This window comes from Eleutherodactylus coqui, chromosome 9, assembly GCF_035609145.1.
Source record: "Eleutherodactylus coqui strain aEleCoq1 chromosome 9, aEleCoq1.hap1, whole genome shotgun sequence".
NCBI lineage: Eukaryota > Metazoa > Chordata > Amphibia > Anura > Eleutherodactylidae > Eleutherodactylus > Eleutherodactylus coqui.
The window spans coordinates 16,815,157-16,959,335 of NC_089845.1; the positions used below are offsets into that span (position 1 = coordinate 16,815,157).

The 144,179-nt window shown below is 46.4% G+C and overlaps 1 protein-coding gene across 1 annotated transcript; it reads right to left on the minus strand.

Moving 5' to 3' along the window:
• Positions 1 to 24,540: 24,540 nt before the first annotated feature.
• TNFRSF11A (TNF receptor superfamily member 11a) lies at positions 24,541 to 100,527 on the minus strand. The gene is made up of 10 exons (XM_066579164.1): positions 100,255 to 100,527; positions 64,689 to 64,758; positions 53,776 to 53,901; positions 50,875 to 51,018; positions 50,626 to 50,719; positions 36,197 to 36,282; positions 34,394 to 34,498; positions 32,046 to 32,098; positions 27,222 to 27,780; positions 24,541 to 25,047 (listed from the first exon to the last, which is right to left on the minus strand). Exons 1-10 carry the CDS (start codon positions 100,327 to 100,329, stop codon positions 24,665 to 24,667), a joined length of 1,695 nt encoding a protein of 564 aa, XP_066435261.1. The 5' UTR covers positions 100,330 to 100,527; the 3' UTR covers positions 24,541 to 24,664.
• Positions 100,528 to 144,179: the final 43,652 nt, after the last annotated feature.

A 144,179-nucleotide genomic window follows, 5' to 3' on the forward strand; every position in this document is an offset into this window, starting at 1 on the left:
GGGAGGGAGTTTAGCATAGCCGCTGCTAAACTCCCTCCTACCACCCTTTTCTGGTAGCTCTCATAGGGGTCTATGGGACTGGCATATTGCGTCCAGAATGATTTACGTCGGCCAGAAGGCGCACCGTATGCACCATCTTTTCGCGTAGGCTGTTTTTACGCATTGGAAAATCGCCCGTTTGAATGAATGCATTGGAATCCAATGCATCAGATGGTCAGGATTTTCAGCCAGCATTTCATCGCGGCATAATTGCCGTGATAAAATGCTTTTGTTAATGAAGCCTTAGGCCTTATTCACACAGCCATATATGTACAGCTATCTAGCTGCGTCCAAAGTCGGGCAAAAATCGCAACCATATGAAGCATTGCAGTGTATTCATTCAGAGCGATAATTTTTTTACGCAGCCAAAAAAAAAAAATGGCTGGAAAAATAGCACAACGGCGACCGTTTCTGGTCACCAATTTTATACGCTGCATCCAAAGATAGATCTTTGGACCTGGAAGCTCTGGTAGACTCCTGTGGGAGCAGAAAAAAGGGAGCGGAGGGAGTTTACCTGCATCCAGCGCCGGGAAAAGAAGACAGCTGCCGCTATTTAACTATTAGTAATCATTCCAAGGATTTCTGCCGATCGAGCGTTTTGTTTTTTGCGTGTGAACGGCAGATATGTGGCTAAAGATTGAGACTTGATTGCGGCTATTCTTCATGCGATTTTTTTACAGTGCATACAGGTGACTGTAAAAAGGCATACAGTCGTGTCAAAGAGCCCTTACTGCATTTTATTTTAAGGTAACAAAATAAGTTATGTTTTTTTGCTGTGCAGGATAACCAGCGCGTTCAATTTATTGTACAGGTAGTTCAGATACGATGATACCAAACATAGGCGTAGCGTCAGGGGGTGCTGGGGTCGCCATGGCGACCCAGCCCCTGCGCTCAGAGGGCCCCGAGGCCGCCCTCTGCAATACCCACATGCACATTTAGTGCATTAATGGCTGGCCGTTCTGACTGCAGCAAAATTCTCATCATGCGGCAGCCAGAACGGCCAGTGTGAGAGGAAGGCTCGGCAGAGCAGGGAGGAGGAGGGAGGAACTCACATGGGCCAGCAGGTGAGGAGGGAAGAAGTCCCATGGTGCAGCAGAGCACAGTGATCATGTGCTGCCCCCTGCTGAACGGGAAGCTCCTGAGTTTGCCTCTCCTGCTGCTGTCACATGGAGGAGAAGTGGACGGGGCCCTGGGGTAAGTGTATATATGTGGGTGTCTGTCTCCCTCCTTTATATATATATATATATATATATATATATATATATATATATATATATAATCTATGTACTATCTATCCCATATCTATGTACTATCTATTCATCCATCTATCTATATACTATCTATCTGCTATCTATATACTATCTATCTCATATGAGATAGATAGTAGATAGATGGTATATAAACATGAGATAGATAGATTAATGAATAAATAACAGATAGATATGGGATACATAGATAGTATATAGATAGATATGGGATACATAGATAGTATATAGATAGATATGGGATAGATAGCAGATAGTGTATAGATAGATAGATGGATGAATAGATAGATATGGGATAGATAGTATATAGATAGTATATAGATAGATATGAGATAGATAGATATTATATAGATCAGCGTTCCCCAACTCCAGTCCTTAGGGACCGCCAACAGGTCAGGTCTTCAATACAAGTAGAGAAGTCCTGCAGCACCACTCTCAATACCCAGTCATGGGGAAGAATTTCTGCACAGCCGATCAGTAAAGGTGAACCAACCTTTGTATATTGCAAACCAGATAGGTGAAGGAGATCCGCAGCAGACAAGGAGATGATGTAAAAAAATGCTCTTTTATTCCAAATCCATAAAAGCAAATGGTACAGGCAGCGACGTTTCGACCATTACTGGTCTTTATCAAGCATAAAGACCAGTAATGGTCGAAACGTCGCTGCCTGTACCGTTTGCTTTTATGGATTTGGAATAAAAGAGCATTTTTTTACATCATCTCCTTGTCTGCAACAGGTCAGGTCTTCAGGATTTCCTCAGTGTTGCACAGGTGATGTAATTATTGTCGGTCCTCGGACATTGCCACAGGGGTTCTTACCATAGGATATTATGAAAACATGACCTGTTGGTGGTCCCTGAGGACTGGCGTTGGGGACCCCTGATATAGATAGTATATAGATAGATATGGGATAGATAGTATATAGATAGATATGAGATGGATAGATAGTATATAGATAGATAGACACGTGTTCAGAAAACGCAGCTTGAAATCGTGGCATTTTTACCGCAATTTAGAGCTGTGTTTTCGACCACAGGTTACAGCGTCTGACAGCGCTTTTTAATGCCCCCTATCATTGTGATGGGTGATGAGATGTGTTAAAAACCACGACAATGCAAAAATAGAACAGACAGCTCTCGAAAATCACAGCGTTAGAAACGCCGTGTCCGAGCGCAGGTTTAAGTAAGCTCATTAAAATCTCTGGGAGTGTTGTACCGTGGATAGTACTGCGCTCGGGACACCGTGCTAATAGCGGTAAAAAGTGGTGTGTGAGAGTGGCCTGCGGGGCTACAAACAAATTTTCATGTAGTGCAGGAAATGCGTCATGTTTGTAAAGATTACGCCAAGGGGTAGATCATGTATGCAGCACTATCTAGATATGGGTACGGGGAAGTGTGGGGTGGAGGCCCAAGGGAGGGCCCCCCGAGCTGAACTTTTGTACCCGGGCCCCTGAGCCCTTAGGTTCGCCCCTGATACCAAATGTTTTGGGTTTTTTTTGTTTTTTTTTTAATTTTCTCTCTGTGCACCCTTTACATACCTTGATGTACATCGATCACGGATTGCAATGGGTTAACAGCAGGGATCAGTGTCACACTTCTCCCTGCTGTTGTGGCGGGAGGCCGGCTATCAGTCACAGTGCATTAAGTACCACCCTTCCAGGATGTAAACTTACATCTTCTGGTGTTAAGGGGTTAAAGAAATTCAAGGGCGGGTTCATTTGCTGCATTTGGAAGACTGACAGGTAAAGTCAGTCTATATCTTTTAATATAGCAGGTAGGGACAAATCTCAGAGACAAGAATAAAAGAAAACATGCGAAAGGGTATTGTAAAAACCAAATTGCTAAATATTTACCTTATTGATTTTGGTTTATTTAACCTTTGTTTTAAAAATCACAATTTGCTGTCAGTGAATGGGAACATTCTTTACAGCACCTCACTGATGGTATTACCCTTTAAGACTTCTGATTTCAGTGGACACTGTGTAAATACATCTCCCCCTGCTTCATTGGCCATACACCCCCACAATCAACTCAGTCAGCCCATTCAGCTCAATCAGCCCAATCCGCTTACCATCAAAGAGCCACAAAAGTAAAACAGATGTCCAGATGGGACTATAGGCCCTTTTAGACAACGATTTTCACTCAAAATTTGCGCAAAGCCATCTTTTGAGCGATAATCGTTGTCTAACTGCACTGACATTGTGCAGTTTTTGTTAGGCCGTCCCTGATCTTTCAGCATGCTGAAAGATCAGCGATCAGTTATCAAGAATTCATAGCAGGATACAGCTGATACTATTGTATCCCGCTCCCTGAAGACAGGCAAGGTATAAAGAACACAGCAGTCCAGGTGTGCTCTTCACACCCTGCTCAGAGCGCTCGGCTGTATAACAGCCGGGCGCTCCGAGCACAGAACAGCTGGATGCTGAAGACAAGCGGGGCTACCGCGTTTGTCTTCTGTATCCTCCGCACGGAGCGCTCGGTTGTATAACTGCTGGGCACTCCGAGCACAGAACAGCTGGATGCAGGAGACAAGCGGGGCTACCGCGTTTGTCTTCTGTATCCTCCGCATGGAGCGCTCGGTTGTATAACTGCTGGGCGCTCCGAGCAGGGAACAGCTGGATGCAGAAGAAAATCAGCCCACTTGTCTTCTGCATCCAAGCGCTCCGAGCGGGGAGCAGCTGGATGCAGAAGACAAGCGGGGCCACCCTGCTTGTCTTCTGAATCCTCTGCTACGAGCGCTCGGCTGTATAACAGTTGGGTGTTCCAAGCAGAGAATAGCTGGATGCAGAAGACAAGCGGAGCCACCCCGCTTGTCTTCTGTATCCTCCGCTCAGAGTGCTCAGCTGTGGGAAACGGCTGGATGCAGAAGACAAGCGGCCTCGCTTGTCTTCTGCATCCTCAGCTCGAAGCGTAAGGTGATCGCTCAACGTTTGAGTGATCATCTTGCGCTGTAAAAAGCACACAACGATTATTGCTCAGAAATCGCTCAAAAGATTTTTTGAGCATTAATCGTTGTGTCTAAGTCAGGCTTAACTCTTAAGAAAATGTGTAACCCTGCAAGCAGCGAATGATTGTTTTCAGCTTCTGGATGTACACAAGACTGTTAGGCGGTTCCTCGCGATGTGGCAGTGCTACAAATCGCATGTATGTGAAGCCTATGCTTTCCTATGGGTTCTTTCACATTAGTGATGTTTTGTAGGCTGCAACATTGCGAGAACACAAAATCGTGGCATGCTGTATACAGCTGCAATTTGCAATGTTTTGTAGCCCATGTTCTCTATGGAGCCTCCATGAAAATGCGGTTTTTGTGCAGTGCGCTGCAACTTTTACAGTAGGAAATCCTACTTTAAAAGTCCTAAAATAAAGCCTAGCTGCATAAAAAAAAATAATAATACATCACCGATCAGGCGCTGTCGATGGCTGTGATTGGTTCAACAAGTGCTGGCTCTGATTGGCTGAGCCATGGTGCTCAAGGGCCATTCACAGCAAGCTCTTCCTGGAGGCGGGGATTTAAAACATCCAAGGAAGGGCTGACTAAAGACTACAGAAAAGTGTGCCAGAGCCGACAGCGCCTGATAGGTGATTTCTTATTTTTTTAATGCAGATGGGGCATATTTTTGTGGTAGGTCTTATATTTCAAGCTCCCCCCCCCTGATAATCCCAGCAAAAGAGCGCTACAATCTCACAATATCGCCACAAGAGAATGCAGCAATATTGTACACAACACGATTTTCTTACGGCGATATAGCGTCGCCTGTGTGAAAGGAGCCTTAATATCATATACAATTACATGAATCCAGCAAATCAAAGAGAATCTCCAGTTCCCAAAATAAACCTCCCAATTAAGGACCCTCCACAAGGCCGTATTTGCGTGTGTATAATCGTGCAAAATTTGCGAATGCAAGATGCAGAGAACAGAACCCATGGATATCAGTGGGTTTCTGCGCATTTACATATTGTCTGAGCATTTTGATCACGCAAAAAAAGTAGCGTGCTCTATTTTCCTTAGCATTTGCGCACCCAAATCAAAGTCATTGGTGATGCACAAATGCGTGTGAAATGCACTAGGAGAGGCGTGAAACACTGTGCAAGGAAAAAGGATACATCTGGACCTCATTAGACTAATTAGCCATTTCAATCGGTGCATCTTTGCCGCGCACACAAAGTACAGTAAAATATGCTGATGCAAGCGAAAAAGCATAATTCATTCCACAGATATGCAGCGCTCAGGCACATGCAAATATGTGTACGCTCGTGTAAAGGGGGCCTAAAGCTGCTTTTACATCTGTGGCAGGGGGTCCGTTTTCCTGCTCCATTTGGAGGTACAGCAAGAAATGATTCTACCCACAAAGAACTATATAGTAAGTGCACAGAGTCCTCTTGAATGGAGAAAAAGAAGTGCTGTTGTGAAGAAGCAAAGGAGAGTAATGGTTGTGGGGGATTCCCTATTGAGAGGAACAGAGGCCACTGTCTGCAGACCTGACACCTCAGGAGAGGTGTGCTGTCTTCCAGGTGCACAAATCAAAGATGTGTCTGATAGGCTGTCAAGACTCTTCAGACCTACAGATCACCACCCATTCCTACTAATACACGTAGGGACAAAAGACACTGCAAAAAAGGACCTTGCAACTATCTGCAGAGACTTTGAAGACCCTGGAAAGAAGGTGAAGGAACAAGGAGCACAGGTGGTCTTTTTATCCATCTAGTGGATGGCCATGGAATAAGATGGAACAGGATTTTAGAGGTGAACAACTGACTACGTCGATGGTGCCGTCAGCAAAGATTTGGGTTTCCAGACCATGGAGTGAATTACATATATGATGGACTACTTGCTAGAGACGAGTTGCACCTAACAAAAACAGGTAATGATATATTTGGTGGGCGCCTTGCTTCACTCATTAGTAGAGCTTTAAACTAGAACAATATGGGAAGGGAAGTGAAAGGCCAGGTAAAAATATACAGCTTATTATTACATCTGAGAACCTCACTATTAGAAGTGGGAAGAAAGAACAAAGACAAAAAAATCAGAAGGCAAGTAGAGGAGAAAGAGACATCGATCACAAACTAAAATGTTTTTATACAAATGCACAGAGCATGAGGAAACAAACAAGGAGAATTGGAGCTCCTAACACAGGAGGAGAAATATGATGTCATAGGCATCACGGAAACTTGGTGGAATGATACACCTGATTGGAACACAAGGCTTGAAGGATACAACTTATTTATAAGAAATAGACCTAATAAAAGGGGAGGAGGTATTGTGTTGTATGTTAGGAAAACATTAATCTCCACAGAGATTCAAGCTTCACAGCATGGGAGTTCTGTAGAAACTGTTTGGCTAAGAATACAAGGAGAGAACAGAAAGGAAACCATTGTAGGCATTTACTATAGGCCACCTGCAAAAGCAGAAGATATGGATGAACTCTTTCTACATCAGATGGCCAAGCTCTCAAAGAAGCATGGCATAGTGATTGTGGGAGATTTTAACTATTCAGACATTTGTTGGGAATCTCTCTCAGGTAAAAGTAATGGATCCAACAAATTCTTACCCGCTCTTGCTGACTACTTTATCTTCCAAAAGGTTGGAGAGAAAACAAGGGGATCTGCCATCTTGGACCTAATTCTTACCAAAAGGGAGGGAATGGTTGAGGGAGTAAGAGTGGCTGGGACCTTAGGAGGCAGTGATGATGCTGTCCTTGAATTTTGGATAAAAAGGGGAGGAAGACCTGAGAAAACTCAGACCTCAAGGTTGGATTTCAGAAAAGCAGATTTCAATGAACTCAGAAAGAGGGTAGGAAGAATCCAATGGCTGGATGTTCTTAAGGACAGAAATGTCCAAGAAGGTTGGGAAATATTGCAAAATGAGATTCTCAATGCAAAAGAGAGATGGTGAGGGAACACTTAACTAACCTAAATGAATTCAAGTCTCAAGGTCCAGATGAATTACATCCTAGGATACTGAAGGAAGCAGCGGCGGTAATTGCTGAACCACTCGCCATAGTCTTTGAAAATTCCTGGAGAACAGGAGAAGTCCCAGAAGATTGAAAAGGGGCAAATGTTGTCCCTATTTTCCTAAAAGGGTAGAAGGCGGATCCAGGAAACTACAGGCCTGCGAGCCTGACTTCTATACCGGGAAATATCTTTGAACAAATTATTAAACAGCATGTATGCAAGTACTTGGATGAAAATGGAGTAATTAGCCAGAGCCAGCATGGGTTTGTAACAAGTCATGCCAAACGAATCCAATTTCCTTCTATGACAGAATCACTGACTGGGTTGATCAGGAAAGTGCGGTGGATGTAGTTTATCTTGCCCTTAGTAAAGCATTTGATATAGTATCTCATACCATACTTATTGAAAAAATGACCAAATATGGGATTGACAAGGCAACTGTTAGGTGGATTCACAGCTGGCTTAGTGATCGTACTCAAAGAGTGGTCATAAATGGCTGCACATCCACGTGGAAGAATGTATCAAGTGGGGTATCACAAGGCTCTGTCCCAGGCCCAGTGTTTAACATTTTTATAAATGGTGAAGGGAATTGATGGGAAACTGATCAAATTTGCTGACAACACAAAGCTAGGAGGGATAGCTAACACTAGCGAAGAGAGAGCGTATTCAAAAAGATCTAAAAAGGCTTGCGCAGTGGGCAGCAACTAACAGAATGGTATTTAACAAGGAGAAATGCAAAGTCCTACATCTGGGCAAGAAAAATGAAGAAAGCATATACAGAATGGGAGGAATTGAGCTAAGCAGCAGCACATGTGAAAAAGACTTGGGTATACTAATAGATCATAGACTGAACATGAGTCAACAATGTGATGTAGCCACCAAAAAGGTAAACACAATTTTGGGATGTTTTAAGAAAAGCATAGAGTCTAGATCATGTGAAGTTATTATCCCCCTCTACTCTTCCTTGGTCAAACCTCATCTGGAATACTGTGTCCAATTCTGGGCACCCCACTTCAAAAAAAGGCATAGACAAACTGTAGCAAGCTCAGAGAAGAGTTACCAAGATGATGAGCGGTCTGCAAACCATGTCCTATGAGGAACGGTTAAAGGATCTGGGAATGTTTAGCTTGCAAAAAAGAAGGCTGAGAGGAGACTTAAAGGGGTTGTCTTGAGGAAGCAGTGACATTTTTTTTTTTTGCCCAGTCCCCCTAATTAAGCATACATTACTAAGCCCCCCCCCTGTAAATGACTTTTCTAGCTGGTTTGTACTTACAGTTCCAGCAACTTATAAAAAGTTTCCCCAAGATGTCCGCCGGCTCTTTTCCCGTCGCGTGCTGTAGCCCGACGTGCGCACTCCCGAGACGCTACCAGCTGTGTCTCCCTGACAACCAGACGCCCCGCAGCCGCCGACCGGACCCCGGGATTGAACGCGGCCGACCAGTCACCCACCGCCAGGCAGCAGGTAACCGGCGCTAGCCCCCGGCTGCCCAGCGCTACGCCCCGGCTGCCCAGCGGTAGGCTCCGGGGACACAGCGGCAGGCTCCGGGGCCACAGCGACAGTCAGTCACGCGTCACCCCCGTCAGTCCGTCACCCATCACTTACCTGGGCGGCTGGGCTGGGCGGCTCTGCTGGGCGGCTTCTCGACACGGCTGGGCGGCTCTGCACCTTCCTCTAAGAGAGGATGGTAGCAGAATGGCCGCTCCAGCGCGCTCCCGAGCAGTGACAGCTCGTCTGCGCATGTGCAGAAGAGCTGTAGCGGTGAGCACACTGAAGCGGCTCGTGCTCAGAGCAGAAGACCGGACTGCGCAAGCGCGTCTAAAAAAGCAAGCCGCCAGCGAATTTAGATGGAACCATGGAGACGAGGACGCTAGCAACGGAGCAGGTAAGTGAATAACTTCTGTATGGCTCATAATTAATGCACGATGTATATTACAAAGTGCATTAATATGGCCATACAGAAGTGTATAGACCCACTTGATTTCGCGAGACAACCCCTTTAATAGCTGTCTACAAATAGCTGAAGGGCCATCACAGTGCAGAGGGATCAGCCCTATTCTCATTTGCACAAGGAAAGACTAGAAGCAATGGGATGAAACTGAAAAGGGAGGAGACATTAATTAGATATTAGAAAAAACTTTCTGACAGTGAGGGTGATCAAGTAGTGGAACAGGTTACCACGGAAGGTGGTGAGTTCTCCTTCAATGGAAGTGTTCAAACAAAGGCTGGACAAAGATCTGTCTGGGATGATTTAGTGATTCTGCATTAAGCAGGGGGTTGGACCCGATGACCCTGGAGGTCCCTTCCAACTCTACCATTCTATGAGTACCGAACGGACCTCTTGACTGTAAGGGACTTCGTTCAGTTTCCACTCGGCTGCCTGGCATTTTACTGGAAGAAAGAGCGCTGCATGCAGTGTGTTAGTTCTTCATGCATTTTGCGCCGCATCTGTGATGGAAGCTCCAAACGGGCGTTCCAGCGCAGATGTGAACTCGGCCTAACCTGTTGATATGCAGCCCCCTGCTCTCTTCACTGTGGAATCCGGTATTCTGTTAAGTTCATCATTGGCCTCTGAGCCCGGCAGACTTATTTTGCTCTTCAGAATCCATTTGGTCGTCTCACTGAATGATTGGAAGCCTTCGTTTTATAATATTGTAATCATGCCAGCCCAAATCGTGTCCGAAAATCGCAAGAACGAGATGTTGTTTTCTCGCCTATTCAGACAGCCGGGTGCGGCATGTATACACCGCAGTCCGGAAGGTCGTCGGCCAGGGGGAGAGAGTTCAGCTGTGCCAAACTCCCTTTCCCTCTCCACCCCTTGCCGGCTGCCGGCAAAGGGAGATGCAGGAGCTTAGCAGAGCTAGTGTGCTAAACCCGCTCCCCCTCTCCGTCCCTTGCCGGCTGCCAGCAAAGGGAGGGGCGGGAGCTTAGGAGAGCTAGTCGTTCTAAGCTCCCTCCCCAGCCTATGGGAGCTGCCGGCAAGGGGAGGGAGAGGGACTTTAGTAAAGCGAGTCGCCGCTAAACTTTCTCCCCCTTCGCTTTTCTAATGATTCTCATAGGCTCCTGTAGGAAGTTCATTGGAATCCAATGCTTCCCATGGTCACGATTTTCGACCAGCGTTTTATTGTGGCAAAATCGCCGCTCCTGTGAAACTAGTCTGAACCTGTGATTTTTTTTTTTTTTCCTGCATGTGAAAGTCACATGTATTTTCAGAAGGAAAAATTAACAATCGCATTGCAATTGCATGAAACTTGCGAGAACATGTAAGTTTAATGCAATTTCTTTTCTCACCCATTGGAAACAATAAGTGAGATCTCTGAAGACTTACTACGAGTGAAAAATGGCACATAAACCTAGAACTGAAAACAATGTGGCCTATTAGTGTGAGTTCTGTGCAAGAAACTTGCTTGTGTGAATGCACCCTTAGCAATAGTGCCCCTGCATGCCTCCCTCCCCAGTAATAGTGCCCCCTGTATATCCCTCTTAGTAATAGTGCCCCTGAATGCCTCCCTCCTCAGTAATAGTGCCCCCTGTATATTCCTCTCAGTAATAGTGCCCCTGCATGCCTCTCTCCCCAGTAATAGTGCCCCCTGTATATTCCTCTCAGTAATAGTGCCCCTGCATGCCTCTCTCCCCAGTAATAGTGCCCCCTGTATATTCCTCACAGTAATAGTGCCCCTTGCATGCCTCCCTCCTCAGTAATAGTGCCCCCTGTATATTCCTCTCAGTATTAGTGCCCCTGAATGCCTCCCTCCTTAGTAATAGTGCCCCTGAATGCCTCCCTCCTCAGTAATAGTGCCCCAGCATGTCCTCCTCAGTAATAGTGCCCCAGCATGTCTTCCTCAGTAATAGTGCCCCTGCATGCCTCTCTCCCCAGTAATAGTGCTCCTGAACGCCTCCCTCCTCAGTAATAGTGCCTCCGCATGTCCCCCTGAGCAGTGCCCCCGTATATACCCCTCAGTAACAGCGCCCCTGCCTGTCCTGCTCATATGGCACGTCTCCTACCTCTAACTACATCTGGGCAGTTTTCTAATGGTCACTCTTTGTTATTTATTCCTTCTATTAACCTACCCATGAGGGATTTGTCAGTATTTTTTACTAGCGTTTAGAATATGACAGCTGAAAGCTTCGGTTGCAGGAACTGTTATTCTCTGAAACAGTTTCCATGCTTGAGATCTTATGAAAAGGAATTTGACTTGACTCTGCATTGCCCCCTACTGACATAACATCATACTGCAACAGGTTGTTTTGTTTGTTTTAACCACAGCTGTTGAGTAAAGTGTTTTCAGGATAACAATTGCAGACCAAGATGATTGGTCTCTAATAGTTTAACCCCTTGGATGTCACTGTCAATAGTGACCATATCATCTAAAGTGTTTTACAGTAGGAGGGGGGGCTCCCTCTGTAAGCCCATCAGCGCTGTGGAACACACGGGGGACCAGGGGGCTGATGCTTTACTATGGCAATCGAATGCCTAACAAAGGCCTGCTATAGGTACCCGTTAATATATTGGCTGTGTGAATGCCACTCATAGGCAATTATACCTGGAAATACAAAAAGCATAAAAGTGGCAGACAAATAGGTTGGAAAAACCAATAGTTGAATTACTGTAGTTTTAACTGAAAAATAAGTGTCGGCTCTCGTCACGCTGCATCTGCCAGAGGCTCTCCTCACCTACCATTGGCTCTCGTCACGCTGCATCTGCCAGAGGCTCTCCGCACCTACCATTGGCTCTCGTCACGCTGCATCTGCCAGAGGCTCTCCGCACCTACCATTGGCTCTCGTCACGCTGCATCTGCCAGAGGCTCTCCGCACCTACCATTGGCTCTCGTCACGCTGCATCTGCCAGAGGCTCTCCGCACCTACCATTGGCTCTCCTCACGCTACATCTGCCAGAGGCTCTCCGCACCTACCATTGGCTCTCCTCACGCTGCATCTGCCAGAGGCTCTCCGCACCTACCATTGGCTCTCCGCACGCTGCATCTGCCAGAGGCTTTCCTCACCTACCATTGGCCCTCCTCACGCTGCATCTGCCAGAGGCTCTCCTCACGCTGCATCTGCCAGAGGCTCTCCTCACCTACCATTGGTTCTCCTCACGCTGCATCTGCCAGAGGCTCTCCTCACCTACCATTGGCTCTCCGTACGCTGCATCTGCCAGAGGCTTTCCTCACCTACCATTGGCTCTCCTCACGCTGCATCTGCGAGAGGGCTGCATGTATCTGCCATTTAACTTCAGTTGTAAAAAACAAACAACTATCCTGCACATTAGATGTTTTTTGCTAGTATTGATTTTATGATTTAGGCCGCTTTCACACAGGCAACGAAATTGCGCCATTTTCTTGCGATGCAACAGTGTTACACATTGCATGTATGTGAAGCCCATGCTTTCGTTCACATTAGTGATGTTTTGCAGGCTGCTACATTTTGAGAAAAAATTTTTTGAAGCATGCTGAATATTGCCGCGATTTGCTGTTTTGTGGCCTATGGTTCCTTCCTTTGTGTTGCATTGCATGAAAATGCAGTTTTCATGCAGTGCAACATTTAGAGTAGGAAGTCCTAGTGTTTGAGCCCTAAAATAAGTCCTTGTTGCATGAAAAAAAAAGAAAACACAATACGTCACCTAACAGGCGCTGTCCGCTCAGCCCCACTTCTACTCGCAGGTCCCCAGCACACTTGGAGTTTTCAGCCAGCGATTCCTAGTCAGAGGTTGAAAATCTCCGCCTCTATGGAGCGCTGGTTCTCGACAGCAGCAGCTCAGCCAATCACTGCAGCGCTTCATAAACCAATCACAGCCATTGCATTGAATGGCTGTGATTTGTTCATCGAGCACTGCAGTGATTGGCTGAGCCGCGGCACTCTAGAACCAATCAGAGCCAGCGTTTCCTGGAGGCGGGGTTTTTGAAGCGCTGGGGAAAAACTACAAGCAAGTGTGCCGGGGACCTGCGAGAAGAGCGGCTGAGCAGACGGCACCTGTTTGGTGATGCATTGTGTTTATTTTTTAATGCAGCCAGGGCTTATTTTCAGGGGGCTTAAATATTTTAAAGTCCCCCCGAAAATCCCAGCAGAAGAGCGCTACAAAGTTGCGAGACTTTGTGGTGACACAAACAATATTGCCACGAGAAAACGCAGAATATTGCACAGAACACAGATGCAATATCGCTGCAATTTTCTTTACGCTGATATCGCTGTCGCCCACGTGAAAGGGGCCTTGTGGAGAGTGATGGTGTCCATATAGTATACAAGAGGCTGTCTGCATAATTATCCTTCCATTACAGCGATTGCAGCATTTTAACCCCATGTTACACAAGAGTTAGACCGGAGTCACACAGGCGTATTTACACACTCCCAATATGCAGAGCAGGATTTCAATGGGTTCGTTCACATGCTCGGATGTTGCATGCACATTTCAATGGCTGAGAACATCGTCACGTGTTTTTTTGCATGCATAAATGTGCACAGTTTGTCATTGGAAAAAAGTACAGTAAAATATGCTGCTGCGAACGCCCCAAAAATCGTTTATTTTGCAAAAAGGCTGTGCATAAATACGCATGTATGACACCAGCATTACTGTAGCCCAAACTGCTGAAAAAGAAAATGCTGGCTAGGAGAGGTGTCAGAACACACCGTGCTTTACAGCTTGCTACATATGGGACTTTGTACCCGAAGGGCAGCCAGAATATATGAGCCAAGGCCCAGCACAGACAATGGGCATGTGAGCATCAGAACTGGTCCATGGAGCAATGGAAGAAGCTGGCCTGCGGTGATGAATCACGTCTTCTTCTACATCGAGGGGACACTGCGTGATGCACATCCCTTACCTGGAGACCACATGGCAACAGGATGCACAAGGTGGCGGAGGCCGTGTGATGAGCGGTGCAATGTTCTGCTGGGAAACAATGGGTCCTGGTATCCTTGTGGATGCTATTTAGGCACGTATCGCTGGCCTCCTTCAGCAGGATACTGCACCCCGCCACACTGCAAAACTTGTTGGGGAATGGTTTAACCCCTTTTCATATTAGTTACGTCCCGGGTGTGCGGGGTTTATATGGCGCGGATTAATCCGGCTCCATACAAGGTGGGTGCCGGTTGTCTGATTGTCGCTGTTAATCCTCTGAATACCATTATGAATTCTGACAGTGGCATTTAAATGCCCAGATCATTGTTCTGTGGTCCCAAACACCCCCCCTGCAATGGAATCGTGGGTTGCTGTTTGGTTGCAATGGCAGCTGGGGACTTTCTGAAGACCCTCAAGGCTCTGATAAATAAAAGCTTGGCAAAATGTGGTATTACATTATATGAGCAATTGCAATTTCAAGCCCCCTATGAGGACTAAAAAAAAAAAAATGTAAAAGTTGAAAGTTTTTGGAATTATTGGAAGAAAAAAAATTCCATATATGTGATATCACTGTGTTCATAATAATCCAGTATAGCAAAGTAACATATTATTTATCCGGCAGTGAACATCGTTAGAAAATAAAAATACTCAATTTCAGAAATGCGTAATTTTGGTCACGCCGTCTCCAAGAAAACGTTTAATAAAAAGAGATCAAAAACGCACATAAGCTCCAAAATGGTACCAAATAGAAACGTGGCACATTCAGTATTTTTGATCGCAGAAGCTCTTACTGATGTAGAGGATTGTGGTATAAATGAGCTCTGCACACCTTAAGGACTCTTTCACACGGGTGGCAGCGATATCACATATGTTCGCCGATATCGCAACGTTGTAGCACTCTTTTGCCGGGATTTTCGGAAGGGCTAAAAACATAAGCCCTAACTGCATGAAAAACAAGCAAACACAATACATCACCTAAGAGGCTTTGTCTGCTTCGCCGCACATCTCCTCTGCAGTTCCGGCTCTTGTTGGTAGTCTTCCTAGTCAGGGGTTTCAAAACTGCTGCCTCCGATTGGTGCTGGAGCCAATTAGTGCCAGCACTCGATGAACCAATCACAGCCATCACATTGAATGGCTGTGATTGGCTGAGCTACGGCGCTTGAGAACCAATCAGAGGCAGCACTTCCTAGAGGCGGGGTTTTTGAAAACCTTGACCAGGAAGCGCTTCCTGAAGACTACAAACAAGTGTTGGAGCTGCAGAGGAGATGTGCAGCGAAGCGGACAGCACCTGTTAGGTAATGTATTTTTCTTTTCATGCAGCTGGGCTTATTTTAGGGGAAACAGTAGGATTTCCTACGGTAAAAGTTTAATGGCATGAAAACCTTGGTTTCGTGCGATGCAACAGAAAGGAAGGCACCATAGATAAACATGGGCTACAAAACATAGCAGCAATCTCAGCAACCCGCAATTTTTTTTCTCAGAATGTAGCAACTAACAAAACATGGCTAATGTGAAGTGGGAAAACATTAATACAAAATAGGGGTTCATATTCGTGCAAGATTTGTGCTTTTCGAATTGCGCAAATCCCACGCGGTTTTCTCGGTCGTGTGAAAGCTATCTAATACGGAGCTATTTGGCTGTGGAGATTCCCCTTTCCTGCTCTCAGAGCGGAACAAAAAAGTGAAACCCTAACGCAGATGTGAAACCACCCTATGTAAATCCAAAACACCAGCTCCCCGCACGGACACAACCACCATTGGGTGCACGGACAGGTGCAGGCACACCATACAGCAATAGGAAACAGAACCTCCGGCACTTTCGTGGACTTCAGAATAAAAACCGTATTTTATTTAGACGTCATGGATAAAAAAAATAAAATAAATAAATCTTATGTGTTTCAAACAGAGTTCTTATTCATAGCATATCCATAATGTCTAAATACAATAGTTTTCTTCTGGTGTCCACGGAAGTGCTGGAGGTTCTGTTTTCTATTGCTGTGAAACCACCCTAAACATGTCAAGAGTGTGAAAATTATCTTTGCTAGTAGAGGTGCAAAATATCCAAAAACAGATCACAGAGAAAGGGTTAAAGGGGTTTTACCAGAAATAGAAATTACTTAGATACTATTGTTACCACATGCAGGATACAAAATGGGCATATATTCTGAGAAATCGTTACTTTCTTTGAAGTCTCAGTGTTCTCATGGAGTTTGTGTACTTCTGGGATCTAGTTACAAAGTATGGACAGGATGTGATACACTGCCCCCCTCGCCCTATACCACAGCTCCCCCCAGACTGCTGTCATTGTGTGCTAGATGGAGGCAGAGTCACAGTAGTGTCACCTAAGGTGCAAAACAAAGACTGACAGCCAATTGTAAGAGGTAAAGGGTACCAATTAGAGATGAGCAAACGTACTCGGTAAGGGCGATTTCGCAATCGAGCACCGCGATTTTCAAGTACTTCACTACTCGGGTGAAAAGTACTCGGGTGCGCTGTGGGTGAGCGGGGGGTTGCAGCGGGGAGTGGGGGGGGGGGAGAGGGAGAGAGAGAGGGCTCCCCCCTGTTCCGCGCTGCTACCCCCCACTCCCCGCTGCAACCCCCCGCTCACCCACAGCGCACCCGACTACTTTTCACCCGAGTAGTGAAGTACTCGAAAATCGCGGTGCTCGATTGCGAAATCGCCCTTACCAAGTACGTTCGCTCATCTCTAGTACCAATACCAGCGCTCTGCACCACTAGTGCGCCATATCTGAATAATTACTAATAGTTCTAGAAAAGAACCAGCCTCAGATATTTATTCATCCCATATAATTATTCCCTGAGTACTTGCATAATATTTACACAAGTGTTTACAATTCGGAATATCTACACAGCAGTAACGCAGCCTAGACAGGTGAGACTGATACATTAGTTACACCGAGTCAAGGAAAAATGTGGACTTTATGCAAAAACTGTATGTAACCGATGTAAAGCATGTTCACATGACGGAATTATGCCGAGGAATCTGTGCGGATTCAACATCCAATCCACCCCAGTAGGGCGTCCCGTTCATTCAATCCACGCGTGGAGAAAAAAAAACAAAGGACATGTCCCTTCTTGATGCGGATTACTGTTTGTGGATTTGCCCATTGGCAAGGTTTAAATCACATGCATGCAAGATAGGCAAGACTGCAGCAGAAATATGTGGCTATGGCCGGCTTCACGTGAGCATATGTGCACTTGTGTGTGCCTTAGCGTTACGTCTTTACGCTATGAACTATACTTGTTCTGCCCGCAAGGCATATTTTTTTGTACGTGGGACACAAATACGCACCAGTTGAATTGCCTAATTCACCTAATTAGTTGCAGAGCTGTTCTTTCTCCAGCAGAATTACAGTGTTTCAAGCATCTCCTTGCATATTATGCACCAACGATTGACTTCTATGGAGACCTTTGGTACGCAAAGACTCAGAAAAAGAGCACAGTTTTTTTTGCGTGGCCGAAATGCGCGTACAAACCCATTGAAATCAATGGGTCCTCTTCTCTGGGTCTGTGTAAAGGGGGCCTTAGTAGTGAATGCCTGTGTGAGTCCGCCGTGTGAACATACATGTATACTGTGACATATACCTTCTACGTTACTTCACAGCACAGAAGCCGGTCATTTTGTAAAGGTGATTCAGATATTACATTGTCAAACGTGTAACAAATGTACAACCTGTGCGAACGTCACAGAATACACGGGATGCTTTATATCCAAATGGATCACTCTGACGTAGCCACTAGTTGTGGTATGAAAAGAGCGAATGATTACCACCCCGAGAAAGGAGCGCATGCAAGAGATATCCTAAGCATATATTTACATAAAACACGTGACTGACCCCAAATCCCATAGTCCTCCGTAGGGTGCATAGTGTCAACAGGGGACATTCTGCAACAGATCTGCAGGGCAAAATCTGCATTAAAAAACTGCCCCATTTGGTCCGAAATTCATCCTTTCATTCACGAAAATCCACAGTTATAATGGATTTAAAGCAGCGCATGTCTATTTCCACAGTGGATTTTTCCTGCAGAGTGAGGCTGGTTTCACAGCAACACTCGGGGTTCCGCTTTCCGGCTCCATTTGCGGAGCAGGAAAGGGTAATCCCCACGGCTTACCGGTTCTGTCTCTGAACGGCGCCTTACAGAACCCATTGGCTAGAATGGAGTCTGTCCGCTTTCCGGCTTTTGACGCAAGAAAAAGTGCAGCACTGTTTTTTCTGGTATTTTGAGCCGGATCTGCGACGCACCGTGCGGCTGTTAGTTCCAACGCAGATGTGAAACCGGACTGAAAACAAGGTTTTTAAAATCTCATTCCCTTTGCTGCAGATTTCCCGTGTGGATCTGTGGACATACCCTTAGAGTTCCCACTTGAAAGGCATCGATTACTGTAATTTTCGTTACATCTAACTGCCACTTTGCTTCTTGTGGATTTGGATTGCAGACATAAAAAGACATGGTGTACAGATCAACATTTAAAGGGATTGTCCAGAGTCCGACTATCATGGCTGCTTTCTTCCAAACATAGCACCACCCTTATCCATGGGGTTGTGTGTGGTATTGCAGCTCAGCTCCATTTAAGTGAATGGGAGCTAAGCTGCAATACCAGACACAACCTACGGACAAGGGTGGCGCTGTGTTTGGAAGAAAGTGGCCATGCTTTTCTAACCCTGTCCAACCCTTTAGACACAGAAAATAATTTTGGAAAAATAAAAATATTGTGACAAGGCTGCCCCAAAGTCAAAATTTTCAGCGTAGCCCTAGTCTTAGTATACCACAAATTTAATGATTAATGGTCACTAAAGGGAATCTGTCAGCAGTTTCATAGATACTTGTAGTAATTTTGAGCACAGGGTTGTAGAACAGTCCTAACTTTAATTTCAGGGGGGTTTCTTCTTCATGTCAGAACCTTTTTTTTCTACACATTTTTTATGGATATTTCTTTCCATCCTAAGTTTTATTAGAGATAAAATTATACCAAAAACATTTACTTTTAAATTAGCAAAACTGCAGTGGAATAAAGTTATTTTGAGGTCTTTTATTTATAGTCTGGGCAGCGGGGTCAGACTATAGCTACAGTTTTCGTTGGCTCATTCAGTATGTTATTTTTTTTTTTTTTTTACATTTTCTTATAATTTTATTCTTAGTTCCAAGGGAAAATGGCCCTGTGTGGTGACCACAGCGACTAGCGGATCTGGATCCGACCCAGCTGCTGTGCTGAGTAAAGGCGCACCAAGTGAACATGTGACTGCTGGAGCCAATAGAGGCAACGTTACCGACTACTGGTTATGGTGAAATGGAGACATTTCTTTCATTCCTGTCCAGCTACAGGCCTAAAGTCGGTTCTGCAGTACTATCATTTACACAATATCCAACAGTGAAACAGAACTTAGAACAAGTGTTGTCATGTAGAAATTACAACTCCTGCAGGCTTCAGCCCAACCCTAATAAAACTGATTAGATGTAAACTAACCTATATATGATTATATGACTTGTACGTATATGAATTTTTCACCAGTTTTCTCCTCTGCAGGCTGTATCGCTAATTCTCAGTTTTCCCTTAACAAGTGGGTGGAGACTAGCTGCTATGTCGTCTCCCATACATTGAACATTAACAAGAGTAGATTCTGCTTCTCTATCACCATTATAGAGAAGCAGAGAGGTACTGAGCAGTGTAGATGTGATTTCAGTAGGTGTGATACTGTAAAAACACTATTAGCTGCAGTGTCTCTGTATGCATCTCCCCACGTCTGTCACTTTGCTCCTCCTCTCCAAAGACTTCTATGTACAACAAGTAATTTAAACTGCCAGTGAGCTACTAATCTATTTTATTGGATTTTAGCCATTTTCAGAGTGAGTAAACCGTTTAGGTAGGAGGGTGGCAGAGGAAAGGAGCCAGCTAAATGGAAGGTTTTTCTCTGATATATTTAAAAAAGTTAAAAAAAATAAAATAAAAAAAATCACATTTTTATTTTACAAATTTTGACATGTCAGAGCAACATGTTAAAAGTTTTGATCAGCGTGGCCCTGATCATTAAAAAGACTGTCCCCATCTTTTTGCAGCCAATGATTGGCAGCTCTCTCTCTATACAGACTCTTAAGCAGAGAGCTGTCAATCATTGGCCGGAGAGCAGGTTGGGTGTAGCTAGCCTCAAGAATATCCAGGACTACTTTAAGTAGTCCTCTTCGCATGTGTTACTACTGATAAAAGGCAAGTTTCTCCAAATCTACTACACAGATTACAGCGATAGTTATGCTTTGTAAATTTGTGTGACTCTCACTACCTTGTGCTGCCCACAGAGAGGGGTGTAAAAAGATGGAGACAAGTATATATATATATTAAAAGTGTGGGTGACCAAGAAGATCCCAGCGGCTCCTAAGGACACCACAATTAGCCTTTACAAAAAGGAGGAAAGAACAGACTGTGGAAACTGTCGAGGCATCTCCCTTTCTACCTTCCGTAGAGAAAATCCTTGCAAGAATCCTTGCCAACAGTCTTCTACCCATTTGAGAAGCATGGCACGACCGCTCCAAAAAAATGCAGGGAACAAAACCAACCACTATAGATGACTTTCATTGACCTCACAAAGGCATCGACACAGTGAACCGCATTTCTCTTTGGACTATTCTCCACAAATTTATTAGGGCATCTGATTTTTTGAACATCCTGCAGCTCCTTCATGACAACAACAGTCTTGGACAGCAATGGCTCCCAAAATGACCCATTTAAGGTGGCATCAGGGGTCAAAAAGGGTTGTGTTATTGCCCAAACTTTATTTTCCATCTTTATAGCTATGATACTTCACTTGGTTGATGGGAAGCTTCCCACCGGCATGGAAATTATCAAACAGATGGCAAACTATTTAACCTTTAGACTAAAAACCAAAACCAAGGCCACAACGTCGTCTGTTACAGAACGCCAATATGCTGATAATGTAGTCTGTGCTCATTCAGATTAAGACGCAGAAGCATACGAAAAGCTTGACCTCTCACTGAACATCGAGAAAACCAAATGGCTCTACCAGCAGCACCAACTAATCCTCCTGCAATGCCAGAAATACAGCTTAATGGTGTAACGTTGGAAAATGTTGACCATTTCTGCTACCTTGGCAGCCACCTCTCCTCTAAAGCTAACATCGACGCCAAAATACAACTCCATCTGAGCTCTGCGAGTGCAGCTTTCTTTCGAATGGTGCAGCTTTCTTTCGAATGAGGCCTTAGTCAGACGGGCGTTTTTTGCCGCGATTTGCGGATCGCATGACGGATGCGCATCCGCAAATCGCGTGACCGGTGCGCGCAAGTCGCCCGCAAATCGCCCGAAAATCTGCTCCTAGCCGCGTTTCATTAGAAACGGGCCGGAGCTGTCCAGCGCATTGCATTCAATGGAGACGGCAATACAGCCGTCTCCATTGAAAGCAATGCGCTGCGGGCGAGCCCGGGATGAATTGTCGGTAAGGGCTTAAATATATAAGCCCTTACCTGCAATCCATCCTAAAATGTGTTAAAATAAAAAAAAATTGCATTCTCACCTTCTGCCTGCAGCTCCGGGCAGCCGTCCTGCAGTGGGTGTGAAGGGGGTGTGAGTCAGACCTGCCCCCTGATTGGCTCAGCGCTGAGCCAATCAGAGGCATGCCTCACTCACACCCATTCATGAATTCATGAATGGATGTGAGTCAGACCTGCCCCTGATTGGCTCAGCGCTGAGAGGCAGCAGTCACTCACCCATTCATGAATGGGTGTGTGAGTGAAACCGGCCTCTGATTGGTCAGGCTGTGACCAATCAGAGCAGATCATTCAGCAGGCGGGGATTTTAAAGCCCCGCCGGCTGAATAGTGCCGAGAAGCAGTTCAGGAGAACTGACAGCGGCCGCGGCTGGACTCCGGCTGCAGCGGAAAGGTGAGTATACAATTTTTTTTTTATTTTAACACATTTTAGCATGAATTGCAGGGAAGGGTTTATATATTTAACCCCTTCCCGACAATTAACCCCGCGCACGCCGGCAGCCCATTGCTTTCAATGGAGCGGCTGTATTGCCGCTCCATTGAATTCAATGGGCAAACATCGTTCTTCTCTGCCACAGCTGTTACAGCTGTGGCAGAGAAGAATGATTTGTCTTCTATATGTTCTCAATGGGGTCGGCGCTGTTGCCACCGGCCCCATTGAGCGCATATACAGAAGCGAACAGGAATCGCAGATCGCAGATAGGTGCGATCTGCGATTTTTTGTTCTATAATTTTTCGGACGAGCGCATAAAAAGCGCTCATGTGTCCGATACCATTGCAAAGCAATGGTTTTATAAAATCGCCGGACGCATGCGCACGCGCAAATCGCGGCAAAAAACGCCCGTCTGACTAAGCCCTGAAGCAGCAAGTGTTTGAGGACCGGGACATTTGTAGGGATACCAAGATGCTTTTTTATAAAGCTATTGTCCTTCCAACCCTGTTATTTGCCTGTGAAATGTGGACCATCTACAAAAGTCACACTCAACTTCTGGAACAATTCCATAAGCGATTCCTTTGAAAAATCCCACAAATCTCTTTGTAAGACAGGTGGACAAATGTCAGCGTTCTAGAGCAAAGACCACCAGCATTGAAGTGATGATCCTTTACCATCAACTTCGCTGGACTGACCACATTGTGTGAATGCCCGAATTACCGTCTCCCAAAAGCAACTACTATACGCTCAACTCAAGAACAGAAAACGAAATGTTAGTGGACAGCAAAGGAGGTTTAACCCCTTCCCGCTCCAGGTACGTCCTGGGAGCCTGGTACTTCCCGCAACAGGACGTACCGGTACGTCCTGGGAGCCTGGTACTTCCCGCAACAGGACGTACCGGTACGTCCTGGGAGCCTGGTACTTCCCGCAACAGGACGTACCGGTACGTCCTGGGAGCCTGGTACTCCCGCAACAGGACGTACCGGTACGTCCTGGGGATAGCGCGAGATCACACATGATCCCGCGCTATCCCGCAGCGGGAGCCGGCTGTCATCGCGAGAGCCCGGCCTGTCACCATGGCAACAGGACGCCAGACACTGGCGTCCTGTATTACCAGTGCCTGAGATCGCTGTATAAGCGATTAAGGCATGGCAGAGCAGTAGCTCTGCCATGCCTTATGACAGCGATCATCGGTACAGTGATGTAAGTCCCTCAGAGGGACTCAAATTATGTAAAAAAAAAAGAAAAGAAAAATGTAAAAAAAATGTTAAAAAAAACCCTTTTTTTAATGCTTTTTCTAATATTAGCATAAAAAAAGGTAAAAAAAAATGAAAACCCCACATATTGGGTATTGACGCATCCGTAACGACGTGTACAAATAGTTGAATACACTTTTTATTTTGAACGGCAAAAAGCGTAAAAAAAACCCGATAAAAAAACAGAGCAATAAAAGTGATCAAAAAAGCCGTACATTCCCCAAAATGGTACCAACAAAAACTACAGCTCGTCTTGCAAAAAATAAGCCCTTATAGAGCTTCGTACATAGAAAAATAAAAAAGTTACAGGACTGTGAATGCAGCTATAGAGAAAAAAAAAAAAGATTTAAAAAAAAAAAATAGCTTTTTATTGCAAAAAAGTATAAAAACCTTAAAAAAATATAAGAATTTTGGTATCGTTGTAACCGTACCGACCTGCAGAAAAAATTTAGTGTCAGAATGTCAGAATTGATGCGTTTTCTCTCAGTTATCATAAAAAAAATAATAAAAGTTTTACGATATAGTCTATGTACCCAAAAGTGGCACCGATTAAAACTACAGCTCGCCACGCAAAAAACAAGCCCTTATACGGCCGCGTTGACAGAAAAATAAAAAAGTTATGGCTTTTGAAAAATGGAGATGGGGAAAAATACCAAAAATCGCTTGGTCCTCAACGCCAAAATAGGCCATGTCATTAAGGGGTTAAAGATGGAATTAAAGCCAACCTTAAAAACTGTGGCATAGACATCGAGAACTGGGAAGCCCTGGACCTCCAGCGCTCAATTTGGAGGTCAGCCGTTAGCAACAGTGCTGTAAAATTCGAAGAGGCATGAATAGAGGGCGACAGGATGAAACGTATCAAGAAGAAAGCACGTCAAGCAAACCCTGGTCAAGACTGTCTACCACTTGGAAATGGATGCCCTCACTGCGAAAGAACCTGCGGATCAAGATTAGGTCTCTATAGTCACCTATGGAGCTACCGCAAAGACCCCATACTTGGAGGGCAATCGTGCTCGGCCACGAGTGATAGCCTATGATGATGATGGGATATATATTACACACACACCATTGAGCTAAATAGCCATGCCAAAATATATCTTACTTTGCACGATACTAAAAAGATGAAGCTTGGTAAGTGATAGAATGTACACATTTCCCTTCCCAGTGTTACAAAACGAATGAATAAATACATGAAGCCTTGGAGAATGAGCACCAGACAGCAGATGTCAGAAACGAAGAGTAGCACAAAGTTTTAAAATGTTTAATCTCCCTCCACTTGAGCTTCATTCCAAGTCGGCTCTCCATCATTTTGCCCGATGATCATTACCCCTGTAGATGGGAACAGATTTCACAGGAAATAATTATCATTTCTCAAAGATAAAATTCTGGCTTTCCTTCTTCTTGCACCGGTAAAAAGCTTATATTTGGGGAGAGAACGATATAGGATTCTTCTTGGCTAACCGTGTCCAGACCGTCCTGGCTGCTCCGATGATCTGCAAACATTTTGCTGTCCGTATCGGACGTTGAAGAACAGGGAACATCTGTGTATTTGGTGGGCTGAGTGTTGGCCACAAAGCTGTTATAATGGCTCTGGCTTTCCTCCTGCGTCGGCCGTCTCATGGTGTCCTCCTCTTCCGTTGTTGCATGTGCGTCTTGGGAGCTTGAGTTATAGTAGACTACAACAAGATCTGTTTTAATGTTCATTACTGGAGCAGTTGAAATGACTGTTGTGTTATGATTCCCTGATACATTTCCTGTGGTGAGAGAACAACAATTAGTGGCCATTTTTATACTATTCCCCCCACATAAAGTAGGCCATGGTTATTTGTTCAGAAGCTTTAGCTCTTTGCTGAACACCAGGCTTACTTCTCAGCACAGATCTCGGGGCTGGATCACTTCCAGTATGAAAGAAAGTCTGTCATAGTTTACGATGCTCCTAAAGCCACCACAGCAATAGACCGCTGATAAGTGTGATGATCGCTTAGATGTATCTGAGAAGGCCCATTTGCTGCACTGCATGCTAGTAAGTTGCAAACTATCGTGGGTGATCTTGTAGCTCAAACTAGTCCTGGCTTTCTGCTCAGTCCTCTCCGCCATGTGAATGTCAATCATTAGGTAAGAGGAGGAACTGGAGAGGTCTCAGGGGAAAAACCCAAGAGCAGTATGAGCGGCAAGACATTAGCATAAACTGCTCACATCCTGGGCGCCATGATGACAATGCGGTCTCGATTGGCAGGCGTCTGACTTCTGCTGTCAATAAAGACCGGGACAACCGCAGGGCTGCAACGCTGGAGCCAAGGATGGGTAATTATTGTTGTATTTGTTGTATTCACACATCTGAACCTTCCATTACATTTTCAATAAGTAACTGTGTAACTGCTTTAGGCCTCATGTCCACGGGCAAAAGAAGAATTAAAATCCGCAGCGGAATTTAACTCTTCTCCTGCCTGCGGATCCGCATCCCATAGGGATGCATTGACCACCTGCGGGTAGATAAATACCTGCAGATGGTCAATAAAAGTGATTTTAAAAAAAATGGAGCATGAAAAAATCTGGACCATGCTCCATTTTCGTGCGGGTCTCCCGCGGGGACGGCTCCCGCAGGCTTCTATTGAAGCCTATGGAAGCCGTCCGGATCCGCGGGAGACCTAAAATAAGAATATACTCATCTGCTCCGGATCTTCCCTTTGCCACGGCCGGATCTTTTTTCTTCGGGCCGGCGCATGCGCGCGGCACGCAACCGACGTGCCATGCACATCCGCCGGGCCGAAGAAAGAAGATCCGGCCACGACGTAGAGAAGATGAAGCCGCGGCGAAGGGAAGATCCGGAGCGCGAGTTTATTATTTTAAGCGCTCATGTCCGCGCTCATGAGGCCTTAAAGAAGTGTTTCCATCTCAGCCCATTATGGCCAGGATAAAAAATACTGCTCTGTATCTGCTAGCCAGGGTGGCCGGAAGTATAGAATCAGCCAAAGTTGGCTGTGCCATGTTTCCGTAACTCTTATAGAAATAAATGGGAGTTACAGAAACCGCGTAATACAGCAAGGTAGGCTGTATCCATAACTCAGGAGCTGCAGAAACAACATACCGTATATACCGGCGTATAAGACGACTTTTGAACCCCGAAAAATCTGCTCTGCAGTCGGGGGTCGTCTTATGGCTGAAGGCGCACGTGTTAGCAATCACACCCATTCAATGATGTCATTGAATAGTGTGATTGGCTGAAGCCACGTGTGCTTTAGCCAATCACAGCCATTCAATGATGTCATGGCTGCCGGCGTGTGTATTAGCTTTCTGGAAGCGGGGATTTCAAGCCCCGCATTCAGAAAGCTATGCTGCGCCGGGGACGAGGAGCGAGCGACAGCCTGCCGGAGCGAGCGACATCCTGCCGGAGCGCGACAGAACGCCGTGGGAGGTGAGTAATGAATTTATTTTTTTTTCTCCACTGTATACCGGCGTATAAGGTGACAGTTGGGGGGTCGTCTTATACGCCCCGTCGCCTTATACGCCGGTATATACGGTAGCTTGCTTCGCTACACCGTATCCGAAACTCTCATTCACCTCTATGAAAGTTACGGAGACAGCCCGATAACCTTGACCAGTTCTGGCCAACGCTAAGACGGAAGCTAAGTTCTCAAGTTGAGTGCAAGTCCCAGAGGTTAGACCCACATCCATCAGCCTTTTAGGACGTATCCTGCGTACATGCCATAAAAGCCTGAGATGGCAATACCTCTTTAAAATCTGCTCTCACTTGTGCAAGTTCTTCCCCATGTGCTTTGACAACCTAGATAGCGCCATTCTAGTCATTAAAAAAGACCACTAAGGCTTTAGATCATTGTAAGTTGATAGGCAAAAAAAGGAGGTCATAACCGATTATAATGTATAGAATCAGAAACTAATGAACTGATGCTACTTTCCACTATCTCACCTGATAGTGGTGGTGGTATATCTGTAGTAGAGCTGCCGCTTGCACTACTGTCACTTCTTGAATACGGCTTGTCAGTGAAGCAAGAACATGGCTCCTCGCCATCGTTTCTCTGTGAAGTCGGATGTGCCGCCTGCGAGAATCCATGAAATGCGTGCTGAGGGGTACAATGGCCAGACACATTATCCAAGGGATCTCTGGCAGAGTTGTCTGAAATTTCTTTAGCCGACTGACCACAATGATAGTGGGAATACAGAGGAATACTGACACCTTCTTCCTGGAAAGGAGGCAAGAGTCTATCTGAACTGGCATCTGAAAAGCCAGGGGATGCTCCTAGAGAGCCCATGTCAAGATCCAATATGGAGTCCATGTGGACCGCCATACTCCCATTCTCTGGTTCGGGGGACCTTCTGTGGTCGGTGTATTCATCTTCTGTTGGAATCTTTCTGCCCTGGTAAAACATGGATTCTTTTAGAGGACTGCGTTCCTCTGAAGGCGAATACTCCTTGTGTATGCAATCCCTTGACTCGCTCTTCATCTGTTCATTGAGTGGGGTTTTTTTCTAAAACACAAACATTGTACATAAGGATGACTTGATAAGGCAGGTTTTTATGTAATCCATGGTAGCATTATTATAAATGGGAACATGGTGTAAAGCAGGCCATGCATAGATATGGCTGAGGCCATTCGGTACTACGGATCTCCAGGACTGCATAAGACACTGTGATTATGTCATGCCTGCCAGTCCTGTTAAAAGGTCCGTTCATATTGAATTTGCAATGTTTCCTTTGACATACAGGGCCGTGCAAACATCTTAGGCAGGTGTCAAGAAAAAATGCTTTAAAAAAATAATAATTAAATATTTTAATAGTTTTTATGTTTTTGTCAAATAACAAAATGCAAACTGAATTAACAAAAAAAAATCTAAATCAAATCAATATTTGGTGTTCCTGCCCTTTACCTTCAAAACAGCATCAATTATTCGATACAGTCGCACAGTCAGGGGTTTTCTAGGGTTATAGTCAGGTGTATGAATAACAGTTTTATACCAAGAGGTGATAAGGATCAGCATTTTCACAGGTACATTGAAATAGTCATTAAATGAAACCGAAACAGCTGTGCAGGAGGCTTAAAACTGGGTGAGGAACAGCCAAACTCTGCTACTAAGTTAAGGTTGTGGAAGACAGTTTCATGTCACAGGTCACACACCATGACAAGACTGAGCACAGCAACAAGACACAAAGAACTTATTCCGCATCAGCAAGGTCTCTCACAGCCAAAGATTTCAAAGCAGAATCTGGTTATAGTATGTGCTGTTCAAGCTCTTTTGAATAAGTATAAAGAATCGGGCAACGTTGAAGACCATAGACATAGTGGTCGGCCAAGGAAACTTAGTGCAGCAGATGGAAGACATATCCTGCTTGCTTCTCTTTGAAACTAGAAGATGTCCAGCAGTGCCATCAGCTCAGAACTGGCAGAAAACAGTTGGACCCAGGTATACCCATCTACTGTTCAGAGCCGTCTGTCCATGGTCTTCATGGAAGAATTGTGTCCAAAAAGCCTTACCATAGAAGCAAAGCCAAGCAACTCAGCTCTACACGGAGACAAGGAACTGGGGTGCAAAAAAATGGCAGCAGGTTCTCTGGACTGATGAGTCAAACTGTGAAATATTTGGCTGTAAAAGAAGGCAGTTTGTTCACTGAAGAACTAGAGACGGGTACAATAATGAGTGTCTGCAGGCAGCAGTGAAGCATGGGGGAGAGCGGTACAATAATGAGTGTCTGCAGGCAGCAGTGAAGCATGGTGGAGAGTGGTACAATAATGAGTGTCTGCAGGCAGCAGTAAAACATGGTGGACAGCAGTACAATAATTGTCTGCAGGCAGCAGTGAAGCATGGTGGAGAGCGGTACAATAATGAGTGTCTGCAGGCAGCGGTGAAGCATGGTGGAGGAACATACAATAATGAGTGTCTGCAGGCAACAGTGAAGCATTGTGGACAGCAGTACAATAATGAGTCTCTGTAGGCAGCAGTGAAGCATGGTGGAGAGCGGTACAATAATGAGTGTCTGCAGGCAGCAGTGAAGCATCGTGGACACCAGTACAATAATGAGTGTCTGCAGGTAGCAGTGAAGCATGGTGGAGAGTGGTACAATAATAAGTGTCTGAAGGCAGAAGTGAAGCATGGTGGACAGCAGTACAATAATGTGTCTGCAGGCAGCAGTGAAGCATGGTGAAGAGCAGTACAATAAAGAGTGTCTGCAGGCAGCAGTGAAGCATGATGGAGAGTGGTACAATAATGAGTGTCTACAGGCAGCAATGAAGCATGGTGGAGAGTGGTACAATAATAAGTGTCTGAAGGCAGAAGTGAAGCATGGTGGACAGCAGTACAATAATGTGTCTGCAGGCAGCAGTGAAGCATGGTGAAGAGCGGTACAATAAAGAGTGTCTGCAGGCAGCAGTGAAGCATGGTGGAGAGCGGTACAATAATGAGTGTCTGCAGGCAGCAGTGAAGCATGGTGGAGAGCGGTACAATAATGAGTGTCTGAAGGCAGAAGTGAAGCATGGTGGACAGCAGTACAATAATGTGTCTGCAGGCAGCAGTGAAGCGTGGTGGAGAGCGGTACGATAATGAGTGTCTGCAGGCAGCAGTGAAGCATGGTGAAGAGCGGTACAATATTGAGTGTCTGCAGGCAGCAGTGAAGCATCGTGGACACCAGTACAATAATGAGTGTCTGCAGGTAGCAGTGAAGCATGGTGGAGAGTGGTACAATAATAAGTGTCTGCAAGCAGAAGTGAAGCATGGTGGACAGCAGTACAATAATGTGTCTACAGGCAGCATTGAAGCATGGTGGAGAGCGGTACAATAATGAGTGTCTGCAGGCAGCAGTGAAGCATGGTGAAGAGCGGTACAATAATGAGTGTCTGCAGGCAGCAGTGAAGCATGGTGGAGAGCGGTACAATAATGAGTGTCTGAAGGCAGAAGTGAAGCATGGTGGACAGCAGTACAATAATGTGTCTGCAGGCAGCAGTGAAGCGTGGTGGAGAGCGGTACGATAATGAGTGTCTGCAGGCAGCAGTGAAGCATGGTGAAGAGCGGTACAATAATGAGTGTCTGCAGGCAGCAGTGAAGCATCGTGGACACCAGTACAATAATGAGTGTCTGCAGGTAGCAGTGAAGCATGGTGGAGAGTGGTACAATAATAAGTGTCTGCAGGCAGAAGTGAAGCATGGTGGACAGCAGTACAATAATGTGTCTGCAGGCAGCATTGAAGCATGGTGGAGAGCGGTACAATAATGAGTGTCTGCAGGCAGCAGTGAAGCATGGTGAAGAGCGGTACAATAATGAGTGTCTGCAGGCAGCAGTGAAGCATGGTGGAAGACCATACAATAATTAGTGCCTGCAGGCAGCAGTGAAGCATGGTGGAGAGCGGTACAATAATGAATGTCTGCAGGCAACAGTGAAGCATGGTGGAGAGTATCACAATAATTAGCGTCTTCAGACAGCAGTGAAGCACGGTGGAGAGTGGTACAATGATGAGTGTCTGCAAACAGCAGTGACACATGGGGGAGAGCCCTACAATAATGAGTGTCTGCGGGCAGCAGTGAAGCATGGTGTAGAGCGGTACAATGAGTTGTAAGTTAGGGCTTTCACACAAACGCACTTTCACACAAAACGTGTCGTTTTTAACGCCACGGTAATCACGCTATAAGGTTCCCATTGCTTCTAATAGGGCCTTGCAGACATGGGCTGTCTGCCCTATTTTGCCTCGTTTAGCACACCTCATCACCCATCACAATGATGGGGTGCGCTAAAACCCGCTGTCTGAGGCAGGAACCTGCGCCTGAAAAGTAAAATCGCGTCAATATGTTGCAATCAAAATCGCTGAGCTCATGTGTGAGAGTGGCCTTAGGAGTTGCACTCCAGCAAATGGCGTTAAGGTTTTGGTCAAGACTAATTGTGCCCTCAATGCTAAGAAATATAGGCAGATACTTATCCATCATGCAAAACCATCAGCTAGGTGTCTGATTGGCTGTGTGTTTGGGGTTGTTGTCCTGCTGCAGTATAAACTTTAGCCAATGCCATTAGGAACTATCTTCAGCACAAAGAAGAACAGGGACTCCTGGAAGTGATGGCATAGAGCCACAGAGCCCTGATCTAATCATCATCCAGTCTGTCTGGGGTTACATGAAGTGACAGAAGGATTTGAGTAAGCCGACATCCACAGAAGATCTGTACTTAGCTCTCCAAGATATTTGGAACAACCTCCCTGCATAGTTCCTTCAAAAACTGTGTGCAAATGTACCTAGAAGAACTGATGCTGTTTTGAAGGTAAAGGGCGTCACACCAAATGTTAATTTGAAATTGCTTTCTCTTTTCTTCATTTACTTTGTCTTTTGCTAAGTGACAAAAATAACCTATTAACACTTCTATTTTGAAAGCATTGTTTCTTTGCAGCGTTGTTTCCCCCGCAGCCTAAAGCTTTTGCACATTACTGTATATTCCATGTAAGGCGCCGCCATTTATTTAAAATGAATATTTAGGCCCCTGTCCACTTGGTGGAGACCATATGAGTGTCCTACTGGCACTCTGTTGGGGCCGGTATAACTCCGTGTACCAGTTTTTGCTGTATAGAAGAGCACAATAAATTACGCCATTCTGTACAGAGACATCCAGTAAAAACCGTACATGGAGATCTTTTTCCTAACAAGGGAGCCTAGGGGTGACTTACAGTATGCCTATACAGCGGCATACACCAGAGACAGTCGTCAAAGGTAGGTGTCAGGAAATCCTCCCCGGTCTACCTGCTTACACACAGGTTATCATACCTGAGATCCGTGAACCTGGTCATAACTTTGTTGCGCCCAGTCCTGAACTCGTGCTAAAAATGCAAAAAAATATAAGTTAAATCAGAAGCTGAGTAATTCAGCATATGAAGCTGCCTATGTACATGCGATATGTCTTGGAAGCATCTAACAATCTGATATCTGTTATTCTTTTCAGTTCTTATTTAACCCTTTCATGCAATCAAACATCGATTAACATTGAATTATGTGGGATTACCGTGTTTTCCCGAAAATAAGACCAACCCTGATAATAAGCCCTACCCTGATTTTAGGGTGGGGCTTGATATAAGTCCTCTCCCAAAAATAAGCCCTAGCTACACTACATGAAAATAAAATATAAATAAAGAATACTCACCTTGCAGGCGCCGTCCCAGTCCCTCACGCTGGCTGCGGCGCTCCAGCAGTCTTCCGTGTAGTCCTCAGAGCATTCTCTTTCTGGCAACGTGGGTTGAATACCCCGCCTCCAGCAAAAGAATGCTTTGATTGGTTGAGGACCACAGCCTCAGCCAAATCACAGCCATTCAATGATGTCATTCATTGAATGGCTGCGATTGGCTCATCAAGCGCCAGCTGTGATAAGCTGAGGTGGTGGTCTTCAGCCAATCACAGCATTCTCTTGCTGGAGGCGGGGTAATCAACCCACGTTGCCAGAAAAAGAATGCTCTGTCACTGCTGAGGATCACATGGAACACGGTCGGAGCGCCTGGAGAGCAGCGAGAGGGAGCGGGGCAGCGGCTGCTAGGTAAGTATTAAGACATCCCCCAAAAAAAGACACTGTGCCTCTTTTGGGTAAAAAATTAATATAAGACATTGTCTTATTTTGGGGGAAACATGTTAGTACTGAGTGAGGTTCGGAGCAGAGCCCTCTCCAAACGCTGAAGCAGGCTCTGCTCTCAAGCCCGCTCGATACTAATTTTTCTTTATAATTTTCTTTCTTTGTATGAGACATGTGATACCGCGATATGGACACCTTGTGCCCCATTCTATGTAAACTTATTCTTGGGCTGGTGGCAATCATAGTTTTTTTTTGGGATCCTGCAAATACAAATGGGGGATTTTAGTGTGCGACCTGACAGCATTTACAGGGTTAACAGTCACGATTGGCGTTCACCCTGATTGAGGCTGAGGCCAGTGATTGACAACTGTGAGAAATAACTAGCCCCCACATTGTATGGAGTGCGATTGTGTTTTTATATTTTACCTCACTTCGAAATTTTGTAAAAGTTTTTCAATACATTAAGAGATGCAATAAAAAATACACGTGTGAAACCGGGACTAAAGTCTGGAATTCTGGTTAATACAGATATATTCCTTTATGGAATGTAAAGGGTTAAAGCAGTCCCTGCAGCAACCGGTGGAGGCTAAAAGCAAGCTTTTGTACAGCTCTGTCGATGAAGCAAAGAAAAGTAATGGCTCTTGGAAGGAAGGACAAAAAAGAAAAATCTCCCGTCTTGGAAGTGTTTAAAGGTAAAGATCATGTAAAGGTCAGGTAAGCGAGCCATTAATCATAATCAGCCAGCAGAGCATGGGTTCGTGAACCATGGATCAGCGGCTTGGCTGCATTTTACTAACATATTGCAGATATTTCAGTCCACAATGTGGACTTTAGGAAGGCGGCGGTGACTGAGCTGGCACCCCTAGTAATGGCCTAATCACACTGCCCTGCTGCTGATGCTTCCACCACTCAAGCCTTATGGCCCAAGGGACTATTTGACAGGCACCCCAATAGCGCCCCTTAATATAAAGTATCACTGACCCCGTAGATAGTACAACAATTTACTACTCAACTAATGAATCAGTGTTAGACTACATTCACATAGGCTGGCACAAAAATCGGGCCAGGTTTTACGGCCCGATGTTGCGCTTATCAACATGCCTTAAACCCGCGGGTGAGAGAGGTTTTTCATGCAAAAACAATTCACATCACTTTAGTGAAGTTGCAATCCAATTGATTTCAATAGGAAACATCACATCGGACTCGCGTGCGCGGCGCACGGCATGCAATGGGTTTGACTATCCCACGGAAAACAATGGGCGATGCGGTCTGAGGGATGTGAAAAAACTGGATGCAGCGATTATCTTACAGCTTCGTTGTGGGGAAAAAAGAGAAAACAGTCCTGTGTACGACTCCATGCAAAAGAATGAAGCTCATAGTCATGCGAGTTGCGTGTTCTGCAGCGCGAGGTTCACGCCCGTGTGAATGTAACCTTATTGTGATGCATTTTTTCCAAAGCGGGTTTAGTGCATGCGGACAGCAGTTGGCGATGGGCACAGAACCATGAACAATTAGTCTAAGCAGGTCCACATGTAAGGGATACTAAGAGCAATACCTAGGAGTGCACTGAACCTCTTCCTACAGCACACAATGTAGATGATGCAGATCACAATCCCCGATGCCACAATAGGAAAAATTATGAGGATTACCACCTTGGTCACTGCGCAAAGAAAGCAAATAGTTACTGATAATAAAAAGTAGCGTACAAATAGCAAAACACAATCTAACAGTTGCATCAATAGTTGGTCCATTCACTGACAGCCAGAATGGCATAGTACTACTGTATACAAGTTGAAGGGGTTTTCCAGAACTTTAATATTGAGGATAGGCCATCAGTATTAAAGTCCCAGAAACCCCCAACAATGGTATGTGTCAGTATAAACTGTGCAACTCATCTGTCATACCCATTGTGGTTTCACCAATACCAGAAGCTACAAGGTGAGTGTCAGAGACGAACTAAAGGGTTGCAGTCCTTGAGTTAGCCATTTTTAAGTGATTTTCAGTAATGCATTTTTTTGAAACCAGACATGTTTTAGCAAAATAACAAGTAAATCCCTATTCACAGGGTAGGGGATAACATGCTTATCGGTGGGGTCTTACCGCTGCGACCCATGCCGATCTCGAGAATGGGACTCCTGTGTCCTGTTCTCCTGTGATTGCGGGGGTTCCCCAGCAGTGATGTCACCGAGCACATGCGGTCAGCACTTCACTTTCAATGGGACTGCTGAGACCACAGAGTAGCGCCCGCTCGGATATTTCAGTCACCCCCACTGACGTGAATGCTTGACCAGCACTCCATTCAGTGACATCACTGCTGGGGAAGAAGCAACCCCAGGCCTTGATAAGAGAATGGGAGTCCTGTTCGAAATCGGCGGAGGTCTTAGCGTGAGACCTCACCAACTTGCAAGTTATTCCCTATTCTGTAGACGCAGAAATTCTGCCGAATTTGCCATGGAAATTTCGCAGCATTCCTGCCTGTGTGAATCTACCCTTAAAGAAGTAGTCTCCCTATAAGAACCCGTGTCAAGATGTATTATTAGGGCATACATACTTGGGACGCTACTCTATGAGCCAAAATGTAGACGAATTTCTTACTGGGGCAATTCTGGCCCTTCTGTGCATTTAACACAGTAATAGTGTGGAAGACGTTTGTTCCAAGCATCTAATACCCTTCCAGTAAGATATTTTCTGACATTGCTTCAGATTTTTTCCCCAACTAATCTCAGATTGTGCCCCCTTGTTCAGATATGGAATCAGCAGAGCTCTACACAGCAGGATCACAATCTCCGTCTTTCTACTGGTTGTACTGTACTTCTAGCTATGCAGACACAGTTAAAGAGGCTATATCTGTGATGACCAGTATCCGTTTTGAAAGGATGGTATCTTTGTGAGACAACTCCTTTACATCGTTCCCAGAATAGATATTTATGATATTCCAATCAGAATTTTTATTTGGCATAACCTATACCACACCTCCTCCTAAAAAGCCATGCCCCTTTTCAGAAAGGCAGCAAGGGCGGCGTAAAAACCAGAAGAGGTTGCAAATTGTGGGCAAGTAGGCCTTTTAACGCTGGTGCAATAACAGTGAGTTTCTGACCTTTAGGTTGCCTACGGACCTCATGAGCAATGAAGTCTTAGTCCCTGATTGTTATAAATGACATTTCATTTAGGAAAACCCAGAGAGTCTGGACACATGGACCCAACAGTATGCATCAGTAATTGGGGACCCAATTGCCAGAACCCCAGTGATTTGATGTGGGAATTATTAAGTGCCTTTATATCTATTCAGGGAAAACATATCATCACTATTGCTTTATTACATTAGAATATAGTTACACGTTAACAGTCGGACACGTACAATCTTGTAGGACGATGTGACGATCACAGATCGCATCAGAAACGTTAGTGCCAGGAATAATCATTTGTAATTCCCCATCCGTACAGCTGTAAGACAAAGAAAACACAAACTGGGTATAATACATGATTACCAAACTATATACACCAAGTCACTATAGCCTGTAAAATCAAGGACCTTCACATTTTGGTGTGTAATTTCCTCCAAGTTATGAAATAAAACTGTATATTACCTATAAAAACTTGTTGCTGTAGGCCGTGCCATGCTGACCTATACACTGCATCTAGAAAGTCTTCAGACAAACTCACTTTTTTTACATTTTGTTATGTTATGGCCTTGGGGAATGGGGGATTTAAAAAAAAAAATTGCACATCATTCTTCACTCAATATCCCATAATGAGAAAGTGACAAAATGTTTTTAATAAAAAAAAAAAATGACAAAGATTTCAAACTAACATTTTGTATTGATATACGTATTCACGCCCTTTGGAATGACACTTGGGATTTAGCTCTGTGGGCCTCCCATTTCTGTTGATCATCTTTGAGATGCTCCTACATCTTGATTGGAGTCACCTGGGGGGTCACTTCACTTGATTGGACATATTAAAAGACTCCCCCCCCCCCCACTCCCCCTCCTTCCTGTCTATATGAGATCTCACCACTCACAATGCATATTACAGACAAAACCAAGCCATAAGGCGCAAAGTACTGCCTGTAGAGCTCAGAGACAGGATTGTGTGGAGGCTCAGATCTGGAGAAGGCTGCAAAACATTTCTGCTGTACTGAAAGATCCCAAGAGCCCAGCGGCCTCCATAATTCTTACATGGAAAAAAGGTGGAACGAAGACTCTTCCTAGAGCTGCCGACCTAAAATAAGTAATTGGGGGACAAGGGCCTTGATAAAAGAGGTGACCAAGAACCTGGCTGAGCTCCATTTTTATCTTCAATTTTAAGTGCTCTGTCTGGAGGTAAACAGGCGCCGCTCATCACCTGCCCAATACCATCCCTACATAAATCACAGCAGCATCATACTATGAGGGTGTTTTTCAGCGGTTGGGACTGGGAAACTAGTCAGGGTTGACGGAAAGCAAAGCACAGAGATATTCTTAATGAGAACCTGATCCAGAACACATGGGACCTCAGACTGGGCAGAAGGTTCACCTTCCAAGAAGATAATGACTCTGAGCACACAGCAAAGACAACGCCCGACTGGCTTAGGGACAACTGTGAATGTCCTTAAGTGGCCCAACCCGAGACACTACTTGAACATCTCCGGAGAGACCCGATAATGGCTGTCCACACACGGCTCCCATACAACCTGACTGAGCCTGGGAGGATCTGCAGTTAGTCTTTAATCTTAAGATTTCCAATATTCTGCTTTCACTTTATCATTATGGGATACTGAGTGCAGAAAGATGGGAAAAACTTGAAAATATAAAAACAAAACAAAAAAAACTTTACATTTCTGTAAAAGTCGCAACATAACAAAATGTAAGAAAGTGAAAGGGTCTGAAGACTTTCCAAATGCACTTGATACTGTTCTATAACTGCTGAATACCACTAAGGGTACACTTGCACACGGTAAGCAAGTTACTTACTGCACAGCAGCAAGGTCACAAGTAAACATATTGTAAGGCTGCTACTCGTGTCTGTCGCCCTCTTGCCGTTGCAGGTAGCAACAAGTATCATTCTGCTATTTCTGTGCATTTGTAATCTTTGTCCGTTTTCATCCAGCACTGAGAGGGTTAACCAGTCCTCTGGCTCTCAGCTCAGCTGTAGGATTAATGGGCAATCACTTCCCTATTTAAGCTGAGCTGGTTCCCTTCTTGGTAGCCTCAGTATTTGGCTTTCCTCTGGTCCCTCTACTGCTAGGTTTTCTTTCTCTGGACTGTTTAAGTCTATTCTGACCCTCGTCTGCTTGTCCCACTTGTACCTTTGCCTTGTGCTCTGTAACTGTGTGTGTGTCCATTTGCTTTCTGTCTGTGTTCATTCTCCTCTCTGTAGTAAGTTAGTTGTGTCTTCATTTTTGTGTTTCAGTACTTTATCCCTGTTTTCTCTCAGGGCAAGTCAGGCCCTAGGTTCCCAGTTATATCAGTAGCAGCACTTTAGGGACAAATCAAGGTCCCCGATGTCCTTCAGAGCCATATTACAAGGCGAGGAGGGAAAATGTTACCATACAGCGTGGCGCGTCGCTCCGGCGGCCTGGAGCCCTGTGTCGAGGTTATCCCAGCAGCTGTGGGCGGCGGCATGGGCGTGTCCGCCCGTAGGGTGCCGCCCGCCCTCCTCCGTTCTTCTTATACAGCAGTGGGCGGAGTTGCCTCCTCCCACTCTCCGCCCCTGGGCGGAACCTGGTGGTTAAAAGCCTGGCAGTGAAGTGAGCTCACTGCCAGTTATTGGTTCTGCATGCACCAAGCCAGTCTGTCTGCGGTTCGCCTCAGCCAGTCCCTAGTTGTCGGTCAGCTCCCTCTGGTCCCCTATTACTCTGTCTGTTTGTGTTGGTTCTGTTTGCCTCTAATCTAGTCTGGCCCAGTCAGCACTAGTTGCTATCCAGCACCCTGCCAGTTTGCCTGTGAGTCCCATCTCCAGCCTTGTAAGTTTTGTTGGTCTGATTCATCTGCCTCCTCTGTCGGCACTCTGTTCCCCCCATTAGGTAGTTTCCTGCTTGCCAGTCGCCAGGTCCCTAGCCAGGGCAGGGACCGCCGTCCAGTTGTCCGCCTGGGGTTAGCCAGGGCCGAGGCAAGTAGGCAGGGACAGTGGGGGTGCGGGAGATCAGGGCACCCCAACTGGCGCTCGGGGGGCAGAGTGCCGTAACATAATAACTGGCCATTAAAATACTGTTTTTCTTTTCATGGCGGCGATCAGCTCCCTTGCAAACCAGTTGCAAGACCTGGTGCCGGTGATCCGGGATTTGTCAGCTCGCATGGTGGCCCAGGAGCAGTGGGCATTGTCGCAGGAGCAGAATGCCGTTACCAGTCCCGAACCCAAGTGCCCTCTTCCCGAGGTGTTCTCTGGGGAGAGGAACAAGTTTTTCGTTTTTCAACAGGCGTGTCGCCTGTTTTTTCGGATGCGTCCCCGCTCTTCCGGCTCGGAGGTCCAGAGGGTCGGGCTCATAATGTCCCTGCTGCGGGGCTCTGCCCAGACTTGGGCCTTTTCCATTCCCGAGGGTTCCCCCTCCCTGCATTCGGTGGACTCCTTTTTTCAGGAACTCGGGGGCATCTTCGATGAACCGGACAGAGTGGGGTTGGCGGTTTCACGGTTGCTGGCGCTGCATCAGGGGTCGCTTTGTGTGGAGGATTATTGCTCCAGTTTCAGACCCTATGCGGGTGATACTGCATGGAACGATAGCGCCCTGAAAGACGTTTTTATGCAAGGTCTCTCGGACGCGGTCAAAGAACTGTTGATCTCCCATCCCGTTCCCGGGTCCTTAAAGGAGGCTATGGAGTTAGCAGTGAAGGCAGATAGGAGGCTCAGGGCTGGGAAGCAAGATAGACTGACCCATAGAGTCAGGGAGGTAATTTGTCCTGTTCCCTCCCCGTCCGTACCAGTCTCTGTTCCCGAACCTATGGAACTGGACCTGCTGGACCCCGAGGAGCGACGCCGGATTCGGTTATTACATCATCTCTGTCTCTACTGCGGGAAAGCTGGACATCGGGTGATAACCTGCCCCCGGAGGCCTCAGCGTCCACAGTCTGAATCGGCAGAAAGACTTCCAGTCCTAGGCGATTGCAGGGAGGGTCGCCTAGGACCTCAGGTACGTCCTAGACTTCTGATACCCTGCCAGGTTAGATTCCGGAACTTCTCCCGCCTAGGGCAGGCGTTTATTGATTCCGGAGCAGCTGCTAACCTGATAAGCATGCGTCTCGTTGAGCCCCTGAGGGCTGAATTTGTGGCGCTAAAGACGCCAATTCGTTTTGCTAGCATTGATGCTACTCCTCTTGCTTCGGGATTGGTACGATGGAGGACCCCAGTGTTACAACTCACGGTGGGGGGTCGCCATTCGGAAGGTCTATCGTTCCTGGTAATGGAGAAAATGTCGGTAGACATGATACTAGGGATGCCGTGGCTGGTGTTGCACAACCCCCAATTCGATTGGGCCACTGGGGAGCTAACCCAGTGGGGGCCGTCCTGCCATAGCCATCACGCTTCCCTTCCTCCCTGCCCAGCCGATACCGCACTCAGTCCCCGAGGTCTCACTTACCTTCAAACCCCGTCCGCCTGCCCTGCTGCTGATGTCGCCACCGATGCCCTGCATAGGGGACGGAAGAAAGAGGTGGGGTCTCGTATGCAGTTGCGTTGTGAGGAGAGTCTGTCGGTATGTGAGCCGTACAGGGGGGGACAGAAGGAGTACCGGTCCTCTGGAAATTGCAAAAGGAGGGGTCGCAGGGGGTTCCATAAGTCGTTGTCGAAACCTGTTGTCCCTTCGGTGATGCCCACCTCCGGTCCCCCGCCGCCCACCCTGGTCTGTGATGCAGTTGAATACGAGGCTCAGGAGATCCCGGATTCTCGCCGGGGTACAGGAACCTTACAATATTTGGGGCCCCGGAAGAGTTTTTTGGAGTATGATAGCTCAGAGGACAGTGATTTTAAATTTGGAGTTGCCTCATATTTTGAAGGCAGCGTCATTGGGAGCGAGGATGGGACAAAAGATAGTGGTGAACGTTCGGGCATTGACTCGGAAGACAACCTGAAACACGACGATATGTCAACGGTTGGTCCTGAAGAAGATGTAGAAAGGAGAGCCCCTGAAGGAAATGGGGCAGCCACAGGCTACCGAAGTCATGGACCTGAGGATCAGTCCATGGTGACCGCTCGGGAGGGTCACATTCTCGGGTTGGTACAGCGTTTTCACAGCCGTCTTTTGGATAAGCCTGGTCGAGTTTCCGGGGGCCCGGAGGTCCCCCGTCAGAGGGGGGGGGGTAATGTTACCATACAGCGTGGCGCGTCGCTCCGGCGGCCTGGAGCCCTGTGTCGAGGTTATCCCAGCAGCTGTGGGCGGCGGCATGGGCGTGTCCGCCCGTAGGGTGCCGCCCGCCCTCCTCCGTTCTTCTTATACAGCAGTGGGCGGAGTTGCCTCCTCCCACTCTCCGCCCCTGGGCGGAACCTGGTGGTTAAAAGCCTGGCAGTGAAGTGAGCTCACTGCCAGTTATTGGTTCTGCATGCACCAAGCCAGTCTGTCTGCGGTTCGCCTCAGCCAGTCCCTAGTTGTCGGTCAGCTCCCTCTGGTCCCCTATTACTCTGTCTGTTTGTGTTGGTTCTGTTTGCCTCTAATCTAGTCTGGCCCAGTCAGCACTAGTTGCTATCCAGCACCCTGCCAGTTTGCCTGTGAGTCCCATCTCCAGCCTTGTAAGTTTTGTTGGTCTGATTCATCTGCCTCCTCTGTCGGCACTCTGTTCCCCCCATTAGGTAGTTTCCTGCTTGCCAGTCGCCAGGTCCCTAGCCAGGGCAGGGACCGCCGTCCAGTTGTCCGCCTGGGGTTAGCCAGGGCCGAGGCAAGTAGGCAGGGACAGTGGGGGTGCGGGAGATCAGGGCACCCCAACTGGCGCTCGGGGGGCAGAGTGCCGTAACAGAAAAACTGCAAAGCCCAGCCTGGGTCCGGATCATGACCCAAAATAGAAATCCTAAACAAAGTATGGGCCAGGCAGCATTACATGTATCCAAAATATTTTCTTTATTCCTCAATAAAAAAAACTGGCCAGTTTTTTATGGAGGAATAAGGAAAATGTTTTGGATACATCTGATGCTGCCTGGACCATACTTTGTTTAGGCCCTAGGTTCCAGCACAGGGCCGTCCTTATGGGGGCGATTACCCTGCTTGCAGTCAGGGCCTCTTTCATCCCCCTGCTTACCTTAAGGCCAGTTACCCTTCTGTAGGTACTCCAGTCTGCTGGGGTCACATGCCAGTCACCCTGGTATAAAAGCCAGGCTGGTTGGTTAGCCCAGTGGGTCCACATTCCGAAATCCGTAACACATTAGTTTTTTGGCAAGGTTTTCATGTGAAAAGTGCAACCATGGTAAACATGTATGTGGCTGTGTATTGTACAGTTAAGGCCCTTTTACATCGTGTAACAGGAAAAACAATCGGCAAAACATCTTTCATCAGCTGATCATTGCTTTTCATCAGAAAGCATATAAAAACTCACTGGTCAGCTGCACATCCTCCATTGTGAAAGGCTCAATAGGGGAGAACAAATTTGATTTTTGACCAGAGTAACGGTAGTGGCCCAGAGTTTTGGCCCCCACAGCACTTTTTTAGCTACCTCATGTGGAGTGCCTATATCTGCTCATGTGCGTATGTTCGTGTTGTCGTTAGTGTTAAGTTATGTGTGTTGACCTACCCAGGTCGCCAAAAAGTCATTGTTTGGGGTCAGTGTCAACCAACTTGTATATGTCTGTACCCCGATCACCCTAGCCTGCTCTGTGTCTTGTCAGTTGCCCCTGTCTAGGTCAGGATTGTTTAGGGGGAGGGGTTACAGTAAGGGAGAAGAGAGAGAAGAATAATGTAGTCAGAGAGGAAGTTCGTGAAGAGCCAAGCTTAGGCTAGGTTTGACTTGTGCTTAGCTCAGACTGGCTTGTTTAAACCCAAGATTAGGTTGAGATCCCGCTGGGAAAGAGGTGGAATATACATCGTGGAGACAGCCATTGGAGAGTCTTTATCCTCCCTGCCTAAATGAGAATATAAGCCAAGGAAGACCCCGTGGATTTGGGGAGGACAGGCCCAGTAATCGTGAGTGCATTTTAACCCAGCTAGGTAAGAAGGCAACGTGTCTAGGCGAGAAAGAAAGACAGTCTGCTTCATTCCACTTCTCCACAAATAACCATCCAGAACAACCCCCAGGTAACTTAGACTGGCGAGCTCATCTTCCCGAAAGGAGACAGAGAGTTGAATCAATGCCTGTTACGTTTATTAGGAAATCTGCTGAAGTTATCATTGCTTGAAAATCTGCCAATTGTGAACTGTTTGTTAATTCTGCAAGTACTGAGCAAACCATGTGCCAACGGTTTTATGAAAGTTCTTTGGGTCTGGACTTTTTATTTCATCATTACATTATACTCAGAGGCACTGGCGTCACGTAAAACTTTTACCACTGTGGTCACGAGCCCTATTTGTGGAATCAGTCTTCTGAGTGGGCCTTCGTTCTATGCAGAGTAGCCACCACCATGACTGGGCCTGAGTTAGGATAAACCACTGGAGTTCTATCTTCCTGTGCATTTGCTCAGGGAAATAGACCATATGGAACTCCAGCTTGCTGCATAAAGGTAATGTAAACTAGCGCCAATCAACATGCTTTTGTCGATTGGGGTTTGTTATATTGAGTCAAGATTTGGTCACTGAACAAAGTCCCTCAGGCCGGATTCACACAAGCGTATGCGCATTGCATTTTTGCGTGTCCTTCTGCATTCTCTACTGTACTTTTTGTACACGCGCAAAAAAGGACGTGGCCACGGTCTCATCCACTGACATGACTAATAAGCCTAATTAGTTCCATAAGGTTTATTTCCCTGAGCAAGTGCGCAGAAAGATGGAACACGCTGTGTATTTTTGGTGCAACAGAATTTTGCAAGTAAAATACACACATGTAAACGAACCTATTAAAAATCAATGTGTTCTATTCACTGTGTATTGCACATGCAAATGTGAATCCGGCCTTACTGAAATTAAGCACTCTAGCACACTATGTAAAATGGAACTACTCACCGCCGCACCATTCCCACCCCTTTAACTTTACAGCACCGAGTCAGTAACCATTAAAGGGGTTGTCCCGCGCCGAAACGGGTTTTTTTTTTGTCAATAGGCCCCCCGTTCGGCGCAAGACAAACCCAATGCATCAGTTTAAAAAAAAACCCGTTTAGTACTTACCCGAATCCCCGCGCTGCGGTGACTTCTTACTTACCGTAGTAAGATGGCCGCCGGTATCTTCACCCACGATGCACCGCGGGTCTTCTCCCATGGTGCACCGTGGGCTCTGTGCGGTCCATTGCCGATTCCAGCCTCCTGATTGGCTGGAATCGGCACACGTGACGGGGCGGAGCTACGAGGACCAGCTCTCCGGCACGAGCGGCCCCATTCAACACGGAGAAGACCGGACTGCGCAAGCGCGTCTAATCGGGCGATTAGATGCTGAAATTAGACGGCACCATGGAGACGACGACGCTAGCAACGGAACAGGTAAGTGAATAACTTCTGTATGGCTCATATTTAATGCACGATGTACATTACAAAGTGCATTAATATGGCCATACAGAAGTGTATAACCCCACTTGCTTTCGCAGGACAACCCCTTTAAGTGGATAATGCCCTCCATAAGCTTGTCTTCTTATAAGTGAAAAGTAATGCAGCTGCAGGAAAAGTCAACAACTACATCTCAACTGAATCAAACGGGTAATTAATCTCAAGTGGAGAGTAAATAAAGATAGCAGGATCAGAGGAAAAGCGCAGAATGCAATGACAGGAATGTACAAAGCAACCACCAGACAGTATCCTTACTACTACATATTTGTCACACCGGGTTCTTTCAGATCTTCATCGCGGGTCTGTCATGTATACAGACAGACATATCTGAAGGCAATATGTAATAATGGAGCACGGTGCTGGCTGATGGGCAAAGACTGAACCGTTCGGCAGCGGGGATTCCCCTTTCCTGCTCTCAGAACGGAGTAGAAAAACAGAATCCCCAACGCAAGTGTGAAACCAGCCTAATGCTAGGTTCCCACGGGACGGCTTCACCACAGAAATCTTACAGTTTTGCCGGAGCGAAAAACTGCGAGGTCTCGAGAGGGATAAGCGCAGCTTCAAAACCCATGACACTTAGCCACAGGTTTTGGAGCGGCTTCACCGCATGCTTTTCTGTTGCGTCCGGGTCTTCCATGGAAAGGAGCGAGGCCGCAATGTAAAAAAAGAAAGAAAGGACATGCTGTGTCCTGGGAATCCGTACCGCAGCGCCAGATTTGCCGCGACGGATTGACCGCCCCGTGTGGATGAGATTTTTGACATATGTAAAGCCAATTAATTCGTTCTAGACATTCTAATTTTCGGATGGGCGTGGTGGAGTTTGAAATAGAAGCCCTACCCTGAAAATAAGCCATAACTGCACTACATGAAAAAAAAAAAAGACACTGAATGGGTCATCAAGCGCCGGCTGCAATTGGCTGAGCCACGGTGCTCCTGAGCCAATCACCGCATTCTCTTCCGGGAGGAGGGGTATTCAACCCACGTTGCCATGAAGAGAAGGGCGTTTCAACGCTGAAGCTGACACAGAAGCCTGCCAGAGTGCCTGGAGAGCTGCGAGGGTCAGGGATGCCGGCGACACTAGAAGCAGCCAGCAAAACTGGAGACATAATCCTGGCTAAAAAAAATTGGCGAAACTGGAAACCGGAAAAAGGAGAAGACAGCGAAAGTAGAGGTTTGACTGTACTTACCTATTTCTTCCCAGTCAGTTTCCTTAACAGGTCCTCTCATTCCTAATGTTTTCCTGACCCCTAGATTCCCACTGATCACGTGACTGTTCCGAATACTGAATCTGACACTTCTGCTGAGGTTGAGTAATTCACGGCCTTGTACGTCTGGCCAGGGCAATGTACGTTGTGTCACTAGTGCCCTAGCATTTGTTCCCTGGACGGAAATGCCAAATCCTCAGCAGTCTGTCAAACACTGGGCATGCGCAGAAAAGCGATGCGCACTCGCGGCACAATCAGTCTGCACTGCAGAATAGGGAGATGGGCGGACGTAGCTCTCCAGCGCTAGTACTCCTGGGAATTACATAGTAACATAGTTTGTAAGGCTGAATGAAGACAATGTCCATCTAGTCCAGCCTGTCTAGCCTCCTGTTTTGTTGATCCAGAGGAAGGCAAAAAACCCCAAGAGCAGAAGCCAATTAGCCCTTTTGGGGAAAAATTCCTTCCCGACTCCCTAATGGCAATCAGACTAATCCCTGGATCAACCCTAATAGTTCCTACCTGCCTGTATACCCGGATTAACAAATAATCTTAGATTTATAGCCTATAATATCCTTCCTCTCCAGAAAGACATTAAGTCCCCTTTTAAACTCCTCTAAGGATTTTGCCATCACTACGTCCTCAGGCAGAGAGTTCCACAGTCTAACTGCTCTAACAGTAAAGAATCCCCTTCTATGTTGGTGATGAAACCTGCTTTCCTCTAAACGCAGCGGATGACCTCTTGTTACCGTTGCAGTCCTGGGTATAAACAGATCCTGGGAGAGATCCTTGTATTGTCCCCTCATGTGTTTATACATAGTTATTTGGTCGCCTCTTAACCTTCTTTTTTCTAGAGTAAATAGTCCCAATTTGGATAGCCTCTCTGGGTATTCCAGTCCTCTCATTCCATGTATTAGTTTAGTTGCCCTTCTTTGAACCCCCTCCAATACCGTAACATCTTTCCTGAGCACCGCTGACCAGAACTGTACACAGTATTCCATGTGAGGCCTGACAAGTGCCTTATATAATGGAAGGATAATGTTCTCGTCCTTCGCCCCTATACCTCTTTTAATACACCCCAAGACTCTATTAGCTTTTGCAGCTGCTGACTGGCATTGCTTACTCCAGTTTAGTCTACAATCCACTAATACCCCCAGGTTTTTTTCCATATCACTTTTCCCTAGCAGTACCCCATTTAGTGTATATTGGTGACACCCGTTTATCCTGCCCATGTGCATAACCTTACATTTATCAATATTGAACTTCATTTGCCATTTTTCTGCCCAAGCCCCCAGCTTGTCCAGGTCCGTTTGTAGCTGTACATTGTCTTCCGTTGCATTGATTATATTGTATAATTTTGTGTCATCTACAAATATTGATATTTTACTGTGCAGTCCCTCTATCAGGTCATTGATAAATATATTGAACAGAATGGGGCCCAATACTGAACCTTGTGGCACCCCACTAGTGACTTTGGCCCAATCAGAGTATGAGCCATTTATTACCACCCTCTGCTTTCTATCATTGAGCCAATTTTTTACCCACTTACACACGTTTTCGCCCAGTCTGAGCTGCCTCATTTTGTATATTAGCCTATTTTGTGGCACAGTGTCAAACACTTTAGAGAAGTCCAGATATACAAGGTCAATAGACTCTCCCAGGTCCAGCCTAGAGCTTACTTCATCATAGAAACTGATCAGATTTGTCTGACATGAGCGACCCTTCATGAATCCATGCTGGTGAGGAGTTATTCCCTTGTTCTCCTTGAGGTGCTCATCAATGGAGTCCCTCAGAATCCCCTCGAAAAGTTTTCCCATTACTGAAGTGAGACTTACCAACCTGTAGTTGCCAGGCTCACTTTTGGTCCCCTTTTTGTAAATTGGAACCACGTTGGCAATGCGCCAATCCAATGGTACAACCCCGGTCTTGATAGTATCCACAAATATTAGATATAGCGGCCTAGCTATCTCATCACTTAGTTCCCTTAGTATCCTTGGGTGTATTCCATCTGGGCCTGGCGATTTATCGATTTTAATCTTCTTTAATCGGTTCCACACCTCCTCTTGCGTTAAGTATGACATACTTTGTGAGGGGTTCCTTTTATTCCCCTGTATCTTGTGTGGCATTTCCTTTTCGTTTGTGAATACGCTTGAAAAGAAACTATTTAATAGATTTGCCTTCCCTCCATCATCTTCAATGATTTCCCCTGCATTATTTGTTAAAGGGCCAGTGCTCTCCCTGCAAATCCTTTTGCTGTTAATATAGTTGAAAAATAGTTTTGGGTTGTTTTTGCTCTCTTTGGCCATCAGTCTTTCCGCCTCCTCCTTGGCAATTTTGATCCTATCTTTGCATATTTTGTTTTTTTCCCTGTATGATTTTAGCGCTTCTTCACTGCCTTCCTGCTTTTGTAGTTTGAACGCTTTCTTTTTTTCGTTTATTGCCCCTCTTACCGTCTTGTCGAGTCACATTTGTTTCCTTTTAGTTGAGTTTCTTTTATTTTTAAAGGGAATGAACTGCTCACATGAGGTGATTAGGATCCTTTTAAACTTTTCCCATTTGTCCTCCGTACTGGCATTTTTGAGGATGTTGTTCCATTTAATGTTAATGTAATGTTCTAAGCTGATCAAATTTTGCTTTACTAAAGTTTAGTTTGTTTGTCGCTCCCTGATAAGGCTTCCTATTGATTGACAGCTGGAAGTTGATTATATTGTGGTCACTGTTCCCCAAGTGCCCCTCAACCTGCACCCCCTTTATTCGGTCTGGTTTGTTAGTTAGTACTAGGTTCAGAATGGCGCTCCCTCTAGTTGGCTCCCGCACAAGTTGGTTCAGATAATTATCTTTAATTACTCTCAAAAACTTATCACCCCTGTGAGATTTGCAGGTTTCGTCTTCCCATATTATATCCGGATAATTAAAGTCCCCCATTATAATTACTTCATTGCGGTTTGACACCTCTTCTATCTGCCTTAATAGTAAGTTTTCATTTTGTTCTGTTGCTTTTGGTGGTCTATAGAAAACCCCTATCAGGATTTTGTTATTTTTTCTTCCCTGTATTTCTACCCACAGAGATTCCACCTGTTCGTCTCCTACACCTATATCATCCCATAGTCTCGGATTTAAGTTCGATTTGACGTACAGACATACCCCTCCCCTTTCTGGTTCCTTCTGTCTCTTCTGAAGAGATTGTACCCCTGTAAATTCGCCGCTCAATCACACTTATCATCAAGCCATGTTTCCGTTATTCCAACTATATCATAACTCTCATCAGTCATTCTTGCTTCAAGCTCACCCACTTTACCAATCAGATTTCGTGCATTTGTGGTCATACAATTGATATCGTTATTTTTGTTTTTTAAATTCGTTTTGTTGCTATTCGTACTAATGGCTGACCTCACATTTCTAACTGTACTAACCCCCCCCCCCCTGCTCGACCCCCATTCCCATTTCTTAGACCCAGGTCGCTAGCTACACTGGCTACCCCACTATTTCTCTTTTTGCCCTCCCCCCAGTCCCTAGTTTAAACACTCCTCCAGCCTTCTAGCCATCTTATCCCCCAGCACAGCTGCACCCTCCCCATTAAGATAGAGCCTGTAGCCGACAGCAAAGTCAGCTCAGGAACCCAAATCACTCCTTCTTACACCAACTCCGGAGCCACTTGTTTACCTCCCTAAGTTCCTGCTGCCTTTCTAATGTGGCTTTAGGTGCAGGTAGTATTTCCGAGAAAACTACCCTGGAGGTCCTCGACCTAAGCTTGGACCCTAGGTCCCTGAAATCATTTTTGAGGGCCCTCCATTGACCTCTAATTTGTTCATTGGTGCCAACGTGCACCATGACCGCTGGATCCTCACCAGCCCCTCCCAGTAATCGGTCAATCCGATCCGCGATGTGTCGAACTCGAGTGCCAGAAAACCAACACACCGTTCGACAATCCCGGTCTTTATGGCAGATTGCCCTACCACTAGGACCTGTCTAGCCTGCCCTGCGCTCCCCGTCCCCATCTCACTGGAGCAGTCATCTCTCTGGCGTTCAGAGGGCGTGTCGTGCTGCAGTGGTGCTGGCTCTGTAATGGCATCCCCCTCATCTGCCAACCTTGCAAACTTGTTGGGTTGTGCCAGTTCAGGACTAGCCGCCCTGGTTCTCTTCCCTCTATCCCTCCTTCTTTCTGTCACCCAGCTTCTTGCCTGCTCCTCCTGCTCTTCCGTACTATCATCCGCCCCCGCCTCTACCCCAGCGAGTGCCTGCTCAGTGAGCACCAAACTCCTTTCCATGATGTCAATGGATCTCAGTGTTGCCAGTTGCCCATTTAGATCCAGGATTTGGGCTTCTAAATGTGCGACGTGCACGCATCTTGCACAACAGTATGCACCCCCGATCGGCTGATCAAGGACGGCATACATTGCACAAGTAGCACACTGGATGGCATTGCCAGGCATGGAGCTCATCCTAATGGGGATCTACAATATACTTGTGGAAGTAATGAAGATAGATTTGTTCACACTCCCCTCACACGCTACCGCCTCTGCGCAACCGCTCATACACTGATGCTCACGCGCAACCGCTCACACACTGACACTCACGCGCAACCGCTCACACACTGACTCGCACGCAACCGCTCACACGCTGCCCCCTCTGCGCAACCGCTCACACGCTGCCCCCTGCATGCAACCGCTCACACGCTGCCCCCTGCATGCAACCGCTCACACGCTGCCCCCTGCATGCAACCGCTCACACACTGACGCCTGCACGCAACCGTTCACACACTGACGCCTCCACGCAACCGAATGGAGGAAGTGCGGCAGATGCAAACAAGATTATGAAGAGGAGAAACTGAGACCAGTTAAAATTTTTAAATAAAATAAAGGTGTTATGTGTTTAGTCTATCACAGCTTATGCTGGGCAGGGCAGAATAGCGGAAGTGTGAAGTGCAGTCTTTAATGACAAAACCCCTTTAGGACACACTTTCTGGTAATGACATGTTCAGCTACAATGTGAGTGACTTACTTGGACCAGCGAGTGCACGCATCTGTGGCGGATGAAGAGTTGGAAAAATATCCCACAGGACACGGTATGCAGACGGTATTTTTATTTGATTGGACTGTAGGGAAATAAGATCAGATTGTAAGACGCCTGCATTGTGTCAGTAAAGCCTACTAGTAATGTGGTTGTACAGCGCAGATGACAAGAAGGTCTTTATGAAAATGCTTCCCCCACAACATAAAGACCACCATTAGTGTCACCTACGATAGTCACCTGGTAACTGCACCCCCGATCCTGGCGGACACTTGACGTTCTCCATACATATATCTTGTTTCATATCGAAGTGGTATCCTTCAGTGCACTCACACTCCCGAGGGTAGGTACTGTTCCCCTTATAAGACTCGCGCAAAGCCTTCCCTGCCAGAAGAGAAGTGCCTTATGTATAAATGTAACTTCATATGAATCTAACAGAACACAAAGTTCAATAACACGTACAGATATACAAATACTGCGTGGAGACGAACATCGAAAAATATTTGTAAAAATGAATTCGCAGGTGTTAAAATGTTTAAGGCGCTGTTCAGATGTTCGCTGGATTCTCTGGACATCTATTTGGGTGCCCTGAACAAAGATCCTGCATGCAGTAACGCCTGGTTTAGACAACGATTATTGCTCAAAAGAGGTCTTTTGAGCGATAATCGTTGTGTGCATTTACAGCGCAAGGTGAGCGCTCAAACGTTGAGCGGGGGATGCAGAAGACAAGCGGGGTGAGCGCTCAAAGTGGTGTATGAAGAACAGACGGACAGCTGCGTTCTTCATATCCTGCCTGTGTTCTGGGAGCAGGATACAGCTGAAACAATAGTATCAGCTGTATCCCGCTGTGAATCCCTGATAAGGCTCATCGTTGTCTGAAAGACAACGATCAGTGACTGGTTAACAAAAACTGCACGATATCAGTGCAGTTACACACAACTATTATCGCTCAAAAGACAAAGCAAATTTTAAGCAATAATCATTGTCTAAATGGGCGTTAACAGTGGGAGAGGCAGAGATCATTATCACAGAGTCTGCAGATCTGTCAGTCTGCAGCCCCTGAGTGCAGGGGAGCTGCCTGTGAAGAAAGCCCCCCCCCCCCCTGTTGCTATGTACTTAATCACAAAGTGGATTGCAGAGAAGCTGGAAGGGAGACAACAGCAACAACATTTTTAATGAAAGTATATTACAGAAATAATGAGACTAACACAAACTAGTGGATGAGCAGAAATGGTCTGAAAAGTAAGTGTTCCTGTAACTGTTTTGATGCACTATATACATGTCTGGGATTGCAAGCAGAAAAAGAAGCAGATATCCATATAAGATCTGTGCTTAGTTCTCCAAGAGGTCTGGAACAACCTTCCTGCTGAATTCCTTCAAAAACAGTGTGCAACTGTACCTAGAAAAATTGCTGCTGTTTAGAGGACAGAGGATGGTCACGCCAAATATTGATTTCAATTAGATTTCTTTTTTATTTATTCACTTTGCAGTTTGTTAATTGATTAAAAAAAACCCTTGGCATTGTCCTGTACTTTTTTGCACACGCAGGGCCTGTTTATATGCGCACCCAACACCCTCGTCCTGATTTAAAAGGCTATTTGGTGCAAAGAAAATGGAGCATGCTCTATTTTTTTTTTGTGCGTGAGAGAAATGCAAAAAATGGAAATGTGACTGAACCCATTGAAATCAACAGGTTATACTCTCTATGTTTTGCTTGCGCAAATATGGCCGTGTGAATAAGCCTTTGTTGAACGCTGTCTTGTTTTGAAGCCTTTATCCACCCCTGCCCAAAACTTTTGCACAGTACTGTGTGTAATACAGTTTGGAGGAGTGCGATTATTCTTTGTGTAAATTATGAGCCGTTCTCTCTACACCGAGCGCCACAAGGAACGCATTAAGAGGAGCCGAGCGAGGAATATACTGAAACTGAAAAAAGTAGACGTTTATTACATCTAGAAGTCTCTTCTGTTAACTTGGAGGCGTTGCAGCCCAGGGGCCCAATGACGCTCGCAGTTTTGGAGTACGTTTGTGATCAAATAGTATTGAGACTTGTATGTAGTTATAATATGTATGAAGGTTTAGTAACCCTAGAATCTGCATTACAGGATTGCATGGGAAGGCTGCTTATTAGACCCTGCAGTCTATCCACACATTCATGACTGAAGAATGGGGCATGGCACTAGATGGATGAGACCTCACAGCATATAGCGGTCTCTATATAACCTTGTGAAATAATTACATGGCTTTAGAACAGTGGAACTGACCAGAGCTTTGTAAGATGTCCTAGATGAAATATTACTGAAGGCGGAGTTGTTACGATATTTTTGAAATTAGACACGTGTTGAAGCCTGATCTATACATGACTATTTTCCTACTGGCCACTAGATGTCAGCAGAGGTGACAAATCAAAAAAACTCAAGCCAAATCTTGTGAGCTTATTAATAGCTGGAGATGTACAAGGATAGCTACGGTAAGCTATAAAGACACAGCAACACAACAAAATAGTTTATTATACGTATAGCAAAAGTTGTTGTTTTTTTAAAACTTTTATCACCTTTTATTTTTTTTAATAATTATACTTTTTCAAACTGGTTTTTACATTTTTTAAAATCTCCACAGAGGACATGAACCTGCGATGGTTTGATCGCTCCTGCAGTATGATGTGATGCCATAGTATTACATTATACCACGTTTGGACAGGCATTCTATTAACCGATGCCACAGCCATGGCTTGATAGGCAGTCTGCAATGTCAGCCCTGGGGGCTTTCAGAAGGCACCCAGCTGCCAAAGCAACCACACATCATCTCACTGCGGGGGCCGTTCAGGATACCTTAACATCGGGTCATTTAAATGCCACTGTCAGCATTACGGCAGCATTTAAAGGGTTAACAGCCCCGATCAGTGGCGCTGCTGATCAAGGCTATTGTAGGGCGGGTGTTGGCTTTAAGACACAGCCAGCACCCGCATTATATGGAGCATGATCGACCCCCGATCCCCCTCCATACACACCCTGAACCTCCATAATGTAAATGTACGTCCCGGAGCGTTAGGAGGTAAAGAGTACCACACAACTACCGAATAGGATAAAGATAATGACACAAATGTTACAAAGGTAAAGGCTTGTGACAACCCTCACCTACCTGAATCACAGACCACGTGACGTGTGCATTTCCAATCTTCATTCCAAACGCTCATGTATTCGTTAGGACCACAGGGACTGCAAGTAGTGTTTGCAACTGAAGTGCATTTGGCTTTGATGTGTGTCCCTAGATTGAATGAATGGGTACATATATAAAATGACATAAGTACCACATTATGTAATTCATCTCATTATGTCTGAATGGCAGATATGGAAGAACATCTGTTACATAACGACCAAGCGATCAAATCACATGAGCATGGTGGCAAGTGTTCAAGCCATAAAAAGGAAGGGCTACGCCGTGCCAATAGAAGACAATGGTCTGTGCGCGTAACATCTAGACATGGCGGCTCCTCCAGAGCGATTGTTGCCTTTTTGTAACCCCAAAGTTTTGTACTTTTCTAGATCTCAAGTCTCCAGGCTGCTTTCTACTGCTAGCCCCATCACCTGCGCTAGTGACCCTCTTCTCTCACCTCCTCCGATCCCTCTCTCTGGCTATCTTTACGCACCTCATCACCATCTGCAACCTCTCTCTGACCGCTGGTATTTTCACTCCTTACTCAAACACTCCATCATATCCCCTCTGCTAAAAAGCAACCCTTGACCCAACCGATGCTGCCAACTACCCACCCATCATCTCCATATTACTAGAACGTCTGGTCTACTCCCACCTCACATGCTTTCTCTCTGATAACTCTCTCCTCAACCCCATCCAGTCCGGCTTCCACCCCCGACACTCCACTGAAACTGCCCTCACAAAAGTATCAAACCAGCCGATGACTACTCCCTACTGATCCACCTTGACCTGTCTGCTGCATTTGACACTGTTGACCATGACCTCCTTCTCACTATGCTTCGCTCTATTGGTCTAAAGCACACTGCTCTCTCCTGGTTCTCCTCCTACCTCTCTGATCGCTCTTTCAGTGTTTCCTTTGCTGGTTCTATCTCCGCTCCACTTCCCCTCGCTGTTGGGGTACCCCAGGGCTCATTCCTTGGTCCTCTTCTCACCTCTATCTATACTGCCTCAATTAGACAAACCATCCGCAGATTCGGCCTCCAACACCATCTCTACGCTCACACGAAGCTATACACCTCCTCCCACGAGATCCCTGAACCATTCCTCCAAAATATCACCGACTGTCTGTCTGCTGTCTCTAACACTATGTCCTCCCTTTTTCTCAAACATAACCTCTCAAAAACTGACTTTGTCTTCCCGCCTTCCAACCGACCTCCCCTCAATATCTCCATTCCAGTGTCTGGCATCATCATAACCCCCATAAAGCATGCCAGCTGCCTTGGGGTCACACTGGACTCTGACCTCTCCTTTACCCCCCCCAATTCCAATCTCTACCCCGAACAGGTCACCTGCACCTCAGAAATATTGCTAAAATCCATCCAATCCGAACCACGGACACGTTAAAGACACTCGTGGTCGCCCTCATCCACTCCAGACTAGATTACTGCAACTCACTACTCATTGGCCCCCCACGCTCCAGACTCTCCCCTCTCCAATCTATACTAAATGCAGCAGCCAGATTCTCAGATGCCTCCGCACTATGCCCGTCGCTGCACTGGCCGCTTATCCATTACAGAACTCAATTCAAACTCCTTACCCACAAAGCTCACCATGGCGCCGCACCACCACACATCGCCCCCCTCCTGTCTATACATCACCCATCCCGCAAACTCCGATCAGCCAACACAATTAGATTAAACGCCCCTCTAATTTGATCCTCACATGCTCGCCTGCAGGACTTCTCTAGAGCAGCACTGAGCCTCTGGAACGCTCTACCCCAAAACACCCGGACAATCCCAGACACATGGAACTTCAGATGCTCCTTAACCCCTTAAGGACATGGCCTATTTTGGGCTTAAGGACGCAACGATTTTTGGCGGATTTTTATCTCCATTTTTCAAAAGTCATAACTTTAGTTTTCCGTCAACGCGGCCGTATAAGGGCTTGTTTTTTGCGTGGCGAACTGTAGTTTTTATTGGTGCTATTTTTGGGTACATTGACTATATTGTAAAACTTATTTTTTATCATAGCAGGAAGAGAAAACATCAACTCTGCCATAGATTTTTTTTTACAGCGTTCATTATGCAGCATAAATGACACAATCCATTTTTTCTGCGGGTCGGTACAGTTACAACGATAGCAAGATTCATTTTTTTTTAAATGTTTTTCCACTGCAATAAAACCCCTTTTTTTGGATTTTTTTTCCCCCCTAAATCGCTGCATTCAAAGTCCTATAACTTATTTTGCTGCTCTGATGCACCCCCGCTGTTGCAGTGGGAGGCCGGCTCTCAGTGACAGCCGGCTCCCGCGAGATCTCTTGCTATCCTCAGGGCGTAACTGTACATCCCGTTACGTCAAAGACCCCTCTGCCCGGACATACAGTTAAGCTGTGTGGCGGGAAGGGGTTAAAGACGCACCTCTTTAGGGAGGCATACCAATCCCCCACTCCCTGCCCCTCCCTATGGCTCACCACACTTTCCACTTTGCCTATTGTATACATTTTCGGCCCCTGTAGCTCCCCCTCCCCCCTATTTTGATTCCTAATAACTAGATACCACATGTTATTTCCGTACTGTTTGTGTTACCCTCATCTCCTGCCCCTGTACCTCCTATATTCACCCCCACCCCGTCTGTCTCAGAGATAATGGACTACAACATGTAATTGTCATACTGCTTTGGAAACTCTGTGGAATAAGGCCTCATGTCCACGAGCGAATCCGATTCCACATGCGGATTTCCTCAGACCTGCGGAAACCATTTGCGGGAGATCATCTGCACGAAAAAAAATCAGTAACCCCACCTCCCAGCCCTCGGCCAACCCAACTAATTGATTTTAACCTCCAAATCCGTAGTGAATCCACAATTGTATTTGCGGATGCCCTGCAGATCGTCGGCACCCATTGACTTGTAATCCAAGTTTACAGCGATTTGTTTTCCGCACCAAATGGTCCGCAAATCAAATCCGCATGCTTAAGTTTAGTTGCGGATGCCAAGGCCTCCCTGTGGGCACTTTGAATTGTGGATCTTCCGCGAGGGTGACCCCGTGCGGATCCGAAAATCAAATCTGCCTGCGGACATTGGGCCAAAGTTGGCGCTATACAAATAAAGATGATTATCTCAAGGAACGCGGCATGTTTGCTGTTAAATAAATATTTTTGCCAAGGTAGACTGGGAGAAAATACAACCTGTCTAAACAGGTTAGTTCTGTACCCAAGAAAGAAACCTATTTAACCAGACAAAGGGGGGCAAAGGTACATCGAAGCCGTCGCTGTAACTACATAAGGCGACAATGTTACAACAAATCATGAGAAATATAGCCCTTCTGTATCAAACCTGCCTCAGAAAGAGTGGCCATAACAGCCAATCAGATGAGCCCCTGAAGAAGATACTGTGCTTTATTAACCACTTGTGTTACGATTTTCTTGTGTTTTTTTGGGTGTTTTTTTTTTTTTTAAATACACTCTTTTTGTCCCCTATAGAAACCATTGTCTGAAGCCACTCTTAACAGGAAGCGGTAATGAACTTTATGCAGCCCTAACCATAGGCAGCATGACATGGGTACAGGCTCCCTTAAAATAGGGAGCTGTGTTTTTATGTGGCCCTCCAGAGCAGAGATAGTTTTAACACCTTGAAGACCTGATACTTTTTGGGGTTTCATTTTATCCCTCCCCACCTTTCAAGACCCATAACTTTTAATTTTCTGTCAACATGGCCATATAAGGGCTTGTTTCTTGTGGGTCAAGTTGTGTTTTTCAGTGGTATAATGTCATAAAAAACTTCAAAACATTCTTAAATGTTTAAATCGTACTTAATACGACTTGTGAAACTAAAAAACAAAGCAAATGCACCATTTTTTGGCGTAATCTTGTTTTTATAACATGCATGGTCCGGTAAAAAGAGCATGTTCAATGTATTATGCCGATCAGTACAATTACGGCGATACCAAGGGTTCTTTTACATGGGTCAACTGTCGGGTGCTTAACCCCTTAATGACACGGCCTATTTTTGCGTTGAGGACCAAGCGATTTTTGGCAGATTTTCATCTCCATATTTCAAAAGCCATAACTTTTTTATTTTTCCGTGGACACGGCCTTATAAGGGCTTGTTTTTTGCGTGGCGAGCTGTAGTTTTTATCGGTGCCACTTTTGGGTACATTTGACTATATTCTAAAACTTTTATTATTTTTTGTATGATAACAGGGAGAGAAAACGCATCAATTCTGCCAGATTTTTTTTTTTTTTTACAGCGTTAATCATGCAGCATAAATGACACACTAAATTTTTTCTGCGGGCTGGTACGGTTACAACGATACCAAAATTCTTATATTTTTTTTTAGGTTTTACACTTTTTTGCAATAAAACCCCTTTTTTTTGGAAAATTTTTTTCTCTCTATAGCTGCATTCAAAGTCCTGTAACTTTTTTATTTTTCTATGTACGGAGCTCTATGAAGGCTTATTTTTTGCGAGACGAGCTGTAGTTTTTGTTGGTTCCATTTTGGGGAATGTACGGCTTTTTTGATCACTTTTATTGCATTTTTTGGGAGGCAAAATATTAAAAATTAGCACATTGCCTCTGTTTTCTAGCGTTTTTTGCTACACTTTTTGCCATACAAAATAAAAAGCGTGTTCAACTTTTTGTACACGTCGTTATGGACGCGTCAATACCCAATAAGTGGGGTTTTCATTTTTTTTTAACCTTTTTTATGCTAATATTAGAAAAAGCATAAAAGGGTTTTTTTTACATTTTTCTTTTCTTTTTTACACTATTTGAGTCCCTCTGAGGGACTTGCAGCACTGTGCCTATGATCGCTGTCATAAGGCATGGCAGAGCTACTGCTCTGCCATGCCTTATCGCTTATACAGCGATCATAGGCATAGGCAATACAGGACGCCAGTGTCTGGCGTCCTGTTGCCATGGTGACAGGCGGGGCTCTCGCGATGACATCGCTAGTGCTGGCCGGAGACACAGAGGGAGTTAACAGCGGGGGGGGGGGGGGGGCATCTGTGACTGACAGCCGGCTCCCGCTGCGGGATAGCGCGGGATCATATGTGATCTCGCGCTATCCCCAGGACGTACCGGTACGTCCTGTTGCGGGAAGTACCAGGCTCCCAGGACGTAGCGGTACGTCCTGGGGTGGGAAGGGGTTAAAGTAACATAGTTTGTAAGGCCGAATGAAGACAATGTCCATCTAGTTCAGCCTGTTTATCCTCCTATGTTGATCCAGAGGAAGGCAAAAAACTCCAAGAGGCATAAGGTAATTAGCCCTTTTGGGGGAAAAATTCCTTCCCGACTCCCTAATGGCAGTCAGACTAATCCCTGGATCAACCCCTAATAGTTCCTACCTGCCTGTATGCCCGGATTAACAATTAATTTAAGATTTATATCCTGTAATATCCTTCCACTCCAGAAAGACATTAAGTTCCCTTTTAAACTCCTCCATTGATTTTGCCATCACCACGTCCTCAGGCGGAGAGTTCCACAGTCTTACTGCTCTTACAGTAAAGAACCCCCTTCTGTGTTGGTGATGAAACCTGCTTTCTTCTAGACGTAGCAGATGCCCTCTTGTTACAGTCACAGTCCTGGGTGTAAAGAGATCCTGGGAGAAATCCTTGTATTGTCCCCCCATGTATTTATACATGGTTATTTGGTCGCAGCTTAGCCGTCTTTTTTCCAGGGTGAATAATCCCAGTTTTGATGCCTCTCTGGGTATTCCAGTCCCTTCATTCCATGTATTAGTTTAGTTGTCCTTCTTTGAAACCCCTCAAGCACTGTAACATCTTTCCTGAGCATCGGTGACCAGAACTGTACGCAGTATTCCATGTGGGGCCTGACAAGTGCCTTATATAGTGGAAGAATAATGTTCTTGTCCCTCGCCCCTATATTTCTTTTAATGCACCCCAACACTTTATTAGCTCTTGCAGCAGCTGACTGGCATTGGTTACTCCAGTTAAGTCTACAATCCACTAGTACCCCCATGTCTTTTTCCATATCACTTTTCCCTAGCAGTGCCCCATTTAGTGTATATTGGTGACACCCGTTTCTCCTGCCCATATGCATAACCTTACATCTATCCACATTGAACTTCATTTGCCATTTTTCTGCCCAAGCCCCTAGCTTGTCTAGGTCCCTTTGTAGCTGTACATTGTCTTCCGTTGCATTGATTATATTTAGAGATGAGCGAACGTGTCCGTTACGGACACATCCGCACCCGGACACCCGCTTTGCCGAACACTGCAGTGTTCGCGCGTAAGTGTCCGGGTGCCGCCGGGGGGCGGGGAGATGCGCGGCGGCGCGGGCGGCAGTAGCGGGGAACAGGGGGGAGCCCTCTCTCTCTCCCTCTCCCCCCCGCTCCCCGCCGCACCCCCCCGCGCTGCCACGGCGGCCCCCGAACTTTTTCGCCCGAACACTGAAGTGTTCGCAAGGTTCGGTGTTCGGGCGAAAAAGGGGCGGGGCCGAACGTGTTCGCTCATCTCTAATTATATTGTATAATTTTATGTCATCTGCAAATATTGATACTTTACTGTGCAGTCCCTCTATCAGGTCGTTGATAAATATATTGAATAGAATGGGACCTAATACTGAACCCTGTGGCACCCCGCTAGCGACTGTGGTCCAATCAGAGTATGAACCATTTATTACCACCCTCTGCTTTCTATCATTGAGCCAATTCTTAACCCAATTACACACGTTTTCACCCAATCCGCGCTGTCTCATTTTATATATCAGCCTCTTATGCGGCACGGTGTCAAATACTCCCAGGTACAGCCTAGAGCTTACTTCATCGTAGAAGCTGATCAGATTGGTCTGACATGATCGACCTCTCATGAACCCATGCTGGTGGGGAGTTATTCCGTTGTTCTTCTTGAGGTATTATTTGATCGCGTCTCTCAGAAATCCCTAAAATATTTTTCCAGTTACTGAAGTGAGACTTACCAGCCTGTAGTTACCAGGCTCACTTTTGGACCCCTTTTTATATATTGGAACTACATTGGCAATGCGCCAATCCAATGGTATAACCCCGATCATTATAGTATCCATAAATATTAGATATAGCGGTCTAGCTATCACATCACTTAGTTCCCTTAGTACCCTTTGGTTGTATTCCATCTGGGCCTGGCGATTTATAGATTTTAATCTTCTTTAACCGGTTCCGCACTTCCTCCTGCGTTAGGTATGTAATATTTTGCGAGGTGTTCGGTTTGTTCCCCTGCATCTCATGTGACATTTCCTTTTCATTCGTGAATACGCTTGAAAAGAAACTAATAGGTCTGCCTTCCCCCCCATTGTCTTCTACGATCTCTCCTGTATTATTTGTTAAAGGGCCTGTGCCCTCAGTGCAAATCCTTTTACTGCTAATATAGTTGAAAAGTTTAGGGTTATTTTTACTTTCTTTGGCGATCAGTCTTTCTGCCTCCTCCTTAGCAATTCTGACCTTTTCTTTACATAATTAGTTTTTTTCCCCCTGTACGATTTTATCGCTTCTTCACTGCCTTCTTGTTTTAACAGTTTAAATCCTTTCTTTTTTTCATTTATTGCCTCCCTTACAGTCTTGTCGAGCCACAATGGTTTCCTTCTACTTGTAGTTCTTTTGTTTTTAAAGGGTATGAACTGCTCACATGAGGTGGTTAGGATGTTTTTGAACTTTTCTTATTTGTTCTCTGTACGGATATTTTTGAGGATGTTGTCCCATTTAATGTTACTGATAGTAGTTCTGAGCTGATCAAATTTTGCTTTACTAAAGTTTAGTTTCTTTGTCGCTCCCTGATAAGGCTTCTTATTGAATGACAGCTGGAAGTTAATGATATTGTGGTCACGGTTCCCCAAGTGCTCCTCAACCTGCACCCCCATTATTCGGTCCGGATTGTTAGTTAAAACTAAGTCCAGAGTGGCCCTCGCTCTAGTTGGCTCCCGCACAAGTTGGGTAAGGTAGTTATCTTTAATTGTTCTCAGGAACTTATCACCCCTGTGTGATTTGCAGGTTTCGTCTTCCCATATTATATCCGGATAATTAAAGTCCCCCATGATAATTACTTTGTTGCGGTTTGACACCTCTTCTATCTATATCCTCCTCTAGCCTAGGTATTAAGTACGATTTAATGTACTGACACACCCCTCCCCCTTCTGTTCCCCACAGTCTCTTCTGAAGAGATTGTAACCCTGTAAATTCACCGTGCAATCACACTTATCATCAAGCCATGTTTCCGTTATTCCGACTATATCATAGTTTTCGTCGGTCATTCTCGCTTCAAGCTCACTCACTTAACCGATCAGACTTCTTGCATTCGTGGTCATACAATTTATACGGTTGTTTTTGTTCTTTAAATTCATTCTGCTATTAATGGTACTATTGGCTGATCTGACAGTTCTAACTGTACTAACCCTACCTCCTGCTCGACCCCCATTCCTATTACTTAGACCCAGGTCGCTAGCTGTACTGACTACCACCTTATTTCTATTTTTGCCCTCCCCTCAGTCCCTAGTTTAAACACTCCTCAGCCTTCTAGCCATCTTCTCCCCCAGCACAGTTGCACCCTCCCCATTAAGATGCAGCCCGTCCCTACGTTAGAGCCTGTAGCCGACAGCAAAGTCAGCCCAGTTCTCCAGGAACCCGAATCCCTCCTTCTTACACCAACTCCGGAGCCACTTGTTTACCTCCCTAAGATCCTGCTGCCTTTCTAGTGTGGCCTTAGGTGCAGGTAGTATTTCTGAGAAAACTACCCTGGAGGTCCCTAGCTTGGACCCTAGGTCCCTGAAATCATTTTTGATGGCCCTCTATTGACCTCTAATTTGTTCATTGGTGCCAATGTGCACCATGCCCGCTGGATCCTCACAAGCCCCTCACAGTAATCGGTCAATCCAATCCGCGATGTGTCGAACTCGAGCGCCAAGAAGACAACCCACCGTTCGACAATCCCAGGCTTTATGGCAGATTGCCCTGTCTAGCCCCCTTATAATTGAGTCCCCCACCACTAGGACCTGTCTAGTCTGCCCTGCGCTCCCCGTCCCCATCTCACTGGAGCAGTCATCTCCCTGGCGTTCAGAGGGCATGTCATGCTGCAGTGGTGCTGGCTCTGTAATGGCATCCCCCTTATCTGCCAACTTTTCAAACGTGTTGGGTTGTGCCAGTTCAGGACTAGCCTCCCTGGTTCTCTTCCCTCTACCCCTCCTTCCATGTGTCACCCAGCTTCTTGCCTGCTCCCCTTGCTCTTCTGTTCTACCATCCTCCCCCGCCTCTACCCCAGCGAGTGCCTGCTCACTGAGCAGCAAACTCCTTTCCATGATGCCAATGGATCTCAGTGTTGCCAGTCGCTCATTTAGATCGAGGATTTGGGCTTCCAAATGTGCAACATGCATGCATCTTGCGCAACAGTATGCACCCTCGATCGGCTGATCAAGGACCGCATACATTGCACAAGTAGCACACTAGAGGACATTGCCAGGCATGGAGCTCATCCTAATGTGGATCTACAATTTACTTGTGGAAGCAGTGAAGATAGACTTTCTCACACTCCAAACGCACTCCGCCCGTGTGCAGCCGCTCACACACCACTGCCCGTGCGCAACCGCTTACACACCGCTGCCCGTGCGCAACCGCTTACACACTTTTTTTTTATTTAGCTAACACTCGCACGCTCTCTCAATCCGCTAATCCTGCTTCACTTACACCTTGCACACAGATACTTACACACTCACACTCTAATACCCCCTCACTTAGTCACAGACACACACTTAGACCCACAGGCGCGCACGCGCGCACACGCGCACACACACGCACAGAGTGATCATCACTCCTGTGCTTTCACCCAGGAGCGATGGCGTTCAGTGACTGGAGGAGCGAGACAGAGAATGCTTCTAGTAGCCCACCTCCACTCTCAGTCAGTCATTCATAGAGGATTGACCGCCTGTTGGAGGCCCAGCATCATTTTATTTTCATGTCTGCCTAAAATGAACCCATTATCATTCCTTGTTCAGTCGCTGGCAGTAATTACATTGAACAATTCATTTATTTTCTCATGATTTCAGCGATAACTGACATTGGCTTGGAGAAACCAACATGGTAACTCTTTCGAGGCATGGAAGATGAGAAGGTTAAAAGGGGTTGTCCAGCTTTAACCTCATGACCCATACCCCTCAATCAACTATTGCTGACCTATCCTGGGTCAATTCCTGTTCAGTCGCTGCATGCATTTACACGGGACGATATCATTCAAATTCTGTCCGGAGCGCGGGACTCTGAGCGATTCTCAACCATATTCGTCACATGTAAACCGGCCATTAGAGCCCCAGCACTTCACAGTAAACCATACATTTATGCAATAAGGGAGCCTGTCCCGATGTCCATAAAACGTGTAAAGGGTTCCCTTAAAAACCCTTTACACATTTTATGGACATTGAATGGCTGTGATTGATGCATCGATTGCCAGCTCTGATTGGCGGAGCTAGCAGACACTTAGCCAATCAGAGCAATCTCTTGCTGGAGGCACGGATTTCAATCCCCGTCACTAGCAATAGATGATTTATCATCCATGACAAGTGCCCGGCAGCCTGCACGGAGCTGCGGAGAACAGCGGTGGGGACCCCGATGGCACCTGCTAGGTGAGGATGCCTTTTTTTGGTAGTGCAGCTAGCACTTGCATTTAGTGCTGCCAAAAATGTGCTACCAAGTTGTGCCACATTTTCAGCAGCGCTAAAACCGCTGCCCATTCATTTCAATGGGCAACGCACGCCTGAAAACCGCCAAAGATAGAACATGTATCGCTGTCAGAGCGCTGAAAAGCCAACCCTCAACGCTGTACAAAGACGTCTGTGTGATGGAGACCTTAAGCAATAAAAAGGACTCCAAAAATTGAGCACTATACCATAAAGCAAAGAGTTGTCCAGTCTTTGTTAAGACGTACCGGGTTGGCATTTATTACAGCATCGTCCAAGATATTCGTACTGCTTTTCTGGATCACATTTCAGAGAGTTCTGAAAGAACAAGAGAAAATGTCATATTAAAAGGGTTCTCCATTCTGGACAGTTAGTCTGTACTTGATACCTGGTTTCCCTGAAAATAAGCCCTAGCATTATTTTTCAGGATTTTTCAGGATGTTTGAACTATAAGCCCTACTCTAAAAATCCAGGCCGCTGTACATGTAAAAAAGTAAACTCTTCCTGTTTTATTTTTGGGGCAACAGGGTTAGAGGGTCCCTGCGATCAGCTGTAATCCTTGGGGAAACCAGGCAGTTACCGCTCTTCACAGCATTGAGCACAGTGTTTCAAACGCGGTGCAACAGCTCCATTGATTTCTATGGGGCTTTGCAGACTAGCGTTTGAACATGGTGTTAAAAATGCCATGATTTTCGAATGCTAAGCAGTTTTTAATGCCCATTACAACAATGGGGTGCGGTAAAAAATACGCTGTCGAACACTGTGGAATGCGTTTGAAAATGCTGCTTGAAATTGTGGTAAAACGCTGAATTTTCGAAAGCAGCGTTTTGCTAAGGCCTTTGTAGGAGCGGGCTTATTGTCCAATCTTCCTACAGACAGGAATAGATGACGCAGCGCTCGTCCTAATCAGTGACTGCTTGTGTGATGCCCGAATGGACCGCATGTATGAAAACGGGTTTTCTGAATTGGAAAACTCCTCTAATGTTCGTTACACGAAAGAGAACAGATAGAAACGACATTTACTAAAGTTACTTCTGGTAGGAAGAAGTTAGAAAAGAAAATCTGCTGTCGACAGTCTTTTCATTTGTATTTATGTCTTTCTGATATGTGACATACGTGTAAACACGTGCCGCAGGACTGGGATCAAAAGCTTAGCTCACTCCAAACAGCGGGTGCCATTCATGCTACACACAGAGAAATCCAAAACTGGCTGCTCAACCTCTTAGATGCCACTGTCAATACTGAGCACGCTAAGTGGTTAGACAGATAGAGAGGTTTTTTTCTGTCAGCCCATTGCACACACACGCACGCACGCACGCACGCACGCGCGCGCACACACGATGCGATCATGAGGTTCCAATGGGTTGCTGTGGCAGCTGCGTGCCTTACAAAGCTCCCCAAGGCTACCATCATAGTACACCTATTACAGGCTACTGATGACAGCACAGTGCACTGCAGTGCAGAAGTACTGCACTGATCAAGCCATCACAGGTTCAAGTCCCCCAGCGGGACTAAGGGCTTGCTCACACGAACACATGCATAAAACAATGCATGTATAACGTGCGAGTTGGCGGAGAGTAGACATCGCCAATGAATGGCTGTGATTGGTTCATCGAGTGCTAGTTCTGAGTGGCTGAGCATTGCGGCACTCAGCCAATCAGAGGCAGAGCTTCCTGGAGGCAGGGTTTTTCAAAATCCTGACCAGGAGTCTATGCCGGAGAACTTCAATCAAGTGCCAGGGAGCTTTGGGAGATGTGGCCTGGAGCCAGGCAGCGCCTCTTAGGAAATGTGTTTCCTTCCCCCCCCCCCCCCGGTAGCTAGGGCTTATTTTTGGGCTTTTGCAGTAGGATCACACGAAAACCGCATTTTCATACAATGTGATACAACAGGGTCTATAGGGAAACATGGGCTACAAAACATTGTAATTCGCAGCTGTATAGAGTGGCTCGCAATGTCGCATGCTACAAAACATCCCTCATGTGAAAGAACCCATAGGAAAGCATGGGCTTCACATACCTGCGATTTGTAGCGCTGTCGCATTGCAAGAAAATCGCGCCAATTTTGTCACCCGTGTGGAAGTGGCCTAAAGAGTGATCAAAGACTGAATGCACACGGGCGTATTTGCACTGCGGATTCTAGAGCGGGTGTCTGCCTCCGGATTCCGTGGCAAATGCTGCCATAAACATGCTATTTAAATTCGCTTTTCCCCATCCACGAGCGGAAATCAATTGCGATTTTCTGCTCGCTGAGGGAAAATTGCGGCATATTCTATTTCAGCGCGGATTCTGTCTGATCCGCGGCCCTTCCGCCATCATCACTGCGTAAAGGTCGAAGATTCTGTGTCATCGCCTAGCGACAGCACGGCATAATCTGTACTGCGCATGTGCGCCAGCCGGCACATCTGTAATACAGATTATAAAGAATCCGGACAGGAGCGCCGGGGTCACCGGCTGGGCACAGAGTTGGATTCCGCATGCGGAACACACCCCAGTTGGGTGCATTCGGCCAAACAGTCTTACGTCCCCCAAAATGATCCCAATAAAAACTAGAGCTCGCCCCACAAAAATACAAGCTCTCACACAACTCTCATTAGTGGAGGTTTACATCACATCATGGAGGGTTTATGGAGCCAACTGCGATCCCGGCCATTATCACACTTCTCAGGGTTAACGCATCTAAGCAGCTAGACAGAGGGGTGGCCTCTCAGATGCCCCTCAGCCCGCCACGCCATGCAGTTGCAGAGTAAGATGGGTTGCAATTTTAGCCCAAGGCCTAGTGAAGGCTACCAGGGCTGCCATGCATGGATACCCATTAAAAAAGTTGACCAATGGTTATAAAAATAAGCACAAGTGGCATTAAAATAAAATAAAAAAAAGAGTAAAATATACGCCCCTTACTGATGTCTTTGGCACTCTGTTCCCTTGCCAATGGGGGCCACTCCAGCCTCTTGCTGCTTCCAAGTTGTGCAGGCATGTGCTGTCGATGCACGTCAGCATATCACTGGTCTCAGTACCGTTGAGGCCAGTGATTGGCCACCGCGGTTATACACTTAGTTGGCACATGGAAGCAGAAAGAGGCTGGAGGTAACTGGAGTGGCAAGAGAATATTGTACATGGGCCATCGCTTGGAGAAGGGGAGAGGGGTGTGGGGGAACAGTATAAACTACTATATTATTTTAATGCTATCTATTCTTTTAGGCAACTTTTCACCCATTGGACAACCCCTATAATACACACATACAGGAGTATATGGTACAAGCAATCAAGTGATCACAAGTTCAAGTCCCATAACACAAAAGTATAACACTCTTAAAGAAAAAAAAAAAAAAGATATTGCTGCGTTCATAAAAGTCACACTATTTATCCCATGTGATGATCACCATAGGGAAAAAATACTAAACAATTCTGTTTTTGGTCACCCCGTCTCCAACAAAAAATGTTATTAAAAAAAAAAAGGTTCAAAAAGGTGTAGCACCCCGAAACAGTACAAAAACTACAGCTTGCTCCACAAAAAGAAGCTCCCACACAGCCCCATCACAAAAATGTTACGGATGTCAGAAAACGCTGACAGAAAGAAATAAAAAGTTACTATTAAATGAAAAACCACCATTAACAAAACCTATATATCTGATGTCACCGTAATCATACATAAGCAGGTTATATCTGTTGCACTGTGAACGCCACAGTTAAAGCCGCAAACTGGCACAATTGGTTCCATTCTTTTCACCCCAGTTAGAAATGTTTGAGGTTTTTCAGTAAATTAAATGGTACAATAAAATACAACGCATTCCGCAAAGAAATAACCTCATACAGCTGTATCAAGTCAGAAATCAAAAAGTTATGGCTTTTGGAAGGCGGAAATGAAAATTGGAAAATGAAAAATCTCTGGTTTTGAGAGGGTAAAAATACGGGCAAGAAATCCCAATCTGAAAAAAAACTAAACCATCTGGACCCGGCCGTCTTTGTCCTGGGAGGGAGGGAACAATAATACTCTAAAAAACATTTTAGAGTACTGATAATGAGATGACTGTTGAAAAGTTTTCTTTACACAACCTAAAGTGTGCGGCTAATATTAGTCCTAGTGGTCAGTGTGAGAACTGCAGGATTTTAGGATTTTTTTTGAACAGAGATCATGACATCAAAAACATTTTTTTAAAACCGCTTTTAATTTTCATGTACTTGAAAAACACAAGGGAAAAACTCCGCGACATCACCTTCCCGAAGTGATGCAAGGCAGTTTTGATGCAAAAAAACACTTTGCATCCGCGGCAAAATCGCGTGTTGGCGAGCCCAATATTGGTCTGAGTTTCACAGCCCTATATTGTAGTCACCCGTGTGAAATTAGCCTTAGGCTACCTACACACAGGTGAGCGCGAATCTGGGCTGAGAAACTTGTCCTAATATCGCACGATTTTCAGGCAAAAACGCCACTGATTGCATTTGTGAAACTCCGATCCTCGCGCACGATAAAGGATTGGAAGTGCTTCCCATTGATTTCAATGGTAGACCTTGCGTCGCGCTCACATGCACATTGTACGGCATTCGAGAGCCATGTGATGCATTAAAGGTCCGATTGAAATCAATGGGTGATGCGTTCCGAGGAAAGCAAAAAGATAGCACATGCAGCAATTTTTTTTCCGTACTGCGATGCGGGAAAAGATCGCTTGTGTATTTGCATCCATTATAAAAAATATGGGATTCAAATTCGTGCGAGATTTGTGCATCTCACAACGCATAAATCTTGCGTGAGTTTCTCGGCCGTGTGGAAGCCGCCTTGAAAGAAGAGGCATTGCTAGCCTCAGGTAACCAGAACACCGAGAGGGTGGTAACAAACCCTTGTGGAGTTTTAAGCGCACAGCTGGTAGATCTGCACTTTTGTCAGCTGGGGTGTCATGTCCGGGCACGGTCACACCACAATGCTTTAAACAGGTGTCACCAAACAAGACAAAGAAGGACTAAAAGGACACAGAACTAGAAATTCGTTTCCTAACCGAAACATGACTTGTTGACCCCCTGCCTGAAAGCAGAGTGATCGTCCTGACAAGGACAGTCCCACATATCATACCTACCAGGCCTAGTCTATTCCTAGATGACAGATGCGACAACCAGGGACACAGGGACAGGCGCCCGCACACCTGCGGACGGAGGGGGGAGTCAGGCACCCGCACACATGCGGACGGAGGGGGGAGTCAGGCGCCCGCACACATGCGGACGGAGGGGGGAGTCAGGCGCCCGCACACATGCGGACGGAGGGGGGAGTCAGGCGCCCGCACACCTGCAGTCAGGGGGGGGGGGTGCAGGCGTACAAGAATACATATGGAAGACAACAGACAGGACAAGACTCAGTCATCCTTCTGCCAACAGGCGAAGGTAAACAAACAGAACGAGACTCAGACATCCATCCACCAACAGATGGATAGGACAAACAGAACATAAACTGGGCGGCCAACAACCATTCAAACCGGTAGATCGGACATAAACGAACAAAGCAGATGAACTAACAGACTAACAAGCCAACAGTGCTCAGCATAGCCTGCAACAACCTGGGAAAAAATAGATGATGGGAGAGATCTCTGTATTGTTCCCTGATATATTTATACCCAGGACTGTAACAAGGGGGCGCTCTAATAACTATGTATAAATATATAAACGGACAATACAGAGATGTCTCCAATCATCTATTATACCCAGGACTGTAACAAGGGGGCGCTCTAATAACTATGTATATATAGATGATGGGAGGGATCTCTGTATTGTTCCATGATATATCTAAACATAGTTATTACAGCGCCCCCTTGTTATAGTCCTGGGTATAATAGATGATGGGAGAGTTCTCTGTATTGTCCCCTGATATATTTATGCATCGTTATTAGAGCGCCCCCTTGTTACAGTTCTGGGTATAAATAGATGATGGGAGAGATCTCTGTATTGTTCCCTGGGATATTTATACCCAGGACTGTAACAAGAGGGCGCTCTAATAACTATGTATAAATATATCAGCAGACAGTACAGAGATCTGAGTACAAGAGGGGCCTGGACGTCTTCCTTGAGCGATACAACATCACGTTACGGTATATCACTGATTACTTCAGAAGGGTCGGTGATCTGAGAATTACTCTGATTGGAGTCGATAAGGATTTTTTTTCCCTTTAATGAGAAAAATTGGCTTCCTCATTGTTTTGTTTTTTTTGCCTTCCTCTGGATCAACATTGGGGGGGGGGGGGGGGTAATGGGCTGAACTGGACCCACATGTCTTTTTTCAGCCAAACATACTATACCTTACTACTGTATGTTACAGCCAGGCATAGGATTCTGCTTCTGCTCTTCGAGGCACGGTTTGTGTAAAGTCTGCTGAACGAAGCCACCGCTTCAAAAAGAAACTGGTGTGAAGCGAGTTACTTTGTGTGCCAAGCATATTACGAGAAAGATGGCAATCCCCCAGCAAGTTGATATCCCCCAAGTGTTATTCTCAGCTGGGTCCTTGTAGCCTTTCCATCGCGGGTATGGTATGCCAATGGAACCCAACTCGGAAACATCGACTTTAATTAGGCAATCAGGGACCACATTTGCAAACTTTGGTCTTGTTTCATGGGATTTCTGCTCGTTTCCATCATGTTTGGAGGACACAATAGCTTTTTCCATGCATATATATGGATGCGTACTCCAGTAACTGCAGAAGCCTACTATACTAACAGATTTTTGCAAAATGCTTCTATTTGTCCTATACTTCCCAGCTGGAAAACAGATGTCTATTAGGTTATCTGCTCTTCTGCCAACTACAAGGTTTCTTCCCACATCCGCTACTGAGTAAAGGATTTCCACAGCAGGCAGCACAGTATGGCTGTACAAGTCTCACAACAGCAGTCATTTTACAGAGGAAACCATTAAAGGGAACCTGTAAAGGCTTCATAAAGTCTTACATGGAGATTTGGGAGCAATTCTCTGTGAAACTGGAGCGGAATAGTTGCAGATTACTATGAGGAGAGCTGATGGGTGCACAGGTCACAAGTGAGGATGTATCCCCTGCTCATCACCTGGATGTCCTCTTACAATACACCGGCACTTGGTTGTCAATCACATGTAGCATCATTCACCCCGAGCTGCTGAGAACTGTAAACTTTGGGGAAGACCCCTCAGGATGAACCTCATCTGAAACCAGTGAAAAACAGCGCTGGATTCCCTTCAAAGCAGATCAGTAACTGAAATCATTTCCACTTTAAAACTTCCATATAAAGCAAAAATGTGAGCTTTCATGAGTTCTACTTTGTAGCAGTGAACCCTAACATCCAGGATGTGAAGTAGCAGCTGCAGCAGGATTGGTCTCAGGCGACGCATGATCTCAAACCTCAGAGGGAATCCTAAGACCCTGGATGAAGAAGCATGTTAGTATCATGCCACCGCATTACCTGCAACATATGGTCATACAGTAGATTTACATGTAGTGCTGCTGCACGGCTTAGGGTGCACACTGCTTTTTCTGCTCCATTAGGCTGGGTTCACACAGGGCGGATTTGCTGCGGTTTTGCCGCGGATTGCTGTTGCATATCCGCACTGCGGCAAAACCGCTGCGGTTGCAGTGCAATGCAGCACAAATGAGTTTTGGAAAAAAGCTGTTCTCACAGGACGGATTTTTTCCGCACAGCCGCAGTGCAGAAATGCAACTGCGGCGCGGTTTTAAAAGCAGCATGTCCATTCTTCTGTCTTTTCCGCAGCGCTTTTTCGGCCATAGACCTCTATGGACGCAGCCAAATCCGCTGCAAAATGAAAAAAAGCGCTGCCGGGAAAAAAAAACGCTTGCGGATTTTTCCGCAAGAAAATCCGCAAGCCAAAATTAACCTTTGAAGCAGTTTTGCCACAGAAGCAGTTCTTCTGCGGCAAAACCGCAACGGAAAAACCGCAGCAAATCCTCCCTGTGTGAACCCAGACTTAGGGTAGCAGGAAAAGGGGATCCCCGCAGCTGAGCAGTTAAGTCTCTGCACGGAACCAAATGGCGCCGGACCCCATTGACTATAACGGGGTCTGCATGCTTTCCGCCTGGCTTTTGGATGGAAGAAAAAGCACCTTATGCAGCAGTTTTTCTTGTGGTATTTTCAGCCGGATCTGCGACAATCCTCTGGCCGGAGGTTACAATGCAGATGTGAAACTGGCCTTACATGTATTCTTATAGTTTTACAACTTTTTATTATTGTTTTTGAGAAAGTACTATTTGTGTATAAGTGACTGATGAAAACAAACTCACTAATATGAAAAAAGGGCATCTATATCCATGATCAGAGACAAGTTGAAAACCATTGATGGCCTATCTTCAGGGTAGATAAACAGTAGATTGGCAAAGTAAGTTGCCTGGGTTCCGCTGTTCACCGGTCCAATGCACTCATGCACCGACCTGATTTCTGCAGGAAGCAAGACAGCTCTGTTTCCCACTGCAGTGGTCAGGCTTGGTACTGCAGGCCAAGTTCCTATTAATTTAAATACCAAGCCTGGCAACTGCAGTGGGAATGGATCTGTCTTCTTCTTGCAGATATCAGCTCAGTTTCCCTAGCAATGACTGTGCGACAATCTGCTATTGATGACCTCTTCTGAGGATAGGCCATCAACAGTTTACACTAGACAATGACTAAAGGCTAAGTTACAAGTTATTGCTTACAAATATGTGTACGTTCTCCTGTTGGACCATATTTGTATTATAGTCAAGAGGGTCCACTTAGTGTTTGGTACCGTCATAAGACTGATCCGTTCGGCCAGGAGATTCCCCTTTCCTGCTCCCCAAACAGGAAAATGGACCCCCGATGCGAAAGCAGCCTTGCAAACAGAAATAACAGAGCTGAGTTTATATTTTATGCCAGGAATAAACTGAAAGCGCCCCACCTCTCTGCAAAATGTGATAAAAGAACAGGAACACAGATTTTATTACCATATTTATCTTTACTTCTAAAGTCAGTCGTATATTTTGAAAATGTTCTCTTGCCAAAGTATTGCAGACTGCAGAAGTTGGCTACATAGTTTTTTTTTTGCTCTCGGTGGAATTTTGGAGGATTAACTCAAACTGACCTATTAGTACACGCTGGGGTGGACTCAAGGGGGAATGTTGGGGGCAACCGTCCTCCAGCTCTGCTAGACCAATACATTAAAGAGAACCGGTCATGCCCTACAAGCACCATAAACTAAGTTTGTGGGTTCACAGGACAGGGGCGATGAAGTCCAAGGCCTTACTTTTTATACATACCCATCTCCCCGTTCCCGCTTGTTGTATTGAGTGGACTGGTCTCCGCTTTCAGCGCACATGCTGAGAGCATTCAGAGGCGAGTCTGTTATCCTGTCCGTTCACTGAGTTGCGCGGAACAGGAGATCTGGGCGTCTTGTGCTGTGACCACCATAAATTAGGATGGCTTCACATTGAACTTTTCGCCGAAAAATTGCTCAAAACAGAAATTTTCTGCGATAGTTGTCCCGTGTAATCATAGGATCCCGCAGAATAATGGGTCAGAAATCACTCATTGTCACTAGTCATTTCAGTTCACTGAGAACAAAGCGACTAGTGAGCAACTCACTCAGCGTTCATAAGCTGAATCCAACACGTACGGCCGCAACATTGTACTGCGCAGGCGGTCATGCGTAGCTTAGCGATGACGCGGATACTCGCAGCCAATATGCAGAGTATATCCGTGACCATAAAGAGCAATGGGCTCTATAGCCTCTATTACAAATGCATCGATACCACACAAGTGATTTTTTTTTTCTTTTTGTGGGAAAGGGGGTTTCTGACTTTTTTTTCAACTTTTTTTTAACTAAAAGGCACACAACATGAGGCAAGTGGTTATACAATGCTACTGCTAATCAGTATATATAGCTCAAAAAGGTCACTGGATATTCTCCCCAAGGCCGGTTTCACACGGCCAAAACACTTGCGCAAGTTTGGTGCTTTGCGAGACTCACAAAACTCACCCGAATATAAACATTCTTTTGAATGGAGTCCGATACATGAGCGATGTCCTATCTTTACGCATCACCCATTGCTTTCAATGGGACAGTAAAACACATTGCATGGTGCGCGATGTGCACAGGAGTGTGAGGGGAGGTTTCCAACTTAAAACAGTGGGAAACACTTGCCGATCGTCTAACGTGCCTGTAAGCCGCGCTGGAGGTTCGCTACTTCACAGAAGTGATGGAAGGCGCTTCTGCCAGAAAAAAACATTTTGCATTGGGTGTAACAACGCACATTGGCGAGTGCGATATTGGGCTGGGATCGCGCTCGCCCATGTGTAGGTAGCATAAGGCTCTTTCTTGCAGTATTTGAGTTCATTTGCATCATTTTTTCTGCGTACTCCGTACTTATGTGCATAAAAAAAAATAAAACCTTCTCTATTTTCGTGCGCATTTGCACACTGAGTCCCCAGAGAAGTCTATGGGAGGTGTGCAAATGCAAATTTTGCGCTGAAATGCGTGCAAAAGTGTATCCACCCCACCCGTCTGAAGCCTCCCCAAATAACAGTTTAGATAAAACCTCATTTAAATGCTAAGGAAATACAATTCTATCTGGAGGCGGACTGCAGTACTAACGCTACTAGTACCGCACAATAACGCTCATCCCTCCCTGTTCCTCTATGTAGCCTGCACTATAATGCTCATTCCTCCCTGTTCCTCTATGTAGTACTGCACACTAACGCTCATCCTTCCATGTTCCTCTATGTAGTACCGCACACTAACGCTCATCCCTCCATGTTCCTATATATAGTACTGCACACGAACGCACATTCCTCCATGTTCCTATATGTAGTACTGCACACTAACACTCATCCTTCCATGTTCCTCTATGTAGTACCGCACACTAACGCTCATCCTTCCATGTTCCGCTATGTAGTACCGCACACTAACACTCATCCCTCCATGTTCCTATATATAGTACTGCACACGAACGCACATTCCTCCATGTTCCTATATGTAGTACTGCACACTAACACTCATCCTTTCATGTTCCTCTATGTAGTAAAGCACTCTAACGCTCATCCTTCCATGTTCCTATATATTGTACCACACACTAACGCTCATTCCTCCCTGTTCCTATATGTAGTACCGCACACTAACACTCATCCCTCCATGTTCCTATATATAGTACTGCACACGAACGCACATTCCTCCATTTTCCTCTATGTAGTACTGCACACTAACGCTCATCCTTCCATGTTCCTCTATGTAGTACCGCAGACTAACGCTCATCCCTCCATTTTTCTCTATGTAGTACTGCACACTATCGCTCATCATTCCATATTCCTATATATTGTACCACACACTAATGCTCATTCTTCCATTTTCCTCTATGTAGTACTGCACACCAACGCTCATCCCTCCGTTTCTCTACGTAGTACGGCACACTAACGCTTATCCTTCCATGTTCCTACATGTAGTACTAAACACTAATACTCATACTTCCATGTTGCTCTATGTAGTACTGCACACTAACGCTCATCCTACCATGTTCCTACATGTAGTACTAAACACTAACGCTCATCCTTCCATGTTGCTCTATGCAGTACTGCACACTAACATTCATCCTTCCATGTTCCTCTATGTAGTACTGCAAACTAACGCTCATCCCTTTATGTTCCTCTATGTAGTACCGCACACTAACGCTCATCCTTCTATGTTGCTCTATGCAGTACTGCACACTAACATTCATCCTTTCATGTTCCTCTATGTAGTTCCGCACACTAACGCTCATCCTTCCATGTTCCTCTACATAGTACGGCACACTAACTCTCATCTCTCCATGTTCCTACATGTAGTACTAAACACTAACGCTCATCCTTCCATGTTCCTGTATATTGTACCACACACTAACGCTCATCCTTCCATTTTCCTCTATGTAGTACTGCACACTAACACTCATCCTTCCATTTTCCTATATGTAGTACTGCACACTAACGCTCATCCTTCCATTTTCCTATATGTAGTACTGCACACTAACGCTCATCCTTCCATTTTCCTCTATGTAGTATTGCACACTAACGCTCATCCTTCCCTGTTCCTCTATGTAGTCTTGCACACCATTGCTCATTACTCCCTGTTCCTATATGTAGTAAGACACACTAATGCTCATCCTTCCATGTTCCTATATATAGTACTGCACACTAACGTTCATTCCTCCAAGTTCCTATATGTAGTACGGCACACTAACACTCATCCTTCCATGCTCCTCTATATAGTACCACACACTAACACTCATCCTTTCATGTTCCTCTATGTAGTACTGCACACTAACACTCATCCCTCCTTGTTCCTCCATGTAGTACCGCACACTAACGCTCATGCTTCCATAATCCTATATATTGTACCACACACTAACGCTCATCCTTCCATATTCCTATATATTGTACCACACACTAACGCTCATCCTTCCATATTCCTATATATTGTACCACACACCAACGCTCATCCCTCCCTGTTCCTCCATGTAGTACCGCACACTAACGCTCATCCTTCCATGTTTCTGTATGTAGTACTGCACACTAACACTCATCCCTCCCTGTTCCTCCATGTAGTACCGCATATAATGCTCATCCTTCCATAATCCTATATATTGTACTACACACTAACACTCATCCCTCCCTGTAGTACCGCATATAATGCTCATCCTTCCATAATCCTATATATTGTACTACACACTAACGCTCATCCTTCCATATTCCTATATTTTGTACCACACACTAACGCTCATCCCTCCCTGTTCCTCCATGTAGTACCGCACACTAACACTCATCCCTCCCTGTTCCTCCATGTAGTACCACACACTAACACTCATCCTTCCATGTTCCTACATGTAGTACTAAACACTAACACTCATCCTTCCATATTCCTATATATTGTACCACACACTAACGCTCATCCCTCCCTGTTCCTTCATGTAGTACTGCACACTAACACTCATCCCTCCTTGTTCCTCCATGTAGTACCGCACACTAACGCTCATCCTTCCATAATCCTATATATTGTACCACACACTAACGCTCATCCTTCCATATTCCTATATATTGTACCACACACTAACGCTCATCCCTCCTTGTTCCTCCATGTAGTACCGCACACTAACGCTCATCCTTCCATGTTCCTACATGTAGTACCGCACACTAACACTCATCCCTCCCTGTTCCTCCATGTAGTACCGCACAGTAACGCTCATCCCTCCATGTTTCTGTATGTAGTACTGCACACTAACACTCATCCCTTCCTGTTCCTCCATGTAGTACCGCATATAATGCTCATCCTTCCATAATCCTATATATTGTACTACACACTAACGCTCATCCTTCCCTGTTCCTCCATGTAGTACTGCACACTAACACTCATCCTTCCATGTTCCTACATGTAGTACTAAACACTAACACTCATCCTTCCATATTCCTATATATTGTACCACACACTAATGCTCATTCTTCCATTTTCCTCTATGTAGTACTGGACACCAACGCTCATCCCTCCGTTTCTCTACGTAGTACGGCACACTAACGCTTATCCTTCCATGTTCCTACATGTAGTACTAAACACTAATACTCATACTTCCATGTTGCTCTATGTAGTACTGCACACTAACGCTCATCCTACCATGTTCCTTCATGCAGTACTGCACACTAACACTCATCCTTCCATGTTCCTACATGTAGTACTAAACACTAACACTCATCCTTCCATATTCCTATATATTGTACCGCACACTAACACTCATCCCTCCCTTTTCCTCCATGTAGTACCGCACACTAACACTCATCCCTCCCTGTTCCTCTATGTAGTACTGCACACTAATGCTCATCCTTCCATGTTCCTATATATTGTACCGCACACCAACACTCATCCCTCCCTGTTCCTATATGTAGTACCACACACTAACACTCATCCCTCCCTGTTCCTCCATGTAGTACCGCACACTAACACTCATCCTTCCATGTTTCTACATGTAGTACTAAACACTAACACTCATCCTTCCATGTTCCTACATGTAGTACTAAACACTAACACTCATCCTTCCATGTTCCTACATGTAGTACCGCACACTAACACTCATCCTTCCATGTTCCTACATGTAGTACCGCACACTAACACTCATCCTTCCATGTTCCTACATGTAGTACCGCACACTAACACTCATCCTTCCATGTTCCTACATCTAGTACCGCACACTAACACTCATCCTTCCATATTCCTATATATTGTACCACACACTAACTCATCCTTCCATGTTCCTACATGTAGTACCGCACACTAACACTCATCTGCTCATCAGATTTAGGATTATGGACTCCACCCTGAGTACGAGTTAAGTTCATAGGTGGCAGGGAAACAGGAAAACGTGTTCCCTGGGTAGGAAGACAACATCTGCCTGCTTACTGGATTGCTTCCCAACTACAACAATGTGTGTTTTTCTAAGAACTTGGCTCTCGGCGGTCTCACACACCCACACAATACACGTAGTACATGAAAAGACCCGCATGACCACTCTTATGGGCATCAGAATATAGGTTTTAATACCAGAGGTAGCACTACATATTCTCCAAAAGAGTAACAATACTCCCTGCGTGTCTGAGGAGTATGAAGTTTACAGTAATTCAAATATTACATACACATACCACATATCCATGGTGTTCAAAACCCTATACTTGTGCAGTAAACATTACTGTAACCTCTAAAGGCTGGCTGGTGTAGGGAAGGTAGGGACTAATTTACATCATGCACGGAACTACTTATCCTAAAGATGGCTGAAGTCACATAAAGGACTGCAGCCAAACACTAATGTAGAGAAGCAGTTGCCATAGTTGGTTCCACATGCCAGCCTGCATTAGGAAAAGCACCGCACCATAGTGATGCCACCTTTTCTCCCCCCACACCATAGTGACGCCACCTTTTCTCCCCCCGCACCATAGTGACGCCACCTTTTCTCCCCCCCCCCCCCCCGCACCATAGTGACGCCACCTTTTCTCCCCCCCCCCCGCACCATAGTGACGCCACCTTTTCTTCCCCCCCCCCCCCCGCACCATAGTGACGCCACCTTTTCTCCCCCCCCCCCGCACCATAGTGACGCCACCTTTTCTCCTCCCCGCACCATAGTGATGCCACCTTTCCTACCCCCGCACCATAGTGATGCCACCTTCTCTCCCCCCCGCACCATAGTGACGCCACCTTTTCTCCCCCCCGCACCATAGTGACGCCACCTTTTCTCCCCCCTGCACCATAGTGACGCCACCTTTTCTCCCCCCCCCCCACACAATAATAATGACCCCATCAGCAAAATTCCAGCTTATGTCCCCTCTTTTCTGCCCCCCCTACTGTTTCCATCAGCAGTAATGCCTCCTTTTTTGCCCTTATGCCCCATTAGTAAAAATTCCCCTTTTGCTGTAGAAACAATAAACTCCGCTGTTGAAGTGTAGATGTGATTGCAGTAGCTGTGACACAATAAAACATTTACTATTAGCTGAAGCAACACCTCAGTGCCAGTTCTGTCACCGTCCTCCAGCTCGGTAACCCTCTCCATAGACTTCTATGGGCAGCACAAGATAGCCGCAGAGACCCACCTACACTTACTGTTATCTATCTGGGTGTCTCAGGTACTAGAAACTTCATATGACAACAGGCAGTGGACAGCAAAGTAGAAGGAAGGGAGCCCCCTAGTGGCCAACACTTTAGAGGGATTTTGTAAGCACAAAAACCTAATTTTTGATAAAGGTGCTTTGCACTTTTGCCAGTGATCATAGTGGCCATCCCATAAGCACTACTGCCTAATTAAAACACCAATAAGCAACAATAATAAACACCATAAAGCCAACTTCGTCTCCTTGTTTTACCAAATACCCGGTCTTTGGAAACATTTTCTCAGAAAGGTCTTAATTTAACGTTGCTAATCTAGCACAGTGCTGGGCACCCCAGGGACCAAGGGACGTCTTCCAACATTGCAAGATGCAATTTTTAGAGCTATGAGAAAGAATTACAAGTTCCTTTGAGATGAATGACCTAATCTATTCCCAAGAAAGGAGAATTCACTCAACTCTACAGCACTATAGCAGGGAGAAAAGGGAAGGAACCAATTAGAGCAATCACTACCTCCAACTACTAACGCATTACAGACCAATCTCCTAATCTCCGACACGTGAGAGCTGGACTTAGATAGGCTGTTATGGGCAACTTCGAAAGAAATCTGATTCAAAACTGTTCTGAAGCCAATTCCCCTTCCGCATGCTCTGGTTGTGTGAGAGGGAGCGCAGCTACTCCTCGGAGAGTTCACAACTTCTCCTAAACTCCTACAAGCAGTCGCTCGCCTCTCTCCGGCCTCCTGCATGACTTTTGACCGGCTGGTTGGACAGCCCCAGCTATTCCTGCTTCGGCGAGCTCAGCCCTCCAGCCGACCCCCTTGTGGTTTGGAACGCCATCCTTCACCTAAAGCCCATTCCCTCTTCAGTTCCTTATATATACCCCAGACTCCCCCGCTCGCTAGAGTATGTCCAAGCAGGGCCGATTTTCTGCAGTAGCGATGTGAAGGAGGTTTACAAGATCTCACACCGCAAAGAAAATCTGCCAAAGGTCTGTATTAGGGATGAGCGAACGTGTCCGTTACGGACACATCCGCACCCGGACACCGGCTTTGCCGAACACTGCAGTGTTCGCGCGTAAGTGTCCGGGTGCCGCCGGGGGGCGGGGAGATGCGCGGCGGCGCGGGCGGCAGTAGCGGGGAACAGGGGGGAGCCCTCTCTCTCTCCCTCTCCCCCCCACTCCCCGCCGCACCCCCCCGCGCTGCCACGGCGGCCCCCGAACTTTTTCGCCCGAACACTGAAGTGTTCGCAAAGTTCGGTGTTCGGGCGAAAAAGGGGCGGAGCCGAACGTGTTCGCTCATCTCTAGTCTGTATGGATATGGTCTAAGGGCTCCCACACACTGGCGTTTTTTTACGCGAATATCAAAAACGCATCGCACAAAAATCACAAAGCACAAACCTGTGATGCGTTTTTAATAGAGATGAGCGAACACGTTCGGCTCCGCCCCTTTTTCGCCCGAACACCGAACTTTGCGAACACTTCAGTGTTCGGGCGAAAAAGTTCGGGGGCCGCCGTGGCAGCGCGGGGGGGTGCGGCGGGGAGTGGGGGGGAGAGGGAGAGAGAGAGGGCTCCCCCCTGTTCCCCGCTACTGCCGCCCGCGCCGCCGCGCATCTCCCCGCCCCCCGGCGGCACCCGGACACTTACGCGCGAACACTGCAGTGTTCGGCAAAGCCGGTGTCCGGGTGCGGATGTGTCCGTAACGGACACGTTCGCTCATCCCTAGTTTTTAACATTAGAAAGTCCCATTGACATTCACGTTACAAAAACTGAGCATTAAAGCAATGTTAACCCCTTAACGACCGGGCCATAGTGTTTTTACGTCCTGCAGCTGCAGGACGTGTATGGAGGGAGGTAGCGCCGCTATCTCCCTCCATACAGCGCGGGCATCAGCTGTTTATTACAGCTGACACCCGCGGGCAATAGCCGCGCTCAGCCGTTCGGGGCTATTAACCCTTTAAATGCCCCGAACGCTGTTTGGGGGTCCCGCACGCCCCCCCCCCCCCCACGGAGAGATCGGGGGATCCGTGCATGTGTCATGGCAGCCGGGGGCCTAATGAGTGGCCCCAGGGCTGCCTTAGCAGACTGCCTATCAAGCCATCCACACAGGGTGGCTTGAAAGACTGCCTGTAAAAAAGCAGAATGACGTAATGCTATAGCATTACGTCATACTGCAGGAGCGATCAAAGCATTGCATGTTAAAGTCCCCCAGGGGGACTTCAAAGTAAAGTTAAAAAAAAGATCAATAAAGTTTTTTAAATTGTAAAGAAAAAAAAAAAGTTATAAAAGTTTAAATCAGCCCCCTTTTACCATATCTATTATTAAAAAATCTAAATCATAAAATAAAAATATGTATTTGATATCGCCGCGTCCGTAAAAGTCCGATCTATCAAAGTAGTGCATTATTTTTTCTGCACGGTGAACGTCGTCCGAAAAAAAAAATAAAGAACGCCAGAAATGCATTTTTTTAGTTACCCTGTCTCCCAGAAAAAACGCAATAAAAAGCGATCAAAAAGTCGTATGTATTCCAAATTGATACTATCGGAAACTACAGGACATCCCGCAAAAAATGAGACCTTGCTCAACTACGTCGATGGAAAAATAAAAAAGTTATCGCGCGCACAAAATGACCGCAGAAAATAATTGAAAAAAATTTCATATCTTAAAAAAAAAATACAAGTACTACAGCAAAAACAATACTATACAAGTTTGGTATCGTAGTAATCGTACCGACCCATAGAACAAAAATATCAGGTCGTTTTTGTTGCAGTTTGTGCGCGGTAGAAACAGGACGCACCGAAAGATGGTGGAATGTCGTTTTTTTTCCCATTTCTCTCCGCTAAGAATTTTTTAAAAGTTTTTCAGTACATTATATGGTACAATAAATAGTGCCATTGAAAAATACAACTCATCCCGCAAAAAACAAGCCCTCATACAGCGACGTCCATGGATAAATAAAGGAGCTACAATTTTTTAAAAGGGAGTAGGAAAAAACAAAAATGGAAAAAAGCAAAAAAGCCCGGTCACTAAGGGGTTAAAAAACCATAAGTGTGTAGGAGCCCTAAATCTGCAGCACATCAGTTAGCTGCAGCGGATTTGGGGTGCAGATCCCAGCTCTGTAAATGAGAATGGTGAAATCCACACCAAAATCTGCTGCAAAATGACCACTGCAAACCCTGCGTCCCCGTAGGGCGGATCCACGTAAGCGTCAGAGCTGCACACAGAATTTGTACACGCAATACAGAGAGAAGAGAACCCATTCATTACAAGTGGTTCACTCATATCTCCATTTTTGCAGACATATTGCACGTGCAAAAAATTAAATAACATTTTTTTAAAAAGACGCAGCCGGCTCTGCTTTTGTGCACATTTGCATCCTGAAGGTCCCCATAATAGTCTATGGGGGTAGGTGGGTGGGGTGGGGGTTTGCAATGCACAATACGCTGCACACTCTGGAACTCATTAGGCTAAATAGCCATTTAAATTGGGGTGTAGCTGTATCCTGTATGCAAAAAAGAGCACAAAAGAGCCTCATTCACGGCGCAAATACGTTGCACTGAGTCATGTGGAACTGCGCATAGGACTGTGTGAAGCCGTCCTTAGTTCGGCCTCCGACAGACTAATCATAGCCTATGAGGATATGCGCACTACCGTTTTTTTGCACACAGACCGATGGTCGACATGAAAAACCCTTGTTTGTTCGAAATAAAAATATAAGGCCTCGCCAGAAAGCTAAACTATGTGAAAAAAAGAAAAAAGCAATACTCACCAATGCGCTATAATGTTAAATCTTCAGGATTGGTCTTCAATATCCAACTGGTGGGGGTCTGCCACTCAAGACCCATCAGCTGAAGAGGCCACAGGACTCATGTGAGCGGCGCCCCCTCTTCTCAGGCCTGTGACTCAGTACTCAGCTGCTACACCAGGTACTACGGCTATACAATATAAGCTGCTGTTCCTCGTACGAACTAAAGTGGCGATGTCGATCCCGAGTGCCGCGTCCCCTTCAAAACGGTGATCGGCAGGGGTCCCAAGCAGCAGACCACCCCAAACTTGAAATTTCTCTCTGCATATTGCGCAATACAGCTATGAAAATACGAGGATCGCTTCCAAAATATTATTGGCAAAGCTTTTATTTGATATTTATGTATGAAACAAAGAATCAAGCTTCTCAAGTCACTAAAGCCGTATAATCCCAAAATCTCAGCCTTCCGGATGTACCCAACTATAGTTCCCCTCCTTTCACAAACAATAGAAATCGTCCAATCGGCTGGCAGGATGCCCCTAACATCCTAGGACTGTAATCCCTTACTCGGCTGAAAAACTAGAAGACTCAGTGACAGGGAAATGATTAGAAATGGACTAAACCAAATATATATAATTTTTTTTGTTTTGTTTTATTTTACTATTAATATGGGAAAGTTATTCATTTTTAACTTTTACTTCCTTTGGCTTTTCCAATAATAGTATTTTTTTTTACTTTTAAATTAATTTTTTAGTTCCCATAGGGGACTTGAACTTGCGATTGTTTGACCGCTCATAAAGTATAAATTCACTGCAGCCCACGGGGCTACTATGGCAGCTGAACGAGACCCCACGATCGCAACATGAAGGATTTTGGGACCCCTAAACAACAATCAAGGAATTGAGAAAGTTAACAGCCGCGATCAGCATTGGCGCTGATTACGGCAGTTGTGGGTGGGTGTCGGCTATCACAGACAGCTGGCACCTGGCTTGTAGGATGGGCTCACAATCCCGCTCCATATAAACCCACACACACCCAGGACGTAACCATACATGCTCAGTGTTAAGGGGTTAAGATGCATCATTACAAACGCAGCGGTACAATATAGATGTGTATTTTTTTATAGGAAAATATGTTTGTTTTCCAGGAACATATATATTTTTCAACTAAATGTTCCTTATTATGTAGTCCCACTAGAGGACTTCACAATGTGATTGCTTATATAATTCTTTGGTATATTCAACATACTAAAGCATGACAGTCTCACTCCTCCCTCTAACCATTTAGATGCTGCGGTCACTACTGACTGCGGCATCTAATGGGTTGAGTGTACTGAATATTGCAGCCTGTACCTGCCGCAGCTCCGGTGTCATCCACTGGGCATAACTGCATGTCCACTTGCAGGAAAATATTGGCAAAATGGATGTACAGTTACCACCCACTGGCGCCCCCTGGTCCAACACGTCAACTATGAATGCTAAGCTGATCAGGAAACAACTGTCTGAATATCCTAATGTACAGCCAGCTCCAGCTCTCCCCATGCCAGGCTTGTGACATGGAAAATGAGGTAGTCACGAGTGAGTCTCCTGCACTGACTAACACCATAATGGTGCTGTAGGGCCAGGGAGTAAATACAACATATTCCTCTATTAGTCACAATATTGTCAGAGCTACTATATCCTTCATTTTGGCTTCGTCCACACACATTAAATTCCGTGTCAGATTTTCAATGGAAAACTGGGTGGATATGCAATGGATGCATACGTGGATTAATTCCATTCCATGTGGTTAATCTATATATGTCTTACATGCCGAGATAGTGCATGAGGATTGGTGGCAGGCAGCAAGGACATACGTGATTGTGTACTTGCTGCGTGCCTGGGTGAGGAGTACAAGCACAAAACTAAATAACTCTCACAACCCCTTTAATAAGACACTGTCTCTTTAAGGATTGCTTTAACCCCTTAATGATGAAGCCTGTTTGCGCCTTAGTGACGGAACCAAATTTTGGAAATCTGACATGTGTCACTTAATATAGAATAACTCCGTAAAGGTTTTGCATATCCAAGTGATTCTGACATTGGTTTTTCACCACATATTATACTTCATTTAGGTGTTAAAAATAGTCAAATAGAATTTGTGTATATTTATTAAAAGTGCCAATATTGGGAAAATTTTCAACTGTAATATCTCAAATATGTGCAAATATAGGCCGCCTGCAGACTGCCAGTTCGGATCCCGCTGCGAGAATTCTGCGAGACCCGCACAGAAATAGAGCATGCCGCGGTTTGTTTTCCACGTGTCATTTCACACGGACAAATCTCGGCCGTCTGCCTAGGATTGCATTATGTAATACAATCCTATGGCAGCGGGCACGAGCGCAGGGGGTGACAGTGTACAAATTTTTGCAAAGATATATATTTTCCATCTGTTTACTTTATTCTGGACGCACATTTGAAAAACTTTCGTGTTTTTTAAACCATTTAGGAGACCACGGCTTTTTTTTCAGGAATTAATACAATTTAGAGGGGAAAAAATAAAATTTCATATTTTTGCAGATATGTCATTTTAAAGACATTTTTTTTCTATAGTGCACATGAAAATCAGGATTGATCCCCCTGTTTGTCCTGTGTTCAGAGACCTACTCAATGTGGCCCTAATCTTCTGTCCGTATGCACAATGGGGCCCAAACCGAAAGGAGCAGCCGGTGGCTTTCAGAACAGACATTTTACTTGAAGGTGATTTAGGCCCCATCGCCCACTTGCAGAGCCCTTGAACGGCCAAAATAACAAAGAACCCTCACAAATGACCCCATTTTAAAAACTAGACCCCTTAACAAATTAATCTAGGGGTGTACTGCGTATTACCGCGGATCAGACGCATGCGGAATCCGTAATTCCTATCCGGTCATGTGAGACCGGCTAAGGTAGATCGCTACCTTTCTACCACGTGACCGGGGACCGCTCAACCAGGTCACTGCTCCAGGTCACTGTTGGTCGCCAAGAGCAAGAAGATTTTAAATTTCCTGGGCTCCCCGACTCCTGCACAAGTGTCCGGTATTTTGCCGGTGGTGGCACGTGCAGAATACGGGAAGGTTCACGGAGGAGGATCACATCAAGGTTCAAATACGGAGGCCTCCGGTAAAAAGTTTCATCTCCTCTCACCGATCGTATCTTTTTTTTTAGTTTTACGTGATCGCCATTATCGATTGGATAACGATGAGCACGTGACCAGGGCAGCTGAATCTAACTTTTAAAAAACTTTTTATCCACTTTATTGTGTTGCATTGCCGGGGGGCTCCCCGCAGCCCGGGATGACAGCTCCAGGCTGTCGGCTACCTCCAGGCACCAACAGCATGAAGCCGTCACGTCCAGAGCCCACAGGGCTTTAATTCAAAGAGGATGCATGTTTTTGCCCATTATATCATTGGGTTTGTTTTCATTTCCATTTTTTTGCATGCTCCAAAAAGTAGCACCTGCTGTATTTTGGACCTCATTAAGCTAATCAGCCATTTAAATCAGGGTGTGGGTGTGTTGCGTGCACATATGAACAGGCCCTGTGTGCGCAAAAAGTACAGTACTAGGTGCCAATCAGCCTTGTTCATAGTGCAAACGCGTTGCACTGAAGCGTGAACCTTTGCGCATACTCTTGTGTGACCTGTCCCCGATATTCAGGAGGAGCGGATCACCAAATACTGGGTCCAATGCCACTTATATGGTAGCTCCTCATACTCACATCAGACAGGGACCACTGGAGGGAACCGTCTGCCAAACTGGTCTACACAGGAGTGCAGCTCTGTCATCCCTACACTTCACACTACGGCTAGTTCCACACCGGCGAGTGTGGAGAAATTGAGTCTTTTTTCCCACGATTTATGAGAGTCAGCGCTTTTTCTTGCAAAATCATCGCTGCCGCTCGCGATTTTATCACATGCCTTTACCGTGATTTTTTAGCGAAAGTCAATAGGACTTTCTCATGTTAAAGTGGCATCGCAAGTTTGTTGCGTTGCGATAAAAAGGAGGCTCCAAATCGTAACATGGGAGATTAAAAAAAAGAAAACACATCGCAGACAGACAGCGTACCGCGATTTTTTGCTCTTACAACATCGCACAAGTGAAAACAACGCCAATCGGGAGGCCATTGTAGATCATTGGTTTCATAATCTGCTGTTTTACCGACTCTCACATCACGCGAAAACCACACAATTTTCTCACCCATGTAAAGCCACCCTAAGGGCTTATTCACACTGACTGCACCCATCCGTCTCCTGACCTCCTCCCCATCTGCTCCGGCGCCAGAGGGGATCCTCCTCCCTAGCGATGCCTGCGGGGGGCTGAGCCAGTGAGCTCTGCAGCCAGGATGCCCCACCAGCTCCTGACCATTACCCTGAGGATGATCAGATGAAACAGGGGATGCCACACAGACACGGGAGCGGAGAACGGACGCAGTCTGCTGCCTTATCTTTCCGTCCAGAAAAACGGAAACATAACGGAATGGAAGAAAACGGAAGTCTTTCCTTTTGCTTTCCATTTTTTTTTTAAACCCCATTTAAATCAATGGAGAAAAAGAAAACAAATCCATTTTTTTCTGTTTGATTTCAGTTTCTCTCCTCCAAAAACAGAACTGAGAGACGAAAACCCTGAACCGACCCCAACGCAGAAGTGAGAGCAGCCTTATCTCTCACTATCATAGATGTACACTGAGAAAAAGTAGGGACAGTAGCTTCACATAGGAAAAGCTAACTGTTCAGCTACATGTAACGTCCCAACGGTGCAATGCGAAAAAAACGGAGGCTCCAACGCTCCATTAGCGCCATTCATATGGTGGAATTTCGCAGTGGATTTGGACAAATCCCACACTCAAATCTTCATCAAAATCTGCGCCATTTTAACCATCATATTGAATGCTATGGAAATCCGGACTATAACTCCTGGCATAAGAAAAGGAAAAAAAATCCATGCAAAAACTGCTTCGGGCGGCTGCCAGCAAATTAGCCCCACTGACTGGGCTAAAGCCGTACGCAGATCTGCATAAAAATCCTTGGTGGGATTCCAAGGCGTCTGAATGATCTGACCGTTCTACGACGGTGCTCACACATTCTAATCAGGGAATCCACGATCAACGCCCGCGCAGAGGATTCGCAGCAAAACGCAGCCAAAGGCACTTACTTTCACTTTTCGGATACGAATTGCGTATTCTGTGAGAGGAGGAAAAGTTGCAGCATGCTCTATTTTGCTGCCCATTCTGCAGGGATCGTCTCCATGGAGGCCATCTGACCTGCAGCCAGTACACAATTAACATTGCGCATGGGCCGCGGGTACCCGCGTCATCTCTAAGCAGCGGCACGGGAAATAAAAACTGACTGTGATTGGCTCTTCGACTGCTGCTCAGCCAATCAACAGCCATCGCGTTGTGGAGGCGGGATTTATGAATTGCCTGAGCGGCATTTGTCTCGGTGGAGTCTGCATCTCCAGTGGCGGCTTCTCCTCACTCCGCAGCAGACATTGCTTTTGACGCCGGAGATGCTGAGACGGACTCCACTCAGCCGATTCGTAATTCCAGCCTCCACAACTCATACGCAATACAGAAACCGCAGGTACGCAGGGTTGCCGGCCAGGCTCAGCCAGAATCCGCTGTGGGCCTCTTGTATGTGTCCGTCCATGTGAGCCCGTGAACAAGGTCTAAAGAATATGTCCTTACAAAGCACACTTCATTCACATGTACTCTATATGTAGACTGCGGAGTCCTTTACAAACATGATCATTTCTACTATACCGTGTTTCCCCAAAAATGAGACCCTGTCTTATTAATTCTTGTCCCAAAAGAGGCACTAGGTCTTATTATACTTACCTATCGCAGGCTTGGCCAGGTTCCTCCTGCTGTCTCCGGAGCTCCGGTGTAGTCCCGCACTCCTCGGCCACTCATACATCATCACTTCCTGGTCACAGGATTCATAAATCCCGTCTCCAAGAGGCGATGGCTCTGATTGGTTCTTCTACTGCTGCTCATCCATTGCGTTCTGGAGGCAGGATGTATTAATTGGCTGAGCGGTGTTGGTCTCTGTGGAGTCTCTGCATCTCCTCACTCCGCAGCAGACATCGCTATCGCCGGCGGAGATGCTGGGACGAATGCCGCTCAGCCAATTCATAAATCCCACCTCCACAAACCGATGGCTGTTGATTGAGTTGATTCGAGCGCTGTGGCTCAGCCAATCAATGCAGCGCTTGAAGAAGCAATCACAGCCATTGCTTCCTGGAGGCAAGATTTATGAATCCCGTACCCAGGAAGTGATGTTATACGAGCAGACAAGGAATGCGGGACAACACCGGGGCTTCAGAGACAGGAGGGACCTCGCCGACCCTGTGGTAGTTTTTTTTTTTATATAGTCTAAACTAGCGTTTATTTTTGAGGTAGGGCTTATATTATAAGTCTCCCCGAAAATCCTTCCCACCAGCCAAACCCCCCAAAGGAAAAGAAAAAAAAAAATAAGACCAGTTGCCAGTATCGCCGCCATTGTTTATCTGCATCCAAAAACAAAAAATAGTTTCCAGTCTGTGAATAGCAGACATTGTGCACGCTGGACCCGTCTACTACAGTAGACCCACCGGTAGCACGCCGCAATCTGCTGGACAATGCAGAGGAAAGTGATGGCAGAGAACCAAGATTAGACACGGCGCGAGGTACCAGCAATGATAACAGCGGGCTCTGAGCTGGGGAACAATGTGTTCTAGAAAAAGATTTACCGTCTCGCTCGCACTCACTGATAACATCACCGCCAAATGATCCCGCGGGAGTTGTGGAAGTTCATCTTACAAATATCGCTGCAGAGAAATGTGATACAACAGACCTGGGGGCTCGAGGGAAAGCGTGACCCCTTCCAACCTAGAACTGGAAAAAGTTTCTAAGTTCGAAGTTCACTATTGCCTGTGAGAAGCAGGGGAGTCAGAAGGAGTCTGTAGTACATCAAGGGCCAGGGGCATAGTCAAGTGCTCATAGGCCCTGGGGCAAAAGTCTAGCTCAGCCTCAACACCCGCCCCTTTAATATTTATCCTCGTTGGCTGCTGTTGCCCATCTGTAAGGCCTCATGTCCACGGGGAAAATCAAATCTGCTCCGGATTTGTAACGCGGATTTGGGCCGCGGATGCAGTGCGGATGAGCTTAAAATAGTATTTTATTGTATTTTATTGCATGCGGATGACACGCGGATGCGTTTTTTTTCACGCGTGTATGCACGCGGATGGCATTTTTGCATCTGCGCGTGAAAAAAAAGCTGCATTCAAAGTCCTGTAACTTTTTTATTTTTCTAAATACGGAGCTCTATGTGGGCTTATTTTTTGCGAAATGAGCTGTAGTTTTTATTGGTACCATTTAGGGGAATGTACGGCTTTTTTGATCACTTTTATAGCATTTTTTGGGAGGCAAAATGCTAAAAATTAGCATTTTGCCTCTGTTTTTTAGCGTGTTTTTTTACGCTTTTTGTCGTACAAAATAAAAAGCGTGTTCAACTTTTTGTACACGTCATTACGGACGTGTCAATACCCAATATGTAGGGTTTTAATTTTTTTTCCCTTTTTTTATGCTAATATTAGAAAAAGCATAAAAAAAGGTGTTTTTTTTACATTTTTTTTTACATTTTTCTTTTCTTTTCTTTTACACTATTTGAGTCCCTCTGAGGGACTTGCAGCACTATGCCTATGATCGCTGTCATAAGGCATGGCAGAGCTACTGCTCTCCCATGCCTTATCGCCTATACAGCGATTATAGGCACAGGCAATACAGGACGCCAGTGTCTGGCGTCCTGTTGCCATGGCGACAGGCCGGGCTCCGTCATCGCGAGAGCCGGCCGGAGACACCGAGGGAGCGCGATCTCTCTGTCAACTCTTTCCCTGTCGCGATCTACTTAGATCGCGGCAGGGAAGGGGTTAACAGCGGGGGGGGGGGGGCATGCCCCCCCCCCCCCGCTGTTGCAGCGGGACGCCGGCCGTGACTGACAGCTGGCTCCCGCTGCAGGATAGCGCGGGATCTTATGTGATCTCGCACTATCCCCAGGACGTACCGGTATGTCCTGTTGCGGTAAGTACCATGCTCCGAGGACGTACCGGTACGTCCTGGAGCGGGAAGGGGTTAAATCCGCAGCGGATCTCATGCACCCGATAAATTAGTAATTACAATCCGCAGCGGATCTCCCACACCCATAGAGGTCTATGGGGGCCATCCGGAGCGTGATCCGCACTAAAATGGAGCATGGCACGTTTTTTTTCATGCTCCAGATTTTTTAAATTCCTTTTTATTGACCATCCGCGGGTATTTATCTACCCGCGGGTGGTCAATGCATCCCTATGGGGTGCGGATCCGCGCGCGGGAGATCCGCTGCGGATTTTAAATCTCATTTTGCCCGTGGACATGAGCCCTAACTCTCAGCAAAATGCCCGTTTCCTCCCCTCATAAAAGTAATGTACAGATTAGAGATACTGTACTTTTATATCACCCTCACACTTGGATACAGATCTAGTACTGTATATCTCTGACTAAAAAGGCCTAATTCCCACGGGCAGATTTCTGCGGCATTGCCCCGCAGCTATTAGGTTGTATTGAACCTAATAGCGCAATGCTCACGGTGCGCAATTCTGCCCCGTGAAATTACCCATACTCACCCACGGCATGTTCTATTTGCCGCGGGCGTACGTGCAGACGGCTTTCATTGCAGTCAATGGAAGCTGTCCGTCATGCTATCTTCCGCTGTAGCAGAGCAGTAGATAGCGTGAAAACGCTTCCCCGCCCACCAACGCCCGCGTCACGCGCTGTACTGCACATGCGCCGGCACGGGATGCGGGACATCGGATCCGGAGGGGAGAATGGGGTCTCTGGGGGAGGGGGGGGGGGTGCCGTGACAGACTCCACTGCGGAATTCCGCTTGTGGACCCTGTCACGGCTGTGGGCACTAGGCTTAATATAAAAAAGTTAGTGATTACAGTGCAGTTACCTCCAGTGATTACAGGTAACATCTCGACTGGAGTTGACTTTCCATTTTCTTCTTCATCCAGGTCCAGACCACCATGAAAATTTCTTCCACCAAAGACCCTTTTGTGCCTCACTGTGAAGGTGGCCGCTTGTGACTCCACACACTGTGAAGGTGGCCGCTTGTGACTCCACACACTGTGAAGGTGGCCGCTTGTGACTCCACACACTGTGAAGGTGGCCGCTTGTGACTCCACACACTGTGAAAGTGGCCGCTTGTGACTTCACACACTGTGAAAGTGCATCATTGTGCCCTACATCACATTTTGTAATAGTGCCCCCCATGCCCCCACACACGATAATAGTGCTCCTTATGCCTTCACATTCTATAATAGGGCACACGGACAATAAAAAAAGGTGCCTGTTGTGCTTCCACATTTTATAACAGTTCCCTTTTGTGCCCCCACACAATAAAATTTTCGGTACCCAAGCCGGCCTGCTTTTGACTGTTCTGGCATGAGGAGGACGTCCATCTAGTCGATATTACTTGCCTATAAACACTGTAAATGTCAGGTTAGATCTGCATACTTTCCCAATTTTCCCAGTGAAGGTGAACTATTAGGCCCTGGGACCCACATGCTGCCAGGCTATACATGAGGCTGTTGCTGCTACTACATATACTGGCACGCCAAAAGCCAGTGAGTAAAACAGCGGCTCGGATCTCACTTCCCAATGTCATAGAAACTTAAAACTTGGCCCGAGCATTGATTATGTCATAAATGGGAAAAGCTAATGGGTCCCAACTCGATTATTCAATTCTATGCGCAAAAGAATTAGCGTCCAAATTTTACGTACGGAATCTAATTCTTTCACTTTCAAGTGTCATAGAAACGTGAAATTTGGCACGAGCATTGATTATGTCATAAATAGGAAAAGCTAATGGGTCCCAACTCGATTATTCAATTCTATGCGCAAAAGAATTAGCATCAAAATTTTACGTACGGAATGTATTTTTCTCACTTTCCGGTGTCATAGAAACGTGAAATTTGGCACGAGCATTGATTATGTCATAAATAGGAAAAGTTAATGGGTCCCAACTCGATTATTCAATTCTATGCGCAAAAGAATTAGCGTCAAAATTTTACGTACGGAATGTATTTTTCTCACTTTCCGGTGTCATAGAAACGTGAAATTTGGCACGAGCATTGATTATGTCATAAATAGGAAAAGTTAATGGGTCCCAACTCGAATATTCCATTCTAGCGCAAAAGAATTAGCATCCAAATTTTACGTACGGAATGTAATTTTCTCACTTTCCGGTCTCATAGAAACGTGAAATTTGGCACGAGCATTGATTATGTCATAAATAGGAAAAGCTAATGGGTCCCAACTCTATTGTTCAATTCTAAGCGCAAAAGAATTAGCGTCCACATTTTACGTATGGAATCTAATTCTCTCACTTCCCGATGTCATTTTATATAAAGTAAACGTCACATGGTTACCTCCACGTGGTGTTTTCTGGGTAACACAGAGAACTATGCAAAATAGTGAACATATGTTTTTCCGGTATCTCTAAAGTAACCACGACTACATAAGATTTTCCGTGTGAACACCAGATAAACACCAGTACCAAATTAACTCGGACGAAGCCGGGTATATCAGCTAGTGAAATAATAAATGGGAAAGTGTTGTGTAATACTTGGCCGCCGTCCTTGTAGAGCACGCTGCACCGGGGGGAATAATTCTATTACATCTTTCTCATCCGCGTCACCATGTAAAGGACCCTCCCTTGTCATTCGTCTACTAGAGTCCTAGCTGGTTAAAGCCCAACAGGACGCCCTCTTCGTTAAGTTGTCTCGATGCACTGATGGTTCTCCTTCTGGTCTTTGGCCCAACGCACACGGGCGGATTTTGGTTGCGGTATCCGGAGCGAGCGTTCACCTACGGATACCGCAGCAATAACCCTCCATAGCATGCAATGCAAAAGAGATTCTTCATGCACACGAGCGGAAACCAGTTGTGTTTTCTACTCGTGTATAAAATCGCGGCATGCGCCATTTTCCTGCGATTCCCACACAGACGGCTTCCATTAAAGTCAATGGAAGGCGTCCGATCCGCAGGAAAAGCAGGCCCATCCTCAGTACAGAAAAAGAAGACCCTGACAGGTCCGAAGGGTTGCCGTCACAGGCAGATTCCGTGTGGGATTCCCCGTGTCCGTGTGCATTTGGTCTTAATTCGTACAAAAACAAAACAAACAAAAAGTTCGGTTACAATAATTCACCTAATGAAATATTTTTAATAACAGCCGGCAAGTGCCACGAAGAAGCAACCAAAATGGCAGTGACTGCAGGTTTTCCTGAATGCCTTCAGGTCGGGGCGCGGAGGTAACACCCCAGTAGGTACTGGCACGCACCCTACAAGGATGAGAAGTGGCTTCTATAGGACACAGGTTGTGGAAATAAGGGGCAGCAGCCATGACAGACATGAGAATTTGCTGTTTCCCATCCCAGCATCTGGCATGGTTATAGTCAGTGTCCCATTGCTCGGAGCTATATAGACAGGGTGTATATCTGTGCCGTTTCTAACGTGCTTACAAATACGGTAAGTTATCGGCAGCGAAGAGAATAAGGCCCTGAATATCTCATATACATATAGCGCACTTGTAAATCGTGTCCTGCTGTACTACCACTCATTAACCCTCTGCAATCCAATTTTGGAGAAGAATGCAGGGCGAGAGGAATGCCTGTAGGGGTGCTGCACAGCCAGAGGCCAACAGGGGGAGCGTTATCACTACTGAGACTACTATGAAGGGGGGGGTCCCTTATTACTACTGGAGCCACTATGGGGTGTTACTATCACTGGGGCCACCAATATAGGTAACACTTAACACTGGAGCCACTATCGGGTGTCACTATTACTACTGGGGCCACTATGGTGAATCACTCACTACTGGGGAAATTATGGTGGGGGTCTACATTACTAGTTGGGGTCACTATGGGGATCACTATCACTACTGGGGAAACTACCACAACCGGGGTCACTATGAGGGTGGTGGATCACTACCACTACCCGGGCCACTATGAGGGTAGGGGATCACTACCACTACCGGGGCCGCTATGAGGGTAGGGGATCACTACCACTACCGGGGCCACTATGAGGGTAGGGGATCACTACCACTACCGGGGGCCACTATGAGGGTAGGTGATCACTACCACTACCGGGGCCACTATGAGGGTAGGGGATCACTACCACTACCGGGGCCACTATGAGGGTAGGGGATCACTACCACTACCGGGGCCACTATGAGGGTAGGGGATCACTACCACTACCGGGGCCACTATGAGGGTAGGGGATCACTACAACTGCCGGGGCCACTATGAGGTTGGGGGATCACTACAACTGCCGGGGCCACTATGAGGTTGGGGGATCACTACCACTACCGGGGCCACTATGAGGGTAGGGGATCACTACCACTACCGGGGCCACTATGAGGGTGGTGGATCACTACCACTACCGGGCCCACTATGAGGGTGGTGGATCACTACCACTACCGGGGCCACTATGAAGGTGATGGATCACTACCACTACCGGGGCCACTACGAGGGTGGTGGATCACTACCACTACCGGGGCCACTATGAGGGTGGTGGATCACTACCACTACCGAGGGGCCACTATGAGGGTAGGGGATCACTACCACTACCGAGGGGCCACTATGAAGGTGGGGGATCACTACCACTACCGGGGGCCACTATGAGGGTGGGGGATCACTACCACTACCGGGGCCACTATGAGAGGGTGGGGGATCACTACCACTACCGGGGCCACTATGAGAGGGTGGGGGATCACTACCACTACCGGGGCCACTATGAGGGTGGGGGATCACTACCACTACCGGGGCCACTATGAGGGTGGGGGATCACTACCACTACCGGGGCCACTATGAGGGTAGGGGATCACTACCACTACCGGGGCCACTATGAGGGTAGGGGATCACTACCACTACCGGGGCCACTATGAGGGTGGTGGATCACTACCACTACCGGGGCCACTATGAGGGTAGGGGATCACTACCACTAATGTCAGCGGGGGTTGACATTACTACTAGTGGCTCCACCGGTGACGGCGACCGCCCCGCAGCGGCCCCACCGGTGACGGCGACCGCCCCGCAGCGGCCCCACCGGTGATGGGCTGCTATGGAGGCCCTTTGAAGGCAATTATAAGGCTGATGTGCCCTTGGTGAAAAGGAGTCTGACCCCCTTGATCTAGATAAATGACCCCTCTATACAGCATATAGTCAGTATAAACAGCCACAAGTGGTCACCGACAGCAGCAAGACATCTTAGATTCTACAGAATGTGCCATATTTTATGTTATAACATGACACAGCTTGGGCAAAAACAGAGGAAGCATGAAAAGTGTATCTCCCATAGCTGGAATACAGTGGAGGTATATATACCCAGAGAAGGAAGGTGTGCAGGTATACAGTGGTACATGTGAAGGTCACACGCCTGATCCTGTTCCCTGCACAATAGTAGGATGTAGGGAGTTTCCGCAGCTTGAGCTTTCTTGTAAAGCATGTGTCTTCTACCCATTAGTACAATCCTCCTTCTCTGCCCGTATATAATGTATCCCTGCTGGAGCTGCCCTTCAGGTACATTATGTGGAAATGTACACAAGACTGCGAGGGATTCAGCGTCTCACCCCTGCCCGGACATCTACGGCTACTGAGGGGCAAGGTCACGGCAGGTCACCGGTGCAGGGAGGAAACCTACAGAATACAATCTAACCTACGGACACAGCGAGACGGAGCACAGCGTATATATAAGGCCATAGTGACACCACGACCCGTAGGACCCAGTATACAAGTGGCAGCACCACATCCAAGAACACCCACAAGAAAAACGTGAAAAACCATTAAAAACTATACACCTTTATTGAATAAACAAAAGGTAAAACATTCTAAAAGACGAGGAGCCAAAACACATTCCAGCCATACAGAGATCAGTACCAAGTAAACACCCCCCCATATAGCAGCGGAGTACAGTACATATTACATATAGCGTACAGTACACAGAATACATAAGGGGCAAATACAAGAATATACTGAATATACTCAACCCATAAAGGGTGCAGATAATCCTTGTCGCCAAAGTCGAGAAACGTACATCGAGGCTTGGATCCATACGGAGTATCTGCACCCCGTATGGGATACGTAGATTCAGTATATGCTATATAATATATGTGGCTATATGGGGTTTATTGACTTTATATCATGGCTGAAGAGCTTTGTGGCTCCTCCTCTTTTATAATGTTTTAATAAAATAAAAAGAATTCTGATATATTATAATTTGGGTATTTTTGCACATTTCTCTCTTTCGGACATCCAGAATACAGAACTATAACTGCAGCGTTCCATCAGGCAGCGGGCCCCACCTTGTATACCTCAGGGGCCACATGCACCTCAGAATGTGGAGATGAAGAGGAGACATTAAAGAAAGCTCAAGTCTGCGAACATTTACCAAACCCGACGCCAATAACATAATTCCATCGGTTGGTGAGGAGCCGCTATACCAACAGCAGCAGCGCCGATGCCCATAGGGCACCATCTGACGGCACACGGCGAGGACCACTAGAGGGGGATTAGAAGCTACGCAACTCTCTACAGTTACTGACACGTTTTGTGAGGGGATGCGGAGGCTCCGGAGAGACCCCATAACCTGTAGTTCGCACAGAGACTGATTGGGGGTCCCGGGGGGACGGACACGGTCACACAGATCTGCCGTGGAGTTTCCGGCACACAAACTGCAGTGTTGCAAAATCGCAGCTAAATTACTGTTTCCCCTACATGGGCGTGCGCTGCAGAATTACGGAATTACAGCGTGCGCTGCAGAATTACGGAATTACAGCGTGCGCTGCGGAATTACGGAATTACAGCGTGCGCTGCGGAATTACGCTTAAGCGGATCTTAACGTTGCGGAAAAGCAGCGAACAATTTGGCTTTTTCTGCACGTTTCGGCAGTAACATTAAGGCGACTCGCGTGCGGTCAGCAAAACGCTGCAGTTTCGATTCTGACAATTTGCCACGATTTTACTTTAGTGTTTGCCCGCCCGTTCCTGCCTCCGACAGCGGGCTTTAGCGCGCGCCACCATTGTGATTGGCGATGAGGTGTGCTGAATGCGGTAAAATAAAGCAGGCAGCGCTTGGAAAACTCGGCAATAAAGCGCATGTCTGCGAGGCCTGACTGACATCAATGGGAGCGTTATACTGCGATGGAGGCGGCACTCAGAACGCCGCAGTAAGAAGCGCATGTGTGAGAGGGGCTTCATTATAGAACGCAAGTCCCCAATAGTGTCCGCGAGGGCCGGTGGCACGGCGGGTTTTAGTGCGGTTCGGCATTCACATTGTTCCTCCAATGACGCAATTGGGGGAAGTGAAGGAACGGAAATCAAAACCGCACTTTGTGCCTTCCGGACGGTTTAATAACTGCCTGGGGGAAACTGCGCAGCATATCTGTCTGGTGTGAACGCAGCCTCACAGCATATCGTCACAGTGATTGCGCCACAGCGGCCACAATCTGACAACCTGTGCCGCCATTTTCCGACAACCACTATTGTTCACAACTAGCCAGGCTGGATATTGGTGGGTCACCTCCCTGGCTCTGGGCAGTGTCGGGGGTCACCTCACCCTGGGGGGGCTCTGGGCAGTGTCGGGGGTCACCTCACCCTGGGGGGCTCTGACCAGTGTCAGGGGTCACCTCAGCCTGGGGGGGGGGGGGGCTCTGGCCAGTGTTGGGGGTCAATTCAGCATGGGGGGGCCTCTGGCCAGTGTCAGGGGTCACCTCAGCACGGGGGGGGGGCCTCTGGTCAGTGTCGGGGGTCACCTCAGCAGTGTCGGGGGAACTCAACTCTGGGGGGGGGGCTCTGGCCAGTGTCTGGGGGCGGGGACTCCTCACTCTGGGGGCTCTGGCCAGTGATGGGGGAATCACCGCACTCTGGAGGGCTCTGGGCAGTGTCAGGGGGTCTCATCCCTCTGGAAGGCTCTGGGCAGTGTCAGGGGGTCTCATCCCTCTGGAAGGCTCTGGGCAGTGTCAGGGGGTCTCATCCCTCTGGAAGGCTCTGGGCAGTCAGGGGGTCTCATCCCTCTGGAAGGCTCTGGGCAGTGTCAGGGGGTCTCATCCCTCTGGAAGGCTCTGGGCAGTGTCAGGGGGTCTCATCCCTCTGGAGGGCTCTGGGCAGTGTCGGGGGGTCTCATCACTCTGGAGGGCTCTGGGCAGTGTCAGGGGGTCTCATCCCTCTGGAGGGCTCTGAGCAGTGTCGGGAGGGTCACTGCACCTTGGGGGGCTCTGGCCAGTGTCAGGAGGGTGTGGGTTCCTCACTCTAGGGGGTCTGGCCAGTGTCGGGCGCGGGTCACGGGCAGTGTTGGGGGGAGGGGGCTCTGGCCAGCTCTCAGTCACGTGGTGCCCCTCAGTAAGCGGCAGAGGACCACTATAACCGGTGGGCTTCTCGCTCAGGTGAGGGGACAGCCCCACTGGGGGTCTTACCTGTCCCGCGGGCAGCGCCGTGCACACCGCCCCCGCCAGCCAGAGCGCCGCGGCCAGCAGCGCCGAGCCCCACATCGTCTGTCCGCTCAGTCCCTGCGGTCAGCTCCCACATCAGCACGGGGCGCTCTCCTCCTCCGCCATCACACGCCGGTCTCTCAAGTGTCCACTTCACCGAGCCGCCGCACCTCCCCCGGCCGCCGTGTGTGACAGGGACGCTGTGGTTGTGGAGTGGCGCCACTTCCTTCTCCGGCTCCCCCTCATTCCCCGTCCCAGATGTGTCCTGCCCCGTCCCCGCCTCACCCGGGGAGGACACGGCTGTGTACACACAGCGGCGAGGAGGACTGGGGTCCGGTCTGAGGACTGACCACGGGGTCCCGTACACAGCGGCGAGGAGGACTGGGGTCCGGTCTGAGGACTGACCACGGGGTCCCGTACAACCCAACGACATTTGGTGCAAAAAACTCAAACTGTTAGATTTTGGTTGCAGGCTGCAAATCAAACACAAGTTTTTGGCAGACAAAAGTCCCAGTCCAGAGCGGCTGCAGCTGGTTGCGCCCAGGGTTGCGGTTGCAGCTGGTTGCGCCCAGGGTTGCGGTTGCAGCTGGTTGCGCCCAGGGTTGTGGTTGCAGCTGGTTGCGCTCAGGGTTGCGGTTGCAGCTGGTTGCGCTCAGGGTTGCGGTTGCAGCTGGTTGCGCCCAGGGTTGCGGCTGCAGCTGGTTGCGCCCAGGGTTGCGGCTGCAGCTGGTTGCGCCCAGGGTTGCGGCTGCAGCTGGTTGCGCCCGGGGTTATCAACAGACATACACATGGGGAGCCTGACGGGTCGCGAAACCTCACTGCCAAGCCAGGGTACTCCTGCCCCAGTGTCACCACTAACAACCACCAAACCAAGGCACTCCTGCCCCAGTGTCACCACTAGTCCACCGCCAAGCCAAGACACTCCTGCCCCAGCATCACTAGTCCACCGCCAGGACACTCCTGCCCCTGCATCACCACTAGTCCACCGCCAAACCAAGGCACTCCTGTCCCAGTGGCATCACTAGTCCACCGCCAAGGCAGGGCAGTCCTACCCCAGTGTCGACACTAGTCCACCGCCACGACCTTCCTGCGTCAAAAACATCGCCAGTATTTCACCACCAAGCCTGGATACTCCTGCTCCAGTGTCACCACTATTCCACTGCCAAGCTAGAGCTCACCTTTGCCAGCAGTGACCACTAGTTCACCGCCAAACCAAGGCACTCCTGCCCCAGTGTCACCACTAGTCTACAGCCAAAGTCACTACTGCCCCAGCATCACCACGAGTCCACCGCCCAGCCAGGATTCTCCTGCCCCAGTGACAACATTAGTCCACCGTCAAACCAATGATACTCCTGCCCCAGTGTCACCTCTTGTCCACCGCCAAGCCAATGGTACTCCTGCCCCAGCGTCACCACTAATCCACCGCCAAGCCAATGGTACTCCTGCCCCAGTGTCAACACTATTCCATCGCCAAGCTAGAGCATACATGTGCCAGCATTGACCACTATTCCATTGCCAAGCCAGGACACTCTTGCCCCAGTGTCACCACTAGTCCACCGCCAAGCCAGGACACTCCTGCCCCAGTGTCACCATTAGTCTACCGCTAAGCCAATTGCACTCCTGCCCCAGTGTCATCACTAGTCCACCGCCAAGCCAGGACACTCCTCCCCCAGTTCCACCACTAGTCCACCGCCAAGCCAATTGCACTTCTGCCCCAGTGTCATCACTAGTCCACCGCCAAGCCAATGGTACTCCTGCCCCAGTGTCACTAGTCCACCGGCAAGCCAATTGTACTCCTGCCCCAGTGTCATCACTAGTCCACCGCAAAGTCAATGGTACTCCTGCCCGTGTCATCACTAGTCCACCGCAAAGCCAATGGTACTCCTGCCCATGTCAACTCTATTCCATCACCAAGCTACAGCATACCTGTGCCAGCATCGACCACTATTCCACTGCAAAGCCAGGACACTCCTGCCCCAGCGTCACCACTAGTCCTGCGCCAAGCTAGGACACTCCTGCCCCAGTATCACCACTAGTCCACCGTCAAGCCAATTGTACTCCTGCCCCAGTGTCATCACTAGTCTACCGCCAAGCTAGAGCATACCTGTGCCAGCATAGACCACTATTCCACTGCCAAGCCAGGACACTCCTGCCCCAGCATCACCACTAGTCCAGCGCCAAGCCAGGACACTCCTGCCCCAGCGTCACCACTTGTCCTGCGCCAAGCTAGGACACTCCTGCCCCAGTGTCACCACTAGTCCACTGCCAAGCCAATGGTACTCCTGCCCCAGCGTCACCACTATTCCACCGCCAAGCCAATGGTACTCCTGCTCCAGCGTCACCACTATTCCACTGCCAAGCCAGGACACTCCTGCCCCAGCGTCACCACTATTCCACCGCCAAGCCAATGGTACTCCTGCCCCAGCGTCATCACTAGTCCACCGCCAAGCCAATGGTACTCCTGCTCCAGGGTCACCACTATTCTGCCGCCAAGCCAATGGTACTCCTGCCCCAGCGTCACCACTAGTCCACCGCCAAGGCAGGCCAGTCCTACCCCAGTGTCGACACTAGTCCACCGCCAAGACCTTCCTGCGTCAACAACATCACCAGTATTCCACCACCAAGCCTGGATACTCCTGCTCCAGTGTCACCACTATTCCACCGCCAAGCTAGAGCTCACCTTTGCCAGCAGCGACCACTAGTCCACCGCCAAACCAAGGCACTCCTGCCCCAGTGTGCGCCACTAGTCTACAGCCAAACCAAGTCACTACTGCCCCAGCGACACCACTAGTCCACCGCCAAGCCAGGACACTCCTGCCCCAGTGACATCATTAGTCCACCGCCAAACCAATGATACTCCTGCCCCAGTGTCACCTCTTGTCCACCGCCAAGCTAGAGCTCACCTTTGCCAGCAGCGACCACTAGTCCACCGCCAAACCAAGGCACTCCTGCCCCAGTGTCACCACTAGTCTACAGCCAAAGTCACTACTGCCCCAGCGTCACCACTAGTCCACCGCCAAGCCAGGATTCTCCTGCCCCAGTGACAACATTAGTCCACCGTCAAACCAATGATACGCCTGCCCCAGTGTCATCTCTTGTCCACCGCCAAGCCAGGACACTCCTGCCCCAGCATCACCACTAGTCCAACGCCAAGCCAGGACACTCCTGCCCCAGCGTCACCACTTGTTCTGCGCCAAGCTAGGACACTCCTGTCCCAGCGTCAGCACTAGTCCACCGCCAAGCCAATGGTACTCCTGCCCCAGCGTCACCACTATTCCGCTGCCAAGCCAATGGTACTCCTGCCCCAGCGTCACCACTATTCCACTGTCAAGCCAGGACACTCCTGCCCCAGCGTCGCCACTAGTCCTGCGCCAAGCTAGGACACTCCTGCCCCAGTGTCACCACTAGTCCACTGCCAAGCCAATGGTACTCCTGCCCCAGCGTCACCACTATTCCACCGCCAAGCCAATGGTACTCCTGCCCCAGAGTCACCACTATTCCACTGCCAAGCCAGGACACTCCTGCCCCAGCGTCACCACTATTCCACCGCCAAGCCAATGGTACTCCTGCCCCAGCGTCATCACTAGTCCACCGCCAAGCCAATGGTACTCCTGCTCCAGCGTCACCACTATTCCGCCGCCATGCCAATGGTACTCCTGCCCCAGCGTCACCACTAGTCCACCGCCAAGGCAGGGCAGTCCTACCCCAGTGTCGACACTAGTCCACCGCCAAGACCTTCCTGCGTCAACAACATCACCAGTATTCCACCACCAAGCCTGGATACTCCTGCTCCAGTGTCACCACTATTCCACCGCCAAGCTAGAGCTCACCTTTGCCAACAGCGACCACTAGTCCACCGCCAAACCAAGGCACTCCTGCCCCAGTGTGCGCCAGTAGTCTACAGCCAAACCAAGTCACTACTGCCCCAGCGACCCCACTAGTCCACCGCCAAGCCAGGACACTCCTGCCCCAGTGACATCATTAGTCCACCGCCAAACCAATGATACTCCTGCCCCAGTGTCACCTCTTGTCCACCGCCAAGCCAAATTTGAGAGTGACAGTGTCTAACATGGTGGTCATTTTGAAAGCTGTAATCTTGATATTTTCAAGTGGGAAGGATGTTGGATGTATAAGACACAATTTGCAGAATGTACTGGGGGGAAAAAAGCGTTCCTATGTCAGGTATGATTGTCATATGTGAGCAGGCTATCCTTACTTTGCAATATAAAGTGGACAATCCAGAAAATAGACTAAGCTGAAAGAATTTTCAACTCGTGGGAGTTTCAGAAAAAGTGGAAGGGTCCTATGCGAGAGAAGTTATTAAAGGAGATGTCCCGAGGCAGCAAGTGGGGTTATACACTTCTGTATGGCCATAATAATGCACTTTGTAATATACATTGTGCATTAATTATGAGCCATACAGAAGTTATAAAAAGTTTTTTACTTACCTGCTCCGTTGCTAGCGTCCTCGTCTCCATGGTGCCGACTAATTTTTGGCCTCCGATGGCCAAATTAGCCGCGCTTGCGCAGTCCGGGTCTTCTGCTGTTCTCTATGGGGCTCCGTGTAGCTCCGTGTAGCTCCGCCCCGTCACGTGCCGATTCCAGCCAATCAGGAGGCTGGAATCGGCAGTGGACCGCACAGAAGAGCTGCGGTCCACGAAGATAGAGGATTCCGGCGGCCATCTTCACCGGTAAGTATTGAAGTCACCGGACCGCCGGGATTCAGGTAAGCGCTGTGCGGGTGGTTTTTTTAACCCCTGCATCGGGGTTGTCTCGCGCCGAACGGGGGGGGGGGTTTAAAAAAAAAAAAACCCGTTTCGGCGCGGGACATCTCCTTTAAAGAAAGGCTGAAATCAAGTAGGCAAGTTACTTTGTCATCTTTCTTTGCTATGGAAAGGGCTTACAGATCTGCTAAACCACTTCCACCGGGTGCCACGTGAGAACGGTTTTGATAAAACTCTTACATTATAAACATCGGGACATTTTAAAGAGAGCAAGAGAAATGAAATAATTAACTATGGACGGTCATTATATAGCGGTTATTCTAGATTATTCAGTGGACATACAAAAAAAGGATGCAGCTTTATGATAAGAGAAGGTTATGAGGTTTACAGCTGCCATATGCCATTTTGTATCCGGCTAGGCTAAGAGTTTTGATGCAGGGGAGGACTTTTTTTTCTTTGCCAATTCTTGGGACTCTGCCTCCTGGATTGATAGTGGTCATGAATAATATTTATATAACAGTAATAAGTAGCCATTTATTAGTGGATCATTGGTACAGCAGTTAGATTTGTTGGATAGGTGGGAGGTTCCTGGGTGGAGTTCCTTATTATTAATGATTTTACTGTGATATTGGGATTTTCTTTGACCATTATCACTACGCCTAGGAGATATGGGTATGTGTGTATGGGGTTGGGTGTGGCAGGGTGTTTCTTTTTTTCTTGTTTTTGCTTTTTTCTCCACGTCTCTGTCTCCTCCTAACTTGCAATGCAGCCGGAATTAAATGTGTAAAACATAGATAATAAATATTTACTATGGTTCAAGAGGTTAATATAATAAAGGATTTTTTGAACAATCATCCTAACGTCCAAATGCAGCATTATTCGCTTGGAGCAAGTGTACTGATTTTTTTTATTTATTTATTTTTTAAGTATAAGGGTTCCGGCACACTTGCGTTTTTCTTGCGCGTTTTTTTCACTTGATTGTCAATGGGACTTTCTAACGTTAAAAACTAGAGATGAGCGAGTATACTCGCTAAAGGCAATTGCTCGAGCGAGCATTGCCCTTAGCGAGTACCTGCCCGCTCGAGATGAAAGGTTCGGGTGCTGAGTAGCGGCAGTCAGCAGGAGGGAGCGGGGGGGGGGGGGGAGAGAGAGATCTCCCCTCCGTTTTGTCGCGCTCTCCCCCGCAGCTCCCTGCCCGCCGCTGGCACCCGAACCTTTTGCCTCGAGCGGGCAGGTACTTGCTAAAGGCAATGCTCGCTCGAGCAATTGCGTTTAGCGAGTATACTCGCTCATCTCTATTAAAACCGCATCGCACAAAAATTGCAAAGCACCAACTTGCGATGCGTTTTTAACATTAGAAAGTCCTATTGACAATATCGTTAAAAAAAAAAAACAGCGATATCGCGTGAAAAAATGCGCAAGAAAAACGCAATTGTGCAGGAGCCCAAAGTCATGTTTTATAGATTATATAGGAAGATTTGTTTGTTTTAAATATATTGTCCAAAAGAAATATTTTTTGGTGGCATTATATATCCCCCTTCCATATTTTAGCGATTGTATTAAGAAGGTGATGAACTTGTGGCTATATTCCCCACTGTTCCTATATTAATTGTGGGCAATTTTAATAATTGTCTGGGTCCCTGTTTGGATAGATTTAATAAAGTCTCTATGGTGGCTTCTCCTTTTCAAAGTTCTTGCATGCTACCGTGTTTCCCCGATAGTAAGACCTCCCCTCATAATAAGACTTCTCCCAATTTTCGGGGGAGGCTTGAAATATAAGCTCTCTCCAAAATTAAGCCATAACTAGGCTACATTTTTTTTTCTTTGTTTTTTTTTTCTTTTTAACAATACTCGCCTACCGCCGGCGTCTGGTCCTCGCGCTGGTCTCAGTCACTGCTGCAGGCTGCCACATCCTCCAAGCCGACAGAGCAGTACTTCCTGGAAGCGGGGCTTGATTACCTCCCGCCTCCAGCAAGGTAATGCTCCGATTGGTTAATCCAGCGCCGGCTTTCCTTGGCTGATGAGACGCTGGATTAACCAAATCACAACCATTTATTAAAAAAAAAAGTTTAAAAAGCTAAAGTTTTATCTCCCCTTACAGATCGTATTCGTGAGGGGAGTGAATTTACATACTTAAGGTCCCCGGATTAATCCCCCGATGGGATCTTTATCCGCGGACCTTACCCTGGCTTAGCTGAGAGCCTCGAGATGTCAGGGAAGGGGGGGGAGGGGCTGCGGTATGTGGTTCCTGGTCACATGATTGCCGTTATCCAATGGATAATGGCGATCACGTAAAAGTTAAAAAAAACAAAGTTCAAGTTTCATCTTCCCTCACCGATGCAATCAGTGAGAGGAGATGAAACTTCTTACTCTGCGTTTGAACCCCGATGTGATCATCCTCTAGACCTTTCCGGCTGATGCGCAAGCGGTCCGTGGTCACATGATAAAAAGGTAGTGATCTACCATTAGGCTGGTCTTACATGACCGGTTAGAAATTGCAGATTTCACATACGTTTGATCGGCGGTATTACGCAGATCATTTAAATCGCATTGGATTACACAATTCCGCAATCACTTGCAGAAAACAGAACTCAGCAGGTTCTATTTTACTGCTGATACCCGCAACATAGAACCCATTGTACTCCATGGTAGCGGATATACCCGCATCCCATATGCAACTACATTGCGTATGGGATGTGGGTATCTGCGTCATCGCTAAGTGACTGTGTGGGAAATACAATTTTCATTATTTTTAGGGAGTCAATTTTTTTTCTGCACAAGTGAGCAATGGGGCCTAGAATTTACTCATTTGTGCCCCGAAATCCAATGGGTGTTCCCTCCATTATAGGCCTGGCCATGTGTCCTACACGGAGATTGGGGCTGCAGTGGGTATGTTTCTGAACACGGGACAAATAGGGGTATCCATTTCGGGGTGAAATTCTTCATTTATATGTGCTGTACAAAAAAAAAACTGTTTTCAGTTTCATCCCATTGCTTCTAGTCTTTCCTTTTGCAATTGAGAATAGGGCTGATCCCTCTGCACTGTGACAGCCCTTCAGATATTTGTAGACAGCTATTAAGTCTCCTCTCAACCTTCTTTTTTGCAAGCTCAACATTCCCTGATCCTTTAACTGTTCTTCATAGGGCGTGATTTGCAGACCGTTCTCCATCTTGGTAACTCTTCTTTGAACTTGCTCCAGTTTGTCTATGTCTTTTTTAAAGTGGGGTGCCCAGAACTGGACAAATTATTCCAGATGAGGTTTGACTAAGGAAGAGTAGAAGGGGATATTGACCTCACGTGATCTAGACTCTATGCTTCTCTTAATACATCCCAGAATAGGGTTTGCCTTTTTGGCGGCTACATCACATTGTTGACTCATGTTCAGTCTATGATCTATTAGTATACCCAAGTCTTTTTCACATGTGCTGCTGCTTAGCCCAATTCCTCCTATTCTGTATGTGCTTTTTTCATTTTTCTTGCCCAGATGTAGGACTTTGCATTTTTCCTTGTTAAATACCATTCTGTTAGTCGCTGCCCACTGTGCAAGCTTTGCTAGATCTTTTTGAATACTCTCTCTCTTCCCTAGTGGTAGCTATCCCTCCTAGCTTTGTGTCATCAGCAAATTTGATCAGTTTCCCATCAATTCCCTTCTCCAGATCATTTATAAAGATATTGAACAACACTGGGCCTCGGACAGAGCCTTGTGGTACCCCACCTGATACATTCTTCCACTTGGATGTGCAGCCATTTATGACCACTCTTTGAGTACGATCACTCAGCTAGTTGTGAATCCACCTAACAGTTGCCTTGTAAATCCCATATTTGGTCATTTTTTCAATAAGTATAGTAGGAGATACTTTGTCAAATGCTTTATTAAGGTCAAGGAAAACTATATCCACCGCATTTCCCTGATCAACCCAGTCAGTGATACTATCATAGAAGGAAATTAGATTTGTCTGGCATGACTTGTTTGTTACAAACCCATGCTGGCTCTGGTTAATTACTCCATTTTCATCCAAGTACTTGCATACATGCTGTTTAATAATTTGTTCAAAGATCTTTCCCGGTATAGAAGTCAGGCTCGCAGGCCTGTAGTTTCCGGGATCCACCTTCCTCCCTTTTTTGAAGATAGGGACAGCATTTGCCCTTTGCCCTTTTCTAATCTTCTGGGACTTTTCCTGTTCTCCAGGAATTTTCAAAATTATGACAAGTGGTTCAGCAATTACCTCTGCTGCTTCCTTTAGTATCCTAGGATGTAATTCATCTAGACCTTGAGACTTGAATTCATTTAAGTTAGCCAAGTGTTCCCTCACCATCTCTCTTCAATTCACCAATTCACCATTTTCATCTTGTAGGCATCCTATAGCACCTTTGACAAACCCCTAAAATCCTTTTTTATTGCTTTTGGCCTCTGTTGTAAGCCTCAATTCATTATTAGTTTTAGCTTTTCTGACACTTGTCCTACAGTTCCTGCAGACTGCATTATATTCTTCTTTAGATATTTCCCCCCTTTTCCATTTGATAACATTTTTCTTTGGTTTTTAATGTGTGCAAGTTCTGCGTTCATCCATCCTTGTTTCTTTAAATGCTTCCCATTCTTCCTTCTTTTAAGGATTGTTAACAATTGTGCTTTGAGAATCTCATTTCGCAATATTTCCCAACCTTCTTGGGCATTTCTGTCCTTAAGAACATCCAGCCATTGGATTCTTCCTACCCTCTTTCTGAGTTCATTAAAATCTGCATTTCTGAAATCCAACCTTGAGGTCTGAGTTTTCTCAGGGTCTTCTGCCCCTTTTTATCCAGAATTCAAGGACAGCATGATCACTGCCTCCTAAGGACCCAGCCACCCTTACTCCCTCAACCATTCCCTCCCTTTTGGTAAGAATTGGGTCCAAGATAGTAGATCCCCTTGTTTTCTCTCTGACCTTTTGGAAGATAAAGTTATCAGCAAGAGTGGATAAGAATTTGTTGAATCCATTATCTTTACCTGAGAGAGATTCCCAACAAGTGTCTGCATAGTTAAAATCTCCCATAGCCACTATGTCATGCTTTTTGGAGAGCTTGGCCATCTAATGTAGAAAGAGTTCATGAATATCTTCTGCTTGTCCAGGTGGCCTAAAGTAAATGCTTACAATGGTGTACTTTCTGTTGTTCTCTCCTTGTATTCTTACCCAAACAGTTTCTACAGAACTCCCATGCTCTGAAGCTTGAATCTCTGTAGAGATGCATGTTGTCTTAACGCAATACCTCCTCCCCTTTTTTTTTGGTCTGTTTTTTATAAATAAGTTGTATCCTTCAAGCCTTGTGCTCCAATCATGTGTATCATCCCACCAAGTTTCCGTGATGCCTATGACATCATATTTCTCCTCCTGTGTTAGGAGCTCCAATTCTCCTTGTTTGTTTCCCATGCTCTGTGCATTTGTATAAAAACATTAGTTTGTGATTTATGTCTCTTGCTCCTCTACTTACCTTCTGAATTTTTTTGTGTTTGTTCTTTCTTTCCACTTCTAATAGCGAGGGTCTCAAATGTAATAATTAGCTGTATATTACCTGGCATTTCACTTCCCTTCCCATATTGTTCTAGTTTAAAGCTCTCCTAATGAGTGAAACAAGGCGCCCACCAAAAATGTGCTTACCTGTTATCTGGGGTCATTTGTGGGGGTTCTCTATTGTTTTGGCCGCTCAATGACTCTACAAGTGGGTAATGGGGCCTAAAACATCTTCAAGCAAAATGTCTGTTCTGAAAGCCACTGGCTGCTCCTTTCATTTTGGGCCCAGTTGTGCATCCAGACAGAAGATTAGGGCCACAATGAGTATGTTTCTGAACACGAGACAAACAGGGGGATCCATATTGGGGTGTAAATCCTCATTTTCATGTGCCCTCTAGAAAAAAATACTTTATTTAAAATGACATATTTGCAAAACTATGGCATTTTATTTTTTCTCCTCTAAATTGCATTAATTCCTGAAAAAGGAACAGTTGGGTCAAAATACTCATGATCCCCCTCAGTAAATACATTAAGGGGTGTAGTTTTTAAAATGGGCTCATTTGTGGGGGGATCTATCATTCTAACACCTATGAGCCTTTGCAATATTGGCTTGGTGTAGTAAAACAAAGTGTTCCCTAAAATGTTGGTAATCAATATTAAATTTGTAACTCTCCTAAATGGTTAAAAAAAAAAAAGCCTTTCAAATGTGCGTCCAAAATAAGAGTAAACAGATGAAAATATATATCTTATCACGTATTTTGGCGCTTTTAATAAATCTACACAAAATCTATCAGTCTATTTTAACCACCTAAATGAAGTACAACATGTGGCGAACAAACAATGTCAGAATCATTTGGATATGCAAAACCTTTACGGAGTTATTCTATGTTAAAGTGACATGGAGATTTCCAAAATTTGGCTCAGTCACTAAGGCGCAGACAGGCTTCGTCACTAAGGGGTTAACATTGTTTAACATGGGTATTCGATTAAACTCAGACTGTCTGAAATGTTATATGGTTGGTGCGGATTTAATGCATATGGTCTGGGATTGTGTAAAATTGTGTGAATTTTGGAATGGGGTACTATAGATTATAAAAATATACACCATATGGACGAAAGTATGTGGACACTACAGAAAAATCAGCATATATGCAAATACTAAGTTTGCCACACGGTATGCTGGGAAGGGCATGGGTAAAATAAAATGCTGCTCGTTTTGTAATAACTGTTCATTCATCCGATCGAGCGCTTGTGAGACGGACTGGAGCGATGGGTACGACACCGCCACCCACTCCCATCCTCACAGCAATCTGTTCTTCCAGCCTTGCACGAGGAATGGCGGCTATTCCTGCGCAGACTTACAGAGAGCTTGTGGGAAGTATGCCTCGACGTGTTACCGCTGTAATACCAGCAAAAGGAGGGCTGACACGTTACTACATAGAAGAATAAAGCACTTTTTCTGAAAAACATGCAGTGTCCAAATACTTTTGTCCATATAGTGAATCTTGTGGATATTTGTGTTAATCCCAGAACTTGAATATATTGGGTATTGTGGATGGGCCTGATGGGAATACTCTCCGGAGAGCATTGTATTCGGTGCGGAAGCTGATTGCTGCCCGTTGAATGTAGCTCCCACACCTCGACAGTAGGAAATTTTGTTCTAAAAATAGAGAGATCATGGCTTTAGAAACGAGGATATATTAAAAAGAGGCCCTTTGGCTAAAGCGTGTGTCACATGAGCGTATTTGCGCATGAAAATTTTGTGCATGCCATATGCAGAAAATAGAACCCATTGAATTCAATGGGTTCATTCACAAGCGTGCATTTTGCGTTGCGCAAAAAAACCAAGACTGCAGTAAGCTCTATTTCTCTGCGCATTTGCACATGAGGAGCATATCTTGAGCTCATTCAACTAACTGGCCATTTCAGTGACTGAGGGCATCAGTGCATTTTTTTGCGCTACGTGCACGCATAAAAAGTACTGTAAAAAACTTTTGCAAATACACTCAAATACGCATTCTCTCATCAACACAGGCCTAACTTAGAGGAAATTTGAGGAAGATGGTCCCATATATAATGGATAGTTTATATTGCATTGAGGTGTTATAGAAAAAGATGATGGGATTTGGAGAGAGAAGTGGGAAAGTAGAGAAGAGTTTATTTCTTTGAATGTGCCTAAATATTTTGGCTTGGGGTGATCACCTGTATAAATATAGTTCTAATTGTCCTATGGAATATACAAGGACTTTTCTGTGGATGTTGTTCTCCGATGGATAAGTATTTCATGGATGAATAGTTAACCCATTCGGAGTGGTTTATATCGCTCTTTGGTCCTCTTTTGTTCCACCCCACCAGTTTTCCCTTTCTTCATTTGGTTATCATCATCATTTTGGCTTCTATATTAATAGAGATGCAGGGCAGGTGAATGGCTAGACTCGCACAACACATTATAAGTTAAGCAGGTACAGGTTAGATATCTAGTTGAAAAAGAGGAAGAAATTCATACACAACAAACCAAACGCACTAACAGTTTTATTTTATTCTCTCAAATGTTAAAAGTTAATATGGAAAACGTTATGTAACCATAAAGTGATATAAGATGCAGAACAAATGAAAATTGTATACAGAAATACATGTAATATTTGTTTTACAATCTGTCGATAAACGAAGTTTAAAAAAAAAGAGATGCAGGGCAATTTTATATATACACAAGGGGTGTATGAGGTCTTTGATGCGTGAGCTCATGGGCCTTTAATGTCCTTTTGTTACCTCAAGGGCTCATGTTCACGACCGTGCCTTCACCATGTATCACGCATGCATGATATGCGGGGAGTGGAGGCAATGAAGATTCAGAAGAGACTGTTTTTGGGTGATCCCTCAGATGAGAATAAAGTTAGGAGGTTAGCTGCTGGAAGGGAATATGTCCAATTACTGAAGGAAAAGGCACAACGTAAAGTCTTCTTCAGCAAACACACATTTTTTTGAATTGAGAAAATCACTCAGGCAAATTACTAGCTTACATCAACATACTTCTCCCCTATTCTGAGATTACGACCACTAGATGACTCCCTTTTAACTGCCCCAGCTGATATTCTCAATACATTTCAGCAATTCCACGACGATCTATTCTAGTCTTACCACGTATACTGCCTCTGAACTACGTATGTATCTAAACTATATCAATTTTTCCAACTTAAATGAGGATCAGTTGCTGGCGTTGGATTCGCCCATTACAGGAGAGGAGATTGAGGAAGCTTTGGCTTCAGTGGCTTCCGAAATGTTAGTGGCCAGATGGACATGGAACCCATTATCTTTTTGGTGATTTTGGAAGAAGAAATGGCATAGGCTGTGAGACAACTGCCAAATAAGAAATCCCCAGGAATTGACAGGATACCTTTGGAGCTTCTGAAACCAATACCAGTAAGTACCCACACATCCTTGTACCAACAGATGTGGTCCACTTGTAAATTACCAAAGGATTGGCCAAATCCATATTCATCCTACTACCAAAGAAAGGTGATGCCTGAGATTGCTCCAACTATCACACAATAGCACTGATCTCCCACACCAGTAAGATCCTATTGAAGATTATTCAAAAGCTGTTGTAACAGGGCATTGATCGGGAACTGCCTGATGTCCAAGCCACTTTTAGGAAAAAGAGAGGTACTAGAAATCACATCACCAACATCAGATGGATTATGATAAACACTGCGAATATCAGAAAGATCTATACATATATTTCATTGACTACAGCAAGGCTTTCAACTGCATTGAATATGACAAGCTCTGGGCGGCTCTGCATGACCTTGGTGTCTCAGTTCACTTGATTGAGATTACTGTATTACTGTAATCAAGAAGCAATGGTGCATACACTCTATGGTGCTTATAAGGAAATTAAACCTGGACTCTCCTTCTTTGAAGTGAAGATAGGAGGAAGGGCCTTCAACAATGTGAAATATGTGGATGATACGACTCCGCTGCCTGAAAGAGAGGACCTGATAAACATGATTTCGAAACTTAAGGAAGAAAGTGAAAAAATGGGGCTGCAGCTTAAGATCAAGAAAACAAAGATCATGATAACAGCAGGAAATGGAAAATTGAAGCTTAAAATTAACAACAAAGAAATTGAATCAGTTCCTTGGATCAAAAAATCAACTGTGATGGCGAGTACACCCCAGAAATCTAACAGGATCGCACTGGGATGCTCTGCATTGGTTGGCATGAATCAGATGTGCCAGACCAAAGATATCACTCTACCAACAGCAGACTAGTTAGAGCCATCGTCTTTCCTATGGTGATGTATGGGTCAAAGAGTTGGGCACTAAGAAAGGCTGACAGAAGAATTAATGCATTCAAAATGTGGTGCTGACGGAAAGTATTAAGAATACCATGGACAGCGAGGGAAACAAGCAGAGAAGTGCTGGATCGTATAAAACCAGGGACATCGCTAGAAGCTAAAGTCACGTGACTGCGACTGAATTACTTTGGCCACTCCATGTGTGCAAAAATCGCTAGAGACGTCAATAAAGTTGAGAATGACCAGTGGAACCAGAAGAAAGGGCTGACAAAAAACATGCTTGCTCGACACCATCAAAATGGATACCAATATGTATGTCAAACAGTTAGAAAAAGCCGTGTTTGACAGGGAAGCACTGAGAATGTTCGCCTATAAAGTCACCGAGAGACGGACCTGACTAAATGGATAGATAGATAGATTTAGGAGAGCTCTATAAAGCACAGTATACAGCATATTGCAGCATCATGGAATGATATATACTATAAGTAACTCAACGCTTCCAGATAGCATAGGCAGGCCTTTGTATTTTTAATTCCTATGCCTCTTAGTATTTTTAATTTAGTTCAATAACTAAAGTTAGATTTTAATGAGGGTATTCAACCTGAGGGGTTTCTTGACCTTTGGGCACTTTTAGTGTTATTTACGGATAGCTAATTGAGACAGAGCTCTTTAGGATGATGATGTTACTAACCTAAATGTATATTGCTTATGATGAACTATGTACCTTGGTATTTGTAACAGCTGCTCCCGCCACTGTGCTGGGCAAAGCCTGTGTGTAAGTGATTCAGAGGACACACTGTGCCCCAAGGGGTGATGCCGAGTCAAGTATAAAAGGCTGGGTGTGGCATGCATTTTGTCATGTAAAGGTATATGCACACGGATAACTGCACCCAAGATTTTCGGGTGCAACTTGCATCGGACAGCACGTGGACACCCCATCTCAGTCTCCGAGCGCGAGACTGCACATTACATGTCCTAATTTTGTCCGAGAATTTGACAAGCACAGGACATGCTGCAATTTTTCTAACTCGGACTATCAGTGAGTGATAAATCACTGGTATGAATTTTTATATTCCAATTCAGTTTTATTGTTTGTGCTGGGACTTGTTTTCGCAATAAATCAGACTAGTTTTTATTTTAATCAGATAATTTTTATTGAATACTTTTTCAGTACAGGAGGGAAGAACTCTGGAGTCAAATTTCCAATAATATGACCATAAGCCGGTTCATGGGAGATCAAACCAGGGAAATCAGACTTTGTCTGCCTTGCCTGCTGAACTCCCAACATACATCAACATTGTTACAATGTGTGTAAATCACTGATGTAAATAACATACTACGCAGAAAGAAATTACTAAAAATAATTGCCAATATTTGTTCTACTACTGCATATAGACAGGGTAACACAAAGACCCCTAGATTCCAGCCCAGTACAAAAAGAAAGTATTAGAAAGGCTAGAAGAGACTGAACTAGATTCGTGCCGACTGTCACATGCTCTTTACAGGAGGCTCAAAAAAAAAAAAAGAATAGCCAAAAAAGCGCAGTTTTAATTTTTGCTTGGCAGTGAACAATCCTGGAAAAAAAATTCATAACATAATCACAAAGTTGTACTTCCATCTCAAAATGGGTGAAAATGTTTCCTTATCTTTAAAATTGGATTTTCTGGCATTAGATAGTGAGAGTAATGGCCCCTTTACACAGTACGATTATGGTTCAGACTCCTGTGGGATAAACGCTTGCAGTGACTGAGCGAGAGTTATTCAGTTTCTGCAAGCAGAGAGCTGAACAATTGCTGTTCAGTTCTGAACAACTCTCTGCTTACTATGAATTGAGGTGGTGGCGGAAGAATGCTCCCTGACTCGCTCCTGCGTAAAAGTACAGGAGCGAGCATCACTGGGGCAAGTGTTGGGCATCGTTTGCTCAATGGCTCGCCCCATGTAAAAGACATTTTTTTTCTTTTTCCAGCTTGATGCAGACATTGTCCACTTTTCTCTGTGATCGTACCAGTTAACAGCTATTAATATATTTCCATTTACACGTCTGTTTACAGAGACAGAAGAGTGAAAAACTACCATGTGTATCCATCTGACCAACAGCTAGTTTTGGGGGATACAAATCATCAATATAACACTTTTTGCAGTACTATTGACACAATTGATGTTACAAGGTCTTATTCAGATCTGAACAATGCCATAATTGTATGTAAATGGACATTCATTCTCGGTATGATAATATGTAAGACATTATCAGGAAGTGGGGAGGACAGCGGTGGTAAGCCACAGGCTGACACACTTTACAGCAATGATCAAAAGCACTTGTGAAACTGATTAGAGAAAACTGGCGATAAACGCACATTGTGATTAAATAAAAGCAGTCCACTAAACATCCTGCATACTACACAAAATAAGAAGTAGTTCCTACAGAAGCATAACCTGCTGGGAGAAAGCAACATTTCCTAAGCATAATCTCCCCGGCAGGTTACAGTTTATCCTGTGGAAGCATCTGGGAACAAGCACAGCAGCAGACATCGATGTCCCCAGAAGTCCTGACCCAACCAGAGGCAGACTGGTCAAGTGTCTCTTAAATACAGTACATCAACTTTCTTTAAGTACATGAACTCCACATGTTCAGTTAGGACTTAACCATTTTTTACTTGTTTTTCATGAAAATTATTTTTCATGTCTAAAAGAAAAAAATCTTTATACCTGAAAATTGAATTCTGGAAGTAATACATTTGCTTTGACGAGGAGTAATAGTTGTGTAATATTAGGTTGTGTAGCAAGAACTAAAAAGCCATTCAATACGTATTCAGAAATGTAAAAAAAAAAAGTAATGCACCATGGTAAATTTATGGACAACTTTTTGGGGCTAAAGTCTGCTTTCTCTTAAGCCGCTCTAACTGCTTTTTACTGCAGTTAGCTCTTCCAAAGAAAGTAGAAGGAGCAGCAGACTGGTGCAAAAGTAGAAATTCACATCCGCAGAGCATAGAGGATGCCTCTTTATTAAATTCCACTGAGAAACAGACAACGTTTCGGCTGGACACCCAGCCTTTTTCAAGCCACACTAACACTATGAAATAGACAAATATATACACACCCCACCAATGACATCACAATGAGCAAGGTAATTAAAACCCACCTGAATCCCAGGTGGTTATCAGGTAATCAGGGCCCATAGTGTCTCCATAGAAATGCTGTGTGGTGTCAGATAAAGCTACAACAGCCACAATACTATTAACCTCTTAATGCCTGCTTATCACCCATCGGAAAAGCCTGCGATACAGAATAGTGCAGTGCCAATATACCCATGTGCAAGAGATATCACTTAAATTAATCTAGCTGGCTCATTACAAATCAGCCATTTAAGGTAAATTTAGTAGCTTAGCGAAAAAATGCACATATCGTAAAAGAGATCACATGCAAATAAAATCTTTACTAAGACTCAGCACTTTCACTCATATTATGAATATAGCATAAAAATATTGCTATTGGAATAGAAAAGCCATAGGCATCCAGACACTGCGCAACGCACCACAGGGACAACCAACATCACCCATAATCCTGAAACAATAAAAAAAAAGTGTATTAAAACCAATATCAAGTGTTAAAACTACAAATTCAGATTAGGCATATTCATATAATAGGCAGTGGATTATAGTCAAGATTTAGACCATTGGGCTGAAGCGTATCAAGCGTGTAAATCCACCCGAGTTCCCTGATTTTCAATTGTCTCTATCACCACCTCTACGCGTATGTGGCACAAGGTCAATGACCCGGTAGCGTAACTGGCTAACGGAGTGGCCCCTCTCTATAAAGTGTTTGGCAACTGGTAAATCTGTTTTTTTGGTCCCGATTGTGCAGTTAGCTCGGCATCCCGAGCACCGCGGTAAAACACTACCATTGATTTCAATGGGGCCTCGCAGACCAGCGCTCGAATATGGCGTTTGTAATGTTGCAATTTTCAAGTGCTATCTGCTCTATTTTTATACATTTTCGTGTTTTTTAATGCACCTCATCACCCATCACCACGGTAAAGTCACGCAATTTTGAGCAGCATTTTCTAAACAGATGTGTGAGTGTGGCCTCAATGTACCGCAAGAGTAACTAAATTTCTTTTTACTATAAATAGTTTGTTAAGAAACTCTAATATATTTTAGTACAGGAAAGTGCCTCTTCCCCCTAAGGGCTTCCACACACTAATGTTAAAAATGCATCGCACAGAAATAGCAAAGCACAAACTTGGAATGCGTCTTTAACATTAGAAAGTCCCATTAACATTCGCGTTAAAAAAAACTCAAGTGTGTGGGAGCCCCAAGAGTCTTTTTAGAGGAGTCGATTCTTGTTTGAATGAGTGACATCACCGCTTTCTTGTTCGCACTTGTGCAACCTAAATAAACAGGCAAATATTGTTCATTCCTTATACAAGTGATTAGAAGGACTGAACGGTAAGTGAACGATTAAACAATGATTATGCTTGCATAAAACGAACGATTCTCATTCGGCATTCAGTCGTTGGTTCACTTATGATCATTTGAACAATTTTTTTGAACAATATCATTACGTCTAAAAGTACCCCAACTCCTGTACTCATCACTAGGTCAATTCCCTGATAAAATCCTCACACAGAGGTCTATATACAGAGAGATCCTATTACAGCTGCAGTCCATAAACATCCGTGGAGAGATGAGGCACTGCTGGAGGTAGATTGAGATATGCACAGACGCGGCTTCAGCTTTTAGTAAGCTTTCTGTATCACCCTAGTGCTGAATTCACACTTACCTTGGTCACCACTACTGAATAATGTCCTCCATGCTACTGCTTCTGGCGGTCTGCCATAGAGGAGCCGATCTCCTCTGTGTTTTGTGTGAGTGATAACAGCAGCTAGTCCCCCTTCATTCTGGAGCTGAGCTCAGGGACAACTGACAAGTAGAGATGAAGCCTGGAGAGGAGAGAACTGATGGGAAAGCACAGGATACAAGTCAAATACTGGGTAGAAACACCAGTTTCAAAATAGTCTACCAGTCAATATAACTTTGTAGACATTTGCAGTGTTAGTGCTTAATGCATAATAAATTCACACAGCAGCTTCTGATAAAACATCTGAAGGACTAGAATTATTTCTTACCGATAATTCCTTTTCCACGAGTCCATCATGACAGCACACATGGAGGTTGCCCTGCATGTGTTCCTTGGGACAGGAAGGAGGAGAGTTCTTTAAAAGGCCACCTCCCACCGACTAACTCCAGTGACTTCCAAATCATCACACTGGATACGTGGCCCAACAGTTTTATTAACACTGAAAGACATCAAAACATATTACATATATAAGCATTATAAATCATACATAGAGTGGGAAAGTATGTGCTGTCATGATGGACTCATGGAAAAGGAATTATTGGTAAAAAATAATTCTAGTCTTTTCATCACGTCCATCCTGACAGCACACATGGAGGTATATCAAATAACCTATTTCTAGGGGGAAGGACTACTGCCTGGAGCACTTTTCAGCCAAAGACCAGTTCCCTACTGGAATGAAGGTCTAGCCTGTAGAATTCGCAAAAGTATGGATACTCGACCAAGTTGCTACTCTGCAAATTTGTTCTACTGAGACCCCCTGCGTTCTGCCCAAGAGGCGGTGAGAGCCCTGGTGGAGTGGGCCCTCGTCCCCTCCGGAGCTGACAAACCTCTAGCTTTATAAGCTTCCTGGATTGCTAACCTGATCCATCTAGCAATTGTATCTTTAGAGGCCGACCGGCCTTTATTGGCATCCTGAAATTGTTGAAAGAACTTTTCTGATTCTCGAAAAGGCTGGGAAGCTTGTAAGTAGGCTTTAACTGCTCTAGGGACATCCAGATTATGTAGTCGCTGCTCTTTCTTAGAACTAAAATTTTGGCAGAAGGAAGGTAGCACTATCTCCTGACCCATATGGAAGGGGGACATGACTTTTGGTTAAAAAAAAAATCAGGAGTGGTTCTGAATATTACATGGTCTTCTAAAACCCTTAAATAGGGTTCTATGCACGAAAGTTCCTGCAACTCGCTGATTCTTCTTATGGATGTAATGGAAATCAAAAAAGCGACCTTAATGGATAGATTTCTTACAGAAATTTGCTGAATGGGTTCAAAAAGAGGATCACAGAGGCCCTCCAGAACAACATTGAGATCCCACGTGTCACCCCCTTACAAAAGGTTTTATCCTGTCTGCTCCCTTCAAAAACCTTTTTATCCACCTATTTCCTATCAGTTTTGCGTCAAACAGGGCACTGAGGGCTGACGTCTGTACTCATAATGTTCTAGGGCTAAGGCCCTTATCTAGCCCCACCTGAAGAGAATCTAAAATCTTAACGTAGTCTGGATGATCCATTTCCGGAACATCTGGCTTACACCATGCGCAAAATTTTTTCCACACTTTGTAATAAATCTTTGAGATGACTACTTTCAAACTTTTAAATAACGTATCAATCACCTTATTAGAGAGTCCTTGTTTTCTTAGCCTCTGCCTTTCAGCAGCCAGGTCGTCAATTTTAACCAGTAGATTTTCTGCAAGAACATGGCCCTGGAATAACAGATCCTCCCTGAGGGGTAGCACTATGGGGGATTGTATCGCCAAGGAGTTCAGCATTTGATACCAGGGTCTCTTTAGCCAAGCTGGAGTGATGAAGATTACCGTTACACGACTACAGAATTTTTTGCAGACATCTGGATATTAGAGGGAGTGGTGGAAAAGCATACGCCAGAGACATCTCCCACTCTTGGGATAGCACATCCAGTTCTACCAGGTGGTCTGTTGGATCTAGCAAGAAGTAGTCCCGGCACATGAAGTTTTTTCTGTTCACAAATAAGTCTATTTGAGGATGACCCCACTGGTCAGTGACATAGCTGAACACTTCCAGGTTGAGGGCCCAATTTCCAGGATCCAACCTCTTTCTGCTCAGGAAATCCACTACTCAATTTAGTGACCTTTTTAGGTGGACTGTTGACAGACGCGGTGTTGTTTTCTGCCCATGACAGTATTCTTCTCGCCATGTGTTGTAAGCGGGGGTGCCGGGTGCCTCCCTGGTGGCGGAGAAAAGATACTGCAGTTATGTTATCCGATAACACCTTTACGTGTTTTCCTCATAACAAATGTACTGATCTAGTTAGGGCCTCCCAGACTGCCCTTAACTCTCTAAAGTTAGAGGAACGGGCGCTGATGAATTTTGACTAGGAGCCTTGCAAGACCTCTCTCGATACCTGGGCTTCCCAACGCAAACTGCTGGCATCCGTAGTCACAGTGATGCAGGGAGATAAGGACCACTGAACCCTTCCCCTTAGATTTGAGGGCAAAAGCCACCAGACAAGGGATTTTTTTTACCCATTGTGGTAACTTAAACTTCATGTCTAGGGAACTCTGAGAGCAATCCCATGATGACAAAAGTTTCTCCTGAAGGGATCTAGAATGAAGTTGAGCCCACGGTACTGCTGGCAAGCAAGCAGTTATCTGACCTAAGATGCGCATCACTTCCCTTTCTGGCACCGAATTTTTCTTTTTAAATTTCCGAATTGCATGGAGTGTATGGGAAATTTTAGTTTCTGGTAAAAACGACCGACCTCTTTCGGAGTCTAAGAGGATCCCGAAGAATATTTTTTTAGTCTCTGGAATAAGACTGGATTTATCCTGATTGACAATCCAGCCCAAATCCCTGAGGAGATTCAATGTTTGCTCTAGATGAGACCGCATAGTGATTAACAGGTCATCCAGGTAGGGAACGATCCTGATGTTTCTCTCCCGCAGGAACCTGATTGGGTCTATCATTATTTTCGTAAATATTCTAGGGGCTGAGGAGATGCCAAACGGCAAGCAAATAAACTGAAAATGAGAAATGGCCCCTTTTACCCAGACCACAAATCTAAGAAACCTCTAAGAAGCTGTATGGATAGGGATGTGAAAATACGCGTCCCTTAAATCTATCGTGCACATAACGTGAGTGGGACCCATTAATGGGACTGTAAACCGTATATTCTCCATCTTAGAAGTAAAATTTATATAAGTATTAAGGGATTTTAGGTTCAATATAACTCTAAAAGAGCCGATTGATTTGGGAACCAAAAATAACCTGGAATAACCCTGCACAGGAACAAGTATAATGGCTTCCAAGTCAATTAAATTAAGGACACCCTCCTCTAATCACCCTTGGAGGCTGGGAGACTGCATAGCGGTTACACAGAAAATTTCGGGGGGTTTAGATGACAATTTAATTTATAACCCGACAAGACTATCCTCAATACCCAGGGATTTTCGGTAATCCGATGCCAATTCCCTGAATACTGAAGAAGGAGTCTACCCCACATGGTACACTATCTGGGATCGAGTCGGGAAGGAAAGCCGGAGCCTTTCCCTCTGCCCCCTTTCAGGTAAGACCACCTACCCGACTTCCCCTTGTTCTTCCCTCTTGGGTAATATTCCCTCCTGAAGGGTACCGATTTTTTCGGAAGATAATCTGTCGGGAAGCCCAACTTTTTGTCTGCCACCTTCTCCAGAATTTTATCCAGGATTGGGCCAAAGAGATACTCGCCCTGTAAGGGGATTGTGCACAATTTACTTTTTGATGTCGGATTTCCTGCCCAAGACCTGAGCCACAGAGCTCTCCTGGCGCAGTTTCCTAGACCTGCGCCTCTCGCTGCTAACCTGACAGATTCCCCTGATGCATTGGCTAAAAAAGCTGTAGCTTTTTTGATCAACGGAAGACACTTGAGGATCTCTTCCCTGGGAATCTTCAAGTGAAGATGGGATACAGAGATCTTGCAACAAATGTGGCGGCTATGTTGGCTTTAATGACGGTGGTTGCAGATTCCTACACCCCTTTTAGGATGCCTTAATTTTTACGCTCCATCGGATCTTTAAGTTGGGAACTATCTTCAAATAGAAGTGACGTCTTGTACATCCACCTTCGGAATCGTACACCAAAGGGTAGCGTCCTCTGTTGAAAACAAAAGCCTCTCTCTAAATTCTTTTTGAATGGATGAACCCTGTTTCAGCTTATGCAACTCATCTGGAATCATTTTCAATAGATTCTCGTTGACCGGAAAACACTTGTTGCGTCTGGTTCTAAGACCCCCGAACATATCATCCTGCACAGATCTTGACTGTGGCACTTCAATAACTTCCATCGTGTACCATACTGGAGTAATCAGCTCATCTAAATCTTAGTTTGAAAAATATTTTATCTCATCCTTGGGAACAGGGATCGAAAACTCTGATGAATCGTCAGATTCTTCATTCTCAGACTGTTCAGGTAATGAGACCTCGTAATCTCTAGTGTGGGGTCTTTTCCTGGATGACCCTGGCTGAAGTATTGTTCCTTTAGAACCTAAACCTCTTCCCGGACCATCTCTCGGATTCCTTGTAATAGATTTTGTTGCTCGTTTTTAATGCTTCCTCCTAGAAAGTGAGAAGCCATTACCAATACCAGATAGAAACCTACTAGCCATGCTGAAACTTTGTCCAAGTGGACTACTTACAGTTGGCACAATCCCCTTCTCCCCATCTGTGCTGTCCAGGGCGCCTGCCAGGTGAAAATGGAGCCTGTGGATCATGGAGAAGTTCCAGGAATTCAAAAATAGGTGCTTTATGCCGCAGACGCGGTGTCTGACGTCATCACGTCCGACGTCTGACATCATCGCGCATTACGCAGCGCCGCTGCAACCACGGGAACCAGGGTTGTAGCAGCGGGACTGTAGCTCAATGCAGACACACCTGCGCTTAGTCCCCTCCACTTTGCTGATGTCCAACGGATGGAGCCGCAACGAGACTGCCTCGACCTGGCCGGATCCCCCACGCCCCAGTCAGTACCATATGCCGGCCCACAGCAGCCTGCATCCACCTCACGGAGAACTCCCTGTTGTGTCTGATTGGATTTCATCCAAGAACCTCAACTCCAATTTTGAAAACCCCCGCAAATGGACCCCCGTGGATGCATCAGGAATCACTAAATTTTGGTGTATTGTATTATGTATGCACTAGTAAAGAAGCCAAGCATAAGGGCCTTGAAGAGCATGGATATTTTATACCACACTCCAATGTTCCGCGTGATCATAAAATTCCTGCATTACAATGACAATACGCAGTGCCCATCCAGCAATGACCCCAATTATTGTAAAATCTGTGTGAGAGTACATCAGAGTGCACCTATGAGGTCTGGATTTATGAAGGAAAGGACACCAAAATTGAGCTTCCAGAATCCCTTCCTTCTCTAGGAAATTACAGGAAAAATTTACGGGAATTGTTGTCCCCACTACTGGACCAGGGTTACCACCTGTACCTGCAGAATTTTTACACCATTCTTCCCTTATTCCACTGCCTTGCTTCCAGAAAAACTGTGGCATGTGGAACTGTTATAAAAAAAACAAAACAGAAAAACCTCCCTATGTCGCTGCTTGGGCAAATTCTCAGAGGAGGTGAGAGACTGACACTATGCAGTGACAACGTATTGTGTGTCCAGTAGAAGGACAAGAGTGATGTCCTTTTATTGACAACAATACACGGCCATAGCTGTACAGAGAGCCCCAAGCCAGATTCTTCCTTGATTACAATAAGCACATGGGAGGGGTTGACCTGTTTGATCAAGTACTCGGGCCGAACAATGCCATGCGGAAAACAAGGGTGTGGTATAAAAGCTGGCCGTGTACATCGTACAGGAGGCACTATATGTCTAGAGGCTGTATTGATGTCCAGGCAAGTAGGGCACCTTTCTTGAATTCCAGGAGGAGGTCATCAAGGCCCTAATATTTGCGTACCAGGAAGTGGGAAGCCAAGTACATCTGGAAGCAAGGCCACACGTATTGCATCAGGGCAACACTTTCCTAGTGAAATTCCCTCTAGTGGGAAGAAGGGAAGGACCCAAAAATGTGCAGAGTCTGCTACAGACGAGGGATAAGGAAGGATACTATACAGATGAGCGAGTACCAAAATGCTCAGGTGCTCGTTACTTGAGTCGAACTTTTCGTAATGCTCGAGAGCTGGTTTTAAGTAACGAACCCCATTGAAGGCAATGTGAGACTCGAGCATTTTTAAAGCTAACCAATGCTGCACATAGGGGAGGTTGTGTGAAACACCTGAAGACATCAGAAAGTCATGGAAACACCACAGAAACGGATAGGGAACGGCAGGGGTAGCATGCATGGGTGCGACTGAGGCTCCCAGGTCCCACTATTAAGCCAAATTAGGGGCAAGAGCCTGGCGGTCCCCTCGTAATAATTTACTTGGGACAGACCATAAGCAGCAAGGCACACACGCTGGCACATCTTAGCTAAGCACCACAATAGCTGCAACCAAGGCCAATCACCGCCTGGGGTGACACCACTGCCTCTTCTCATGTTACATGCTGGCATTGCTGTCCAACCCCCTGCACAAGCCTGCGTCCACAGCGCACACAAAATTTTCCCTGCGCAGCATTCAGCTGCCCTCATGCCACGCACTGGCTTGATAGCTACAACACACTCATGTCTATTTATAAGTGCGTCTTGGATGAGGAGGAACCGGAGACACACACTGCAGAGGGTTGGCAGGGCCTGGCAGTGACCCTCTTTGAAAGTGTGGGCGATAAACTTGGGTTTAGAGAGAGGATGCATATTTCTCCTGTTGCAGCTAAAAGAATCTTTATCATCCGCTGCTTTCCACCGGTGGAGAAGAGAAGTCTGGGGAAATCAAGCATTTGTTCATCTTAATGAGTGTAAGCATGTCGGTGCTGTCAGTTGACAGGCGGGTACACTTATCCGTGATGATCCCCCTAGCAGCACTAAACACCCTCTCTGACAAGACGCTAGTGGCAGGGCAGGTCAGCACCTCCAGGGCGTACAGCGCAACTTCGTGCCACGTGTCCAGCTTTGACACCCAATAGTTGTATGCAGCAGAGGGATCACGGAGGACGGTGGTACGAATGATTATGTACTCCCTCATCATCTTTTACAGTGCTCCTTCCGACTCAGCCTTGACTGGGGAGTGGTGACACAGTCTGGCTGGGGAGCCATAAAACTGCAGAGGCCTTGGAGAGTCTGCCTGCGCTGGACATGCTGCCTGATCCCGGCGCCACTCCTGCTAGTTGGCCCTCTGAACTACGTCTTCTACCGCTAGTGCTGTCAGATGGGAACTTTAGTATCAGTTTTTCCACCAGGGCCCTGTGGCATTGCATCACTCTCATACTCCTTTTCTCTTCGGGAATGAGAGTGGAAAGGTTCTCCTTATACCATGGGTCAAGAAGGGTGTACACCAAGTAATCACTGTTAGCCAGAATGCGTCTAATGCGAGGGTCACAGGAAAGGCAGCCTTGTGTGCCAGTACGCAACACATCACTGTCCTCACTAGGAGGATGACTTTCATGATCCTCCTCCTCCTCTTCAGCCTATCACACTGAACAGATGAGAGGGAAGCAGCATGGGTACCTTCTGCAGTGGGCCCAGCTATCTCTCCCCCCTCCTCCAAAAGGCGCTGAGATACAGACGTGAGGGTGGTCTGGCTATCAAGTGACATACTGTCATCCCCATCTCCTGTTCTAACCGCAAAGCGTCGGCCTTTATGCTTATCAGCAAACTTCTCAGCAGGCAAAGCAGCGGGATGGTAACGCTAATAATGGCCACATTGCTGCTCACCATTTGGGTAGACTCTTGTCAGGTCCTCAGAAACTTTGAGATGTCTGTCATCTATGCCCACTTCTCTGTGAAGAACTGCGGAGGCTGATTACCACTCCACCGGCCATGCTGCGGCTGGTATTCTACAATTGCTCTACGCTGCTCATAAAGCCTGGCCAACATGTGCAGCATAGAATTCCAGCGCATGGACACGTCACACAGTAGTCGGTGCTCTGGCAGCTGGAACCGATGTTGTAGTGTCCTGAGGGTGGCAGCATTTGTGTTGGACCTGCGGAAATGTGAGCATATGCGGCGCACCTTGCTGAGCAGGTCAGACAAGTGGGGGTAGTTTATCAGAAACCGCTGAACCACCAGATTGAAAACGTGGGCCAGGCATGGCACGTGTGTAAGGCTGCCAAGCTGCAGAGCCACCACCAGGTTACAGCCATTTTCACACATGACTATGCCTGGTTGGAGGCTCAGCGGCGAAAGCCAGAGATCAGTCCGCTCCGTTAAACCCTCTAACAGCTCTGGGGCGATGTGAGATGAAGCTGGGGAGCGGAGAGACGCAGCGCTCTCCTAATCCCTCAGCAGCTGGCTCTGATTCACCCTGCCCGGGACCTCGGCCTCTGCCCACACCCTCACTCTGACGCCAGCGTCTGCATTCACGTCCTCGACCCTACTCTCCATCATGTCGGATAAAGGATAGAGCAGGGCCCAAATAATTTAATCCACTGTATAGCGCTGAGAACTGGGGCTAATTTACTGCACACAGAGACTTGTAGATACCAGAGGCTCTATGCTGTGACAGAAAAAATTAAACCGCTGTCTTGCGCTGATACCTAGGCATAATTTACCACTCACAGAGACTTGTAGATGAGCGGCTGTATTGAGTGTCAGAAAAAATTAACCCAGTGGATAGTGCTGATAACTGCGGCTACTTCACCGCACATAGACAATGGTAGATGTGAGATGCTCTGCACAGGGGCAGAAAAAAATTAACCCACTATTCAGTGATGAGAATTACAGCTAGTTCACTGCACACAGCAAATGGGAGATGTGAGATACTCTGCATAGCCCCAGAAAAAAGTAACAGACTGTTTAACGATGGGAACCACCTATGGCTAGTTCACCACACACAGTGAATGGGAGATATGAGATGCTATGCACAGGCCTATAAATAATTAGCCTACTGTTTAGCATTGAGAATTACAGCTAGCTCACCGCACACAGCGAATGGCAGATGTGAGATACTCTGCAGAGCCCCAGGAAAAATTAACCCACTGTTTAGCGCTGAGAATTATGGCCAATTCACCGCACACAACGAATGGGAGAGGCTCTGCACTAGCCCAGTCAACAATTAACCGACTGTTTAGCGTTGAAAACTATGGCTAATTCACCGCACACAGAATGGTAGATGTGAAATGCTCTGCACAGGCCTAGATGCTTGAAAGAAAAAAAAATTCATGCACTACTGCTCCCAGACAGCCAAAAAAGTAATGCACACAATGAGGAGTAGCCCTAAGAAGGACTCTGGTGTTCTTAAAGACAGGTTCCTCCCTACTCTAACACTTTCCCTATCTCAGCAGCAGCTCTTTCCCTAACCTCTGCCAGCATGTGTCTGAGGTGAGCCGCGGGCAGCACCAGTTTAACCCCTTAACGACTGCCCCATTGGGAAACTACGTCCTCAGAAAGTGGGCTTTAATCCTAGAGGACGTAGTTTTATGCATCCTCTTTGGATTAATGCCCACCTGCCTGAGGACGTGACAGCTCTATGCTGTCGGTGCCCGCAGGTAGCCGACAGCATGGAGCTGTCATTCCCAGGATGCAGGCAGTCCCCCCCGGCATTGAGATCGCAAAAAAGTAAACAGAAATGTGTAAAAAAGTAAAGATTCAGCTGCCCTGATGGATCGGATACATCAGGGCAGCTGAAAATACTCACGCGGCTTGTCCGTGGTGTCCCACGAAGATCGGGTCCTCCCGGACCCACCGGCGGTCTTCTGCGCATGCGCGCCAGACGATGACGTCAGGCGCATGCGTAGAAGCCCTGGAGCCCCCTCCTGAAGGTAGCCGGGAACCAGGAGGTGTTCCATTGGATAGCGGTGATCGCGAAAAAGTTTAAAAAAAGTTTTTTAAAAAGTCAGTTTCACCTCCTCTCATGGATCGGATCCATGAGGGGAGGTGAAAATACTCACCTAAGTCCTCCCCGATGTCCCGATCTCCCGGGACCCGAATCCCCATCTGCGCATGTGCGCCCGATGATTGACATCGGGCGCGTGCACAGAGGGGCTCGAGCCCCGGGAAATTTTAAATCCCTCTGCCCCTGGCTGCCATGTGTAGCCAGGAGCAGAGAGATTATACCGGGGACATGATCACTGTTATCCAATGGATAGCAGTGATCATGTAAAGTAAAAAAAAAAGGGTAAAAAGTGAAAAAAAAGGGTAAAAGTAAAAAAAAAAAGTTTAAAAAAAGTTTTAAAAAGTTTTTAAAAAGTTAAAAAAGCTTGCGTTTCATCTCCCCCCACGGATCATATCCGTGAGGGAGGATGAAATGACGTACCTAAGGCCCACGGATTTATCCGCGGACCTTACCCCAGCTTCTGCGCACGCGCCCATCGCCAAAATGGCGGACGCATGCGCAAAAGCCGTGCATTGCCAGGATAATTTAAAATCTCCCTGCTCCTGGCTACAAAACTTAGCCGAGAACCTGGAGATTTCACGGGGGGCAGCGGTGAGCAGTTCCTGGTCACGTGTTCGCCGTTATCCAACAGATAACGGCGATCACGTAAAAGCAAAAAAAAGTGAAGTTTCATCTCCCCTCACCGATGCGATCGGTGAGAGGAGATGAAACTTTTTACCGGAGGCCTCCGTATTTGCACCCCGACGCGATCTTCCTCCGTGAAATTTCCTGGATCCTGCGCATGCAACCGCCGGCAAAACACCGGACACATGCGCAGGAGTCGGGGAGCACAGGAAATTTAAAATCTCCTTGCTCCCCACGACCAATGGTCGCCGAGAGCCTGGAGCAGTGACGGGTGGCCTTGTTGAGCGGTCCCCAGTCACGTGATAAAAAGGTAGCGATCTACCTTTGGCTGGTCTCACATGACCGGATAGGAATTACAGATTCCGCATGCGTCTGATCCGCGGTAATACGCAGATTAATCGCATTGGGTTACACAATTCCGCTCACATTAGCGGGTCGGAATTGCGTAATCCACTCGCAGAAAAGAGAACGCAGCAGGTTCTATTTTACCGTGGATATCCGCAACATAGAGCCCATTGTGCTCCATTGTCGCGGATATACCCGCTGCCCATACGCAACTACATTGTATACGGGCTGCGGGTACCCGTGTCATCGCTAAGCGACGGTGCGGGAAATACAAACAAAAAAAGAAAAGTACTGTGAATGGCCGCCTGTGTGAGTAGGCAGTTATGCGCAGTACATTACGCGGCCGTACGCAGGGTCACAGCCGGGCTCACAGATGGGATCTGCTGCGGCCCTCTGCAAGCGGATTCCGCCTACGGCTGTGTGAGCCCGGCGTTATTCAGACCGCTACCTGTAATACGTATTTACAAGAAGTCCCGGGAACGCTCGCCTTCCTGCAGTTCCAGGAGCAGCTTGTTGAGCGTCTTCTGTGCGAGACCGCCGAACCTCATCAAGCTTACGAAGACTCATGGAGCGCCACTTTTTACACCCCATACCCGCTACTGAGGTCACTAAATACACCCAAAAAGCATGAGAGGAGGGGGGATACGCGGTTTTATTGCCCCATGTACCCATCCCAACCAGCCTCCGTAATTACCCCTGTCTTCGGAAATACCACACAGTTCACATTATTACTTTTATCTAAGATTTGGGGAACGCCGAAAAGGGTGCGGAGTGTGTGTGTGGGTGGGGATATTTTTAGGGAGTCAATTTTTATTCCGTACAAATGAACAATGGGGCCTGGGATTTATTCAGTTGTGCCCTGCAATCCAACGGATGTTCCCTGCATTACAGGCCTTGCCATGGGTCCTATAAGTAGATTAGGGCCACAATGGGTATGTTTTTGAACACGGGACAAATGGGGGTATCCATTTTGGGGTGAAGGTCCTCATTCCTATGTACACTGTACAAAAAAAAAACAGTTTTTAAATTGACAAAATTGCCAAGAAAATGAAAATCGTAATTTTTTTTCTTCTGCTTTGCTTAGATTTATTCAAATACTGTGGGGTCAAAATACGCAATACACCCCTAGATGAATTCATTAAGGGGTCTAGTTTTTAAAATGGGGTCATTTGAGGGGGTTCTTTATCATTTTGGACGCTCAATGGCTCTACAAGTGGGCAATGGGACCTGGAATTTATAACGTTGTACCCTGAAATCCAACGGGTGCTCCTTCCATTATAGGCCTAGCCATGTGTCCTTTAAGTAGATTAGGGCCACAAGGGGTATGGTTCTGAACACGGGACAAACAGGGGTATCCATTTTGGGGTGAAAGTCTTCATTCCTATGTGTGCTGTACAAAAAAAACCAGCTTTTAAATTGATACAACTGCCAAAAAAATGAAAATTGTAATTTTTTCCTACTGCTTTGCTTAGATTTATTCAAAAAATGTAGGGTAAAATACACAGTAAACCCCTAGATGAATTCGTTAAGGGGTCTAGTTTTCAAAATGGGGTCAATTGTGGGGTGCAATTCTTCATTCATGTGTGTGCTGTACAAAAAAAGCAGTTTTTAAAACGACAGAATTGCCAAAAAAATGAAATCACATTTTTTTCCTTTTGCTTTGCTTGAATTCATTCAAAAACTGTGGGGTCAAAATTGGCAGTACACCCCTAGATAAATTCGTTAAGGGGTCTAGTTTTCAAAATGGGGTCACTTGTGGGGGTTCTCTTTGGTTTTGGCCACTCAAGAGCTCTACAAAAGTGCTATGGGGCCTAAAACGCCTTCAAGGAAAATTTATGTTCTGAAAGCCACCGACTACTCCTTTCATTTTGGGCCCCGTTGTGCATCCACACATAAGATTAGGGCCACAATGGGTATGTCTCTGAACACGGGACAAACAGGGGTATCCATTTTGGGGTGCAAGTCTTCATTCATGTGTGTGCTGTACAAAAAAAGCAGTTTTTAAAACGACAGAATTGCCAAAAAGACGAAAATCACATTTTTTTCCTTTTGCTTTGCTTGAGTTCATTCAAAAACTTTGGGGTCAAAATGGGCAGTACACCCCTAGATAAATTCGTTAAGGGGTGTAGTTTTCAAAATAGGGTCACTTGTGGAGGTTCTCTTTAATTTTGGCCGCTCAAGAGCTCTACAAAAGTGCTATGGGCCTAAAACACCTTCAAGCAAAATTTATGTTCTGAAAGACACCGACTACTCCTTTCATTTTGGGTCCCGTTCTGCATCCAGACATAAGATTCGGGCCACAATATGTATGTTTTTGAACACAGGAGAACCGGGGATATCCATTTTGGGGTGTAAATCCTCATTTTCATGGGCACTATAGGAAAAAAATATGTCTTTAAAATGACATATTTGCAAAAATATGAAATTTTATTTTTTCTCATGACACCCCTCAGTGAATACATTAAGGGGTGTAGTTTTTAAAATGGGGTCATTTGGTGGGGTATCTATTATTCTGACACTTATGAGCCTTTGCAAACTTGGCTTGGTGCAGGAAAACAAAGTGTTCCTCAAAATGCTGAAAAGTAATGTTAAATTTGTACGTCCTCTAAATGGTTAAAAAAAAAAACACAAAAGTTTTTCAAGTGTGCATTCAAAATAAAGTAAACAGATTGAAATATATATCTTATCAAAAATTTGTACAGTATGTTTGGACATATTTGAGATATTTCGTCACCGAGACAGAAAGAATTCCCTAAAGGAATAAGTGTATCACCGAGGGAACCACTAAATAATACGTAAAATTTAACTTTTATTAATACAAACTAAAATATAGTAAAAAAGCGTGATCAATCTTTGGTAAGTATCGTGCCTATAACGACCACTTGGCACCATATATTATAATATGCTCCTGGGTTATAAGTTGCGCTGACGTATGTAAGTAACACCGTGAAGGCTAATCGCACTATTCGTGATGTCTTAGTGCGCATTCACAGTGTGCATACATCCCCAACTCCGTCCACCAGTTCAGGGGTACGGCTATGGGGAGCCCGTGTGCCCCCAGTTATGCCAACTTGTACCTGGGCTGGGGGGAGGAGACCACCGTGTTTAGTGAGGACAATGAGACCTGGACTCCATTTATTGATCTTTGGGTCCGGTTTATTGACGATGTGCTTATCCTCTGGACAGGAGAAATTGATGATTTTCAAAGATTTGTCAACCATCTGAACAAAAACGATCTAGGACTGTACTTTACGGCCGAAATTGATTCCCATCAAATTACCTTCTTGGATCTCGCCATAACTAAGTTGCCAAACGGATCACTGCAGACATCGATATTTCGGAAATCGACAGCAACCAACACTCTTTTGCACTGGGAAAGTCATCATCCCATCTCCCTTAAGCGTGGAATACCTAAGGGACAATTAATTTGCACACGGCGTAATTGTTCCTCTGACAATGACTTCCTTACTAAATCTCAGGAGATGAGTCGGAGATTCACTAATCGAGGCTATCCAGCTGAGGTAGTAGAAAAAGCTAATACACATGCTAAGAGTGTTAAAAGGGAAGACTGTCTGAAACCAAGAAAGAGAAATGACAGTGAGGTCAAGTTCCGTATTATTGGCACTTATGACGATCAATCCAGTGAAGTTAGACAAATTTTGAATAAGTACTGGCATATCCTGTGTAAAGACTCGGATTTAGCGGAACATCTTCCAAATAAACCCCTGATCACGTATAAGCGGGGACGCAATCTTAAGGATCGGCTTGTCCATAGCCATTTTTCGGTGCAGCCATCTACTAAAACATGGCTTGGGTCCGATCTACCAAAGGGTACATTCAGATGTACAGGATGTAAGGCCTGTAAGCACATAAAACGTGGTGGGAATTTTTCCAGCTCCACCACTGGCACGGTATACCAAATAAAGGATTTTATTAACTGTAGATCCAGTGGTGTGATATATAAAGCCATCTGCCCTTGCCCACTTGATTACGTAGGCAAAACCATCCGCCAATTACGTAGACGTATACTGGAACACATAGGAAACGTCAATCGTGGTGATAAAACAAGCTTGGCAGTACATGTGCGGGATGTGCATAATAACGACCCAGATTGCATCCAGTTTCAGGGAATTGAAATTATTAGACCCAATGGAAGAAGGGGCAACATAGACAAAATGTTGCTACAAAAGGAGACACGGTGGATTCACCGTTTGGACTGTTGTAGCCCAAAGGGTCTAAATGATCAGTTATCGTTTGCTGCCTTTATATAACTGGACTATGGGAGTAATGTGATACCGGCTACTCGATTGGCAACAATGTAATTTACACACGTTACTAGCACCTTCATACCCCTATATCTCTATTAGCTATGCAATTTTATTGCCTGATAGCTAATTATCATCTACTTATTACAGTCAAATTTGCTATTCTTCCATATATTAAATATGACACTTATGTTTATCAATAGAGATATAGTGTCTTTTCTGCATATGGATCTTCCAGATATGCAAGTCTTATACTTTTTCATCTTTACTGCATGTGTTACAGATACCCAGTAATACCTATGCATATATACCTTTATGCTGTTATGTGACTGTATGATACACTACAGTGCTGCTATCTGGTGATGATCCTGTCATGCATAGTATATATATTTGGGTATACTTCATATATGCTGTGCCAACGTTATGTAAATCATTTTTCATAGCCTGCTGTCCATACTATACTTACCTTCTTCTATACAGGATATGTCCGGTAATAAATGATTTTTATTCATTTTCCGATGGTCTACTTTATTTTGCACCTAAACGGCTATTGTCCTGTTCTGGGCTAGATTGAGCCCCGTATTGTCCTGTGCGCTACATGCGCTGTGTCTACATGGTGTCCTGATGCCGCTGCGTCCTCCGGTGTCCTGGTTGGCGTTGGTTGGCATCCACGGACGCTATGTGGCTCTGCGCATGCGCGGGATCTCAGCTATCGCGAGATCTCGGTTAAACAGCGCCGGATGATGGATGAAGCAGATTGGCTGAGCGGGGACGAGCCCTCCACACAGGAAGGCGTGGTTTGGTCTTTAAAAGCCCTGTCATCGGGCTACTGACCATTGCTGCTCATTTGAACTCAGCCTGTCAGGCTGTTCACTTCTTTACCCATTAGCACTAGCTAGTTTCATGGTGCAGTCTTAGACATCATTGACTGCACCAATACTTAGTCAATTTCTTTGTTTTTGCAATCCTTCTATCTTGGGATTGCAATAAGTTATACCATCCTGATGATACAGCTTAATGTTTTTGATGTTACCATGCAGGGCGGCGCTGGGTCCCGCGGCCGTCGCGCGCCGCTTCGAGCTCGGCTTCGGCGTCCCGGAGCTGTGCTGTCAGGGATCTCCCGGCGGCGTGGAGCAGCCAGCGTGCAGCAGCGTGGAGCAGCCAGCGTGCTGCGGCGTGGGCGTGTCCGCCCGTAGGGTGCCGCCCGCTCTCATCCACCTCCCTTATGCAACAGTGGGAGAGTCGGCTCCTCCCACTCTCCGCCCCGGGGCGGAGGCTTTTAGTTAAAAGACTGGCAGTGACCTGAACTCACTGCCAGTTATTGGTTCTGCTAGCCTCTAGTCAGGTCTATTCTAGTCTGTCCTAGTTGCTTGTCAGTATCCTTCGTTTGCCTGTGAGCTTCACCTCCAGCCTTGATTCACCTAGTAGTTTTGTTGGTCTGTTACACCTGCCTCTTCTGTCGGCACTCTGTCCCCTGTTAGTAGTTCCATCCAGGTAGTCGCCAGGTCCCTAGCCAGCGCAGGGACTGCCGCCCAGTTGTCCGCCTGGGGTTAGCCAGGGCCGAGGCAAGTAGGCAGGGACAGTGGGGTGCAGGAGATCAGGGCACCCCAACTGGCGCTCGGGGGGCAGAGTGCCGTAACATAATAACTGGCCCTTTAAAACCGTTTTTGTCATGGAGGCGATCAGTTCCCTCGCGAACCAGCTGCAGGCCCTGGTGCCTGTGATCCAGGATTTATCCGCCCGCATGGTGGCCCAGGAGCAGCGGGGGGTGTCGCAGGGGTCGGACGCCTCAACCAGCCCCGAACCCAAGTGCCCTCTTCCCGAGGTGTTTTCTGGGGAGAGGAACAAGTTTTTTGTTTTCCGACAGGCGTGTCGCCTGTTTTTTCGCATGCGTCCCCGTTCTTCCGGGTCGGAGGCTCAGAGGGTCGGGCTGATAATGTCCCTGCTGCGGGGCTCGGCACAGACATGGGCTTTCTCCATCCCCGAGGGTTCCTCCTGCCTGCAGTCCGTGGACTCCTTTTTTCAGGAACTCGGGGGTATCTTCGACGAACCGGACCGAGCGGGGTTGGCGGTTTCACGGTTGTTGGCGCTGCGGCAGGGGTTGTCGTGTGTGGAGGATTATTGCTCCAACTTCAGACGCTATGCGGGGGATACGACATGGAACGATAGCGCGCTGAAGGACGTTTTTCTGCAGAGCCTCTCGGACGCAGTTAAAGACCTGTTAATTTCCCATCCCGTTCCCGGGTCCTTAAGGGAGGCTATGGAGCTAGCGGTGAGAGCAGATAGGAGGCTCAGGTCTAGGAAGCAGGACAGGCAGACCCGTAGAGTCAGGGAGGTCAGTGGCCCTGGTCCCTCCTCCTCCTTACCAGTCTCTGCGCCCGAGCCGATGGAGGTGGACCCGCTGGACCCCAAAGAGCGACGCCGGATCCGTTTGTTGCATCGTCTCTGCCTCTACTGCGGGAAAGCTGGACATCGGGTGATAACCTGCCCACTGAGGTCTCAACGCCCGCAGCCGGAACCGGCGGAAAACTCCGAGTCCTAGGCGATTGCAGGGAGGATCGCCTAGGACTTCAGGTACTTCCTAAACTTTTGGTACCGTGTCATGTTAGATTCTGGGATTTTTCCCGATCAGGGCGGGCGTTTATTGATTCCGGAGCAGCCGCTAACTTGATAAGTCTGGGTTTTGTCCGTTCTCTGATGGCGGAATTTGTGGCGTTGAAGACGCCAATTCATTTTACCAGCATTGATGCCACCCCTCTCTCTACAGGCTTGGTACGATGGAGGACCCCAAGATTACAGTTCACGGTGGGGGTCCTCCACTCGGAAGAACTGTCTTTCTTGGTTATGGAAAAAATGTCGGTTGATGTGGTGCTGGGTATGCCCTGGTTGGCACTGCACAACCCCCAATTTGATTGGTCCACCCGGGAATTGACTCATTGGGGGTCATCGTGTCACAATCACCTGTCTACCATAGCTGTGTGCTCCGCAGATACGGTGCTCATTCCGGAGTATTTGTCAGACTTTCAGGATGTGTTCTCCAAACGACTGTCTAAGGCTCTGCCCCCTCATAGGGAGTGGGACTGTGGTATCGACCTGATTCCCGACGGTCCCATCCCTAAGGGAGCCATTTTCAATCTGTCCGGTCGTGAGCACGAAGCCCTCAAGTCCTATGTCTCGGAAGCTCTGGCCAACCGACATATCCGGCCGTCCAGGTCCCCTGCCGGGGCAGGTCTCTTCTTTGTAGAGAAGAAGGACGGGACACTAAGGCCTTGTGTGGATTATCGGGCCTTGAATAAAATCACTGTGAAGAACCAGTGCTCCTTGCCCCTAATTCCTGACTTGTTGAATCAGGTGGTAGGGGCTCACTGGTTCTCCAAACTGGACTTAAGGGGGGCTTACAATTTAATTCGCATCAGAGAGGGAGATGAATGGAAGACAGCGTTCAATACTCCGTTAGGACATTTTGAATGTCTGGTCATGCCTTTTGGACTCTGTAATGCCCCCGCTGTGTTTCAGGGTTTTATGAACGCAGTCTTCCACGACTTCCTGGGGGTATTTCTGGTCATTTATCTGGACGACATCCTGGTGTACTCACCTGACTGGGATTCACATGTGCGGCACCTGAGGTTAGTCCTGACCCGTTTGCGCGAGTATCAACTTTTTGTCAAATTAGAGAAATGTACATTTGGCTCTAAACAAGTATCCTTCCTTGGTTATGTAATTTCCCCCACAGAGATTCAGATGGAGTCTGATAAAGTAGCAGCAATCTCCCAATGGGTCAGACCCGACAACCTCAAGGCTCTCCAGCGGTTCTTAGGTTTTGCAAATTTCTACCGCAAATTCATTAGAAATTACTCAGTTATTGCTCAACCTCTGACCGACTTGACTAAGAAGGGGGCTGACTTGGGTAAGTGGTCGCCTGCAGCCCTTGAGGCCTTTAGCCGTCTAAAAAAGGCATTCACGACTGCCCCGGTGCTAATACAGCCGGACGCACTACTACCCTTTTTTATTGAGGTAGACGCGTCGGAAGTGGGGACAGGAGCAGTATTGTCGCAGGAAGTCAGTGGGAGGTCTGGCTATAGCCCATGTGCGTTCTTTTCGCGAAAGTTCAATTCAGCAGAGCGCAACTACGACGTGGGCAACCGTGAATTGTTGGCTATCAAATGGGCTCTGGAAGAGTGGCGACACCATCTTGAGGGTGCTAGACACCCAATTACCGTATATACTGATCACAAGAATCTGGTATATCTCGCCAATGCGAAAAGACTCACTGCTCGTCAAGCCAGGTGGGCGTTGTTCTTCGCCAGGTTTAACTTCGTCGTGACATATATCCCCGGAGAGAAGAACGTGAAGGCGGACGCCCTGTCACGGAGTTTCGGGGTACCAGACAGTGGGACCATGACTCCCGAGAATATCTTAGCCCCCGGCGTGGTGGTGGCAGTGTTAGAGTCTAACTTCGTCCCTCAACTACAGGATGCTCAGCAGGACGCTCCGTCAGGGGTGCCGGAGGGCAGATGGTTTGTGCCAGAGACCCTACGCCCTAGAGTCATGGATGAGTCCCACTCGTCGGCTCTCGCCGGGCATCCAGGGTTCCAGGGGACCCTGGAGCTTTGCTCCCGATACTTCTGGTGGCCAGGCATGTCTCAGGAGATCCGCAACTTTGTGAGGGGTTGCTCGGTCTGTGCTCGCAATAAGAGTAGGCGGCGTCCTCCGGAGGGTCCCCTGAGACCACTACCGGTTCCTTCCAGTCCCTGGTCTCACCTATCAGTAGATTTCATCACTGACCTACCAGAATCCCAGAAGTGCACCACTATCTTAGTGGTGGTCGACCGGTTCTCAAAGATGGCACATTTTGTGGCGTTAAAAAAGCTACCCTCGGCAAAAGAATTTGCCACGATTTTCGTAAAGGAAATAATTCGCCTACATGGGGTTCCCCAAAATATTGTATCTGATCGCGGGGTTCAGTTTGTGTCGCAGTTTTGGCGTGCCTTCTGCAGAAACCTGGGAACGTCGCTTTCCTTCTCGTCAGCGTTCCACCCGCAGACTAATGGTCAGACTGAGCGGAAGAACCAAGACTTAGTGCAATATTTACGGTTGTTTGCCAGCGAAAAGGCTTACCAGTGGGCAGAGTTCCTGCCGTTGGCAGAGTTTGCACTAAACAACCGCCTTTGTTCTTCTACTGGGGTGTCTCCTTTTTTTAGTGTATACGGTCAGCATCCTCGCTTCCTTACAGCAATCCCTACTCCGTCGCTCTGTCCGGCAGCGGATGACGCCACAGATACGCTTCGGGGAGTATGGAAAGAGGTGCAGAGAAACTTGGAGGCAGCGGGGGCCCGTATGCAGTTGCGCAGTGGGAAGAGTCTGTCTGTGTCTGAACCTTACAGGGTGGGACAGAAGGTATACCTGTCTTCTAAAAATCTCAAATTGCGGGTCCCGTCCTTCAAGCTGGCGCCACGTTACGTGGGGCCGTTTGCCATCACACGTGTGGTGAACCCACTCGCCTACGAGCTGGGGTTGCCAGCCACATGGAGGGTTCACAGGGTATTCCATAAGTCGCTGCTGAAACCTTTTGTCCCTTCGGTGATACCCACCTCCGGTCCCCCTCCGCCCACCCTGGTCCGGGATGAAGTCGAATACGAGGTCCAGGAGATACTGGACTCTCGTCGGTGTCGAGGAATCCTACAATACTTGGTGGCCTGGAAGGGTTTTCCACCAGAAGATCATTCCTGGGTGGCCGCATGTGATGTTCATGCTCCCGTGTTGGTACGGCGGTTCCACCGTCGTTTTCCAGATAAGCCTGGTCGAGTTTCCGGGGGCCCGGAGGTCCCCCGTCAGAGGGGGGGTAATGTTACCATGCAGGGCGGCGCTGGGTCCCGCGGCCGGCGCGCGCCGCTTCGAGCTCGGCTTCGGCGTCCCGGAGCTGTGCTGTCAGGGATCTCCCGGCGGCGTGGAGCAGCCAGCGTGCAGCAGCGTGGAGCAGCCAGCGTGCTGCGGCGTGGGCGTGTCCGCCCGTAGGGTGCCGCCCGCTCTCATCCACCTCCCTTATGCAACAGTGGGAGAGTCGGCTCCTCCCACTCTCCGCCCCGGGGCGGAGGCTTTTAGTTAAAAGACTGGCAGTGACCTGAACTCACTGCCAGTTATTGGTTCTGCTAGCCTCTAGTCAGGTCTATTCTAGTCTGTCCTAGTTGCTTGTCAGTATCCTTCGTTTGCCTGTGAGCTTCACCTCCAGCCTTGATTCACCTAGTAGTTTTGTTGGTCTGTTACACCTGCCTCTTCTGTCGGCACTCTGTCCCCTGTTAGTAGTTCCATCCAGGTAGTCGCCAGGTCCCTAGCCAGCGCAGGGACTGCCGCCCAGTTGTCCGCCTGGGGTTAGCCAGGGCCGAGGCAAGTAGGCAGGGACAGTGGGGTGCAGGAGATCAGGGCACCCCAACTGGCGCTCGGGGGGCAGAGTGCCGTAACATTTGAGTTGTTGAAACGCGTTGATGGTGATCTATGCGATTTAGCACATAGTAGGGGGACTTTCTATAGGCAGTTAGCCGAAGTCAGTACACTACTGTGCTATGAAAAGGCTATGATGCGATTGAGTATCAGACATAGTTTATTTTGGACCATATGAAAATCGGTCCTGTCTCTGATACAGTACCTAACTGTGCAATTTCAATGGGCTATACTACTGTTCAGGAGATCGGTCATTAGGCTAATTTGGGACTATAAACCAGTCCTGCCTCATGCACGATACCTCCTTTAAAGTTTTTGATGATTCACTAACAGTTGGGTGAACCTAGTCTATCTGCATATTTATATGGATATGACTTTAGGTTACCACTGTTGGAATCACAACTATTAAGTGCTCTACTGATAAAAATAAAAATAAGTAGAAGCTCTTACAAGCAGCATGGTATATGCATACTGTCAGTAGTACATCACAGCACTGACACCTTGGATGGTTGCTCTGCTTAAACCCCACTATCCAATTACGCATACTCGTAGTGATGGATTTCGTATATGTCATAAATGTCATATAAATATACGATCCTTTATCACTTTATCATTATAAGGGATAAACTATCTGCACACTCTGCCTTGGCCTTCACCATTACGGCTTAGTTGCCAGTATAGAGATATGGTGATACTACTTTCATCAGAGAATATACACCATTGACTATCTTTGGGTGTATAAGGCCCAAGAGACAGAGGGTTTGGTAAATAAGAACATAATAAAGTGGTTCTATTTGGGATTAAGGGATTAGAAGGGTAATACGGTCTATGTAAGTTACCCCGTGTGCTATCCATAGTTACCTCTTTTCCTTTCTTGTATTGGATATACACTAAGATAACGAAAGGTTTATCCCATAAGTGGTGGGTGAGATCTAACTGATTGTTGGACGGAGTTGGGGATGTATGCACACTGTGAATGCGCACTAAGACATCACGAATAGTGCGATTAGCCTTCACGGTGTTACTTACATACGTCAGCGCAACTTATAACCCAGGAGCATATTATAATATATGGTGCCAAGTGGTCGTTATAGGCACGATACTTACCAAAGATTGATCACGCTTTTTTACTATATTTTAGTTTGTATTAATAAAAGTTAAATTTTACGTATTATTTAGTGGTTCCCTCGGTGATATATTTGAGATATTACAGTTGAAAATGTGAAAAAAATGACAATTTTTTCAAAATGTTTCCAATATTGGTACTTTTTATAAATATACACAAATTATATCGGTCTCTTTTTACAACCAAAATGAAGTATAACATGTGGCGAAAAAACATTGTCAGAATCACTTGGATATGTAAAGCCTTTACGGAGTTATGCTACGTTGAACGACGCATGTCAGATTTCCAAAATTTGGCTCCGTCACTAAGGCGCAAACAGGCTTCGTCACTAAGGGGTTAAGTACTCGGCGGTCACCTGATCAGCTCAGCCACTCACTGCTGTAGACGTGCACAGGGCTGGCACGTCACAGGAAGTGGTAATGCCTTCCCTTTAGTGGCTAAGAAATGGCGCTAAACATGCAGGGAGGGGAAATGAACTTCTCTCCTGCCATGCCTTATCACTTACTATAGCGATGACAGGCTATGGCAATACAGGACGCCGGTATCTGGCATCCTGTTGCCATAGCAACCAGCCGGGCTCTCGCGATGTTATCGCGAGAGCCTGCTGGAGTCACAGAGGGAGAGCGCTCCCTCTGTGGACGCTTTCCCTGCCGCGATCTGCTTAGATCGCAGCAGGGAAGGGGTTAACACCGGGGGGGGGTACATCTCCGATTGCCCCCGTTGTCGCTGCGGGATAGCGCGAGATCTGCTATGATCTCGCACTATCCCTATGACGTAAGGGTACGTCATTTTGCGGGAAGTACCCCAGGAAGGGGTTAAGCACTAGGTTTAAATCCCACGGAGGTACTGCGCTACGGATTACTGGCCTTATCCTCTCCGCCGCCTTCATGAAACTGCGGACCAACTTGTGCTCGGCTACCAGCTGAATTAAAAAGCACGAAAGGGCTGAGATTTTTCTCCAGGCCTTCCTGAAGGGAGTCTAGAATCTCCGTTATAGAGGTGTCAAAATCAGAAACTTCCGATTTCCTCCAAGAAGTAACCTTCTTCCATATTTTATTATAGATGGCAGTGGTTACTGGCTTACAACTCTGACACAACGTTGACACTACCCTGGCAGACAAACCTTGGTTTAGCAGCATCTGTTTCTCAACATCCAGGCTGTTAGTTTCAGCTTCTGCACATTGGGACACAGAACTGGGCCCTGCGACAGGAGATCCTCCCTGGCAGAAAGCCGAATTGGGTATGCGATAGCTAGGTTCAGAAAAAGGGGGAACCATGCGCGCATCTCCCAGTACGGGACGACTAGTATAGCGGTCACATGACTTCTCCGGATTTTTGCAAGACCCTTGGGATAAGGGGAATGGGAGGAAAGGCGTAGGCCAGATCCATATCCCAAGCTTGAGAGAAACGTCCATCCCCAAGGCTTTGTCTTTTGGGTTGAAGAAGAAGTATTTCTGGCATTTTGCGTTTGACCTGCTCGCGTAAAGGTCTACTTGCGGCATGCCCTGGGTGTCTACGATACGTCGGAACTCTTCCCAATTCAGGGACCATTCTCCCGGGTCCAGATGTTTCTGGCTGAGGTAGTCTGCTGTCACGTTCTGGGATCCTCTAAGATGAACCGCTGTTAATGACCGCAATATGACTTCGGCCTACCGGAAGATTCGGGCTGTTAGCTTAAAGGGGTTGTCCCGCGAAAGCAAGTGGGGGTATACACTTCTGTATGGCCATATTAATGCACTTTGTAATGTACATTGTGCATTAATTATGAGCCATACAGAAGTTATTCACTTACCTGTTCCGTTGCTAGCGTCCTCGTCTCCATGGTGCCGTCTAATTTTCAGCGTCTAATCGCCGGA

Excerpts from the sequence above, each read along its gene's own strand:
- TNFRSF11A (XM_066579164.1), bottom strand. The coding sequence starts at position 100,329 with ATGTGGGGCTCGGCGCTGCTGGCCGCGGCGCTCTGGCTGGCGGGGGCG. Across the intron at positions 64,759-100,254 it reads CGGCGCTGCCCGCGGGACAG|AACTCTCTGAAATGTGATCC; the intron begins GTAAGACCCCCA and ends TTGTTCTTTCAG. Across the intron at positions 36,283-50,625 it reads GCGTGCACTCGCTGGTCCAA|CTGTACGGATGGGGAATTAC; the intron begins GTAAGTCACTCA and ends TTTGTCTTACAG.